General features: G+C 50.3%; 33 protein-coding genes across 41 annotated transcripts; 20 read left to right on the forward strand and 13 right to left on the reverse strand.

Annotated features, from left to right (window-relative positions):
- Window positions 1–306: 306 nt before the first annotated feature.
- AAFC00_005040 (uncharacterized protein) lies at window positions 307–2,080 on the reverse strand (the record flags this gene model as incomplete). Its single annotated transcript, XM_069344768.1, has 2 exons — window positions 307–1,881; window positions 1,952–2,080. The coding sequence occupies 2 exons, from the start codon at window positions 2,078–2,080 to the stop codon at window positions 307–309; spliced, it is 1,704 nt and encodes a 567-aa protein (XP_069202592.1).
- Window positions 2,081–3,419: 1,339 nt separating this feature from the next.
- On the reverse strand, window positions 3,420–4,074 carry AAFC00_005041 (uncharacterized protein; the record flags this gene model as incomplete). 2 transcript variants are annotated; one of them, XM_069348219.1, is made up of 2 exons in its annotated part: window positions 3,420–3,761; window positions 3,817–4,074. In XM_069348219.1, 2 exons carry the CDS (start codon window positions 4,072–4,074, stop codon window positions 3,420–3,422), a joined length of 600 nt encoding a protein of 199 aa, XP_069202593.1. The 2 variants fall into 2 exon arrangements, with proteins under 2 accessions (XP_069202593.1, XP_069202594.1); XM_069348220.1 differs by having other exon boundaries at window positions 3,817–3,915.
- A 622-nt stretch (window positions 4,075–4,696) lies between these two features.
- Window positions 4,697–5,278, reverse strand: AAFC00_005042 (uncharacterized protein; the record flags this gene model as incomplete). The annotated part of the gene is made up of 2 exons (XM_069344769.1): window positions 4,697–5,062; window positions 5,111–5,278. 2 exons carry the CDS (start codon window positions 5,276–5,278, stop codon window positions 4,697–4,699), a joined length of 534 nt encoding a protein of 177 aa, XP_069202595.1.
- Window positions 5,279–5,768: 490 nt separating this feature from the next.
- On the forward strand, window positions 5,769–6,659 carry AAFC00_005043 (uncharacterized protein; the record flags this gene model as incomplete). Its single annotated transcript, XM_069344770.1, has 1 exon — window positions 5,769–6,659. One exon carries the CDS (start codon window positions 5,769–5,771, stop codon window positions 6,657–6,659), a length of 891 nt encoding a protein of 296 aa, XP_069202596.1.
- A 13,520-nt stretch (window positions 6,660–20,179) lies between these two features.
- AAFC00_005044 (uncharacterized protein) lies at window positions 20,180–21,002 on the forward strand (the record flags this gene model as incomplete). 2 transcript variants are annotated; one of them, XM_069344772.1, is made up of 3 exons in its annotated part: window positions 20,180–20,423; window positions 20,487–20,775; window positions 20,831–21,002. In XM_069344772.1, 3 exons carry the CDS (start codon window positions 20,180–20,182, stop codon window positions 21,000–21,002), a joined length of 705 nt encoding a protein of 234 aa, XP_069202598.1. The 2 variants fall into 2 exon arrangements, with proteins under 2 accessions (XP_069202598.1, XP_069202597.1); XM_069344771.1 differs by having other exon boundaries at window positions 20,490–20,775.
- Window positions 21,003–26,201: 5,199 nt separating this feature from the next.
- Window positions 26,202–26,625, forward strand: AAFC00_005045 (uncharacterized protein; the record flags this gene model as incomplete). The annotated part of the gene is made up of 2 exons (XM_069348221.1): window positions 26,202–26,291; window positions 26,344–26,625. The coding sequence occupies 2 exons, from the start codon at window positions 26,202–26,204 to the stop codon at window positions 26,623–26,625; spliced, it is 372 nt and encodes a 123-aa protein (XP_069202599.1).
- A 363-nt stretch (window positions 26,626–26,988) lies between these two features.
- Window positions 26,989–27,320, forward strand: AAFC00_005046 (uncharacterized protein; the record flags this gene model as incomplete). The annotated part of the gene is made up of 2 exons (XM_069344774.1): window positions 26,989–27,118; window positions 27,190–27,320. The coding sequence occupies 2 exons, from the start codon at window positions 26,989–26,991 to the stop codon at window positions 27,318–27,320; spliced, it is 261 nt and encodes an 86-aa protein (XP_069202600.1).
- A 4,920-nt stretch (window positions 27,321–32,240) lies between these two features.
- Window positions 32,241–33,563, reverse strand: AAFC00_005047 (uncharacterized protein; the record flags this gene model as incomplete). The annotated part of the gene is made up of 1 exon (XM_069344775.1): window positions 32,241–33,563. The coding sequence occupies one exon, from the start codon at window positions 33,561–33,563 to the stop codon at window positions 32,241–32,243; it is 1,323 nt and encodes a 440-aa protein (XP_069202601.1).
- A 1,655-nt stretch (window positions 33,564–35,218) lies between these two features.
- On the forward strand, window positions 35,219–37,127 carry AAFC00_005048 (uncharacterized protein; the record flags this gene model as incomplete). Its single annotated transcript, XM_069344776.1, has 3 exons — window positions 35,219–35,297; window positions 35,369–36,787; window positions 36,841–37,127. 3 exons carry the CDS (start codon window positions 35,219–35,221, stop codon window positions 37,125–37,127), a joined length of 1,785 nt encoding a protein of 594 aa, XP_069202602.1.
- Window positions 37,128–37,845: 718 nt separating this feature from the next.
- On the reverse strand, window positions 37,846–51,904 carry AAFC00_005049 (uncharacterized protein; the record flags this gene model as incomplete). The annotated part of the gene is made up of 2 exons (XM_069344777.1): window positions 37,846–51,384; window positions 51,437–51,904. 2 exons carry the CDS (start codon window positions 51,902–51,904, stop codon window positions 37,846–37,848), a joined length of 14,007 nt encoding a protein of 4,668 aa, XP_069202603.1.
- Window positions 51,905–52,926: 1,022 nt separating this feature from the next.
- AAFC00_005050 (uncharacterized protein) lies at window positions 52,927–54,714 on the forward strand (the record flags this gene model as incomplete). 2 transcript variants are annotated; one of them, XM_069344778.1, is made up of 2 exons in its annotated part: window positions 52,927–53,983; window positions 54,044–54,714. In XM_069344778.1, the coding sequence occupies 2 exons, from the start codon at window positions 52,927–52,929 to the stop codon at window positions 54,712–54,714; spliced, it is 1,728 nt and encodes a 575-aa protein (XP_069202604.1). The 2 variants fall into 2 exon arrangements, with proteins under 2 accessions (XP_069202604.1, XP_069202605.1); XM_069344779.1 differs by having other exon boundaries at window positions 53,368–53,983.
- A 455-nt stretch (window positions 54,715–55,169) lies between these two features.
- On the reverse strand, window positions 55,170–56,724 carry AAFC00_005051 (uncharacterized protein; the record flags this gene model as incomplete). Of its 2 annotated transcripts, none has more annotated exons than XM_069344781.1 (3): window positions 55,170–55,295; window positions 55,360–55,849; window positions 55,904–56,724. In XM_069344781.1, 3 exons carry the CDS (start codon window positions 56,722–56,724, stop codon window positions 55,170–55,172), a joined length of 1,437 nt encoding a protein of 478 aa, XP_069202607.1. The 2 variants fall into 2 exon arrangements, with proteins under 2 accessions (XP_069202607.1, XP_069202606.1); XM_069344780.1 differs by having other exon boundaries at window positions 55,904–56,688.
- A 1,194-nt stretch (window positions 56,725–57,918) lies between these two features.
- Window positions 57,919–61,991, reverse strand: AAFC00_005052 (uncharacterized protein; the record flags this gene model as incomplete). The annotated part of the gene is made up of 2 exons (XM_069344782.1): window positions 57,919–60,968; window positions 61,022–61,991. 2 exons carry the CDS (start codon window positions 61,989–61,991, stop codon window positions 57,919–57,921), a joined length of 4,020 nt encoding a protein of 1,339 aa, XP_069202608.1.
- A 912-nt stretch (window positions 61,992–62,903) lies between these two features.
- On the forward strand, window positions 62,904–64,295 carry AAFC00_005053 (uncharacterized protein; the record flags this gene model as incomplete). Its single annotated transcript, XM_069344783.1, has 2 exons — window positions 62,904–63,863; window positions 63,924–64,295. 2 exons carry the CDS (start codon window positions 62,904–62,906, stop codon window positions 64,293–64,295), a joined length of 1,332 nt encoding a protein of 443 aa, XP_069202609.1.
- A 348-nt stretch (window positions 64,296–64,643) lies between these two features.
- AAFC00_005054 (uncharacterized protein) lies at window positions 64,644–65,831 on the forward strand (the record flags this gene model as incomplete). Of its 3 annotated transcripts, none has more annotated exons than XM_069348222.1 (4): window positions 64,644–64,757; window positions 64,832–65,237; window positions 65,299–65,407; window positions 65,474–65,831. In XM_069348222.1, the coding sequence occupies 4 exons, from the start codon at window positions 64,644–64,646 to the stop codon at window positions 65,829–65,831; spliced, it is 987 nt and encodes a 328-aa protein (XP_069202611.1). The 3 variants fall into 3 exon arrangements, with proteins under 3 accessions (XP_069202611.1, XP_069202610.1, XP_069202612.1); XM_069344784.1 differs by having other exon boundaries at window positions 64,841–65,237; XM_069344785.1 differs by lacking the exon at window positions 65,474–65,831 and having other exon boundaries at window positions 64,841–65,237; window positions 65,299–65,411.
- Window positions 65,832–68,095: 2,264 nt separating this feature from the next.
- AAFC00_005055 (uncharacterized protein) lies at window positions 68,096–69,030 on the reverse strand (the record flags this gene model as incomplete). The annotated part of the gene is made up of 2 exons (XM_069344787.1): window positions 68,096–68,866; window positions 68,923–69,030. The coding sequence occupies 2 exons, from the start codon at window positions 69,028–69,030 to the stop codon at window positions 68,096–68,098; spliced, it is 879 nt and encodes a 292-aa protein (XP_069202613.1).
- Window positions 69,031–74,912: 5,882 nt separating this feature from the next.
- On the forward strand, window positions 74,913–76,411 carry AAFC00_005056 (uncharacterized protein; the record flags this gene model as incomplete). The annotated part of the gene is made up of 4 exons (XM_069344788.1): window positions 74,913–74,966; window positions 75,025–75,488; window positions 75,545–75,647; window positions 75,704–76,411. The coding sequence occupies 4 exons, from the start codon at window positions 74,913–74,915 to the stop codon at window positions 76,409–76,411; spliced, it is 1,329 nt and encodes a 442-aa protein (XP_069202614.1).
- A 1,505-nt stretch (window positions 76,412–77,916) lies between these two features.
- Window positions 77,917–78,445, forward strand: AAFC00_005057 (uncharacterized protein; the record flags this gene model as incomplete). The annotated part of the gene is made up of 2 exons (XM_069344789.1): window positions 77,917–78,006; window positions 78,062–78,445. 2 exons carry the CDS (start codon window positions 77,917–77,919, stop codon window positions 78,443–78,445), a joined length of 474 nt encoding a protein of 157 aa, XP_069202615.1.
- A 1,055-nt stretch (window positions 78,446–79,500) lies between these two features.
- Window positions 79,501–81,237, forward strand: AAFC00_005058 (uncharacterized protein; the record flags this gene model as incomplete). The annotated part of the gene is made up of 1 exon (XM_069344790.1): window positions 79,501–81,237. The coding sequence occupies one exon, from the start codon at window positions 79,501–79,503 to the stop codon at window positions 81,235–81,237; it is 1,737 nt and encodes a 578-aa protein (XP_069202616.1).
- A 674-nt stretch (window positions 81,238–81,911) lies between these two features.
- Window positions 81,912–83,187, forward strand: AAFC00_005059 (uncharacterized protein; the record flags this gene model as incomplete). Its single annotated transcript, XM_069344791.1, has 4 exons — window positions 81,912–82,560; window positions 82,607–82,734; window positions 82,784–83,015; window positions 83,084–83,187. The coding sequence occupies 4 exons, from the start codon at window positions 81,912–81,914 to the stop codon at window positions 83,185–83,187; spliced, it is 1,113 nt and encodes a 370-aa protein (XP_069202617.1).
- Window positions 83,188–86,574: 3,387 nt separating this feature from the next.
- On the forward strand, window positions 86,575–87,959 carry AAFC00_005060 (uncharacterized protein; the record flags this gene model as incomplete). The annotated part of the gene is made up of 4 exons (XM_069344792.1): window positions 86,575–86,786; window positions 86,836–87,275; window positions 87,336–87,553; window positions 87,609–87,959. 4 exons carry the CDS (start codon window positions 86,575–86,577, stop codon window positions 87,957–87,959), a joined length of 1,221 nt encoding a protein of 406 aa, XP_069202618.1.
- A 1,387-nt stretch (window positions 87,960–89,346) lies between these two features.
- On the forward strand, window positions 89,347–90,483 carry AAFC00_005061 (uncharacterized protein; the record flags this gene model as incomplete). Its single annotated transcript, XM_069344793.1, has 1 exon — window positions 89,347–90,483. The coding sequence occupies one exon, from the start codon at window positions 89,347–89,349 to the stop codon at window positions 90,481–90,483; it is 1,137 nt and encodes a 378-aa protein (XP_069202619.1).
- A 565-nt stretch (window positions 90,484–91,048) lies between these two features.
- On the forward strand, window positions 91,049–92,835 carry AAFC00_005062 (uncharacterized protein; the record flags this gene model as incomplete). Its single annotated transcript, XM_069344794.1, has 2 exons — window positions 91,049–91,308; window positions 91,368–92,835. 2 exons carry the CDS (start codon window positions 91,049–91,051, stop codon window positions 92,833–92,835), a joined length of 1,728 nt encoding a protein of 575 aa, XP_069202620.1.
- A 434-nt stretch (window positions 92,836–93,269) lies between these two features.
- On the reverse strand, window positions 93,270–98,186 carry AAFC00_005063 (uncharacterized protein; the record flags this gene model as incomplete). Its single annotated transcript, XM_069344795.1, has 1 exon — window positions 93,270–98,186. The coding sequence occupies one exon, from the start codon at window positions 98,184–98,186 to the stop codon at window positions 93,270–93,272; it is 4,917 nt and encodes a 1,638-aa protein (XP_069202621.1).
- A 1,253-nt stretch (window positions 98,187–99,439) lies between these two features.
- Window positions 99,440–100,023, forward strand: AAFC00_005064 (uncharacterized protein; the record flags this gene model as incomplete). The annotated part of the gene is made up of 2 exons (XM_069348598.1): window positions 99,440–99,509; window positions 99,572–100,023. The coding sequence occupies 2 exons, from the start codon at window positions 99,440–99,442 to the stop codon at window positions 100,021–100,023; spliced, it is 522 nt and encodes a 173-aa protein (XP_069202622.1).
- Window positions 100,024–100,727: 704 nt separating this feature from the next.
- AAFC00_005065 (uncharacterized protein) lies at window positions 100,728–101,678 on the forward strand (the record flags this gene model as incomplete). The annotated part of the gene is made up of 1 exon (XM_069344796.1): window positions 100,728–101,678. One exon carries the CDS (start codon window positions 100,728–100,730, stop codon window positions 101,676–101,678), a length of 951 nt encoding a protein of 316 aa, XP_069202623.1.
- Window positions 101,679–101,787: 109 nt separating this feature from the next.
- AAFC00_005066 (uncharacterized protein) lies at window positions 101,788–103,095 on the reverse strand (the record flags this gene model as incomplete). The annotated part of the gene is made up of 1 exon (XM_069344797.1): window positions 101,788–103,095. One exon carries the CDS (start codon window positions 103,093–103,095, stop codon window positions 101,788–101,790), a length of 1,308 nt encoding a protein of 435 aa, XP_069202624.1.
- A 928-nt stretch (window positions 103,096–104,023) lies between these two features.
- AAFC00_005067 (uncharacterized protein) lies at window positions 104,024–107,905 on the reverse strand (the record flags this gene model as incomplete). 2 transcript variants are annotated; one of them, XM_069344799.1, is made up of 1 exon in its annotated part: window positions 104,024–107,905. In XM_069344799.1, one exon carries the CDS (start codon window positions 107,903–107,905, stop codon window positions 104,024–104,026), a length of 3,882 nt encoding a protein of 1,293 aa, XP_069202626.1. The 2 variants fall into 2 exon arrangements, with proteins under 2 accessions (XP_069202626.1, XP_069202625.1); XM_069344798.1 differs by having other exon boundaries at window positions 104,024–104,878.
- Window positions 107,906–110,407: 2,502 nt separating this feature from the next.
- Window positions 110,408–112,093, forward strand: AAFC00_005068 (actin; the record flags this gene model as incomplete). Its single annotated transcript, XM_069344800.1, has 6 exons — window positions 110,408–110,414; window positions 110,552–110,582; window positions 110,753–110,808; window positions 110,896–110,926; window positions 111,038–111,809; window positions 111,863–112,093. The coding sequence occupies 6 exons, from the start codon at window positions 110,408–110,410 to the stop codon at window positions 112,091–112,093; spliced, it is 1,128 nt and encodes a 375-aa protein (XP_069202627.1).
- Window positions 112,094–118,169: 6,076 nt separating this feature from the next.
- On the forward strand, window positions 118,170–120,679 carry AAFC00_005069 (uncharacterized protein; the record flags this gene model as incomplete). Its single annotated transcript, XM_069344801.1, has 2 exons — window positions 118,170–120,141; window positions 120,195–120,679. The coding sequence occupies 2 exons, from the start codon at window positions 118,170–118,172 to the stop codon at window positions 120,677–120,679; spliced, it is 2,457 nt and encodes an 818-aa protein (XP_069202628.1).
- A 1,254-nt stretch (window positions 120,680–121,933) lies between these two features.
- AAFC00_005070 (uncharacterized protein) lies at window positions 121,934–124,022 on the forward strand (the record flags this gene model as incomplete). Its single annotated transcript, XM_069344802.1, has 5 exons — window positions 121,934–122,056; window positions 122,108–122,330; window positions 122,380–122,743; window positions 122,803–123,055; window positions 123,111–124,022. 5 exons carry the CDS (start codon window positions 121,934–121,936, stop codon window positions 124,020–124,022), a joined length of 1,875 nt encoding a protein of 624 aa, XP_069202629.1.
- A 188-nt stretch (window positions 124,023–124,210) lies between these two features.
- Window positions 124,211–124,717, reverse strand: AAFC00_005071 (uncharacterized protein; the record flags this gene model as incomplete). Of its 2 annotated transcripts, none has more annotated exons than XM_069344803.1 (1): window positions 124,211–124,717. In XM_069344803.1, one exon carries the CDS (start codon window positions 124,715–124,717, stop codon window positions 124,211–124,213), a length of 507 nt encoding a protein of 168 aa, XP_069202630.1. The 2 variants fall into 2 exon arrangements, with proteins under 2 accessions (XP_069202630.1, XP_069202631.1); XM_069344804.1 differs by having other exon boundaries at window positions 124,211–124,705.
- A 2,032-nt stretch (window positions 124,718–126,749) lies between these two features.
- Window positions 126,750–128,108, reverse strand: AAFC00_005072 (uncharacterized protein; the record flags this gene model as incomplete). Its single annotated transcript, XM_069344805.1, has 3 exons — window positions 126,750–127,099; window positions 127,155–127,699; window positions 127,753–128,108. The coding sequence occupies 3 exons, from the start codon at window positions 128,106–128,108 to the stop codon at window positions 126,750–126,752; spliced, it is 1,251 nt and encodes a 416-aa protein (XP_069202632.1).
- Between the last annotated feature and the right edge of the window lie 10,001 nt (window positions 128,109–138,109).

Here is a 138,109-nt window from a genome sequence, read left to right on the forward strand (position 1 = left end):
ATAGGCAGCTATCCCTTTATAACAACAGGAGGGTAGCGATTAAGGAATAAGGGGCGTTAAGCATTATATTGTTCTTCTTTTATCATCCGTGAGGCTAAGCAACAGGCAAGAAAACAAGGGAATGACATTGGACAGCTCATACGGACGACAAGACCGTGAATAGCTTGATAGATCAATCAATCAATTAATCAATCAATACTGGGTAGGATTGATTCCACGCGCAGGAACAACACGACAGCGTTGTCTATAGACTAATTGGTGGTTGAGAGAGGTTTCTTTTCAGCGGTGCGTAATCCGTGTTTAACTTCAATAATAGCGTCCCTGCTGCAACCAATCACACCTCACATTGGCTGCAGGATCTGCTCCTAGATCAAAAGTCGTTCCATTCATTACCATCATCGTCGCATTATGTCCGTATCTAGGCAGATATGGCAGACTTTTGCTATTAGGATGTCCAGTCAACGCAAACTCGGTTATATAACCCTGCAAGACCAGCGCGGTTCGAGGATGAATGACACCACCAAAGGCGGAAGCTGCTGCACTCGGCTGCGGTTCTCCGTTGCCAGTGTAGAATGAATATGGTACATCTGCGGAGTGTATACCGGAAGATGTCGAGAAGAGATATGAATGTGCGCTCTTTGAAAATGCCTTGCTTGCGTAGTAGGCATTACAGGTGAACAGCAGCTCGCTGTTGAAAAGTGCAGCGCGGCCGACCTGACTAGTATAACTAGTCTTAGAGGAGTCGTTGAAGATGGGTGGATATAATGTCTCAGTGAGATAGCTCAAAATCTCCGGGAACGCGGTTACGTCAGGCAAACTTCGTTTGACCAGTGCTTCAAATTCAGAATTGTTCTGTTGAAATGGGGAGGTAAAAAGTATCCCTTCCTCAGAGTTATGAGCAGTCATGATGCGAAGATTATCATCGAAAAGCCCACGAGCAAGAAGGCGACCAGGAACATCGGGAATGAGATCACCATCAACACTCGGCCCAAAAATGAAACGACCATATTCGCTTGAGCCGAGTGACATGACATTAGCAGTGTAGAGATCCGAATAGGACAGCTGCCGTGCTTCGTCGATAGTGGAAACATTCAAATTGGAAAGGTAAGTCTTCGCGATCTGCTCTTGCTGCTGTGATGACACATATGGCTCAAAGGCTGGACTCTGAAGAAGCGCTTGAGCGAAAGGTGCTCGACCCTGCCGTCCGCCAAAAGCAGTGATTTGGGCCAAGATACTACCACCGCCAGCACTTTCGCCAAATACGGTGACTCGATTTGGGTCACCGCCAAAGAGATGTATATTGTCTTGAATCCATTTGAGCGCAAGGCGCTGATCGTACAATCCCGCGTTCGCGGTTCCATTACTCTGCACATCAAAGCCACCAAGGAAACCAAATGCGCCTAGACGGTAATTCAAGGAGACGAAGATGACCCCTTGACGACCCCCAGTGCGGCTACGAGCGAGCAAGCCCGAGGGACCCCCAGAGTCAGTCTTACTGCCGAGGGCGTAGCCTCCACCATGGATCCAGACAAGTACAGGTGCGCCATATCCATCGTCTCCAGTGTCCAGGATGTCTTTTGGTACGACAACGTCTAGAAAGAGACAATCTTCAGTCTCTCGAGGGTCTATCGAGGGCACTGAAGTGGATGAAATCGGGAACGAAGACGCATTGAAAATTGTCTGCCCAGCGAGATACTGCTGTACGAAGGGCCCTGAAACTTGGAGCCATGCAGCTGATGCCTGAGAGCAGATACGGCCTTGACTACCCGTTTCCACCACACTCCTATTGGATGCCGGAGGTTGAGGTAGTTGCCATCTCAGATTGCCTACTGGTGGTGCTCCGTACCTGATGTTGGAGAAATTGTAGAACTCGCCTGTAGACTGCAGTTCGCGTATGTAAGCCTTCAATATTCTGATCCGGGTCCAGCTGCAACTGAAGCTACGAACTTACGTTGTAGAACGCCGCTTGATGTCGAGCATAACCCAGATCTACGACTGGCAGAGTGTTGTTTGTGCTTTGTGCAGCGAAAGCCAAGCTGGGTACCAGAACAACGGCAACCAATGTCTTCGAGTAAATCATGGTAGTATCTTGGTTGGATGAATATCACTTTGACCCCTAGAGCGTGTGACTTTATACCTGCAGTCCAGACATGTAACCTCGGCGATCAGATAGTCACCCTGGGCCGAGCTAAGGCAGAGTACTCTTGCCGATCGGCAATGTTCTCATTGATCGGATGGTTCATACGCATCAAAGTCAAACTAAGCTGGGATGCACACGACCTTCACTAGTGCCGCCCGCTCAGACTTGAAAGAAGTGAAGCTTTATGAGGGGATGGAAATAGCTCAAAAGCAAGTGTGGCAGGAAATGAATATTGATATTGAGCCCTAAGGCACCAAACCTGTGAGTATCGGGTCGGCAAGTAAAAGAGGCTAGTGCGAAGGTGATGTGGTGCGGTCGACTCGGGAGCTCGGGTATCTCGGGAAATTCAGCGAGCCCTAGACACGGAAGGCACGTAAAACAAGCCCATGTCGAATAATCGTATGCGAAAGCTGGAGTTGGCACTAAAACGGAGGAAAATCTAGATCTTCTCGCCAACCCTAATGAGATCGACTAAAAACGCGAAGAAAATCCCTCTACATTGCAGAATAACAGATCTGAGCTCTGTTCTGTCACTGTCGCAGATCAGTTAGCACAACCTGATATAGGCTTTCCGTTAAAAAGATACAAGGAGGATTTGATGTGGGAATGGAGTGAAAACGGGCTGCTTAAGTGCTAATACGTAACTTCGGAATATCTGCTAGAGCTCGCTGAGCTTGTACGACTTTTGACGAGCATGGCATAGTCAGAAGGTATATGCTTCAGACTGTAGACCTTCTCAAGGTTTGCACATCCTCGTATATATGATAACAACAGCCTCTAAATAGCTTACAGGATCAGTCAACTAATCAGATCCAATTGCAGAGATCAGGTGACTCTAGCCATGAGTGACTTCAATTGAGATTAGACATACTCCATAGGCCAACACTGTCTACTGCTATGAATTTGAAAGCAACGTGAGTGAGTGCGTGAGTACTATCAGATCTCTGCCTGATCTTCAACTCAAAGGTCAGAAAACAGAAACACTGGGAGCATATGAAGTCGACTTTTGGTAAGTACGCTCTCATTTCAGGACCAAAGTCGGATTTCTAGCACATGACATGTTGGTCCATATGGGTCAGATCGTGGGTCAAATGAACCTACCATAGAGCATTATGATACATGGCCGCTCAATAGCTTTAATATCCGGATGAGACCACTAATCGTTATTGAAAATATTCCTGCCTTTTCATGGCGTAATCTAATATCACCAAATTACATATGGATCACGTTCCAATGCCAATACTGCCCCAGTACGCTGATATCATGGTACTTCCCCTTTTTACAGCTTGTTGAAAGCCCCAGATGCGAAAATGTCTCTTAGGGGGCTGTTTGGAAAATTCGTAAGACGATAGACGTCAATGAATATCACAGAGTCGGTCTGGCTGAGGCATCCCACAGCAGTTGCACTATTAAGATGGTTGTAAGGACTAGCACCAGGTGCCTCTATCGTGATGTTTGTGAACCATTCAATGTGGTCCTGCGTAATAGTCGTAGGCATATCGGTCGGGGGTGTCGACGAGGAAGATGGCGACGTTGGGAGGGCAAATGTCCCAGCTGAACGAATTGAAATGTAGTGATTGTCGTCTGTGCGAATGCTATAGCGAGCATCTAAGCGAGCAAACTACGACCTGTTAGTTATACACCCATGGAAGCTATAGCTGACCGGGTCAAGGTACATCAGATCCTGCGAGACTTGTAGCCCAATCAGCGCCCCCACTCGGCATGATATTCCCTCGGATATCTGGACCAGTGATTTTGCCTCCAATTATCGGCATGATGATTCGTGTGCTTGAACTACCCATAGGCCTGGGGATGACGATACGATCTGTAGGAGAACACATCTCAACCTCAAGTCTAAAGAGGTGGACAAGTGATGGGACTGTCATTGGCGCGGCTGAGGGCGAGTACCCATTTCCAGGCGATGGTAAGGCCATAACTCGAGCGCTGCAGGCAATAAAGCCAATCAATTAAAAATTGAGGACAGGGAGACCCGTTTATAGTACTGCGCTGCCTGCGCCTACATAGCGGAGACCGAGGTAATGCTGCGGTTAGCAGGCAATGACGTATCCGTGAAGCTCCCGACTACCTTATCCTAGAGCCAGTGAGAGTTGTTGTGGCTCGGCAATCATTTGGCGTTTATAAGCTTTTGCGCCCGAGTGCGAATCTGGGCTCATTAGTCTGACATATAATCTCATGTGAGAACAAAAGCGCGCATTGATCAAATTCTATATGGTACCAATGGTACCGTTTGGACGATCTTCCTAAGTTAGAGATTCTACGTGAATGCATATCCCTCAAGAAGCGGCTGAGCAGCAGGCTCGGCCCGGCAACCGTCCAGACAGGACCGTTTAGCTACTTATAGCATGCCATTCAAGCCTTACATGCGCGCTAGTGTTCATGCATCTAATTAGTGAGGGGCACTTTTAAGCATGTACAACATCATAGCGGCCCAGGACAATTTTCAATCAGCAAGTGAAGAAGATTATCTGCATAATGATATGATTCTTGTCCTATATAACACCCCTTAGATTATTGGAAAGTGTGCGATCAACGGGATCAGAATGTCACTGCATCTTCCTTGATCGGTATCAGGTCGCCCTTCCCCTTAAAGACTTCATTGATATCAGCCTGCTCTGACAACATAAAACGATCTGTCTGTGTTCCAAGTTCTGCCAGTTTTCTCCATCGCGCGAAGTCCTCAGGGTTGCGCTTGTCGCCGTGCGCTTGCTCAGGGTTCTCCCAGTGTCCTTTAGAGAATCCTAAGAGAGTCGAGATCTTCTTGTTCGGAATGTCATAAACTAGAGAGCAGATAGTCCCAGTTTCTTCTAGCCAGTTGCACTGCCATAGTTCATTGGGACGGATGCACTGGTAGGTGCATGTCTGGTAATTAATGCGCCCAGCCATGGGTCCTCCGTGGATTGCCTGCATGAGTTAGATCGTTGTTTTTAATAGAAAAGCGGTCCCACTTACATAAACTATGCGATTCTCTGAAATGAACCACATCTCATAACGCCACTTTTCGGGCGCACCAGTCTTGGGATTCGCAGCGTCGTAATCGTAGATAAGATGCGTATCGAGGATATCATCCTTGAAGGTAGGATGGAGACGAGTGTTGGTAAGAAAAGAAGGCAACTGCATGTTGATTGAGATCAATTGGATGGAATGAGGAGTTATTGGTCTGTTGGTTCTGAGATGCTGTGTCCCGCTGTGCTGAGCTGGACTATATATAACACCTAGCGCACGTTGCTGAGCACGTTACCTTTATCATGGCTGCAGGTCTCGAACCTTCCGGTCCGTGAAACCGATCGTACCATACCGTAGCTTCGGTAAGGCCGCGCCCTTCCGAGCAACAGACAGGCAGATGACGACACACAGCTATGATGCTGAGATACCGTAGCCTCGGTCACCAATTAGCGCTAACCTCGGTCATACATAACGGATCTCAATTCGGGAAGCCCGAGCTTGCTGGGTAACCAAACGACTCAGCGGCTTTCGCCAGCGGGCCGGTGCCAAGCAGGGCGTGAAATATAAGGATCACCATTGCTGTGTACAATACCCTCGCGAACAGACCTCTGCAGAATCTCTCTTTCTGATAGTTCCTGAGTGATCTTTGCCATTAATCAACAACATGAGTTTTATTACGCAGATTCGCAACAAGGTGCTTGTCACAGTGGTCCGGTGGGTTGCTGGCTCGAGCGTCGGCGCAAGCAACAACTCAACTCATCAGGACGAGACACGCTATGTCCAATCTCGAGAAACTGATCGGACCATCAAAGTCCATGTGTACAAACCGAGCGATGTTCTTGAGCCATCACCAGTGCTCATTAATTTTCACGGAAGCGGTTTTGTCATGTACATGCATGGCACTGATGATGAGTATGCTCTACGCGTAGCGAGAGATACGCATTGCACTGTTCTGGACGTACAATACCGTCTTGCCCCTGAGCATCCCTATCCGGCTGCTCTTCACGACGCGGAAGATGTCATCCGCTATGTACTCGCTAGACCACAGGAGTTCGACGCTGGTTCTATCGCCATCTCCGGGTTCAGCGCCGGTGGCAACTTCGCTCTAGGTCTCAGCGGTCATGTTTTCCCACAGAACACATTTCGACATGTTCTTGCTTTCTATCCACCTACTGACCTCGCTAAAGATCCTCGCACGAAGGTTGCGCCAGACACATCTGGAGAGCCTCTCGCTACATGGATGACTGACATCTTCAACGACTGTTACATTCCTGAAGGGACTGACAAGAAAGAGCCATTGATCTCTCCCTATTATATCGCTGGGGACAAATTTCCTGCGAGCATGTTCTTTATAACGTGCGCGCAAGACAACCTAGCACCCGAGACAGAGGAGCTCGTGGACAACATAAAGCGCTCTCCAGGAAAACATGTCGTTCATCGCCGAGTAGAATTATGTGGTCATGCTTGGGACAAGTCATACAAGCCTGGAACTCCTCAAGAGAAAGCTAAAGATGATGCATATACACTAGCTGTTGAATTTCTGAATAAGAAGTAGAACTCCCCAGGTTGATAGTGTAACTGGGCACCGGAAAACATCAGCACAATGGGGATTGACATCATCACTCTGGATTCAATGTTGAGCTAGGCGTCTGCGAGCTCCAATCCGAAGCTGATGGCTATGGATCTCGGTGGTGAATGTCCGTTGTAGGCGCAGGGGCGATGATGCAGGGCAAAAGCAGGAGATTGTAGTATGATGATGGATATCTCGGAATGATGGAGGAGTGGAGAAAAGCCCCACTATATAGATGCAGGACAGTGCCGGTGTTGTGCCGGTTGTTTCCCGCATCGAGGCAGGTGCTTTCCTGACACCGTGTCTGCCAACCTCAGACACGTATCGTACAGGATTTAAGACTTTAGTTACAACTATGAAAGGAGCCCACCACCCCTTCCCCATGTGCAACAGCGAATTAACAGCGAATTCTTTGACCTTTGGCGAAGTTCTTTTCTCTGAGTGAAGCTATACGTTGCCACACCCCATTCCACCGATGTCGAGAAATGGAACACTCCAGGAATTGCTTAGACACGCCTCAACTATTTGTCCTACCACCGGGACTTTCTATCAATGCTATCTGAACCCCAATTTATATGCCCACCACAAAACGGTCGTACACCTGAGAGTGTTTGACGTTGCGATGGGTCATGTGTCGTATGTCTTGTGATGTCTTGCTTGCGCATATTCTCCGCCTATAGTGTGCAAAGAGGTGTAGAGGGCCGTCACGTGTCTGCTACATCTGAGACAGGTCGCTTCAGGTACGATCTTAGGAACGTAACCTTTTCAGAATACGTTGATTTGCATTTGGTCTTCATGTCTGAACCTCTTCGACTAGTCAGTTGGAAGAATTGTGTGAATCACGCAGGAGATGGGGATATTTCTGCGAGAAAAATCATGTTCTAGAAATCAGTGCTACGTGTCGACGCTTTTATCGGAAGCGCACGCTTACTAATCGGGTCATCTGGGTAATACTTCCTCCAAATGCAGGCTAGCGTAGGAGCCCAATCAATAAATTGGGTCCTCCAGCGTGTAATTGCTAGCTTCAATCTAGCGATCAATCGAATCTGGAGTGCAGAACAGGCTTGTCCTCCCGACTCTGTACCTTGTCTATATTGCGTGTACTTGGACCAGTACTCTGATCCATCGTAGGATCTGCCTTTGTTGGAGTCGCTCTGTCGCACAATGGCTCTGCCACAATCATTACACTCACCATCACGCCATGGGTTGCTGGTATCGGCCTCTACGACACACCCGTCTCGGTAGCCTGCATCTCAGTGGCTATCTTGTTGACGACTGTGCCAATGACCATTTGAGGCAAAAATCTCAGACGGTGGACTGCCGCAAGATATAGCAAGATGGCGCTTCTCCAGCCCGAGTATAGGGGCGTTTGGTATTTCTATCGGTCCTTTGTGTGTCAAGTCTTGAGGACCCCTATGCACGCCTGAGTATCTTCTGTACCTTCTGAAGGCTCAAAGGTTCACTTGACAATACTGCTCTAGCTGCAAAGGTATTATATTCCACAACTGAACTATACTCACTCATATATGATATTACGCAACAGACAGGATCAAGACTCTGTCAGAAATGGAGAAGAATGTGGATCAAGACTACTTGTGCAATGTTTCAAGTTTGCCGCTGTCTTTAAATGGACCTCAAGATTTATAAAGACTAGTATGATGGCTGGTAGTGAAATTATCACTCGCCTGATAGACCAGCTACTATGGTTAAGCTCTTTTGAAACATGCTCAGATCAGCAAACAACCATAAATTCCAGACAAATCCAGCTTCGAGAACTGGACCAAGATTGACACCGAGGTAATTCAGGCCGATCTAAGACGAGGGAGCACTTCTTCCCCTCTACAACTACTATATCGGTAACACCTAGCTACTAATCTGTTTGCGATCGATATATGAGCGGATACTCACAACTAGCTCTTAAAACATCATCGACAGTCTCCACAACATGAAGACACTCTGCATCCTTCAAACAGCGAGTGATGAGCTGTATAGCGTAAGGTGCGTTGTGGTTAACCATGGGATCATCTGATTTGCTTGTCGATATCTTGTGGTTACCGAGGCGATCAAATGACTGATATCTACATTTTGGTCCTTTTGCTGGAGGAGATGGCGCAAAAGGTTTAGGATCGAGATCTTGAGACGACTTGGAAAAGGGTAGTACGATGGCCGGAAAGTAGTTGATGTCAGGTCTTCATTCTCTCGGTCAATGCTATCGCATCACCTACATCCAGTAGATTCCGGTTTGTCATGTAAGGTATGAAATTGTAAGTATCATGTTCGACGGCAGTGTTTTGAGACGGCGGTGTCAGAAGCACATCAAGAGCGTTATCGACAAAGATGTGTCGCCAGCCATCAATCTTCTCCTCACGCTGTCTATCCATGGCAGCGAGATCGTTCAAAGTAATTTCTGGCTGTGCGACCTCGCTACTAAGGGTGTTCATTTTCTTAAGGCAATTTATCATTGGCTCCTCACTTTCTTCGATAGCCTTGAGTGTCATTTTTGTTGGATCAGTGCGGTAATACTCGAATGTCAGGTCGTTTGCCGTTCGGATGCTGCTGTTTGAGCCATGAGGAACATTGGCAATGGTGTATCCGGCTTGTTTGAGCTTTGCAGCCGCTTCGGAAAGTGCACGCCGGACGGGAGCATGGAGAGGAACGTCGGATCTTCCGCTAAAAAACCAATTGTCAAAGTCCGGGATTGTGCATTAACGACCTCGAATCTCCAAGGCACAGCATCAGCAGTAGAGTCATGATTGCTAGGATTGGCTGCGAGTACACTCTCCATTAACTACTCCATGTCCTCGAGATTGTTGCTGAGAGGACCAGCACAGCCTCGAATCGGAGAATACCCTCCGAGGGCACTGACAGTTTGTCGTCCATATGGAATTCGAAATGAGTACTGACTCCAAGAGGTGAGCCACGGAAGGCCACAAGCGCTGCTTCGCCACCGCTAGACCCGCCGGTCGTGGAGCTAAGGTTGAGAGGATTGAGTGTGCGGCCAAACACGTTCTCACTGTCACGTATCTAATCTATCCGTCAACTTCGCTCGACTGGAAAACCTTGTCTGCCTTACTATGAGAGTCTGCAGTATGTTCGTTTCGACATACAAGACCGCTCCCTATTCCAAGAGGACATCCACTAAAGATGAACTGTAGATGGAAGTGACGTTTGAGGAATGACACAAATCCAATTGTGCTAGAAATACACTCTGTGTTGAAGCTGTCCTGCACCGAAGGTATGGTTAATGGATGTTGTCAACGTACGCACCTTAATGCTAGTGGGGAGTCCATGTAAAAACACGACGGGCTTGCGGCATACCATCTCCTGTGAAACCCATGATGCCAGACCAGATGCTTCTCGGTTCGGGCTTGGCAGACTCCCAGCCTTCGCGGAAAAGCCTAGGAAGTATTATGGCAATGTTGTTCTGTGCACATTCGGCAAACACACTGTCATCGCTTTCGAGCGTCTCATGAAGCTTCTGGACCTCGCCACCAACGTCAATGTCGTCGGTATCGGGGCTCTGCGTAATGTAGTAGAGCCCCGACGAGAACACGCCGGTCGTTGAATCGTAAGATCTCTTGTACCTGGCTGCCCACGATCTTTGCCTTTCCAGATTTGGGATCGTCCGACCAGGCTTCTGAGTCGACATCGTTCCGCGCAATGGAAAGAGCTTCGTTCGGAGGCTTGGAAGGAGATGGGAAGCAAAAGCGTTGGTGCAGTGTATTACTTGCTTGGCCTTGATGATGCTACGAGGAGTGATCAGTAGGTACGGGTAGTCATCGTCGCCCATCCGAGATGTAAAGTTGACTTCGGTGACAGGAGTGTTGGTCTTAATTAATTGAGAATCGTCCTGAGTGATCCTTAAGCAACTTTTCCAAAATGCCAGTCACAAGACGGTACGGCTAGAGAGCACCTGCCTCTCGGTTCTCCAGGGTGGCAGCTCCGTCGCATAAAGCATGAGCCTAAAAATCCAAGATCGTCAGCAAATTGTGTGGAAACCGTCGACGAGATATGTACTAACCTTGACTGCTTCGTTCCCTTCGATCAAGTGATAGTGCTTCTTCTACTCTGGCAGAGCCTCTTCGAACATAGCAATTGCTTCTTCGACATGTTTCAAAGTCGCCTCGTCTTTGATCAAGCCGATGCCCATGACATTTCGAAGCTGGCTGGTCTTGTTCATTCTCCACCCCGAGACTGGCGACGATCTCTCTCACTCGAGCTACACAATGTAGACTGAACCTCACAAGCTTTGTCGCCTCCGGTAGACCAAGGTTTGCAGCATAGCCAGGGTATTTATAAAGACCGTCGGAGACTAAGTGTCCGCCCTTGCGTCCCGTCGCACAGCTCGTGAGTGTACGTGCTTCGAGTACTACGATAGACTTGTTGACAATGGAAGCGTCTTCCAGAAGCGACTTGGCTATGCTGCAAGCTGTGATGCCAGATCCGATGAATGCAAAGTCACCTGTTTGCGGTAGTTGCGGACTTTGGACATGGGCCACAGTAGGATGAGCGGGCTCTTGCCAGAATGCAATGGTCGAGTTCGCACGTGGAAGCAGAGGGTCTGTTGACAGAGCCCCACGACTGTCAGGTCAAAGTCGGACATGTCAAATTGAGAGCTCGAGTTATCCTTGTCTCTAGGTGCAGCTTACGAGGCAGCAAGATACTCGTCCATCTCTGCCATCAATAGTAATAGCTTCGACGGGTAGGTGATGGCGTCAAGGACAACTCTAGGAGAACACTTCGCAGGAACAGAAGTGTTGATGTGAGAACTGGGAAGTGACACTCCGATATCAGCGTATGATTGGTAGATGATAGGCATGCGATTTTCAGTATCCAGGTCGAAACATGGCCTTGAGCCAGGCACCACCGAGCATAATATTGGGGAGAGACTGCTTTGCGCAACCCACTGTTTTTCCCCATACCTTCAGGCGATCATACGTCGGAGGAATGAGCCGGTTGGTATCTCCATACTGTACCGTGAGATTTCAGCATTCTTGGGAGGCAAACCATCCGGCGTGTCGACCTACGAGGTACTGACGAGGCAACGACACGGGCCTCCCGGCTGGCAATCTGTACGTCGAAGCGTTTCTTCGAGAGCGGAACCGGAGGATTTGACGCCCTGTGATTAGGCAGCGATAGCACAACAATGCCACACAGTGGAACATCCCAATCATGAGTCCCATTGTGGTAGGATCCTCACGACTTCCTCCTCAACTCTGTCCATATTCTTGATCTTGCTTACCTCAAGCTTGTCTACCTCCTCAAGTTTTCAGTATTTTCTAGCTCTAGTACATATTGGGTGACAATGTCTGGGTCGGCGACATTCACTGTCAGCGCAGTATTGCTAAGTAGTGGTGGAATCTAGTCCATTACCATTTGCTCCGAGCACCACAGGATAAGCGAGGTCACAGGGCCTTTTTCCCACGATCACTTTGTACGCATATCGTATGAATGCATATATAACTAAAATCTAGTTATAGCGTGCTGGAGATCCACAGAGTCAATATACTGTAGTGAAGAGACACGCCTTGCATGTAGCCCTGGATTGAGTAAAGTTATCTTGATCAATATTATGTTCCTATGTCCCTATATCTTTCTTACTCGTGTCCACTTTCTTGAATCCTAGTTATCGAATGGCCAGGCCATCTCCCAAGCAGAACGCTCCTGTGGATTGTTTGCAAATTGGTTCAAGAATCTGCGCCTTTACATGTCGAAGCTCACTCTTAGCCTCAATATATTGCTCGTGACGAACAATACCCCTCTCCGGGAAAAGGTCGCCCAGCGACTCTTTCACTTTGTTCATCAACTCTTGGCTTTTTATAGCCATTTGTAAGCTGTCTTCAATTTCTGCAACATCAGCGTCGGAAAATGTCAACGGGAACGGTGGGTGTCCTTGCTGTATTACAAGAGGTAGTTCATGCCACTTGTCGCGGAGGGCCAAGATTAAGGACATCTCATGAGCTTCACCAATCTCGAATAAACGACGCGCAAGGACTAGAATATCAGTAGCAGGTGATTCTTGGAAAGCGAGCGCCTGGAAGACAGGCTTGATATGGTTTTCTAAGAGAATCTTGAAAGCGTAGGCAAGTGAATCACTGTAAAACAGTTGCATCACTATTGATTGTTCATTTTCGCTCTTGTTGTCAGGTGTCGCAGGCATGCTTGGCTTCTTGAATGGGTGGAGATTTGAACCATCATAGTTAAGAAAAGCAGGCACAATGGTGTGGTCGAATAGAGGAGCAACAGAAACGGACTGCCAATCAATGATCGATAGTATCTGGCTCGGATCCTCTGGATCAACAAAAATGTTTTCGGCATGGAGATCATTATGCCATATATATGGTTCAGCAATTCTTTCCACTTCCGGCAGTATGTACGGCAAGATTTTCATGAATGAGTCCAGTGTCTTCAGCTTCTTTGTCACCGATGGTTGATAAAGACCAGGACCACAAAGCATCATTAATGTTTTAGGAAGCTGACGAGGTTCCCTGATTGCTGCAATTTCTTTGTGGGCCATGGCTTTTCGATAATCCAATGCAGACGTCCCTACATCCAATTAGTATCCTTAATATTGCTCGCCTTAAAAAGTTTTCCATCCACTTACAAGGTCCCCTGTCGCAATGCAACAGTCCACGACCATTATCAATCCATTCGCGAGCAGTAATAGGACCAATTGCAAAACGATCACTCTTGACTGCAGCTTCAGAGTCCCGGTCTACGTATAGTGGAGTCGTTCTGGCTATGTTTGGTATATCGTTGGTGTAGTAGAGGCTGCCAATTCTCGAGAACGACTTGTTAGAGCATATCTTTAGATATCTTGCAATTGCTCGAACAATCATTGCCCTTCTTCTGAAATCAAGTCCTGGCCAGACTTGTTCGAGAGGTACGCCCTTAGCCTTTTCCATAATGATATACACTGCCCCGATCGCATTGTTAAAATTCGAGCTCCACGTGATAACTCGAGGTACGGGTATTCCAAGATCGTTGCGTGCCTAATCAGTCAATCAGACATCCAATCGATTACCTAAGTAAGCTTGAATTGCTAATAGGTTAAGACCTACAAGATCCATTGTAGCGACTTCACTTGCTGTGGTGCAATGTGGCCTACCAGCATTTAGATTAGGCACCTTAGCTATGACTTGCTTGCCATCCTCCATTGTGAGAACGAAAGCTTTGTTGTACATGCCATCTGAACATTTCTCGATGTTACTGCAATACGAAGATCCTACAGCGACTGCAGCTGCGCTGCATAACTCATTCATGTCAGACTCGATATGTCTTTGCGACATCTCGTGCGTCTCATCGCAGACGAAGCGACCGCGCGAGAAACGGAAGAAGTCATCGGATCGATTTAAGGCAGCATTTGTATGGGTAGCACGCGTGAAAGAATTCTTGAAAGTCTGTCCACGCAACATGCCTTGAGATAATCTTGTGCGATGGATTAGGTATGAGCACGAAATAATTGAGCCGTTGTTGTTAATAATGATGCATCGTCGCAATTTGAAGTGCTTAAGGCCTAAAGATCAGCGGAACCTCGGCCAATATGATCTGCATACTGCAAACCTGGTAGTGATGAGACGCGCCTTGGCGCCAGTACTGTCACATTCGATCGAAGAAGTAAAGCAGCAACAGCAATTGATCAATCAAGACTCTACATCCCAGCGCCAGTTTTCACACCAGCGGACTAGTGTACCGACCGAATGAAGCTGCAAGCTGCAATGAATCTCTATCATATGTAGATCAACTTGCTCCGCAAACTTATCGCAGGTAAGCCCGAAATCTTACATCTTCTTTTTCAAGTCGTCGAAGACATTGTCCACCAAACGTTTCGCAGTTGCATCATCCGCATACGAGAGCGGCGAGTTCGAAGCACAGAAGGACGATTGATTGCCAGATGATGGAGATAATCGAGGACGAAAGCTATCATGAACTTGCCACGACCTGTGGTATGACCGGGCTCTATTATTACACCGATAAAAGTGAGTCATTGTCGGAATGCGTTCATCGAATCTGCCTCGTTTTATTGATCTACGAACTTGGCAGTCTCATCTGTAAAGTTGTGGAATTTCAATGCATCGACATACTAGATACCAGAATCTGGGCCATGTAGCACACGCGAAAGCAGTCTCAATTCATCTGACAGCGAGGAACGATGATTCCATTGACGTTGTCAAGTACAGTCTTGTTTTCCGAAAGAAATTTACTCACCACTTGTCTACAAGAACGGTCGATGATGCTAAGAGTTACTACATCGGGGAAAAACCAAATCCGGGACACGAAGATGTTGCCCTCACTCGTCAAATGTAGTAGACTCGAACGACAACAGCCGAGGTGGCCACTCTATTTCACTGTACCTATATGCTGCTAGTCTAAGCGCCAGAATACTCCCAAGCGGAACGGTATTGATCCCCATATATAGCATATAGTGACACGTTCTCTGTCAGTAATTACTCTATCACTTTTTAGACCCAGTGTACGTCAGCAAGTACTCTACATACCTGGGCCCTTGACCTGGCTGTGTCTCGAAGTCTTACGGGGACCTCCATCCATCGCATTCACAGGAGGGTCTCTTTCGCATGGAGTAGCTTTCCACGCTCAATCTTGGTTCATGTATATGTTGTGGGCATCTCAGGGGTGCCTGACCATGGCATTTGCGATCTGTAAGGAACATTACCAAGTACGTTGATACTAGTGTTAGCGATAAGAGAGGAGAAAACAAGACAGAAGACATGTTGATGCTCAACTCCCAACAGTTCTTCGTACCCAGTGGCCAATTTTTTCAACGATGCGTCAGCTTCTGGCGCTCTACCTGCCATGAATTCGCAGACATGCTGTTGTGCCTCATGTATATCTATCGTGATGTCCGCCCCAGCGTCTTTCGCCTTATTAGCCAGCCTCACCCCATCATCACATAATATATCGAAGCCGCCACATGATATCCATGTAGGCGGAATCTGGTCCAGATTTTCTGCGAACAAAGGCGAGACAAGAGATTCGATCTTGATGACTCCTGCCGTAAATTGGTTCGCAGCCATTTCTAGAATCGACTGCGTCTGGAGTGTGTCCTGATGAGATTTGCGAATGATGCTGGCGCTGGTATTAGTGAGGTCACACCATGGGGACAACGCTACAGCCGCTCCAGGAAGAGGCAGCCCTTCTTTCAATGCTGCGAGCGGAATGCTAGCAGAAAGCGCACCACCCAAAGAGTCTTCTGCGATGATAACATCTTCTGCTCTAGACCCATGGGACAGAAGCCATCAATACACTGCTAGATAGTCCTCCTCGGTGTCGAGATGTACTTGCTCGGGTGCAAGGCGGTAGTCGACTATTAATGCAAACATGTTGCATGCTTTTGCTAGATGAGCAGCAAGTTCGCGATGGCTATTCGTCAACCGGAGAGTGTAGCCGCCATCGTGACGGAAGAACATGACATGTTGCTTTGATGCGTTTCCGGTCGAGCCCATTTGCAAGGAACATTCTCGGGGACAGAATCCCTAAAAGAGACGCCGGGGCACTCCACAGCTGCCTGATGGACTCATATGCGGAGCAAGAAATGGAAAGATCATTACTTTCCACAAGTACAATACCCAGGATATCTTATTCTTTCGAAGAAGCCATGCCAGGGGGCTCAGTGTAAGTTGTTGCTTGACTGATTGTGAAGAGATGAACATCACCCTATGGAGGAGAGTATATATAGGACGAGTTGCTTTGTAAAGCATGTTTCGGCACTTTCATCTCGCGGCAGGGTCTTCAAAGTCGATTTCAGATTGAACAGACTATAGACATCCGATTGCAGTCTGCGTAGAACCGATTGTCAAGACAATGCGTGGTGACTTGTCGTTGTGGTGGAGGCATGTTCGCCGCCCCACGTACGGCCTGTTCCTCCCGCTGGCGGCCTCTTTACACCCCTCCTGAATGATTTCGGCCCATTAAATTCTCACCGCATCAAAAGCAGACCAAGCCTGCTCATAAGCATTCAGGATTATAGCAGTAGGATAGCGAAGCTCGGAAGCCAAGGGGGAGAGGCCCAACGGTCACACTGTTCTCTCGACTCCGCGATTGGCTTGTTCTGCTTCGCCATGTTTGTAAGCCTTCGCATTCAGCCTATACGTGGACACTTGCTATCTTGACTTGAATATGCACAGTCTAGCTGTAGTAGAATGGTATCTTGTAGAAAGCGTATGAAGTAATCGGATCGTGTGCCGGGCTTCTTGACATTTTCTTCTTTTGTCCGTTCGCACTAAACATGGAAAGTGCTTGTAACCTGCTGAAATTGCGAGGTATTCATTTCGTCTCTTATACAATACATTATGTAATTTGTCATGTATCGGTAAGTCGAAGCGTGAGCTACTTCGACGGATCTTCAGTTTTGTTCCAGGATGTATCGAGTCCGTTGTCTGAACAGTGACACGGATTTGAAGCTCAGATCCATCATACACTCCTGGACCGCAGTCTTCGAACACTCAGGGCTTTTCTCTCTGCATCAGTTCGACGGGCTGCGCTCGTGAAGGATCGAGTTCCACCAGAGCTGGAGCAGAGCTTAATTGATGCAGTTCCTGACTGTCGAGCTCGTACTGCTGATCGTTGTGCCCGTATTTGTGAGCTACATACTCATTACTGGTAGTAACATCTGTGTAGTGTTGATTGTGAACATCGGAATGCGAGTCCTCGACTTGTGTATGAACTGGAATGTGTCCCCGTCCTGCGCCTTTTCGCTTTCGCAGGAACAACAAAACGACGGCAAGGATGAGAGCAACGCCAACAACACTGCCTACTGTTGCACCAGCGATTACTCCAGCTCTGCTGCTCTTACTACTCGAGGTCGCCTTCCCTGTCAGGTTGGGTAGCGCAGCAATAGTACGGTTGCCCATCACAAGTGGCCCTCCACCCTCTTTGAGATAGCAGTTTTCGTATCCATCACCCATCGTATCATCGAATTCCACCCCCCAGCAAGGCTTTGTAGGATCCTGGTATGCGTCGCATGTATTAATACAATCATGCAAGTCATCAGCGTGGACCGATTCGATGGTGGTATTGACGATATTCATGTTGCAGTCGATCTTGAATGAGCTGGTACTGGAATTTGGTGCATAGTTCCCACCATCAACGCACGAAGTGTCATTTGATTTCTCGGGTAAAGATGCGATGGCGAAGTGTGACACATAATTCTTGGGGGTAAAGAATGTGGTCGAGTCGGTTGTGTTGTTGCTGCTTTTGGGATAGCAGTTGGGCCAGCCGTTTGTCATTCCTGGATTCCATGCTACAGCTGAACACAATGGATGAGTTTCGGCGCATGACTCCATACATTCGGACAGTGAGTTGGCATGGAAGGGATAGTTTGCGTTCAAGGCGCCGACATCTGATCCATACATGTCTTTGTTGCAGTAGACTTGGAATGTCAATCCTGAGTCTGTTTTCGCAAACGACTCGTCAGGGTGCCCACAAGCTGTGTCGATGTCGCTGAACTGCGAGGCGTACGCAATCGCACTATGCGTGACTTTCTCATAATTAGGCAGAATCTGGTCGTTGATAATGGTGACGTTCTTCAGAAAGCACTGGCCCAACTGGATGTTGAACGCCACGCCATAGCATGTACTATTGGTGGCCTGCCGATCGGAGCATGTATCCATACATTCAGCAAAGGAATTTACTGGTACATGGAAGAGATCGTTGTTGGGCATGTTCGCATTGCAGGTACGATCGAACACCAGACCATTTGGTGTAGTGTAGTTGCCCACTGCGCAGGAGGTATCGTACCTCTTGTCTAGTGCTGAGTTGAACATGATATCGGTAAGACTATGGTGTCGAATGCAGTCGCTTGACCATGCTACAAACAGATAACAAGAGATGGCGAGAAGAGAGGTCTGAAATCAATTTGGGAGGCCTCAAGTCGCTACATAAGATGTAGTTTGACAATGGATCAATCTTTGCTCGACTTCCATCCGCTTATCGTCAAAAAAGAAGTCCAAAGTACTTGCAGCTAAACTCAGACATACCAATCTGGAAGTGAACGACAGCCAATAGCCTGCATATTTGCAGAGTGCCGTGAGTGGCTGGCGACGGAATGTGTGATGCTATTGCATGGCGCGAGTGTAGCTCAGCCATCATCACTTTCTCTAGGAAATCAAGGATCCGCGAAGAATCCTTTTCCTTTTCTGTAAGAGGCAAGTATCCGCAGAGTGGATGATATAGAATTTATGGCAATATACTATTAATATATTGACATCGATCACGCACCCGTGCAACAATGTATGTTTATGCAGGGACATGGAGGCACTTCGGTAAATTGGGCTCTACTGGACTTGGAAGACAATTATACATCTGTATACTCATGACGCTCTTCAAAAATAGACATGTTGTACACAAATGGAGACAGATCAAAGCACGGTTGGTCGAGCGATGCTATTCGAGTGTGGACTTGTGATTTGTTTTGACAAGTCTCACGATTCCGAGAATATCACAAGGACACGACAAGACAAATTCGTTGACCCAATTTGTAGAGGGTGGGCAGGATACAAAGCAGAATAGATACACCGCCCTATTCTTTGAGATATTTTGGCCTCATCAATATTAGGGCCTTGGGAATGCGCCGATCCTACAAAATTCTCCGAATAGCGACTCAGCTTACAGAAACGCGAAGAGCGTCTCTAAACATGTCGATTCAAGTACTAAAAGATTTCACCCCACTGGTAAAAACAGCTAATTTGGTGTTCACCAATCCCAGTGACTTCTTGAGTCCTATAGTCACTTGTTGACAGAGGCTCACAGCTACAAATAAGTGGAGGCGCATCGGAGCAAAGTCTGATAATCCTTTTCGGCCGATCGATTTCAAGTTCCGAAACATGACTATATATATTACGACCCAGTCTCATTCCCCCTGGCGATACGTTGGGCAGAGGCGACTACTGTCCATGCCGACACGGCCATGTCCATTACTTTGACAAGTACGTCTGCAGCGCAATATTGCAGTATGTACTCCGTAGGTCCCTTGCACACGCGCGAAACGCAGCCATGCTCGTCGCTCGACTTCTTGCGTTCCCAGCTACAGCAGAGAACACGACCGGCGTGGGACGCCAGTGATACCGTTGCTGAGGTACTGAAAAAGCTGTGGATAGACTGCTAGTACTGTAGATGGTCTGAAGCTGTTGGACTCTTCACGGAGGATTGTGCTATTCCCATCTTTCCTGCACACAAAACACACTCGAACGTGTCGCCGCATAGTTATGACACTCTTGTTCTGACGCGATGCTTGCTGATAAAGTCCAACATCGACCAGCAAAACAGGATACACAGCTACATGATGCTGATTACAGGAAGATGACCAATCGAACCTGATTAGAAATGTAACTTGTGTACAGAGTACAAGAACCCTTCATTATTATCAATCACACAGGTGCGGGGCAACTGGCGCTGTGCGTTCTTACATATGTTACCCATCGTCCCTCTGCACAACAACACAAGTCCGCTTCCAAGTTGAGACTACTCTAGATCATAATAATCCCAAAATGTCGTCCAGTCTACCAGTGATGTTGATACTCGGCGCAGGAGCCAATATCGGTGCTAATGTTGCCCAAACCTTTGCAGCAAACGGCTACAAAGTCGTGCTGACGTCCCGGACCGCGGTCAAGGGAGACGACGATTCTGCTTACACACACATTCAAGGCGATCTGTCAAAGCCTGATACTGTTGCAGACATATTCGCCAGAGTCAGAACACTTGCTGGGGAGCCCAGTATGGTAGTGTATAATGGTCAGTTACTTGACCGACTGATAGTCCCCACTTTCGCATGACCAGCGTTCTGAATCAAATCAGCAGCGGCAGCGGCGATGACTACCAAAGAGGATCCGTTCGCGATAAGCCTGGAGACCTTCCAGCAGCACCTCGATATCAATACTACGAGTGTGTTCTCGGCTATCAAGGAGACATTGGTTTCCTTCGCCTCGCCGACTCTCCCAGCAACAGCTTCACGAACATTCATATATACTGGAAACGCACTGAATACAATACAGATGCCAGCATTGCTAACACTAGGCGTCGGTAAGAGTGCCTCGGCGCATCTCATCGCATGCGCAGCATCAGCTTATGGGCCCAAGGGTTACAAGTAAGTCGAGGTGGCCACGCCCCTGTACAGAATGGTACTGAATGGAAGACCTCAGATTTTATTACACAGATGAACGACGTCTGGATGGGTCTGTAGCCGGGCAAGGTATAAGCGGTGAGGCCCATGCCGAATTGTACGACACGCTTGCAAAGGCAAAGGCACAGGGTCCGTGGCTGCAGACTTTCGTCAAAGATCATGGTTATGTCGATTTTGCTTCCAAGCAGTAGTTTATCTTCATCCGAACTCAGAATCAAGCCTTGGCTCGCCGCAGTATGGAAAGACCACCAGTCATGATCTGCGGGTGTGCATCAGAGGGCCGGCGGATGTACCAGACTATCGGGTTGAGATGATGGAACACGATGAAGTGGCGAGCGCTGTGGAGATGAAGGAAGTGGTAGTGAGGCACAAGGATCGCGGTCCTCGGCAAGGCCTACGAGAGCCCGTTTTCCATCAGAGCCGAAGTTCGGAATCAGAAGGTGAGCTACATGCAGTTCATGGAGGATGCTCTAGGCACATCGGCCACTTTTGCTCGCAAGGGAAAGACGACTTATGAGGTCGAGGAGGGAGTATCATCTGGGGATTGGCGATGTAGCCGGAAGATCGTAAAGCGTAACCATCATTAGGGCTGAGAATCATTAATGCCACGGCAATTCTCCTTTTTGATTAACATTAGAGTGAGCGGCGTCTGGAGAGATCAGTTTTCCACCGTAGACCAGCGTTCCTCGCATCGTCAAGAACATTGATCACGTCCTCTTCCTGACGAGCCAGATCTTCGTGGCCTTGTTGAATGGCCGCCTCGATGTCCCGTATGGCCTCGTCTCGAGTCTGGTGCAACTGTGCAATGGCATCGTCGGTGTCTTCACGCAGTTCTACCTGAGCTTGGACATGACCGTCACTCACAGTGGACAGAAAGGTCTCCATATTTGCATTCAAGATGGTATCAGTGATGCTGGGTAATTTGACATCAACGAACGTTTCAAGTCGGCGGCCCAGCTTCTGGTCCAGCAGATGATCGAGTTCAGCACGTAAGAGAGGGTCAAGGCGAGTCGGCCTGACTGGCGATACTTGTTCTGGTCTCGTCGGAACCTTTTGCTGTTCTTGTGTCGCATGAATGGAAAGATCCAAGTCCAGACAGGGCGCTGGTTGTAGATGAGCAAAGGCCTGTTGGAATGCACTCTTGATGAGCTCCGGCGGCAATCGCTTGAACGTCTCGCTGAGCATGCGCACGACATCTGCGGAGGCAGCAATGTTCTTGTGGAAAGGCGTCGGCCGAATGTCTGATTTCCCATCTCTTGAGCAGGCTGAAGTGCCGGTGCCTTGGGTGCTGGGGGTGTTGACCTCCGTGGGAGAGCCTGGCGGAGGCGTGTTGAACAGCGCGCGCTTGAACAGAGGCCGATCGAAGGCTGCTGGACTTGTTGATTTATTCCGAGGCCGCTTCTTGACGGGCACAGAAGCACGCGACGGCGACAGCGACTGGCTGTAGCCTGGAGGACCGAGTAGAGAGGCGGGATGAATGTCGCTCCAGTCACACTCTTGCGCTCCACTGCCGCCGGCGAGTCTCCGCAGGTCGATTGCAGGCGAATGCAGCTTTTGGTCTGTCACACATTGTGCGAATTTCTCTAGGCGAAGCCATCGATCCTTCGAGAGCTGCTTCCTCCCGAGGTAGATGGTGAGGCGAGTCGCCTGGCAGATGCGAGAGAAGGCGATGAAGCTGTGCTCTTCGGGCTTCTGCGGGCGCATGGGCAGATTGGTCTGTGGACAGATGACGCGACCGGCAGCCCTGAGGGTCAGTGTCAGACTGAGCACGTCGGCGGCGCTCTTGATGGAATCATCCGGCATCGACGAGAGCAGACGCTGCGGCACAAGGTTCGACATCAAGTCACAGCGGATCATGTTTTCGGGGCGAATGAGGAGTGAAAGAGTACACGGCCTGTCCGATGCTTCCAATTCGAGGCTATGGCGCATGGTTATTGACGCTTCGGCAGTCGTTTCATCATGTTTGACATAGAGCTCAAACAAATGAGACGCATCGTCGTCGTCGTTGTCGTCGTCGTCGAAATCTGTCACGTGAGCAAGGGCAGGCTTCCTGCGAAGCAACCAGGCATCCGACGCTTTCATCACTTCAACAAATACTCACGACCCAGTATGAGACCAATTCATCAGTCTTGACAACGGCTCGTCACATGAGAGAAAGACAGACACTTGTGATTCTGTTTCGATATCTCTCGCCAGCGTAGGCGTGGGGCGAAAGAGAGGCGGTATAGAGCTATCGACCTGGACACCCGTCTTCATCAGAGACACATCAAGACCGTTTTTTGCGGACCACTCTCTCAATGCCGTGGCGGTTCTGCCACAAGTCACACCCTCCAGGCCTGCAAAGCAAGCACTGGAGATCGCTGAAGAATGGTGTGACCGGCGACAGATACGGCCAGGCAGAGAAGCGGATCGGCAGCGAACGGTCGTGATTGTCGCGGACTTGGAGGATGACAAACTCAAGAACAGATATACCGCCAACTATGAGATGAAGAGCGATGGCTCAAGTGCAGGAAGTGCAGTGGTTGATGAAGAGCTCAAAATAAGGTACTGTACCTTACAGTAGCTGAGAGGAATGTGACGGGCGTCGCTTCCGCATCAGGAGAGCATTCAAAGGGCAAGTGCCAAGTGCCAAGTGCCAAGACTGAAGCCTGGCTTACCTTAGTCACAATCTCTCAACCCTGCAACACCTCCATAATTACCTTGTAGTAGCCTAGCTACCTATCCTCAAACTACCTGTAGGTAACTCATGTCGCCAACAATCTCTGAATATCGTCTGTAACTCTCCTGTAGACTCTGACCACTGCGCGCGCGCGATGAATAACATGCCCGCCCTCGCTCGAACACCAGGTCATGACTCTCTCTGACGTCCTCGGCATGCACGCAGCAATAACCTCCATCATTGTCAACCGCCACACAGCTGTGCCATGGTGACTTCTGAAAACTCCCATCCTTGGCCGGTATCAACGCAATCGAAAGCTTGTTTGTGCCAGATGACGGGTGCATGGACAGTCGAACGTGATGAGGATTCAACGTCCGAATCGCAAGTGTAAATGCTTCCGATCGCTGCATCATCTTTCTCGCCGTCTTCTTGTAGAGCCTTGTCTTGGCCGAATTTGCTCGCCCTACGACGGCCGCGCTGCTTTCCATCTCTGACTGTAGAAATCTCACCATGCCGCAGTAGGTCAAGCTTGTGTCCTTGTCATTCTTAATCAACGTCGTCAGTGTCTCCTCCGCTAGAGCGAACCCTTCTTCGACTTCTGTACGACACTTTTCCACACTCCCGAGATAAGCTTCTTTGCTCATCTCACACACTCTCTCTTGTGACGTTCGGACTGATCTCACCGTTAAGTAACACACCATCCGATGCAATGTTGATTACGGCTCCTGGATCGTACACCCGTCGGATATCCTCGCCCATCGCGTGCAGACGACGCATGGCTAACTCTTCTCCCAAGTCCGGAAGATGACCGAGCACCTTGTTCCGACGGTCCAACTACACATCCCGCGATTAGTATCTTTAGTGTGTCGATCCTTACAACACAGGCACTTTTGCTATTTCCAAATATGAAGATGTTTCATGGGCAGTAGCTGAGACCAAAGTTCCAGCTATGGGCACCTCACAGCGGCGATGAAGATGTTGGTCCTGCAGGATCTCGGGGCTTTCGCTTCGACCATGCTCTCCTCACATAACAGACTTAGACCATTGTCCGTCTATTTTGGTCTGAAGAGTGAAGGAAGGATATGGTGTAGCCCTTGCGAAGCAACATGTTGTGCCCTCGGTAAACACTCAGACATAGCCTATTGATCGGACCCCACGAGTGATGGTATGAGTGCCCCTCGGTGGTGAGCGTCGAAATACGACATGGCGTAGACTTATCAACCGAATACCTCGGGAATGCTCCACCATACTGCCTTTGCAGATAGACGGGAGCCATAATACCGTACAAGCTATTGATCACGGCCTCCGAGTCGTTCCAGAAGTTGCAGTCCCAGACAAAGGAACTAAGATAATCTAAGGCTGTGTCTGCACACTTGACATTCTCGATGTGGCGCCCCAACTGTCGACCAGTCATGAGATTCATAGCACATCATGAATAATGTGACGAGTGGCGAAGTCAAGAACGGCTTGTTCGTCGGGCTGGGCCGGTGGGCCTTCGAACCATTGCGAAAATGTGAGTGGCACTAATGGACTGATCACAAACTCACGTTGCGACCAGACTCTGAGCGGTATATATATATGTGGTTATACATCTGGTTGTAATCACCAATAAGCTCATGTTCTTTTGACTTGCTCATATCTGTCTACATCATGAATCATTCTCTCCGTATCACAGTGCTTGCCCTAGCTTTCCGCCATTTCGCAGAAGCGGCACCAGCGCTGTGACCAAGACACTCATCTCCCAGCAACGTTGCCTACACAAACCCGGGAAGTGCAACTTATGACTACGTGATAGTCGGTGGAGGTACCGCTGGCTTGCTCATGGCTGCGAGGTTGTCTGAAGACCCATCGAATTCAGTAGCGGTGATCGAGGCTGGTGACTATCATGAGTCGTATGGAAATTCCAGTGATATACCCCTCTTCGATTCTTTGTGGACTGGGACAGACCCCAGCGACAGTGTCCCAGATATCGACTGGGGCTTTGTCACTACTCCTCAATTGGTGAGTCGTTGGGGCTTCATGGTTCGAGACTCGCGTGTCAACCTTTGGTGTCCTATGGAAGGACGCCTTCTTTTTCACGGTATTGCTGATGTTTTCCAAGGGGGCACTGAACGCATCAGTCCACTATGCTCGGGGCAAATGCCTTGGAGGTAGTAGTGCCTGCAACTACGTGGGTACCCCAAGAGGGACAAAAGACTCGTATGCGAAATGGGCCGATATGGTTGGCGACCAGAGCTACACATTCATAGGACTTCTGCCATACTTCGAGAAAAGTTTGAACTTCACACCTCCAGATATGGTCAATAGAGCTGCGAATACAACGCCTCAGTATGATCAAAGTAGTCTCGGGAGGGGAGGCGGTCCGCTTTCCATCACATTCCCCAATTACGCCATGGCGATGTCGTCTTACGTCCAGAAAGGTATGCAGGAGCTCAGCACCAGGGCGATCAATGGCTTGACCAGCGGCGCACTCGTTGGATCTTCCTATGTCATCGCAACACTCCAATCGCCATCACAAAGGCGCGAATCGTCCCAGACAGCATTTCTAACTCCGGCAGGAAACAGGTCTAATCTGAAGGTCTACCCATTGACCCTGGGTAAGAAGATTGTCTTCGACTCGGCGAAGCGTGCAACAGGCGTTGTTATTACCACTGGGACTAAATAGTACACTGTGTCAGCCAGGAGAGAAGTGATTATCTCTGTGGGAGTCTTCTAGTCTCCCCAATTATTGATGGTCTCGGGGATTGGTCCCGCTGTGGCTCTGGCGAAACACAACATTCCTATAGTCACGAACAGACCTGGTGTAGGCCAGAACATGCAGGTAAGATGGAATTTGAATGCGCCGATTCGAGGAAACACGCAATAATATACAGGATCATGTTCTCATGGGACCGAGTTACCGTGTGAACGCCATTACGGGCTTTTCGCTAGCAGATGCCCAATTTGCCATCCAAACTGCCGAGGAATTTGACACCCAACATGTTGGTTTTCTTACTAGCCCAGGAGGCGACTTCGGTGGGTGGGAGAAGCTACCCCAAGGCCTCCGCAGGACGCTTTCTGCAAATTCGCAGAAGACCCTCAAGGCTCTGCCAGCCGACTGGCCCGAGATAGGATTTCTCAGTATTGGTGGCTATCTCGGTTACCAGCAGGGCTGATGGGTGTGACTACACGACCATCGCAATGGCACTCCAAGCACCACAGTCACGCGGGACTGTTGACATCAGCAGTGGTGATATGTCTGACCCTCCACTCATCGATCCCCGTTGGCTCATGGACCCTATTGATCAAGAGGTGGCTGTTGCCGGATACAGGAGGGCTCGAGAGATCTCCAAAACTAATGCTATATCACCTGCTCTTATTGTAGATGAGGCGTTCCCTGGGAAGAATATATGTGCAGATTGTCTCCGAAGACGAGATGCGATATTAATGGAAAATTACAGGTCACGACTGATGCTGAAATCCTCCTCATGATTCAGCAGTCTGTCTCGACAGTGGTTCATGCGTCGGCAACCTGTGCAATGGGGAACCACAGCAATTCCAATGCTGTAGTGGACTCACGTGCAAAGGTCATCGGGGTGACAGGTCTCCGGGTCGTAGACGTGAGCGCGTTCCCGTTCCTACCTCCGGGGCACCCAACGGCGATAGTCTGTAAGTGCTTTGCTCGAGTCACGAATGTGCAACCATCATTCTTTTGTGAGGACAAGCTGACGATCTTGCAGATACTTTGGCAGAGAAGATTGCTTGTGATATATTGGGCGAGAATCGTGGAAACGGTCATTCCAAGAGACAAGCTTTGCGTAGCTTGATTGAGAACCTGCTCGCGATGCCTAAGAGCCTATATCGTTCATGAGGACTTGACTGTTACGCAACAGAGGAACCTGGAGGAGTTTTGTATAAGACACGCGAGACGAGTGCGTATCTTATCAATCAGATGCAAAGTACAAGGATACCAACGTGAGCAATGTGTAGCTTTTGCTAGAAGCGGCAAGAGTATCGCTTGTCGTACAGAGGGGCATTGTGAGCAGACCAGATGAATTAATTAAGCGACCCATACAAGAGACTGTCATCTCTTAACATGTCTGCTGTCTACATGGGCTGGATGACCTTCTCGGTGTTATGTGTACTGCCTACGAGTTGTTTGAACATTTTCAAAGCAGTCGCGCGTTATGTTACTGGCCGAGCCAAATCAAGAACTGTGGATGCTCTATCAGCTGTCCTCGGCAGACATGTTGATGGAGATGAGCGGTAAATTATGGCCGTCAGGTTGAGCCCAGGTAAGGTAGCAATCTGGACACCAATCTCATGGCACAGGGTAACCCACCACACTCGGAGTTGAGCCCACCAAGCGAGGATATAGTCAAACCCACCAAGCTAAAAGCTGAGCCCACCATACTTGGCGCCAAGACTTCGCTTGGCATGGTGGGAAAGGAATTGACATGTCTGCCTCATCTCGCCTCTAATCACTGGCTCAATTTATGTTCGGCTTGACAGACCTACTGGATGATCATCGTTCAGGTAGTGTCGCACAAGTATGACAAGGGAATAGCATTTAGTATGACAAACGTACCATGGTTGATACACTCTGACTACGTAGACTTGGAGAAGCCCTCCTCCCTCCCTATCTGTCCTCAGTTGACCAGAACATATCTGAAGCGTGCCAAGCCCTTGTCCATATCCTTTACCACCTCGTTGGCATCGGTCATGTTGCGTTCCTGAATATGAGGATGTATATCATGCTTGACGGCAAAATCAAGCATCTCGCGGATCTGATCAGGTGGCCCAATGAGTGAGCCGCTCAGGGTAAGCCTTTTGAGGATGATCGAGAACATGTTAATTGGAGGCAAAGCAGGCGCGCCGAGCTGGACGAAAGCACCATTGGTACGGAGAAGGCTCAAGAAACCGTCGAGTGGTACCTGCGGTGCGCTGACTGTGCAGATGATAATGTCGAGCGTACTGGCGTGCTTGGTCTCCCACTCGCTGTCCTCATCAGTCGATATGTAGTCTGTTGCACCTAGCTTGAGCATGTCGGCTGTCTTGGCCGTGCCACGCGACAGAGCATCGACTTTTTCGGCGTCGAGTGCTTTCGCAAGAGGATGCCAAAATGACCGAGGCCGCCGGCACCGACGATGCCGACGTTCTTGCCAGGCCCACAATTGAAGCGTTTCAAAAGGGCGTAGAGGGTCATGCCACCGCACAGCATGGGCGCAGCTTCAGCTGGCCACATACCCTGGGGGATCGCAAAGACCCAAGCCGATGGCCCGCGCCAGAAACTAGCAAAGCCTCCGTACGTCTTCTGGCCATCTGGGTAACGGCTTCCATATGTACCGATCAGCTTCGGGCAGAAGTTCTGTTTGCCTGAAGAACAGGCGTCACAGTCGGAGCACGCTTTCGAACTTGTCAACGATTTTCTAGAAGTGTTGATGAAATCGTGGCAGAGGAGTATACACTTACAGCCGATCTGAGAGCCAACGCCCCCGGTATCTCCGGTCTTGAAACCACCAACGGCTCTGCTGCCGACTTGAGTGACTTTGCAATGATTCTACCATACCTTGTTAGCCGATAGCCGCCAAGAGAAGATCGTGAAGGAGACGATACTCATGGCCAGGACAGCAAGAAAAGTCTGTAGGAAATAAGCCGCTTCTGAGCGAGTGGACGTCGGTGCCGCAAATTCTTGTCGTTGGCAACATTCAGCATGCTACTAAAGATAGATATCTACCATCAAATACTGTTGGAGAGACGTAACACAGTGCGTGATTTGTATGTCGATGTCAGTATCGTCGAACCTCTTCGGCTCGAACTGCTGCCATATCATCCCACCAACGCCAGTTTCTTTGTCGAATCCGAACCAGCCCTCGAACTTCGTGGTAGTCATGATTTCCTGGGAAGTTTTTGCAATTCTTGAGTTTTGTTAACCTCTGGCCTTAGGATGTCTGGTTTGCTGAGGAGCGAGCTGATACGATGACTGTACTTGACTACTCTTAAATAGTATACGTGTATCCTTCTCTCCTCTTTGATCGTGACAGAGATGACCAAACTGTGGGTGCTAGAGGCAAGAGGCACTGATGGATTTCTAAGCACAAATACGACGACGCAAACATGGCGTCAGTGATGCAGCCACAAAGGCAAGTGCCAGATCGTTGGCGCCTTGAACAGACGTAAATTGAGGAATGGGGATCAGGGCCCCACACTCGGTAAATTGGTTCGAACCACTTGATGATCGAATATCAAAGCTGATAGTCCTGGAACCCTTATTCTCCAGATGTTGTAGGCACTACTAGCTGAAATCCCTTGGTGAGGATCCGGAACTCGGCCAAGGGTGGAACACTGCTGCTGATTGAATTCCACTTCTGTGCATGTTCATGATCTGTTGGCACCAAGCACACAACGCATCCTTGGATCGCCCAGCTCCGTGTGACCTGTGTTCCGTGATAGTGGAAGGAATCCGTAGGATTGTGGACATGGAACAATAGCATGGCATGCACTGCAAACGCTTGCAGAATTCCTCGTGATCTGACTCAATCAGATCAGCCATATTATTCGCGCAGTCTTGCAGATATGAATCACATAACGACGCTTTGCCAGGCATCGAAAACCCCATGAGTAAGGCAAATGCGGTAGACTGCACTCAATTGTATGTCTTGCGCGACGGTGCGGCCCAGAAACCTCGACCCCGCATCTGTAAGGGTTTTTGTCTGCAGGCATGTGGCCTAAATGGTTTAATCGCTGGCCCTTTGCAGAACAAGCTTTCTGCACACACGGTGCAAAGACTGTCAGTTGGATCTATTTGCTGTAGCTCGCAGTCCAGATATCCAAGCAAGACTCTTTTGACCGCAATGTAAGGACTGTCCAGTATCAGACACACCTGACTGGTGATAGTGGGATGCCTTGCGATAATACTGCAGTAGGGTGTCGTGGCCCCCAATACTACGTTTGCGCCCAGCCGAAGCCACAAACAATTATCCTGCCAAATTACAGATGCCTCTCAGACTGGGAAGGTTCCACCGATCCACTGCCATTATCGCCATCTGGTAGGCGGCCAAACCTAAATGGCCCCTTCCAGGGCAGGTGGAGGTGATTGCATCATTGCAGAGAAAGTCTTTCTTTGTCTGACGCCTCCGAACACTCACAGTCGCGATCAAGTTTTCAGATTGATCCAGTTCATCCGTTCCGGGTCATAGCCACGCGTTAGCTCAATAGCACATGAGAAATTCCCTATTGACCACAAAGTGATCTACAGCAAGTCACGAACTGGATCACGATTCACAGTGGTCCCAGACAAGATGACCCGATGATCGCCAGATTACAGCAGGAGCGCCCCATCCAGAGCTCAGCTCTACGTATTAGGCTTCCACTTCTGGCCTATAACACAGCTAAGAGGCCATCTTCCTGCCCGCCTGAGACTTGTATGGTAGAGACCACCGACCTGTTCTAGGTTTCACTCGGGCACGGTCACGATAATCCGTTATGGATGCACTACACCGTTCGTTTGTCGATTTTATTTACATTGAATTCATGAGTCTTGCATGAATATTGGTCTACAAGGTCTTTTTCGAGAGTGATATATATTTCATAAATGCCGACTAGGCTTATGGGTAGTTCTAAACGAATCGGGGATGTCGCGCAGATTCGAGAGGAAAATTTGGCACACATTCAAGATGTCACACAGCGCAAGAAACTTCAGAATCGCATTGCTCAAAGGGCATATCGTGAGGTCAATGATGGTGCTAAAACGACAATACATCTCTGATCTGTTATAGGGAAACGATTAAAATCGTGTATGGAAGAACTCGAGAGTTTCAGGAAGATCACGACTGCAGCGCAGATATCTGAAAACGACCCTATCTCGCATGAGCAGGACATCACAATCGTCAACAAGCAGTAAGATCGATCTAATTCGGTTCAAACAGTTTCAACACCACTCACATCATCGCCACATGGTCTGCAAAGGCAATGCGCCTCTTTAGGCAGTTACCCCATCGATTCTTTCCCCGACACTAATACAGACACAACGGCTTCCCAACCCTGCTTTTCCGGGTACAGCACGGCGCCAGTGACACCACTGATAGACATACCTTACAGCGCACTCAATAGTCTCGAAATTCTCCTAAGTGACTACTCTCGTCCAGAGCTACAGGCCGCGTTGCTTGGACTGAGCGGGGACCTACTCTCAACATTGACGCCGATCGAACGTGTGAACGCTTTGGAGATAATAATGGGGGCGCTCCGGAACATGTGAGTTTGATTGAAGCCAGAAGATGTAGCATCCCGAAATGCTGAGAAGTGGCTACTCGTATCTATGGTTTTAGAATTGCTGACTTATCCTACCGTACAGTTTCATTCTGGTTCATGCAGCCGCCGCTCTTGGCGTTGTGGCTTCGCTGGGATTGAGGGTGAGTGGTTGTTGCGGAAGCAAGAGCTATTGGTTGATATGCTGACAAAGTATAGCGTGTCAAAATGGCGCTGGCCCCTCCAATGTGATCCGATGAGATGAGTGTTGCCACTCGCTAGCACTAATGCGAGGATACTCTATCTAATCAAAATCTAAGTCTTCGAGCCCGCGATAAAGTGGTCATTTTACAGTTAGGACACGGTAATGGCAGCCCTGTCCTACGAAGGACTTACGGTGAAAGCGAGATTACGATTTCACAGAGACAGTCTCTCGATCAAGGGAAAATACGTCTTCCTAATTTATGCATCTTGTTCTCTCCACAGTGTCCTTGTCTGTATATAATCGTTGATGTTGGCCCCGACGGGGACGGGACCGAGTACTCTAGGTAAAGTACCTCCATCCTATATCATCTTGTCCATTGACAGTAGCGCTCGTATCGACTGTTTCCGATCTCGTACTACGACCCTGAACTTTGTCTCGACGTTTGTTCTCCAACTTCATCCACATACCCAAGCATAGTGTTGCGATGATACAGGTCACGTTACAAGCACATGTAGTGATGAGGGTAGGTCTGTATGCCGGCGCATATTCTGTCCTGAACGTCGCTGTGCTCAAAATGCCCGCCAGATTTCCAAGTCCGACAAGAACACCAGTCGTGGCAGCTCTGGAGCTTTCGTTAACATTGTTATTGTTGTGCCAAGAATGGACTAGACACGAGGGGATATATGCTCCAGCACACATTAAGAAGCATGCAACATATGCAGCAGCTTTGTGCGTCAGGACATCTATTGTCGCCAACACTATCATGCCGGAGAGCGAGATGCATAGTGCTAGGACGATATGAAAAGTACGCTCTCGAAAGTAATCGGAAGATTTCGTGACGCACAGTAGAACAACAAATCCTACACTGTTAGGCGCGACGGTCCACAGATTGGTCTTCACAGCCGAAAAGCCCAGTCGAGCAACGATTTGAGGTAGAAACGTCGCGGTGGTTGTGAAGGCGACAGGATAAGTAAATGAGATGATACACCACAGTGCGAACTTCCAATCTCCCCAGTGTTGGAAACAGGCGCGGAAGCTGAACTTGGTTCCAACTTCCGAAGATCCATCTCGAAGCATGCGTGTTCTCGCGACCTGTCTTTCCGCATCCTTGAGGAACCATGCCGACTCTGGTGTAGCTGGCAGCCAAAAGTAGGCCACAACAGCGATAATGACTGTTAGGCCACCTTCGATGATGAACAGAAGTTGCCAGCCCTGGACATGTGGGTCGTGTGTCTGGAAGACGCCGTATGATATGAGACCCGAGAATGCGGACGCGAGCAATGCTGATCCGAAGTATATGGCAATGCGGAATCCAAGCTCTCCGCGGGTATAAAAGAGAGATAGATAGAAGATAGTGCCAGCAAAGAACCCTGCCTCGAACGCTCCAAGGATCAGTCTGACTGCGAGGAGGCCACCAAAACTCGTTGGCGCGCACTGAATTAGAGCCATAGACCCCCAACCAAGCATAAAGGTTGGTAGCATTACTCGTCCAGAGAAGCGCTTAGTGAGCATATTAAGAGGAAGATCTAGGAGTCCATTTGGTATGTAGAACAGCAGGAGCAGTAGCGAGTACTCGTTACCGACAAAATTTAGGTCTTTGTCTATGCCGTCTGTTTTCGCATTTCCAAGATTGCTTCGATCGATAGAATTGAAAAAGTACATGATGGAAAGAAAAGGTAACAAATAGAAGTCGACTTTTCGCACATATGCTCGGTCAACGGCGATGTGGAAATCTGCGACTTGAACAACACCTGTCTCGGTGTCGGCCTGCCATACGACGGCATCTTGTTTACTGGGTTTTTCACTCTCCATCTCTCAAGTGTATTGCAATATATCCTGCATAACATATGCAAGAGTGTGCCATGCTGTGTTAAATGATTTATATAGCCCGGATGCCTATCTCCACTCTTGCGACAAAGTCATACAGACTGATAGTGTCTTATCGTATATCTCCTGCAGGGTTGTCTCTTATCATTGGAGGATTCCAACGAGGGTCGTCCTTACACAAGCAGGGTACGGAGTAGATTAGGCACATCTCGGTAGAAGATGCCCCACCTGTACCAAGGTACTATGATATGGACGACGGCTGGCATACGCACAGCGTCTGTTCTCGGATTATCTTGGTCAGCACTATGCTGCGTGTAAGAAAGATATCATCTGGCTCAGGACTCCCAGCACGTTCCTTTACACTGAGATGAATAAATCAACGTAGCGTTGGAGGGGTCCTGTTACCATGCTCAACTGCTGTGGTGTTATCTGGCATGTATAAGCTACCCCACATAGGAGGTCCGAGGGGGCAAAAGTGGGGATATGCTGAGGACAAGTCCCAAAACATCTACCCATGCAACTGGTCGTACCTCACAAATACAATTGTCGCATGCTATGTTTTACACATGCTAATGGTCGGCAATATCGAAGCCAGCATGAATATGACTGAGAAGTGTCGGTCTCTCAATACTCAAGATCTGTTTACTGCCAGGAAAATTTCGCCAAGAGGTATTTCATGCTCGCTCTCGCGAGTGGCAAAAGCATCGAGTCGTCCAGGAGCGTGGTAATTGTTCTACTTCAGGCGACAGAGACTCACGATACAGCAGCCTGGACTCTGCTGGGCCCCATAGGCTGCAACTCTGTCACGGCGATGATGCTGGCGGTTGCGACAGTGAGCATCGTAAAGACAAAATTGCGGTGTTGCTGAGGGCAAGTCACGAAGTAAAGTGTCGAGCATCATTCCGCGGTTCCTAGAAAGACGAGCCAGGCTCGACTACAAGTATCACGTTGGCCTTGTTTGGAAACACGTGCATCGCTCAGAGAGACATGAGAGGTGCTCTGTCACTCATCCACAGTGTTGCTAAGAAGTCGACGGTTTTCTTGGAAGACTTGGAGAGGCGCTGTGGATCGTGTGTTGTGATTGGTCAGACCGAAGCCAAATCCGTCTTAGCCGCACACGTGGGGGTTCGAAGCTCTGTGACAGGGAGACTCGAGAGTTGCTTGGTAGATTCGCCAAGTGGTGCCGAGACCCTGTCCTTCCTCTCGAGACACCACTTCTCTTGCTTTCTCTTCCTTGGCGAAAATGTAAAGGCGATCAATGAGCAAAATCATAGGCATATCAGGCGTGTTCCAGTAGTTCTATGTGTAATACAGACGATTTGTATAGTCTTGGTATGCTCAGCCACTGAAAGGTTCTCGGAGCAGCAGAAGGATGTGAGATGGACCTTATAAGTGAGGAATAGTCCTCGAGAGAAATGGCTCTTCCAACATCGGCAAGATTGTGAAGGAACATCATCCCTGAACATCTTGTTGCTATTCGATCGTTCACAATGGCACTCGACCAGTACACCTACGTATTCGTTATCGGAACATTTTTTGCTCTGCTCGATGCTTTCAACAATGGCGCGAGTAAGTGCTGCAAGCCCGAGGTCATACCTACGGTGAATTATGGCGGATAACTGACATGTCAATTCTCGCAGACGATGTAGCCAACGCTTGGGCGACGAGTGTCTCGTCGAGATCGATATCATACCGACAAGCCATGATCTTTGGTACCATATTCGAAATGCTTGGAGCCATCACCGTTGGTGCCAGAACCGCTAGCACCATCAAGAATGGAATTATCCCCAACTCGGCTTTCCAAGACAATGCCGGAGTCCAGATGCTCGCATTCACATGCGCTCTAGCAGCTGCTTCTATATGGGTCATGTGGTGCACCAAGCACTCCGCTCACGTTTCATCGACCTACTCACTCATCTCAGCAGTAGCTGGTGTTGGTGTTGCGACAGTTGGAGCTTCCCAAGTCCAATGGGGATGGAATGGTGGCAAAGGCCTCGGTGCCATCTTTGCTGGTCTTGGTATGGCTCCTGCCATCTCCGCTGGGTTCGGAGCTACCATCTTCATGCTCATCAAACTTGTTGTACACGTGCGCAAGAACCCTGTCAAGTGGGCCGTGTACACTTCGCCCTTCTTCTTCCTTATAGCCGCTACCATCTGTACACTCTCGGTCGTCTACAAAGGCTCTCCTCGACTTGGATTGGGCCAGAAGCCGGCTTGGTATGTCGCATCTGTGACCATGGGAACAGGTGCAGGCGTCGCTGTTATGGCTGCCCTTTTCTTTGTTCCTTATGTACATGCGAAGGTCCTCAAGAAGGATTACACGGTCAAGTGGTGGATGTTCCTCCAAGGTCCCCTACTTTTCAGCCGTGTCCCTCCTGCCGATGCGGAGGTGGCCAAAGTACCTGATTATGCTGTTGTCCAGGATGATGAAAGTGAGCTTTCTTCGCCTCGGTCCAACAGCTCCGCCAGCATCGAGCGAGGCCCAGAGTACGAGAAAAACCCTGCGACTACCACTACCATAGCTCCACAGAAGACCTACAAAGAGATTATGGCCGAGGGCGAGGATAAGCTCCGCCGAAAGCTCTTGCAGAAGAGTGGCCCTCTCGGCTGGGCTATGCGCACACTGGAGAAGAACCAGCTCGGCGCCGGTCAAATATATGAGCTACACAACATCAAGATTATGGCCAAGCGTATTCCTGCGACCATTGTTTGCGGTGCTCTATATGGCCTTCACTATGACATTCATGCTGCCCAGAGCGGTATCGCTGGCACTCCCGAGGGAAAACGGATGCAGCGCGTCTACGCTCACGCTACAAAGTATCCCAACGAAGTCGAGCACACTTATTCGTTCGTTCAAGTCCTTACTGCCTGCACTGCGTCATTCGCGCACGGCGCCAACGATATTGGTAATTCTGTCGGTCCCTGGGCTGTGATCTACTCGGCTTGGTCCACTGGCAATGCTGCTGCGTCAAAAGCCCCGGTCCCTCTTTGGCAGATTGCTGTCCTCTCGGCAACTATCTCACTTGGACTCATCACATATGGCTACAACATCATGAAGGGTAAGTCAAGTCTCGATATATGCTTATGAAGCAACGCTGACTTTGCACAACAGTTATGGGTAATAAGATCACATACCACTCCCCGAGCAGAGGTTGCTCAATGGAAATGGGTGCCGCTATTACCGTCTTGGTCTTCTCTCAGTTCTCGCTCCCTGTCTCTACATCGATGTGTATTACCGGAGCTACTGTTGGAGTTGGCCTATGTAACGGAACCCTCAAGGCTGTGAACTTCCAGCGAGTTGGCCTCCTTCTTCTCGCCTGGATCGCTACGATTCCGATCGCCGGCACTCTTGCTGGCGTTCTCATGGGTCTCTTTCTTAATGCGCCCCACTTTCTCTAAGCTTGTGGTACACGCCGAAGTTTTATTAGCTTGAATAAGTCCTGTTTGATTGGAATTACATACACAGTCTCAAAAGTACATGATTTGGAACAATCTGGGAACATGTGGCTATGCACAAAATTGTTAATGATCCTGAATTTCAGAGTTCTTTTCCAAATCGTCCCTGCAGCACTCCTCTTTGCGTCCGACAATAGTGCCTTGTCTTCTATACTGTAAGTCAACAATCTGTGGGTTTCTAGTGGGCTTGGAGGTTCAATGCTCGATCCCATGAGTTGCCAGTCTCCGATAAGCGCACATTTGATAAGCCTAATTCATCTTCGCAGCCCATGCAAGATTGGTGGTTACCTTTCTTCCAGATGATTATAGACTGGGAGAACAAGATCATAAGATGATCCACACGCATCGCGTACATTACGGACAAGTCATCCGTCCCTCGGCAAGACTGAGATCTTCGCAGGACTACACACATTGAGTACGAAGCAAGTCGTCAGCCTGAACAGTGGACTAAGCAATTTCGTACCAGCGTATCATCAAGATCTTCACCACACTGGAGACATGAACTAAGATATAATCAGAGACATCACAAAAGTGGATGGAGTAAATACTAAAAAATGTGCAATTATAACTACCAGATTCTATCCTATTATGGTGACGATTTTTCCTTTCCTTTTTCTAGCATCGCATGTGAATATTTATACATGACAAGTCATGTCATTCTTCACAGTGCCATCAACTCGCGTATGCACGCCAAAGCCTGAACCTCTATCTGAAGCACGAACGACCTCATCTTCTCCTCAGACATGAGACCTGCATCGCATCTAGCACCAAACACGATTCCGTGTTCACCTGGACCGATATCAACAAACAAATTGTGATTAGGAAGGAAGCCTGTAGCCAGCTCGTCAACAGCAGTATTGCCGCTTATGACGCTCGTGGACGAAAAGTCTGTGGGGACGCCGATCGGAAGTGGTTGCAGCAAATCTTCACTGCTCTGATCGCCCAGAAGGGAAGACTTATGCCACAAAAGGTTGACATTGGCATTGAAAGGTACAGTCGTAGCTGACGGGTCACGTGCCACAACAGCGTCTTGGAGTCTGCTTTGTTCATACGGCACACGCTGGCCCAGGATCTGTTGAATTTCACGAGTTGCTTGCAATGCAGCCTTTTGAAGCACCTCTCGGAGTCCGAGAGGAAGCATGTTCACGCAAGGGCCAGAGACCTGATCAATGCGCTGGAAAGCTGCAGACCGTCCGAGCTGGAAAAAGCCGAAAAGTGGACTTTCAATATTGGTGTGAAGGGCGAGAGCGCGGGCAAAAGCCAGTAACAACAAGTGATGTGGCGAAATGCTCAGCTTGGAACATATGTCTTCAAGCTCTGCTATCACAACCCTGTCGCCATACACCATGCAAAAGTTTTGTCTCCGGTCATTCATATCCTCGGAGGTATTGTCGGACGGTATGGTAGTGTTCGAGCACCCTTCGAGACTTTCTTGCCAGAACTTGGTCTCTGAAGAGTCCTTCAAGGAGATGGTATCGTAGACAAGCTCAGAGAATTGCGGTACTGGATCTCTGAAGGAGACTCCTTCGTAGATAGAAGCCAATTCGGCAATGAGTCGCGGCATTGTCCATGCATCGTAAGCCGCATGGTGAACCAGAAGCATTATTGCATCATCATCCTGCGCCTGGATCAAACGCAATCTGAAAGGCAAAGAGTATAGATCAGATGGATGCGCAGCCTCGACGGAGGCTCTCGACTTCGCAGCATCGACTACGCACGAGTCAGCTTGAACAACTGCAAAACCATCGGTATCCCACGATCCTGATCGTAACACGACCTGGAGAGCTTGAGTCTCATTAAGTGCCACGAATGTGGTCCTCAAAATGTTGTGTCTCTCTCTCAAGATGTGCCAAGCTTCACGCAGACGCTCTTTATCAATTCTTTCCCGGGTTTTATAGGTCCATGCAGGCTCATACAACGTTCTTCCGCTCTTCAACCAGCTGATGAGGTGATACTCTTGTCCTGGAAGACATGGGAACACATCCTCCACCATCTCAGCTGGGAACTTGAGCTTGGTAATGGCACTCATGCGGTCATCTGGCGAGACCAGAGCGTTTCTCTCCTTCTCAACACCATTAGTCAAACCTTTTGTGGTCCTTTCTGCGGTAAGTTCACAGATCTTGCCCAAGCAGCCGCCTCGAAGTACATCTGCAACACTGAGACGCACGCCTGATTTCCTGCAGCGCGAGACGATCTGAATAGCCGCAATGGAGTCCACTCCAAATATGTAGATGCTGGAGTCGAGCTCGATACGATCTGCAGAGACTTGAACGACTTCTGCCATTGCGGTTCTGATAGTTTCGGCGAATTCAGCTACTGCCTCAGGATTAAAAGTCAGAGGAGCAGTTTTCTTTGCCTTCGTAGAGACTGGTAGAGATGATAATTGTTTTGGAAAGGCTGTTGAGAAGCGGCTTGGTTGATGGACGATGTCTCTGACTGCGTCTCGGAAATGATCCATGAAGGCCTCGAGTTTGTCGGGTTGAATAATCGACGACGCTCTCGCAACGATCTCCTTATCAGTGTGTTCCACCTCAAAGTTCATCAAATACTCCGATGACACAGGTGCTTTATCCGTACTAAGTGAGTTACCAAGCACATCCAGACTGAATGGACCTTCGGCGCCAATCTTCGAGTACACGAAAAGACTCTCAATCAGCGGTGCTGATGGGTCGCTCGTTGTTTTGCGCCACGCCTTCTGCACATCGGCGAGGGACGCATGTTGATGCTCGACTGACTTTGCATTCACATCATTGACCTTTCCAATCATGTCCTTATTGCTGATAAGATTATCGCCTAGAGTGACCCGGAGAGGGACGGTGTTGAACATGGGCCCAACAACGTCATGACCATCTCCCACTGAGTCGTGACGTGCGGCAACGACATGGCCGAAGACAACGTCTCTCCTCTCTTGGAGGCAAGCCAAAGCCTTGCCAAAAGCAAGGGCGCATACATCCTTGATATCGATGTCATGGAGTCTGCAAGTTTCGTTCATCAGATCAATCTCATCCGAGATCGTTCGAACGGCGAAGCGATGTCTCTCTGCTAGCGATGCTGGAGGGATTGGGCTTGCATCGTAACCAGACACCTGGGCGACCCAAAAATTTACAGCAGCTTCTGCGGTGCTAGTGATTCGTCTCGCTGCTTCATAAAATGGTGTGACAGGCGTAGGAGATGCGCTCACGTACCGCATCACAAGATGTTGAAACATTAGTCCTAGAGAGATTCCATCGTAAAGACTGTGGTGCATAGTCAGGACCATAGCGGTGCTTTCCGCCGACTTCAGTATCTGTATACGAGCCAGAGGCTTGTGAGTATGGATCCTTTCCTCAAAATCGTTTGAATTCGAGAGATGTAGCCAATGCTCGTAAGGGCTAGCAACCTCAAGTTCTTCCCAATCCGGACCTGCAGCGGGGTCGACGATAGCGATCCAAGGGGTAGATGCATCCCGGAGCCAATAGAATGTGGTTCGAAGTATGTCCAGATCGTCAACAAGACTATCCCAAGCCGACCTCAGACGTGACAGATCAACATTTTTGAGTAGTTCAAAAGCATGGTGATGCATGTACAATGCTCCTTCGGTAGCGAGTGACTGCGACAGCATACCAGCTTGTAATGGCGTGCACTCATAATATTGCAAGCCTGGTCTATTTAAGTCTGTGACACCCTTGGATTCGAGGAGCGAGCGAAGATTCTTCGCACTAGGTTGAACGTTGTTTGAGGACGGGTTGGACGAGAAAGCGAGTCGGGACTGGATGTTCAGGCAGAGAGATCCAACTCGATTGTGGCGGACGATTTCCGCAGAAGATACCTTCATGCCATTCTCTCGGAGATATTTCGCAAATCTAATGGCGACGATAGAGTCGATGCCAAGATGAATGAAGGAACTGTTCTTTTTGATGTCCTGGATCGGTATGGCGGTAAACGAAGACACTAAGCGGCGGACTTCTTGTTCGAGAGAGGACCAGTTGGCCTCATCGAAGGTCGGAGTCGTTAACTGGATACCTTTCTGGGATGACTCTGGTAGTCCGAGCAACTGGACGAGACTTGCGCCCCCAGTCAGAATCAATAAAGTCAGCATCTCGAGTTTTTCCAAAAGTATATCAGCAGTCTCTGTGCTACCGAAGCTTTCTGTAAAGCCTGCCCTTACTATGAGTTTATCCTCCGGCACATTGGCCTCAAATTCCACAGCCAACGGATAGTCGACAGCGATTGTGTTGCTGGCTTGCTTGAGCATAGGGACTGAGACTGCTTCTGGCTGGATCCTGGAATAAGAGAAGAGAGAATTATAAAGTGCTCTATCAGCTTTGGTCCATGCCTGGATGTCTCTTGGGGAGACATGCTGAAATTCCAGTGATACTGAGGAAGAGTTTTGAACAGCGGTCAGTAAGTCGTCGATTGTCGCCTGAGGATCTTGGATGCTGATACGTTGAGGTACAGTGCTGATGCATGGGGCGAGGATTGTATCCGCCCCCTCCACAGGTACCGTCCGACCAGATAAGACGGTGCCAAATATCACATCATTTGTGTCAATGGTCTTCGCCATGACAATACCAAATGCAGCCTGGAGTAACGTAGCGAATGTAAATTTGCGTGAGGCCACGTCAGAGTCTAGCTCGGAGAGAGGCGTCTCAAACATTCTCTCTCGTGTAGAAAGTGTGATGGTAGAGCTTTGTTCTAATGGCCAGAGTGAGGCATCTTGCCAATTGCTGAGTAGCGATGTCCAATGCTTTTTCGCACGTTTATGGTCTTGAGATGCGATGTGCTCAAGGAGGGGCACCATGCTCTGGTGCTTGTCAGGAATATTGCTTTCGTAAAATGATTGCACGTCCCGTAGCATCATGTCCATTGAGTTTCCATCGTAGAGTGCGTGATGGATTGAAAGAATGAGGCACTTCCCTGCCCCACTGTCACGATCGCACACATTCAGGCGAAGTGGTGGGATTTCTGCTATCTGCTCGATGATAGCTTTGCCACTGTTCGACTCGACAGAAGTAATGTCTGTGGTAGAAAGAGGCTTGTCGATGTATTTCCATATCGAAGGCATTGCTTCTGTGCTCAGAACAAGTTGCAGGAAGCTATCTTTATGCGACGCAAAGCACGTTCTCAAGATTTCGTTCTCCCGAATAACGGTTGACCAGGCCGCGTGAAGTCTGTCGATATCGATGTCCTCACCCAAGTCGAACCTGACATGGTTGATGTAGGCAACGTCCTCGGCTGTTGGGTCCTGATGCATTGATTGTCCGATAATAACATCCTGTAGTGGGAAGCAAGGTCTGACTGCTGTCACATGACCATTTGATGCATCGTTGCTTTGCAGGTAATCGTTCGCAAGGACATTCATCTGTTCCCGAACTTTATCTAAGGTTGCAGAGTCAGCAGAAGCACCTTTCCTTTGTAGTCCGGCAAGTGCTTCGAGAGTCGGGTTCTTCATCACCAGGGAGACACTACAATCGTAGCCAGCGGTGCGCAATCTCGAGAAGACGGTGATTGCAGATAAACTGTCGATACCTAGCTCGAACACAGTCGAAGATGGTGAGACTGATTTGGATCCATCCGGTATCACGCTACGAATTATCTGAAGCACGGCTTCCTCGCCTTCATTCAGTTCTTTGCGATTACTCTCGTTGTCCGGTTTGGCATTGGATCCTCCAGGCATAAGTTTAGCAATGGAGAATCCGGAAAAGATACTGGTCAGCAACTTGTTATCCGCTTTGCCCGATGTCGCAGCCAGAGGGATGTAGGATAGAGGTACGATAAGATCTGGGACCATGTAAACAGGCAATGACTTCTGACATTGACGGCGAAGTGTGTCGTTGACCTCAAGAATGGCCTCGTCGAGAATGACCGGGAGATCTCCGCCTCCTCTGCGCCTCGAAGACCCAGACTCGGCAATGAATGCCACCAGTTGAGTTCTTGAAAGTTCGGGGTGTTTCAAGATCAATGCCGTAGTGTCGATGGGTGAGGATGCAGCCATACGTAAGCCCTCAGAAACCTCCCCGAGCTCGACTCGCTGTCCCCTAATTTTGACCTGATCGTCTTTGCGCCCCAGAAATTGAATGTGATCATCCGGCATGAGCCGAACAATATCGCCAGTACGATACATCCTCTGGCCGTGGAAATCATCAACAAACCCTTTAGCATCAGGGCGATTGAGATAGCCGTTGGCAACAAAACTACCAGTGAAGCAGAGCTCACCGGACAACCCTCTCAAGACATAAGAATCCGTTCCGGGAGTAAGCACATGAGCTTGACAGTCGCCAAGGGGCTTTCCGATGTCCCTCATATCAGTGTCGGAGAAGACTCTTGCAGAATTACAGCCAACGGTTGCTTCAGTTGGACCGTACGCGTTGATGAGTGTAACGCGGTGATGAGATGCCCAAAGCTTCTTCGTCTTTGCTGACATTTTCTCACCTCCGACTGAAAGGTAGACGAGATCTGGTGTGTCATCAGGTTCTAGTCCGGTCTGATCGAGCAAAGAAGGCACAAAGCTGGCATGAGAGATGTGTAGAGATGAGAGCGCAAGCGGAAGGTCGTCTAACAACATGGATCGAGGTGCAGTAACAGCACTGAGCCCATGTCGCCAAGCTAAGAACATTTCTCCAATGTGAACATCGAATGCCCTGCTCGCCAGGCAAAGATATTTACCCTTGCCACCAAGTTCTACTGTAGCGGGGCAGGCGCCGCAGATGAACTCAGACTGACCTTCAACAAAAGAGCTGAGATTTCCCTGACTGACGAGAACACCTTTGGGCTTACCGGTGCTGCCCGATGTGTAGAGCAAGTAAGCGTTGTCGTCCGGCACGCCTTGTCGAGGAGGGTCTGTGGAAGGGAAACCCACGAGGGCCCTCTGGGTGATGTCATATTCAACGTCAATGGTTTCGCAACTCGCTGGAATATATGCCGGGTCGAAAAGGTCGGGATTTGTGAAGACTAAGGCAGCGTCACTATCCTCAAGCAAGAATCCTTTCCGCTCTATTGGAAGACTCTCCTCGATCGGCAGGTAAGTATTACCAGACTTGAAGATTCCGGCAACGACGGCGTAAGAGATCAAGGTACGGCCTAGACACATTCCAATCATACGATTTGAGACGCTCTTTGCTAATATCATGTTCGCCACGCGATTAGCCTCGTTGTTCAGCTGATGGAAGGTCCAAACATCAGTGCGAGTCTCTTCTAGCTCTATACTCGTTGCTATCTCGATGGCCTCCCACTCCGGATTGGTGTGGGCCCAATGTTCGATCCACGAGGTTGGGTGTGCCTCAATTGGACACTTTGTGTCATGGTTGATAGCAGACACAGACACAATGTCTGAGGGAAAGAACTCCGACAGCGACGATATCTTGCAGTGGGTTTGGTCGATCATGGCATTGATTATAGCATCTAGGCCGCGTAAAAGAATGTTCTGCTGTTCCTCGGTAACTAGCTGGTCGGCAATCGAAAGTTCAACCAGAGGGTGGGAGTCTGAGTCTTGCCAGATGTTACACGCAATCGGATGCTCGACTACGATATCGTGGGCATCACCTAGGCTCTGCCAAAGCTCTGAGGGGTCCTGCGGTGACGCATTCGTATTTGGATGGAAGGCGAACATCGCAGGATAAAGGTGCTTACTAGTGGGACGGTTGAGCACACCTTTGATGGTTGACGGTCGAATGTTGCGGTGCTGCCAGGCAGACTTCACAAACTGGTCTTGACGCACTATAGTCTCGAGCACAGTGGGCTCGCGACCGAACAGGATAGGGACGACGTTCAACATGGGCCCTACAATGTTCTCTAACTTATCGTCAACAATACGCAGCGACATGACTTCTGCATATAAAGCTTGAGCGGTTTCGAGAAGCTCAGTAAGAAGTAGACCCCAAGCAGTACGTAGGATAGTGACGAACGAGGAACAGCCCATTTCTTGCGCAGCTGCTCGCAATTTCGAAAGGGTTACTGTTAGTCTCAGTACAGTCGTCCGGTGTGTCAATTGCTGGTCGTCGTTGGCCATCTGCTCGAGCGAGGTTTCGTCGTCAAGATCTTCTAGTGACTTCTTCCAGAAGTTCACGGTCTCAGTCCTGTCAGCATCAAGAGTAGAGTCAACTGCCAGTGCGTCCCTCAACTGATGCCTCCTAGCAGAGCCAAGACCATTATACTCGGCCTTGACATCCGCTGCTATCATCTCGAGAGAAGGTCCATCGTAGATCGAGTGATGGATTGTCAACATCATCGTCCTCTCGCTATCTCTCCCAAAGATGTCAAGAGCCCAGAGGGGGTGCTTGAAAAGCGATTGATGATGTCTGGAAGCAATCTCCTTCATCCGAGCCCCCGTTACAAGTTTGACGTCAGAGTAGGCATCATGTTCCTTCCAATCCACGCTAGCTTTAGCATAAGCAATCTGAACCCAGGAAGAGCCACCGCTCGAGTCTGGACTTAAGAATGCCTTCGGCAGGAAGCCAACGCGCAAGGACTCGTTACGGACAGCTACACTCTTCCACGCAGCTCTGAGCTCATGCAGATCGACTTCTGCGCTTAATGCGAACAGATGAGTACTCCAGTACGCACATGGCTCTTTTAGAGTTTCACTCAGGAGACTCTCTTGCAGTATAGTCGTTGGCATGACGTTGAAGTTGATGTCTGAGACATGTTGCTTCACCTGGGCATGAAGACGCTTGTTGAAAGACTGCAGAGCATGTGTCGCATTCCGCGATGTGACAGTTTCGGCATTTGCAAGGCGGACAAGATCGGCAAGATTGCGGCACTTAAGTGCTTCTGCTATGGACAAAGAATAGCCAAGTGAGTTGATCTTCGGAACAAGGCGAATAGCCCTGATAGAGTCGATTCCGAGAGCTGGAAGACTGCTCGTGGGTTTGATGCTCCTGACCGGTATGCCAGAAACCTGGGATGCTACCTCTACTATGCCTTTGTTGTCAGTAAGCCATTGTAGGACCTCGCTGTCTTCGGCTCCACTATCTGAGCTGACGGTCTCCTCCCAGACCGCAACATCGACAGCGTGATATGCTCTTGTCAATGATGATCGATCGACTTTCGCGGAGGCTGTCTGTGGGATTTTAGGAACGACGACGAATAAGCTAGGGACCATGTAGCCTGGAAGAACGTTTCGCGCATGTTCTGCGACTGCTCGAGCAACTTCAGCAGCGGCGTCGGAGGTCACAGGTTCGTTGCTTCTCGTCGCATCCCCAAGTGACGGGCATGCAAGGAATGCCACTACTGAAGTTCCGCTCTCGTCTTGTCTCTTGCAGTTCAGTACTTCGACCCGTTCGACTGAGGGATGAGCATCGCGAAGGAAGAATGTGATCTCCCCTAATTCAACTCGGATGCCACCTAGCTTGACAAGATCATCGTTACGTCCGATAAAGTCCAAGGTACCATCAGACAATTGCCTTACAATGTCTCCTGTCAAGTATACACGTTCTTCAAGCTTTTGGTTCCATACGAACTTGTTTTTGGTAATTTCGGGGTTCTTCCAGTACCCAGGGCTGACCTGAATCCCGGACAATGCAAGCTCGCCAACGCCATTTTGTGGAACTAGATGTCCATCATCAAGGACGTAAGTACCTACCGATGGCAATGGTACACCGACGTTGGAGCTTGAATGATCACTGCCTCCGTCACCGAATTGTGTGAGCGTGGAAACAACGGTTACCTCTGCGGGTCCATAGGTATTGAATGCTCTTCGCCCCACGCCATAGTCATTGGCTACTGACTCGGTGAGTTTTTCGCCGATCATTGTCACTACCTCAAGCGTTTCAAGGTTGCTTGAGGGTACTGTGGCAGCGAACGCAGGAGTGAGATGCGCATGAGTAGCGTGAGTTGCGTTTGCAAGCTCTGCAAACGTTTGCAGCATTATCTCCCTTGTACTGGAGATAACAACTCCACCAAGAGTCCAAGTATAGAACAAGTCTTGCACGAATACATCGAACGTATACTGGGAGAACTGCATGCATCGGACCGTTCCACCGGTCACATCTGAGGGTATCACTGCAGCCAATGCTTTCATGGCTGTAGATGCTGAGCGATGCGTGATAGGGACACCCTTTGGCAGTCCCGTAGTTCCACTAGTGAAGATCAGATAAGCCAAGTCGTCAGGACCAGCTATGGATCGTACGATCGGTGGTGTCAAAGGCGTTTCTGCGCGAAGGGCAGATTGACACATGCTTATATCGAGCATCTTGATGCCGGATGGCAGCATGTCGCCATCAATTTTTACGGTCGATCCAGTTGTGATCAACAACTTGCTGCCTGTCTGCTTCATCACAGTTTGCTGTCTTGCAGGTGGTGCATATGGATCGATAGGGCACCATGCAGATCCAGCTTTGAGTATACCAAGTACGGCAATATACAACTCCGGACACTTCTCCATACAGAGAAGGATTGGCTCTCCTGGTGCAGGCCCAAAGGTTGCAAGCAAGTGCTCGGCCAGGCGATCAGCCAGAGTATTCAATTTGCCGTACGACCATTCAATGCTGGCTTCTTCGCCATCATCAAGCGACTGCTTGAATATTAGTGCAGTGTTATCAGGGCTCTGAATTGCAAAATTCTCAAAGGCCGAATGCAAGAGATCTTGTTGACGTGATAGGGTTATCGATGCATCCACGGGCGTCTGGGAAAGCAACTCGCTCCTCACTGCAAAGCGAGTCTCTGAATATGGTTCGTCCGGTCTATCGCAGATATAATTGATGTAATCATCAAGCTGACGAAGCATAGTTTCAGCAGCTCCACTATCCATGTGGGACTGCTTCCATGTTGCACGAAGTCGTAGAAATCCAGATTCGGTAGGCCAGACTTCTACCATGATAGCAAAGTCATTCTCCATTGAAGGATACTCAACGCGAGACCAGATCTGGTTTCTTTCTGCATTTTCATCGAATGACTGGAAAGCTAGGAGAGTGTCATACGGAAGTCGGCCGTCGATCGTGGTCAATCCCCCCAACGGGATCTGAAGATGAGGTAGCGCGTTCACATTGGCTGATGTCAATGCCGCGACAACCTCTCTGTTGGTAGCTCCACGCTTGTGATCCTCCGATAGTCTGACTGGTATAGTGACAAATGTAGGGGCCACACAGCTCGCAGTCGCTTGTACCAACCTATCTGATACAACACTGCCAAACGAAATATCGGAGGTAGGCCCTGTGTATGAAAGAAGCACGGTCGCCCACGAAGCTTGTAGGAGCGAGAGGGGCGAAGCTGTAATGGCCCTCGAAGCCGCCTGCAATTTCTGAAGCGTGATCTTGCCGACGAATTCAGTACAGCCCGCACGCCTTGCTGCTGTACCGACGCGAGTGGCTGTGAGAGTAGGGAATGGCGTCGGAGAGAAATCTGAAAACACATCGTTCCAATACTTTGCTGTGGTCTCTGTCGCGTATGCAAAGTGGCGTTGGACCGCGGTTCCAATATCAGTGCGCTGCGCATGTTCCCTTGAAAGAACACAGTCTGCCACGTCTTGCATGAGAAGCTCCAATGAACCACCATCGAAGATACCGTGAAACATGCTGAGTACGTAAGCGGTGCGGGTCGAAGAAGAGATGACAGACAGTGTCAATGGAGGTCGTTGAAGGGTGATCGAGGCTTCTGCATCGGCACAAGCCTGGCTCACAATTGTATCCCAGTCTCTGTCGTTGGCGTCCAGGTATTCCAGTATCTTCGACGAAGTCGCTTCGCTTGACCTCTTGATTACACATTGAGCAAAGGGAGAGATATGATCATCGATGGCCACAAAGGCAGTACGCAAGACCATGGGTCGGCTCAAGGTATCTTCCCAGGCCTGCAGAACAGCACTGGTATCCTGGCCAGTTCTTTGGTAGTAGACGGAGTGATTAATGTAGTGTTTGTTCTCTCCTGCAGCCAGACTTCTGTGGTAACTAGCTAACATACCGGACTGGGTGGCGGTTGTTGGTAGAACAACCTCGATATCCTCTATGCGTAGATCAAGCTGTTCGCTAACATACTTCGCATGTTTCTCACTGTAGACGGATAGAAGCTGCTGTACTTTGCTCTCATCAACATCACTATTGATGCTACTCATGCCGCATAGGTCGGCTAGGGACCGTGGCGTCCGGGATTTTAGGATGTGAGCGACTGTCAGGTCATGCACATCCTGATTTCGGAGCTCTTGCAGTAAGCGAACAGCCCGAAGACTGTCGAGTCCCATGGAGAAGAGATCGGTATCAGCTGTGACCGTCGTCACGTCCGTGTTGGCGACCTTGGCGATGCACTGCATGATCTTTTCGAGCATGCTACCAGGGACGACATCTGAGCCTTGGCTAGATGAAGTGACTTCATGCTTTCGCAGGCTGTGAGGTACTATTGTTGAAGTCCACTCTTCGTTGATGGTACGGTCCAATGCCTTCCTGTCGGTTTTGCCGGACCTGGATCGCGGCATCTCGCGGATTATATGATATCGTGACGGATGCATGTATTTTGGAAGAAGTCGATCTGCCGCGGCCTGACAATCTGCTATAAGCAATTCGGATTCCACCTCAATATTCAGCACTAAGCAGGCAATAACTTGTTCGCTGCCATGTCCTTGAGGGTTGTGCTGGTGGACCACAGCCACAACATCAGAGACACCTGAAACAGTGCTTAAGGCGCTCTCAATCTGACCTAACTCGACTCTTCTACCACTCAATTTGACCTGGTCAGTGTTCAGACGGCCTAAGAAATCAACGACAAGCGTTCCTGCCCTATCTCTGACGACTCTTGCCTTGTCACCAGTTCTGTACAGCCTGCCATACTGGGGACTGGTCACGAATGCAGCCGCCGTTTGATCAGGTCTGTTCACATAACCCATGCTGACTTGAGGTCCACCAATGGCCAATTCTCCTGCAAAGCCAATGGGCACCGGAGTTGGGATTTTATTCGCCGGATCGATGACAAGAATCGAAGCTGTCTCTAGGGGATATCCAATGATCGAACCCCTTTGATCCACGGAGAACTCTGGCACTAGTGTGCAGTTTATTGATGCCTCTGTAGGGCCATAAGCGTTGAGGAGGCTGCTAAGCTTATCAGGTCTAGAGGATGGGCTAGGTGGGCGGCTTCTTAGAGGCGAGTCCGATGCGAAGTTCTGGATCACTGTAGTATTGAGCTTCTCGCCCATGGTCCAAAGATTACGCAAAGTTGGAACTTTCTCCGGTCGTAAAGAAGTGGCCATGCTGGGCGTTGCCATCATAATCGTCGTAGATAGTTTAGTGACGATGAGCTCAGGGTCTGTGAGCAACAACTGCCGATGTGCTGAACAAAGGGTTCCGCCACAGGTCCACGTTACATATATCTCCATGATGGATGGATCGAAAGTAGGCGCTGCGAACTGGAACCATCTAAATCCCCTTTTGGACATAGCTAGACTGATGTATTTTGCATGTGATGCTATGGAGCAGGCTGCAGAGATGTGCGAGATCTGCACGCCTTTGGGTCTGCCAGTCGACCCACTTGTGTACATTACATATGCGAGGTCGGTCTCAGCGACCTTCGGAAGCTCGAAGGCAGGCGTGTTGGAGCTTAGATCGAAGGATTGGATGAATCTCGCGACATCAAAGGACGTAGGGAGTTCATCAAAGTCCGCATACCACGCATCCCATGGGTGAGCAAGCAGTTTGGGGCCATCAACAAGCACCAGTTGAGCACCAACTTCCTCTACGATTGTCTGAAGGTGATCAGAAGGGGCATCCACTGGTAATGGGCAGAACGCAAATCCAGCCTTCAGAGTGGCCAGCCACGAGACGTAAAATGCTGGAGACTGCGACATATACGCAGGAACAATGATCTGATCATTGTTATTTCGAAGAGTAACACACTCACGAAGTTGCAGTGCAAGCGCAGTAGTCAAATGGTCAAGTTCCGAGTACGTGTATGTTACATTGGATCCGATCGTTCCTGATTCCGCTGAGGACAAGAAATCCAGGGCAGGTCGATCTGGATACTGGCTGGCTGATCGCTGAAATCCAGCATGTAACAGCGCATTTTGTTCGGATGAATCTGCCAGATCTTGTGCGATCCTTGGTGGCCTGCTCAATGGAGGATGGTTCAAAACGGACAAATTGTCATTACTGAGCTCTCGCACATTTGCGCAAGCTCGGTTCGCCGTTTTCGAGATTTGGTATATCAATACATTGAACAAAACCTCCGCGGCTTCAGACTCCAGTAACCTCTGCTGGTATAGCAAGACCAACTTCAATTGCGTGGCATGGTATTGCACCGAAAATGGCTAAAGCTGGGTCAGCAAGGCCATTGCCGCGATGGATTTGACGATAACATACCGATTGAAGTAGCAGGGAAGTAGCAGAGGTGTCAAAGTTATCTGGATCAGCATGAAGTTCGATTCCAAAATCCGCGAGTTCCTGATCTATGCTTATCTCGCTGAGGTCGATGGTACACGGCAGCGATTCGCCACCAATCTGCGCAGCAGCCTGGCCCTCAGAAATAGCAGCTTGTATCTTGTACACCTTGTCGGTATGATGTGGGCCCAATCGCTGAGCGAACTGATAAGATACTTCGGATTCACTGGTCAGTGTGCCAATGAAGCGAGCGAAGCCCTGCAATACTCCATCTTTGCTTCTTGGATAACTCTCGTTAGTAGAAAACTGATACTCGAGTCTTTCGCGAGACACATCCCTAGCCTGGTCTGTTGAGCTGGTGGCGTCGAGGCTCGTGACTCTACATTCAGCACGAAGGGTATCTAAGTCAGGGAAGGCAGTACATGAAGAAAAGCCACTGAACGACGACATCTTGCGGACAGGCAACGGATGATCTCGACGTGACCTTTGTTCCTATCGTGGAGTTCAGTAGCAAGTATGCGAGTTGATGAAACTCGAAAATTGCTCCTATGTGGTCGTAAAGAATGATCATCTTGATAGTCAGACCATATGGTCAACCTACTGTTCTCTGTACCTAATTCCCGATGGCTTTCGCATCATTGCCGCTATCGGTGACAGTCACTTTGATCGTGGACCTTGCTAGTCAAATCTGTCGATCATCAGTCGACAGCGATGTATCCGCACTGGCCATTGCGTAGCATCGCGAGCGAGTACAACTGCCCACGGGCACACTTGCATCGAGTAAGGCAGCAAACGGTGCGTGATGAAGTTGCAGCTCCGATTGACGCCAAAGTTTTCCCCACTACGCGTGGGCTGAGAAAAAGTTATCAGATCCGTCGGTCTTGGTGCGCCACGTGGTGTGTGGCTTGCGCTAGTGATAATGCTACCGCTTGAGCCAACTTGTCGGCTTTGGCGGGAAGTTTACGACGCTCCCTCCACCCTTGATACCGAACAGGAGGAGGCTATTCATGTCGCATTATTAGTTGCACACTTGCGATACAACCTTGTCGGTAATGAGATCAGCTATAGCCAACGGGACATCGCGGTGCTTGTGATCTGACACTGCCGAGGCAAGGTGGGAAAAAAACATTCATGCGGCTATGAGCGGACTTACTACTTCCGACCACTTTGGATCGATGGTACGTTTTTTATCTGTTGATCTAAGCGATGCATCGACTCCGTTTGTGAACCTTGTAGCGCCTCGTATAGACCCTCACCATTCGGCAACTCTAGGGCGACGTTGAAGGATCTATAAACCACTATCCCTGGAGGGGCACCATGCACTCACTCGTTATCACACGGAACCGATTCCATGCTCACTCCGAACTCGGCATGGTCTGCTCTCTCATTGTCGATACTGTTTGACGTGATCTGCATTTTCTAAAGCAAGTGCCCAGTGACTCTACTCTACCTAGCCAACCACGTCTACAGCTATGGAGAGTATATGCCAATCGCAGGGCGAGAGTGTCTCGGAGGTGCAACTCTCATTGTTCCATGGCCCCTCCGACCCTCCATTGACGACTTTGACACTTGCGACTTTCTTGGATCTGCAATGCAAGTTCTATGGCGACAAGGAGTGTATGATCATACCCTGGACGGATACAAGATGGACCTATAATGACATACAGGGGCAGAGCTGTCTTCTGGCCCGCCACCTGTATTCTGCAGGTATCCGTCCAGGAGATCGCGCCGCGATATTGGCAGGAAACTGTGCCGAATATATGGCGGTATTCTTTGCCTGCATGCGCCTGGGAGCCGTCCTAGTAATTCTAAACAACACATACACTGCGGCGGAGGCTACATACGGCCTGCAGTACTCGGGATCAAAGATACTATTCGCAACTCCACAAATCGGCCGACTTGACAATAGCGAAATGCTCGAAGGGTTCAGCACGAACCACAAAGATCTGCCATCGCTCCAGCAGATCGTACTACTACGTGGAAGTCATGGTAACATGACCACATATGAGGAAGTAATCAGCACTGCCCAGCAGCTTTCTGCAAAGCCTGTCGAAGACATCCAGCGTGATCTCAATCCATATGACGTTTGCAATCTGCAGTTCACTAGTGGAAGCACTGGAAATCCAAAAGCAGCCATGCTCACACATCACGGTCTGCTTAACAACTCTCGCTTTATTGGCGACCGTATGGCATTGGGCCCCGAGGATGTCCTTTGTTGCCCTCCGCCTCTTTTCCACTGCTTTGGGCTGGTGCTAGGGTTCTTGGCAATTATGACACACGGCGGCAAGATTGTATATCCATCAGATATCTTTGATGCGTCTGCCGTGCTTCAAGCAATCTCGGACGAGAAGTGTACTGCGTTGCATGGTGTTCCTGCTATGTTTGACACAATCTTTAGCACGCCTCTCCCGGCGAATTTTGATTGCAGTAGACTGAGAACAGGTATCATTGCAGGAGCACCAGTGCCTCGCTATCTTATGGAGCTGTTGGTGAATGAGTTTGGCATGACCGAATTCACGAGTAGCTACGGTAGGTTACTCGTGTTCATGCATCGAGTGTCTGCGAATACTGATTTAATTGATAATACAGGTCTCACGGAAGCCTCGCCTACCTGCTTCAACGCGTTCACTTATGACACCATCGATCGAAGACTGACAACAGTCGGAACATTACTACCACACGCGCATGGAAAGATTGTTGACAGGAACGGACGTATCGTACCTGTAGGTACAAAGGGTGAACTCTGTATCGCTGGTTACCAGTTGCAAAAGGGATACTTCAAGAACCCGGAGAAGACCGCTGAGTGTATGATCCGGGACGACCAAGGCGTCTTGTGGCTGCACACAGGTGATGAGGCTGTCTTCGACGAGCAAGGCTACTGCAGCATCACTGGCCGTTTCAAGGACATCATCATCCGCGGCGGAGAGAACATATACCCTCTTGAGATCGAAGAGAGGCTGGTGAAACATGACTCAATCGAAAGGGCCGTTGTCGTTGGACTGTCACACTCGAAATACGGCGAAGTTGTGGCAGCATTCCTACAACGACCGTCAGATCGAGCTCGACCGAGTGATGACTCTGTGCGGGCATGGACCAGAGAAACACTCGGGAGACACAAAGCCCCTTCACATATCTTCTGGCTCGGGGAAGACGGCGTTCCTGAGGACATTCCCATCACAGGAAGTGGGAAGATCAAGAAGTTTGAGTTCAGAAAGCTTGGCGAGTCGCTCTTGCTCAGTAAGGCAAGAGCGAAGTTGTAGATACCTAATATATCCTACAGAAACTAGATCGACAATCTATAACGAGATGACCTTGACTTTCGATCACCTCTGACAAAGTCTTCTGTCTATACCAGATCGTGTGTCTTGATGCGTAGTCAGAAGTCACATACGAATAATCCCTCGGAAGGGCTTATCAGCGCTTATCGCCGAATTCCGTGCACCTTTGGTCCGCTGACTTACAAGTACATGTGGCTCACCATTGAGCATGGTCCGCACGTTTTCGAGGAATTCCGTTTGGACTAATAAATCACACGTGTAATCTGCATGTGCTGTAGAAATGAATAGTGATATATCACGTAAGACAATGTATATCAGGTAAGTGGACTGTATCTGTTCATCAAGAGTCTTCCATGTTCATTCTGCGCCGACTTTTGCTTCCAAGTCACAGTAGTTTTGATTACATGAAACCTAACAGACCCTCCAACAGGAGATATCTACAACATTGATTGATTGCTTACTTGCGATCCTTGCTGATTCTGCTCCTTGTTGAGAAGACGATCCGAGGATGCAATCACTCTATGTGCCTGTTCGGCTACATGCAAGAACTCCTCGTCACGAGACTGTGATTGAATGTCAGTTCGAGGTGCATCAAAATGAATTCTTCGTTTCGGGTAGTGAACGTACCATGTGATCCCCAAAGGAGATCAGGGACCAAATACCGCATCCGTTGTGCAAGACGCCCTTCTTGATATTGACTTGATAGTCACGATCCACACTGACGGCGCCTTGCTCCATCAAAGCAGAAAGGGAAGATAGCAAAGACTCGCCCTGCTTGCGGTAACCCGTAGCTACAACAACCTTGTCGAATGATCGCTCAGACTTCCTGACGGCGCCAGTCCGTGGAGATTTCAACAGCAAACGGACATGAGGTTGAGTAGAGCTTGGTAGTATCTCTGCGCCAATGACTTTTGCCAAGGGCTCGATACCAAATCTCCACTTACTGGGATCATTTTCACGGATCTTCTGAGCATAGTCCATGTCATATAGGCGCTCGAGAAGCTCAAGCGATACAGGACTGGCGTTATACCCCTCCTTCGCGAATATAATCTTCTTGCGAAGCTCAGGAGGGAAGAACGCAAAATCCGAGGGAGGAACATCAACCAACGTACGAGAGCTGGAACCATGTTAGTGACATATTCCAGGATCACTACCGTCGTTAATGACTTACAATGCTGTCTGGTCGACTGGTCGGAGTGAAGAATCTTCGATGAAGAAGGTTGATCGGTGGCCACCATAATGCAATTGCAACTCTTCAAAGATCTCGGCGCCCTCTTGAGAAGCTCCAACTACGGCTACGTCTGGTAGGCGGCCGTTATGTTGAGCAAAAAGCTCATTAGATGAGTCAGAGTGAACGACATATCTGGACAGCTCCGGAGTCGCGAGAGCTTTGGGGATATGAGGCGCTAGACCTGTTGCGACCACAAGTCTCTTGGAGTTCAGAGTGATCAAATCACCCCGCGCAGTATCTCTGTAGAGAACCGAGAAGCTTTCCACCTGCGAATCTGCCGACTTCCTGATGGGATCAATCCTCAGAACCTCGGCGCCATAGTTCACCCAGCCTAATCTCTCTATGTGTTCCGTTACCCATACCAGATAGTGACTCATGAGCAGCTTTGAGGGATGTAGACTGGACGCATTAGTGAAGGCCACAAGCTGGCCTGTCGTCTGCAAGTAGTTGACAAAGGTGAACTTTGATCGCGGGTTTTGTGTGGTGATCAGATCCCGAAGGAAAGGTGTCGCTACCTTGTTGTCTGGTAGAGACTTTGCCGGTGCCCATGTGAAGGCATCTTGACGCTCGAGAAACTTGACACTCCTCCCCGAATTGCGATCTGCCAGAGCTGCGGCTACCGCAAGAGAAGACAAACCAAAACCAACACCCAGAAGGTCTATAGATTGTTCGGGATCAGCAGATCTTCCTCTGGGCCTTGCAGCCTGTCGGCTCGATGTCTCCATACTGCGCCTTTCAGAAGTTGTCACTGTGGCTGCCATGATGACTATTCTGCAAGTATACTATTGATGCAGTATCCGAACAATCACCTTGTGGATTCCCTGAAAGAGTGAAAGAAAGGGTCCCTGCTAGCACTGAAGGTATATGACGAGCTTGGATCGCCCGTGTGCAAGATGGCAACCACGCGACAAACACATGATACGATAGTGTAGTGCTGCCAATGTACCCAGTCAGTGATCCAGCCTAGACCATCGGATCGCGGTCGGTCCCGTCATCGGCAAGCAATGCTTCATGGATGCAAGCACCGTTGGGTTGGGGAGACAAGGTTTTTTTCCCTCTTGCTACCACGACATCAGCCATGCATGTTTACGGTGAAGATCGTAGCTTTGTGTCTGCAGCACATACAGTAATAGGGCACATAGAGCAGCGGAGAGATCTCGGCTTCGAAAAGTTCTGTGCTCCTCCGCCGCATACAAGTAGACGCAAACCTTCGTAGCATGCAGCATCTTCCGGCAACACTTTCCATGTGTGGGGCCAAAACAACTAGTTCATGGCGCCGTCCATCAGACCGTCTTGAGATCAGCACGAGGAGACCTGCACAGGTCGAATTAGACTTATCAATCTGATAATTAGAATCAGCGGGTCATTTCTGCGAAGGTTCAGCTAGGCGAAACATGGTGGGGCTCGCGTTGGCTCTAGCGCGGCGCTTCGACGCGAGCTCTTCCATATTAGACGTTACATCCATGGTTCTGCCCACACACTTGACCCGTCAATGTGCAGGATGAAAAACTTATCAGTGGATCAGATAACTCATCTTCAATAGTCCCAGTGCTACGCGCACGTACTCTGGCTGCTTTGCTGCACGCCATCGAGCCTAAAGTGGGTATCGCCAAGGTCGCAACACCACGCCTACCGAGCTGCTGCTGTGGTGTCTCACGCTGCTAGTAGTATAGCTGGAAAATTCTTCCTCGGCGCCTTAATCTCCCACGTTACGCTAACACCATACTGTATGTGCCTGAAGAACACACTGAGGGTAGACCGAGGCGATGGATCAGGAAGGAGAGGGATTGTGCGCTACCGCACCAAGCCGCTGCCGGCAACGTCCGGGGTCCCCAGTCGTGAAACGATTTCTGGTAGCAGTTGAGAGAAGCGCTTCGACAGCTGGTAATGCTGCTCTGATTTAATATTATACCCAGGTAGCTATACGTTATGCTAATCATCTCATCTAATCTAATCTAATCTCCCAGCACTTGGTGCAATGCATTTGTGCGATAAGTCTCGCTCTTGGACAGCAACTCCTTGTGCGTGCCCCTTGCAGTGCAGTTGCCATCTTCAATCACGAAGATGCAATCTGCTTTCTCGATCGTGTGCAATCTGTGTGCAATTGCAATCACTGTGATTCCCTTCCTGACATTCTCGAGTGCATCTTGCACCATCTTCTCACTTTCCGAATCAAGGGCACTTGTACTCTCATCTAATAGTAGCAAGCGTGGCTTCCTGAGCAAGGCTCTGGCAATCGAAAGGCGTTGCTTCTGACCACCAGAGAATTGTGAACCATTAGGACCACATCGAGTGTCATAGCCATCTGGGAGTGCAGCAATAGTGTCATGTATGTTGGCCATACGACATGCGTTCTCGATTTCGGCATCAGTGACATCGTGGCCAGGGCGAGCGCCGAGAGACAGGTTGAAGCGAAGAGTTCCCTCGAACATCACACTCTCCTGGGGAACCAGGGAGATAGAGTCTCGGAAGCTCGAGTCGCAGAACTTGCCAACGTCTCGGTTGTCAAGCTCGACCCTGCCGGAAGTTGGTCGATAGAATCTTTCCAACAGGGCGATGATCGTCGATTTGCCTGCTCCACTAGGACCCACAAGAGCGCAGAATTGACCGGGCTTGATGTCCATCGTCAATCCCTTGAGAACTTGCATATTAGGCCGGGCTGGATATGAGAAGCGCACATCGCGGAAAGTGATCCTAGCACCTGTGTCAGGGGCAGCTTTGGCGATTGCCTTCTCGCCCATAGAAGACTCCAAGTCCTTCTCGTCGAAGCCTGAGCTCGACGAGCTGTCTAGACGCATGTCAGGGGGCATGTTAGACCGCTCCGTCTTGCCGATCGCTAGTAGATCCAGAATTCTAGCAGCAGAGACCCTAGACTTTGAGAAGTCCGGGGCCAAAGCAAAGAGCTGCCCGCAAGTTTGAGCGCTGAACAGCAGCGCGGGCAAAACGATGAAAAATTGAGTCTGACTGTATCTGCCTTCGATGATGTTCTGAGAACCCCACCAGTATGCGAGAGCATATACCAGGTTGCTAACACTGTAAGCAGAGGCGAGCCAGACGTTGCTCCATAGGATAGCCTTTCGCGTCTCGTCGTATGGCGGCTTGAGTTCGCGATGGTAAACCGCAACTGCCTCATTCTCCAGAGAGAAAATCGAGATAGTTCTGATAGAATTGACTGCTTCAACAGCTACCCCTGTAGCTTTTGCAAAGGCTTTCTGATGCTTCGCGTGGAATTTCGCAAACACCCGTAGACGCATCATACCGGCACCGATCAAAACGGGCAGTGTAGCAAGTAACACAACAGCTATCCTCCACGCGATGATGTGGGACAAAATGATACCAGCAATAGTGTTGACGATGATAGAGAACAAGGTCCCCAGAATTGTGCCGGTCAAACCAGCCAAGGCATTGGCATCACTTGTGATGAAAGATAGCAGCGTAGCAGGCGTTCTACCCTCGGATTCGTGCCATTGTAGGTCTTGACCAAGTAAAGTGCGAAGGGATTTGACACGGATCTTATACAGAGTGTTCTCCGATACAAGCCCGAAGAGGGATCCGCTGGACACGTTGGCGAAGAACTCGATAGCGGCTAGGATGAAGAACATCAAACCAAAGAATGCTCCGTCATGTCGAATAGATTCGGCGGTATTACAGGTCGAGAAGCTGCTGATAGTGTGACCGAAAATTACAGCCTCGCCAGAATACGAACCACCGACAATGGCGCTAGACGTGAGAGCAATGAGAAGATAGACAGCCTGTGATCTCGTCTGAGACACAATTCCTGTGATGGTTGACCACACGCCACGCTTTGAACCTGCTGATGAGTCTGCCGGTGCAGGAGCTGACAGGGCCTTTTCGTCCTTGTCATTGGGATCCATTTCCTGAGCAAGGCTTCGGGATTCAATCTTCTCGGAAGGCTGGTTAAATTCTTCCTCAACAACCGACATTGCTTCGTCGACTTGGGTGATTTCCGTGTCGCTGATGGACTCGCCAGATGCTGGATTACTAACGGTCTGAAGTCTAACCATACTCGCGTAGACACCGTCTTGAGCAGTCAATTCTTGGTGAGAGCCTTGTTCAATGATCTTGCCACTGCGCATGACGATGATGTTGTCGGCGTTCTTGATCGTAGATAAACGATGAACAATAGAAATAGTAGTGCGTCCAAGAGTCGCTCGCTCGAGTGCCCCTTGGATAAGACGTTCACTGCGAGAGTCAAGCGATGATGTTGCTTCGTCGAGGAGAAGAATTCTTGGTTCACGGACCATGGCACGTGCTAGAGCGATTCTTTGCTTTTGGCCACCACTGAGCTGACTTCCAGCAGCACCTACGGAGGTTGCTAGACCATGTTCCAGACGACTGATGAACTCAAGGGCGTCGGCAAGCCTAGCAGCTTCTTTGACTTGATCAACAAGGCTTTTGATCACATCATCAGCGGAATTGAGAGCGTCGTGAATGTTCTGACCATCCTGGACGTTCTTGACGAGTCGAGCGAGAGAACCATCCATGATCTTCAAGACCTCATCCTCTGAAGCCTTGCGAGAGTTAATCAGGCCGTGGGCAATGTTCTCGAGAATTGATCGATCCAGCAGCGAGGGGTCCTGCTGCACGGTGCCAATGCAACCTCTAAGCTGTCTGACATTGAGTTCGCGCACGTCAACTCCATCGAGTCGGATCTGTCCTTCTGCTGGGTCATACAATCTGCCAGTGAGAGCAGCAACTGTAGACTTGCCACTTCCAGATTGTCCGACAATGGCAGTATGTTTGTTTGCTGGTATGCTCAAGGAGATACCTTTGAGGACAGTGGTATCTGGACGGCCGGGGTAGGCGAATGAAACATTCTCGAAGTCGATTTGACCTCCAACAGACTCGATGGGCTTGCCCACTGTAGTGGAGGTACCATCAATCAACGAGTTGCGGTTGATAGCGCCATTCAATTTCTCGGCGGCAGACGCGGCAGAGCCGAAGATCTGCAAGAAGGGGGCTACTTGACTGAGAATAAAGGAAGCTTATCTTGTTGTCAGTATAGTTCCACAATGAAAAGAAACGGACGATACATACCATCGATAAGCAGGAAGATGACTGTGTAGACTGCACCGACCTTTGAAGCACCAGTGCCACTAGCCACACCAGCAGCAATGTCCCTACTGCCCTGCCAATATGCTAGGGCGTTGGTAGAATACGCAATGAAGTACAACAGACCGAGCTGAACCGCAGCGGTGATCGCCTTCTTGAAGGCTTCTTTCCTGGCAACGTCGAGATATTCGGCAAACTTGGCCTCTAGTCGGGCACCTGCGCCGAATGCTTGAACAAGTTGGATCTTCGAAAGACTCTCAGATGCAATGGACGTGGCAAGTGCAATGTTATCTGAAACGCGTCCACTGTACTTTTTGATGAAGTGAGAACCAATGAATGTCATGAGAAAGTACGCGGGAACCAGAGAAACAAGCATGCCGGCCAGCTTAGCATCCTTGATGAATGCCACCACGTAGGACGCGACGAAGTAAGACACACTTCCGATACAGATACCGACCTTCTCTGAGGTACCGGTCTGGATAGCCTCGAGATCCGTGGACAAGCGAGACGAGACATCGCCGGCTGGCAAAGTGTCGAAGAATGAGAGCTCCTGGCGTAAGAGACTTCGAAGGTATTTCTCACGAAGACGTCGGACAAGTCGCTCTCCAAGAAGACTCCAGCAACAACTGTGGATGTAGATGAAGCACCAATTGGCGATGGTGACATAGATGACTTGCAGAACTTTTGTCCGGACCTGGTGCTCTAATGTCGAGTGATCGGCTACAGTATCGTTGCAGCCGGTGCTGTTCAAGTTGTTGATAAGTTCACCAAAGAGGATACCGAGCAAAGGAAAGGGTATTCCGGTTGCAATGCCACCGATGACACCTCCACAGAGCAATATCACGTCGACGAAAGTGTATCCAGGACTCAACAGTAGCCGGAAATACGCAGTTGCCTTTCTCCAGGACTCGTGCAGTCTGCCCACCTTAGGGGCATCTTCTTGCTTCTCTGCCATGTTCAAGAAGTACGGTGAATCAAAGGCCGCAAACAGTGGCCTCAATCGCACTTCGTGGACTTGAGCAGATCAATCCTCCTCGACATACCGTTGTCTAAGAAGCAGAACCTGAAGTTCCAAGAAAAGGATAGCGGCATCGGAGCGAATTGCAAAATCGGCCCATTCTGTTATGACCATCATTCGCCCGCAGAGTTTGATGCCAGCCTGTACCCAATGATGGCCGATCTCTTCGCTAGACGTTGCATTGCAGCGGTGTTTGACGAGAAACACCTGCGGGTTCTAAACAATCCGCCGATGCGGTGTGGTGCTATACTTTAGCGTATTGCATCGGCCAAGACGGCAAACGCGATTATCAGTTCGTCTGATTATTTTTCATCAGTCAAAGCGCCAACACATTGCGCTAAGCGATGTCGTTATGTAATCCACGTGCCCCACTTAGGCAGAGCACAGTACAACGAAGATCTTCAACAATAAAGGCAGCAGCAATGTGCAGCTAATCGCAAAGACCACCGCGGTCCCTGTCGATACAGTATCTGCTATACCTATTAGGCAAAGTATTGTAGAGCGGAGATCCTCGATGGCATCATCGCAACAATACTCTTGCCGAGCTTACGTCAAGCAGTGAACCGACAAGCAACGTGATGTTCGGAACATTAGCGGTAGCAGACAGCTCTGACATTTGTGTGACTCGGTATTGCACATTGATAGTCCATCAAACATCGTATCGGTAACCGGGTGTATCATGCCGCATCATCATTGCACCGACTGGAGAGCGCTGCCGGTAGGAAGTATTGGGCTACGTCGATCAATCACATGAAATGAAAGGTAATTCATAGGTAAAGCTTTCAATCTTGTGATTCATTTTTATTCATTGTGATTTTGCTTTGGTCTTTCCTCCCATCACATTTCAAGATGTTCAGCCCGACGGTGCCATCGACGTTGTGCCTTCCGCATCCATATCTCACAAGTTATCGTGTCGAGCCGTCCACAAAAGCGAAAGCCACCGACCAATACTCGTGGCTGAGGATATCTCACTCTGCGGCAGACACGCCCTCGCAAGGGAGGCCGTTATCTGCACCCTTACATGGTGACATAGAGTTTACGCTTCCACAAGATCCAGAAGACAACGACAGCGCGCCACCACTGGCAAACAACACCTTTTGGGCGCGCATTCGAAGGAGTCCGGCAGCGGTCATCAGATGGGACAGGGAAAATGTGAATCTCGGCCATTTGTGGTTGCTTATATATGCCACTTTCACTCTGAGGCCAGATAATGAATATTATCGTCTTGTCATGCAGGATGCAAAGAGCGAGGATCTTGCAGAAGAATTAAAGACTGTAGGCCTCGCGATCCAGCATCCTGTGGCGGCAGACTCCTCAGATGAGGGGAGCAAAGAGCTAGTAGTCATACGTAGCACATTCTGGCAAGGAGCCGGGTCTCCGTTCGGCGCAAGGCCAGCGTGGGCACCAGATACAACAACTGTGAAGACCACGAAGAGACCGCTCGCCGCATATCCCGTGCTACCGACAGACTACACGTTGAGCACTAGATTTCCAAAGGCAAACATCCATGCCTTTCACCCTCGTAGACCCCAAAAGCCTACGCCTGGAGAAGTCATATACTCTAGATACATCCCGCACCTTGGCGAGAACTTCAACGTGATTGCGTTGGACTACCATAATCCGGAGCATCTCAATCTCTTCCACACGTGGCAGAACGATCCTCGTGTATCAGCAGGATGGAACGAGACAGGCACGCTGGAGGAACACAGACATTATCTTCGCACACTGCACGAAGACCCGCACACCTTGACAGTGCTCGCGAGATTCGACGACAACTTCTTTGCCTACTACGAGATCTATTGGGCCAAGGTTAGTGTTTTCCAGGAGACATTCAATACCGAAGTAATTTGCAGCTGATCAGAATCATAGGAGGATCATTTCGGAGTCTACTGCGACGCAGGCGACTTCGATCGCGGCCGCCACTGTCTAGTCGGAAACGACCGCTTCCGCGGCGCCCACAGAGTCAGTATCTGGTGGTCGAGTCTGATGCACTACATGTTCCTCGACGAGCCGCGGACCATGGCCGCGGTCGGCGAGCCCAAATTTACAAACACAACGGTCATCTCCTACGATCTCATGTGCGGCTTCGGCGTGCAGAAGTTCGTGGATCTGCCGCACAAGCGATCTGCGTTCGTCAGGTGCTCGCGTGAGCGATTCTTCCAGATCTGCCCGCTGCATTATAATGGGGATAGACGAGTCGGAGGAACTGGAATTGAGTTGTTCGCGAAGGCGAAACTATAGATGATTTTTCTTGTTGTGCGGTTCAATGAGCCTCTGTCGGTATATACTGAATCCTAAAAGTCGGTTGTGTCTGTATACCACCGAATCTCGGAAACGGCCCCATAACAAGTCAAATTTTGATGCCCTGCGATACGTGCATTTTTCAGCAGTGACAAAAAGATCACAATGAGCGGCTATCCGGGTACTCTCAACGACAGTGCAAGATATAAGTAGGCAGTCCACGTCCTCGAAGATCAGGTAAAACCCTCCAAGAACTTTTCTTCATCCATCTTCAACCTCTCCACAGCGGGCGACCACCAGCTTCGCTCAAGGCTTGGCGCAATCAAATAACAGCATCTCAAACACAACATGTCGAAGACAATCTACCAATACGAGCCCAAACCAGCAGCATGGCTAAAGCGAGACATTCTGTTATTCGCAAACAGCATAGGCTGCACAGCAGCCGAAATGCATTATCTCTACGTGCGTCAACTATCGAGTCCGACACAAGCCGGCATCCACGATTCGGTTCAATGGAGCATGCATGATTCTGACAGCCAAGGCAGGAACTGCATCCCGATTTCGCCGCATTTCCGGCCTATCCGTTGATGCTGACGTTCAAGCACGACTCGTCCGACGTTGTGGACTTTAAAGACCATTTCGGGCGGTTCCTGACGCCGCCGCCGGCGATCCCTGCGTTGCCTGATCTGCCTGCGCTAGATAGCGATAGAGTGGTTGATGGAGAGCGAGCGATTGAGATTATCAGACCCTTGCCGGTGTCTAGTCAGGGCCGGACGTTCGAGATCAGGAGCTCCGTTATTGGCGTTTGGGACAAGGCGATTAAAGCTACGGTGATTGAGACGGAGCATCTTATTGTGGAGACTGGGGTTGAGGATACGTTATTCACGAGGATGACCGAGATTGCGTTTTATATGGGGCAGGGAGGCTGGGGTGGACCGAATGGTAAGTCTTTGGTTTTTGGAGAAATGTGGGTATTGTTGTGCTATTTCTGACGTGTGCAAAGGTCCTTCAACGGCTATACCGAAGCCAGCGCCAGAGGAACGACCTTTCGCAACACTTACGCACGACATCGGCCCCACTGCGCATTTACTCTATCGCTTGAACGGCGACTTGTAAGCTCGCACTACTATAACTGTAAAGCCTTGATCTCGAGGATATGTACACTGACGACATGCAAGTAACCCACTACACGCGACAGAATGTCCGAACGCAATCGTTCAGCCGACACCGATCATGCACGGCCTGTATAGCTGGAACACAGTCTGTCACAGCATCCTCGAGAAGCTGTGCAAGAGTGATCCGCGGGCACTGAAGTCATTCCGAGCAAGGTTCACAAGTCCGGTCCGTCCTGGTGATACCCTGATCACGGACGTTTGGATCTGCGGCATGGTGGACGACGTGTCTGACAATACGCACGGAGACGGATGGAGAGAGGTGCGATTCACAACTAGGGTCAAAGGTGGCAAGGTCTGTTTGACGAATGGATCGGCCGTGGTGAGGCTGGCGGGTGGTACGAAGCCGACTAGTAAGCTATGAGACACACCGTGATATGTCACGCCGAAGAACAAGATCCTGAACGGATACAGCATTGTTGTCGGCGCGCTTCAAAGATTGAGTCACTCCCTCGGATCTACAGAAGAGGTACCGGAGGCTAGCAGGTGTAGATCGATCTCATGGACCGGTAAGACACTCCAACAAAGGTTGTGACTATCGGCGACATGATCGACGAGGACGGATCTCCAAGCGGGGCCCATATATCATTACCTAGAGTAGTGATAGACTTGATCTTACCGTGTGATCGTCTCATATGTACATGCAAGACAACACAATTGTAGCTGTGGACTGTGGCAGTGGGGTTGGTGTCAGATTATTTCTGGATGCAGGAAGAGGAGCAAGGTGAAACAACAACCCCCAGGTCTTCGCGACATCAATGCAAAGGATAGCACGCAGATCAAGCTGTATGGCCGAGGTCGCTTGCGGCCAAAGCTTGCGTTTATTTTTGGCTGACGTTGTGTAACCAGTAAGCATGAACGGATAAGACTGTGATTCGTCAGATAAGCTTCTAATATATCTCAGTGCAGCAATATTTGTATGCAAGAAGATCCGATGTGGTGTGTTGTTTCGTGTATCAATATAACGAGGCTGAGTTAGCTACGTGGGTCGATGTATATAATATCGTCTCGCGCCTCACCCCAGATGACTTGGATTTGTCCCGGATTCTTGATCTTCGAGACCCCGGAATATAAAGTCCTGCAAAATTCCAATATCTGGATAAATTGATCCCAGCTCGCAAGCACAGACAGATCATCATGGACAGAAAGCATGGAATCAACAAGGCTGACAGTGTTGCAAGCCGCCAGGCCGACAAAATAATCATCGTTGGAGCAGGTATATAGACACTCAGAACAAAGTGGAGACAGTCGTTGATCCTTCTTGCAGGTGCTACTGGTCTGGCTCTTGCTCAGGGTCTCAAAAAGGTACGGTGAATGCTTGTTCCCTGGGGTAAAGGCTAAAAATATGTCAGGTTGGGATCCCTTATATCGTGTACGAAGAATCCAGGATTGAACATCGAAAGAAATTGGAGTATGGGGGCTCATTGGGGCATTCCAGCCCTACAACAGCTGTTGGCCGAAGACGTTTTCGCCAGATTGGAAACTACGCAGGTGGATCCCAGATGGAGGGGGATGCAGTCGGATCGGCTTATCCTACGCAATGGTGCTACCGGGGATCTCCTCAAGGAAGTTGACTCATCTAAAATCTATCGAGTCCGGCGTGACAAGTTCCGCGCGTTGCTCGCTACCGATATCGACACTTCTTGGGGCAAAGAATTGGTGGACATCCGATACTCGCTGGATGGGGCTGAGGTCACTGCTTGTCTCGCGGATGGAGTCGAAGATACCGGGAATTTAGTGATTGGCACTGATGGCCCTCATTCGGTGGTTCGAAGCTCATTGGTTGGTGAGGAAGTTGCAAAGGTCGTCCCAATCGACTATGCTACAACAATGTGTTTCACCCGACACACTCGTGAACATGCACTTTTCCTCCGTGCTCCTCCGCATCATCCTCTCTACCAATCTGCGGCCCATCCCAATGGGACATTCAGTTGGATGAGTGTGCACGATGCAGAGGATCCAGACAGACCGGAGGATTGGACATTCTTCAACTATGTGTCGTGGAAGGAACCGAGGGACCACATCAACCACAGGACCAATGCTGAACACGTTGCGCATCAGAAATCGTTGGCGAAACACTTCGTCGACCCGTGGAAGAGTGTGTTCGAATGGTTGCCAGACGACCATCCGGTGAGGTACAGCAAGCTACGTCATTGGGATCCTCGTGGCCATCAGTGGGACAACAGAGATGGCCGCACAACAGTGGGTGGAGACGCGGCGCATCCAATGACGTTCCAGCGAGGTCAAGGCCTGAACCACGCACTGAGAGACGCCCTGGAGCTGTTCAAGGCCATCCAGAAATTTTGGACTGAGGATGAAGTGCTGTTGCAGGAGCGAAGCAAAGCCATCGCCGCTTATGAACGTGAGATGATAGAACGGGCTGGTAAGGAAGTGGAGTTGAGTGCATCGAACAGTGTTTCGATGCACAATTTCGGGATGGTGATGGAGAGTGTCATGGTCGAACACGGTATGAATCTGACGACCAAGGATGTGGCCAGGGTTTCCCGCCGTATGTAAGCCCACATTGGAGAATTGCAACGCTCACTTTCACCTACATCCCTGTACTCAATAACGACAACAAAAGGCCCCATTGCGAAACTTTGAACACATCTCTATCTGCTGCACAGACTACCTCGGTACTCCAAGCTGGCTTAGTGAATTTGTCAGTCCTAGTCGTACCCAATTTTGAACCTCATTGTCTGTGGCGACGGCGATCACTCCTAGCATGCCCAGTGCGTTGGCTCCGGCTTCCTTATTGATTGCGGCTTGTCGTCTCGATATCACAATCATCCATCGTTTGGAGAGAATCATGTTGTGCGGGCACGCAGCGGCCGGGCTTGTAATATCAGTATAGACACGGAAAGACTCGCTTGCTCGAGTGGCCTGCTCTACAAGATCGCTGTACACTGTTGATAAGTAGATTGAGGTGATCGGTGCAGAATCGAAGCGGTGATAGAACCATTGGAATGGCACATCAGGCTCCCTGGCGTTATCGGCATCGAGGAAAGCGGCAAATGACTTTGCAGGCTTTGGTATAAGCTGCATGTGCTTATGCAAACGACTGCATCCGCTGTCCTTGGCGCAATTGAAGAAGGCGAGATAGTCACGATCAAATGTGCTTAACAGGGTCCACATTGCTTCGAGGTCGTTGTTGTACAGAGGCTCGTACTGGCGTTTGTACGCGTCTGATGTCAGAAGCATAAGATGTGGTCGTGCATAGCAGAATTTGTTTACTGCTACGTAGTGGTCGCTACCAATATTGCCGACCTCGAAGCCTTCGGTGCTGATGTCGCTTCCGGGTCGCAACTTGGGTTTGACCATATTTTCATCACCCGCCTGGGAGCGTGGAGTTTTGATGGTTGTTTTGTTAGCAAGAGCGGAGGTCACGAGGAAGTGGAACTGGGAGCGTGAGTGGTGAGATCTGCACGATGTTCTATGACATGCCGTGTGCTGACCTCGAGGTCTCCATCAATGTAAGCGAAGTCTCTTTGCTGACGGTCGTACAGAACCTTGCCGGACTCGACAAGGTTGTCGAATCTGGACAGTATATCTTGCTCATCCATGACAGCCGAATGGGAGTGATGTATCAGAGCAGCTGTAAGATGATGATGACAGGAAGGAGCGGTCTATTTCCAAGGGCCATTGACAGAGGTGGCCAGATCTAATTAATGCACCTTCCGCATACAGAAGTCGGCCATTCTCGCACCGTGCCGTGAGTGCAGACTGCCTTGCATACAACCACGATGATTGAATTCCATTGCGACACTCGTCAAACCAAGTCAATCAACAAGGCAAGGTAGGCTTGACTCTGACAGACAATAATAGGTGACCAAATGGTAAGGTACCTTAAGGTGGTAATCAAAGGTAGCCTTGCAGTAGTTCGGGGTTAAGGCAGGGCAGCACCCCGCGCGGAACCCCTTGCGTTTGACTCATGGTTTGACTGTGTTTGCTTGTGTTTGAGTAATTTATTTATTGGATCATTATTCCAGGCAGCAGCAGCTCACCTTCTCTTCTCTTCCTTCTACTTCACAACCTAATCCACCCTCTTGTTACATCAATCGATTCTCTCCGGGTCGTCTAGGCCCGCGATACACTATACAGTCATGGCCGCAAGCGCTTGTTCATCCGCAGCAGCTGCAATCCAGACCCCAACCGCCTTCTTCCAGCCCCAGCAGCGCATCACCACACGCAAACCTCTATAGTCAAGACCCATTTCTTCCTTACTGCGACCCTGTCCTCTTCGAATCAGATGCTCAACACTCATACAACCCCCTGGACGCCTTTGATTGCAACCTTCAGAGCTACGTCGATGCCGCTCAGCCTCACCACTCGCTTCCCACCGCCAGCAGCGCCGACTCTTACAATCACAATCATCCCGCCCTGTCACCAGCTCTCAATGAACATAATCCCTGGGCTCCGGGCCCCTCCCAAGTCGTGGATTCCAACAGCGACGCCTTTGACGGATCCCTCACGGACCCCATCACTCCCGCTTCCACTCTGGCTCCCCTCGAGTCCGGCCTGAGCAGAAAGCCGCCGGCTACAAAGAGACCCGAGTCAAAAACATCCGAGTCCAAGTCTCGTGTGGAGAAACGCAAGGCGAATACCCTCGCCGCTCGTCGATACCGTCAGGCTCGGGTCGATAAGATGGCCGAGTTGGAGGCGGAATTCAAGGCGACGCGTGAGGAGAGAGACGCTCTAAGGATGCAAGTGGCGAGACTGCAAGGCGAGACGCAGATACTGAAGGACATGATACGCCGTCCTGCTGCACAATGAATTCGAGTTCCGTTAGCCCATATTCTGTAACATCCTCCATGCAACAAATGGTAATTCGAGACATGTCATGTGCGACAGGCGATGTCGGTCAGTGTGATCATTAGTATTAACATAATTCACTTCGGCAAAATAGTTCTCGTCACGGCAACATAGGTTTAGGCAGCGAGAGAAAGAGAGGCTCACACTCATTATTATCAATGTCACTCTTGTGCCATCGGCATTTTCTGCCACGAACCATCCCTCGACGGTAGACCATAACTGTTGTGCGAATGCTTTGAGTTCCATATACTACGTAGGCTGTCTTGCAACACTTCTTATATACGCCATCACCTTCCATCACCTCTGCTGCTATTCCTCCATTGGGATCGGTGTAGTATTGCTGTGCCCACCACCTCGGCGTCATACATGGTCGACTCTGAATCACCCACGATCAAGATGATTAGACCACGCTCAGAATGAGTCGAATGCGGGACCGGAGAGCACAAATCTGTTCGCTACATGTACGTAGATGATAATGACATTACTACTGCGGTAATGTGGTACTGAGACTCCGGCCTCACTGCCTTGTTTCCGACGCCAAGACCCTCTTGCTCAGAATGAGTCGGAAAGTCGAGATCTGATTGGCTAGGTAGTAGGTGAGCATCACCTCAACCTACCTTCTGCTGTCAAGGTACCTTACCTTGCGCATTACTGTGAAACGAGAGGAAGCGATATACTGCCTGGTCGTACGTAGTGAGGTGCTGATCTGGATCCGGTGATGCGGCGCCAAGAACTGATCGATCATCTTGGTACAAGTTTACAAGTGGTACAGCATCGGGATTTCTGCCAGAATTCTCCGAAGACTTCCTTCCTTCGTCACTGGACAGGGCAGGCAAACCGTCAGGGTGTGCACCAAGACAAGGCAGTCGTGCGCGTCTTCATATAATTCATCATTTCATCCTGACCGACCACACTGCAGTTGTGGTCAAATCAGTATCGTACAGTATTGTGACCACTGCTTCTATAGGGTGTGACAAGAAACATGATCCGATTAACTTTGTGTTGCACCCGGGCTCATGTTTGGGGATAATTTGACGCATCGACCTCGTCATATATGGGATCTGTGATCTTTCGTCCGACTGATTGAATTTTTCGGTCTTTTGCGAGGGAGAAAAGATTCAGCTCCTAGCTACTTTGCGTTCATCTATACAGTCAAGAGAACAGACAGAACCGTTATCGTCTCCGTCCGGACTATATTAATAAGATCCATATCTTCTACTCCTCCGTCAGACAATCGCTTGTCTGATCCTTCCCCTCGCATCAACAACAAAAGGTATCTCAAATAATAAAAAGATAAAACTTTTCTAGTACAGCTAGCTAGCTAGCGAGCGGTTTCTATCCTGCCCCGGCGACAGAATCATGATCCTAAACAAACAACGACCACGACAACCAAGAAACAAATCTACTCGACCGACTCGGTTTGGCGTTTCTTGATGCCGAACATCTGCAGCGTCTCCTGCCAGAAGCCAACATCATTGACGTCGAGAGTCGCCTCATGGGCATCGACGAGCGGACGCTCCCACACCAAATCCGCCTCGTGCGGCTTGACGACCGGCGAGCGCTTGATGAGTTTCCATCCGATGTACAGCACAGGGCTGACGAAGCACATGGTGTAGTAGGAAAGGAAAGTACCGACGTCCCACCAACCCGGCAGGAAAGTCGAGTAGCCGTACATGCAGACGGTGAAGATCATGGCACAGAGCGCGAAGATGGCGCACCACGGCTGCCACCAGCCCTTGTAGGGCAGGTCGTCCCGGGACATGCCCTGGACTTTGAGAGCGCGGTAGAAGAATAGGTACACGACGCACATGCCGATGTAATCGATGAGCTGCGCGGCTTCGGTCAAGTTGGCTAGCCAGGTGATGACTTGGGCGCTGCCGCTGCCGATGGCCAGGAATGAGAGGAAAGGGAAGATCATGGTGATGCAAAAGCAGTAGATCGGCACACCCTTCTTTGTGCACTTGCGCAGGAACTTGGGCGCGTGGCCGTCTAGAGACAGAGAGTACAGAGTACGCGATGCGCAGTACACATACGAGTTACCAGCGGAGAAAATAGACGTGACGAGGAGGGCATTGGTGATGTGAGGGAGGACGCCGATGCCGAGGTTCTGCATGGCGATAACGAAAGGAGAAGCAGCACCAGTTCCGGAGCCGGTCGAGTCGCCGTTGAGGACGGCATTCAGCTTGGGATCATTGTAAGGGATCACGATACCGCAGCAGAGAGCACCGCCGATGAAGAAGATCCCGAAGCGCCAGTAAGTCGTCTTGAAGGCGCTCTTGAGCGTCTTGCGGGGGTTGATGGCTTCTCCCGCCATCATCGAGATGTACTCGGGTCCGACAATGGTGAAAGCAGCTTGCCAGAGTGCAGCAAGGAGTCCTTCGAATCTGCCCAAAGATCCGGTTGTCACGTATTCGGCGAATGCACCGGGCTTGTTCCAATACCTAAACCCATACGCGTCGTGTTTCGGATTGCCACCGACCACTGGAAGGCCGATATCAGCACACAGTGTCCTGGTGTGGCTACCTTGTAGCCATTTCTGGCTTAAGGGCACGATTTGCTTGAAGGCAAGACTTACTGGTAATGAAGGTGAAGCAAAACACAATGCCAATAAGGATGACTTTTCCGGTCGAAAGCCAAAACTCACTCTCACCGTAGTACTTGACAGCGAAGAGATTGATCAGTCGAATTCAGTATCAGTACCTTGAATCTTACATATAGCACATGATCCAAGGCTCACCCGTAGAGGACAATGCACCCGGCACAAACAGCTGCGATCGGAATGTCGTCTCTCCAGAACGTAAGGACTAGATTCAGCGCTGAGATCTCCCAAGGGATGAGTACAGCCTCGTAGAGGAAGAAATTCCAGCCAAGCATGAAACCAAACGACTCGTCGACCCATTTTGAACCCATACGGATCCATCCACCACTCACGGGCATGAACACGGCCATCTCGGCCATGCAATTATTGACACAGCCGAGGAAGATGCTGTACATTGTGAAGGCGATGAGCAAGCTCGCCGGCCCACCCTCAATGAGACCGTACCCGATACTGACGAACAGCGCGGTGCCGATCGAGCCACCGATGGCTATCATCTGCATCTGGCGGGAGCTCAAGTGACGCTTCAGGTCGCTGGTGACTCCGACATCGTGGTCGCCGCTCGGAGAGTCGTTGACCTCGTATTGCTCCTTGTCGATGCCGGTCTGGCCGAAGACAGCCTCGTGCTTCGGATCGGCCATGTTTGGCTGATGGGTTAGTCTCCGATTGATTCAGACGACGAGCATCAGATGTAGCAAGAATGACGACGCTTAGGCGTGCAAAACTGATTGGCTCTTGCTGCAGATAGAAACGCTTCGGATATATTAGAGCAATCACGAAACAGAGGATAACACGCCGTGTTTTTCGACTCAAGGCAACTCAAACCGGTAAACACTCAGAATGGAGGCGTGACATCACGCACGGCTTCCCATGAATACATATACTGAGTGATAAACATGGGTAAAACAGGCAAATCCATATTGGTTGTTCTAGACCCAGACCCAAGCGAACGATAATCGACTTCTTGCCCTATCAGCGACAAGCAGTATGTCGCAGCTTTGCACACGATAGACATGCGTCCGGATAAGCCTTAATCAGCCTTTTGCCGCCTCGGTGTTGATCCCGTCACATGGTCTCACGACAGACTTGAACCTACTTGTCTGTTACACCTGTGCTGTCGTGTGTTCATCTGGCTGAGATGTCGAGGTTTTAAATATCCATTCCCGCAACTCCTCAATTTGGTGTATACCTGCTCGACTCTCCATTTCTTCCAAGACCTCACGCAAGTCTTGCCCTGTTTCTTCGTATTGCTTGTTCGTCTCAGCGAAAAGCTTGTCGGCTTCCAGAACAATTCATCCAGTCAGTGAAAAGTCAAAGTGGAAAGCTTACCAGCCGTCTCTTGGCTCGACATCGCTACTGATCATAGAACGAGGTACGGTCCTGTAGATGGTTCTTCTATGGGAGATTCAGAAGTCGAGAATACGTTATCTTGATGCAAAGATAGTGTATCAAGCTAATGCTATACATGGGACCCACCACGTCACCCACGTATCTGGAGAAGATAAGCTGGGGAAAAGTGAAGTCATTGGCATAACCCGTCGGAGTAGCCGCTGTCGACGGAGGCCTTCGACGATAAGATTTTGTGTGTCGGTCTCCCCATGAATATACTGCACTGTAGCTTGGCGACTTTAGCCCCACATATCTCCTTTTTAGGCCTCTGCAGCCCATAGCTATCATTGGTGGATTGCCTCTTGCAGTGAAAACCCACACTCGACATGTAATATACAGTAACCTTGGCCCTTATCATGGACGAGTCCGAGTTAGGGTGTCTTTTCCTTCTGGTCATGGTTTGGCGCAACACAGTGCTACCGCCTGTTACACTCTGCCAGCGTGACGGGTGTGCTCCACGACAGCACGTCGGGGATTCCGCGTAGTTATCAGAGGAACCCTAGGAACCATGTCGCCCATTTATGGTCTATACAGACACTGTCGCAGCAAACAGAAAAAAGTTCTGATAATCAATTGCACAAGTTGACGATTGCACAGCCAATTTCACTTATGATTCTGTAGATAAGTTATTTTATCACATCTCCCATAATGCCTCACTCTGTTCAGGATCAGCTGCTGGAAGAGGATGTCTTCGATCCCAAAGTAAGTCTACCGAGTATCAATTGCCATCACCATTGCACTGGTTCTAACAACAAGGTAGATCCACCTGAGTTACAAAGAACCCGATAAGAGTTTCACACTTGCAGACCTAGGCTTGGTTCAGCATGAAGACAGCACACCGACGGCAGGAACGCTGCCGTTTCCCCTGCTTTCTCGACAGGGTGTTATTGCGTACCGCCGTTCCACCATGAGTCCAGAAGTCATCAAGAAATGTGCAAGACTTGTTGGCGAAGGAACTTTGGTCATGCGCAATGTTTCCAAATGCTCTAGATTTGTAGCTGATTTCTGGTCTCATCCCGAGACCACCAGAATTGTATCCAGTGCTCTTCGTGTTCCTTTGGACGTGATAATGCCTATGGAAATGGGACACACTAACATCCAAGTGACTGGACAAACCGACTTGCTGGAGCAATTGAGAGTCGAGCCTTCCGTAGAAGCGACGCCCTTGACGGAAGAGGAGAAGAACTATGACCCATTGGGTAGCAACTCAGTCATCCCGTGGCAGTAAATAGCAGTTGCCCTGATCTGAACATGATCTTTGCTGATTTTGTATCAACCAGCTACGACTCCTACCCGTACGTATGCATTATCATGTTGAGTGATACTACTCACATGCACGGAGGATACACTTACATCAAGACCGGCGATGGATCTACACAAAAAGCAAGTCTTCGAGCTGAGCACCAGTCTTCGAATAGCCTTTGCTAATGTTTCGAAAGATTGAGGGACCAAGTCTGGGAACGGCCGTAGTACTACAAGGCGGACAGGTGGAGCATCTTGCAGCTCGAGCCTTTGGAACTGCTGAGCGGATAACTACCATCTCATCGTACAGAGTCAAAGCCATCGGTGCTTGGGACAACAGCTTCATCAGCAATGTCCGCCCGTATGATTCTCTCCCCGAGCTCTACAATGATTGGTCGCTGTATCGCTTGAAGAAGATGCGCGAGGAGATCGAGGCCATGGAGGCCAAGATTGTGGATGCGCAAAAGCTCGAGCAGAAGTTCCCTCACAGTGAAGTTGAGGCTCTCTGTGAAAGACTCACAGACTACTCAGCAAGAACGGCCAGACAAATGATTCATCCTCAGATTCGCGACAACATGGTGTCAAAGTTCTCACAAGCTGGAGTCGGCAAGGCCCCGAAGTTGTGGGCGAAAGTCAAGGCTTTGCCAGATAGCGCGGACCACATAGCCAATGCGATGGAGAAGACGGAAGCAGAGATGCCTGAGTTGACCAAGTATATCCTAGACTGGTGCGAGACCAAGGCGAAGATTGAGAGGAACATCCCAGAGACCAGCCAACATGGCCCATTCGCATGGCCCACTGGAGAGGTCTACTATTTCCCGGATGAGTTGGTCCGACAGGGTCTGAAGGAGGTATTGCTCGACTGGATGGACAGAACTGGCATTCTTGCACTGGTCCAGGAGTAGGCGTATATCTTCATCCAGTTGAACATATATTGAGTCTAGTAGCTCTCGAAATTGATAAGTTGTTGGTCTGCTGATTGGGTTGATCAAGGTCGTTAGTCATAGGAGTGAGCCTTGACGAATATGCATTGGCGATATCAGTCTATTGAAGTAAATGGCATCCCCGGCCTGGGGGCATATAAAGAAGTGGGAGCGCGCAGTAAGCACTAGCACGGAGTAGGCAGGCGCGGATGCTTGAGTTGGCGACATCCATACGCACGGACGTAAGTGGAACCTTGATCTGAGTCTCGACCAGCTTACCTTACTTCTGACACTTGATCCGCAGGTTTCGTGTTCACAGTGTGAGCCGCATAGCATTCCCTTTGCAATTAGCATATATGTGCAGGCAAGGCACTATCTATACGAGTCTAGTGGGATAGGCGTCTTTGCTCGTGCTCAAGAGAGCTCTCGACAATAGCAACACTAGCTACGAGTCCTCGAAGCACAGCAAGGACCTCGTGCATCAGTATATTCATTGGCATTCGTTGGCAACCAAGGGCCTTTCCGTACAACCAGATCCATTTCGATCTCATCCTAATACTGCCGCATTTATGAAACCCAGCGGAGCTATCAGACTGCCGCGATCGTAGAACATCACTCACGTTTCTGTAATACAGCTGCATGCGTTATCACCTGTATCCTGTGGGGCCAGCCAAAACGGCTTTTCATCTTGCGTTACTCCTCATTCATGCTCTTCCAGAATACAGTCATCTTTGATTCTCTGTCATATCACTGGGCGATGCTGTACTGCATAGGTGTCTCATTTCAGCAGTACCACGACACTTCTTAGCACGACGATGCCCTCGCGATCCTATTCACAAGCATACTCGCATCTTGGAGGCTGTAAGGCGGTCCTCGACCGTCGTCGGCGTGTCTGGCCGCATCTATACATGCTAGAGACTGCTGTATGCTCACCCGAACGATCCAGAGCACGAGATCTTCATAGCATCGTAAGCTGTTGGTTCTGTTATATTGCGAGTAGGTCGCTGAGAGATCTTGAAACAATTCAGTTCTGGGCAAGATCTATATGTCTTAAAGCCTGTGTCTCCGTCGATTTTCGACCTCTTGCAAACAATTAAGGAGTCATTTGGTGACAACCTCCGGCTTCGACTACATGTGGATCACGATAAAGAGCAACAGACTCTCATCTACGGATACTATACCACCAATCTACTAGGATCAGTAAATAATTACGCTTCTTTATCTATTACAGCAAGAAAGAAAATCCTTTACGAAGTCGGCCGAGCACTAGCTGACATGCATGCGAAGAATTGGATACACTTAGGTACAAAGTTGCTACTTTTCTGTAGATGAAAAGTCATCCGCTAACTGTCCGTGAAGATGTAAAACCGGATAATGTTATGTTAGATTGTTTTATCGATGACAAAGACATCTTCCGGCTTTAGAAAGTAGCATTAAGCGATATAGATTGTGCGCTGCAGCTAATAGAAGGCAGACCCCTCAACGCTATGATGGGGAACGTTATGTGGCGTAGTCCTGAAGGACAGCTAGGAAGAGGTATCGACAAGTCCTCTGAAGTGTTCTCATTTGGGCTCCTCGTAAGTAATAATTGTCTACTTGTTGTTACGCGAAATTAGCTAATCATGCTTTTAGTGTTTTTTTGTAATCACCGGCGTAGAATGGCTCCATCCTGATGTTGATAATCTAGAGGTCGAACCTGAGCCGGTAATATTATTCAAACTACTCACAGCTTTCGGACCCGTACCAGATGCGCTTATCAGACGAGTGAATGACGAACGCGGCAGTGCACTCTTGAAGGGATTATGGCAATCAATCGAAGAGGAAAAGCTATATGATCCTTTTAAGCGTTGGGAAGAACAGACCTTTCCCAATCTTGATCATGAGGCTAAGAGAGTGATCTCAAGTATGACAAATCTTGACCCTGAGCGAAGGTTGACAATGGCAGAAGTCATGGAAGACCCATACTGGAGCGACGCCGACGATTACCATGTCGAAGATGTGGAGGAGAGCACATGATATCCCCGGGAATCATAGCCAGATTCGAACTAGACATGTCGATTCTGGAACATCATTCACAGTTCCAAACCCTTCTTCACCCGATGGATGAAGTTTCGACAACACAAACGTAAGCCCAAAGACAGGCAACGTGGAAGAAAGCTTCGATCATGACTCGGTGTGGTCTACCTTTGAGATCATGAAACATTTGTCCGGAGTCATGATATATAGTCGTGATACTTTTGCCCAGAATAATTATTTTTGACAGGAATGGGATGGACGATAGTGCACGAATGATGCTCTTTCGGTTCCTGAGATCTGTGATGGCATCTTCTTGTATGTCAATCACGCAATCGCGGGCGAATCCTTTCAATATCTGAATTCATCCGCAACAACTGCAACTCAGCACGACTTTGATCGAAATAACACACATGAGATATTCCAGCCATTGTATTGCTCCAGAAGATCATAATACATTAACGAGCCGCGGTACAGGTAGGTTCATTGGCCATCGTTGTATTAATGATGTCTCGTTGTCACGTCATTCGACGCTGTTATGGTGCTCTACACGCTCTACTAACATAGATTGCAATCCGCATAAAGTCCAAACACAACATCCACTTCTGGCAGTCGACAAACCATGGACATCAGCGGATCAATAACAATTATGCCTAAACAATTCCCAACGACCTAGAAGTGGGCTTTTGATAACAAGATCCAACATTACCTGACTTCTCACTGGTGGGTTAATTATGCTCGTCGAGGCCTCGAGCCATGCTGAATACGCAGCCCCACGGATTCACATAAGCTTGACCCTACTGGCACGATGCCGCTTGTGACAGGATTCATACTGTGTCGCGTATCTTGACATTGAGCTTGTCTGTGTCTACCCTCCGAACGCGAGGAGCGGATGTCGCGCTCAGTCAGTAGACGCAATAAGACGCCAGCAGTGAGGCACATGGCGAACGATCAGTGTGTGGCAAGCACAGCGAGCAGTATAGGTATGATAAAAACTTACTAGATATGTATTCGAGGATGGCCATAACGATCTCGCCTCTAGGTATTGTCATTTAAGCATGTCGGGCTCGCCAATCGAGGTCAATGCGGCCAAGAAGCACGTCGTTGATCAGAAACAGATTCCGATCAGCAGTGTCGACGACGTTAGCAAGGACTCACACAGTGGCCTTGGACTCGAGCTGGTCGATGAACCGGAGGTTACTGAATCTCACACTCTTTGGCCATGGTCCAGATCAGCAAACCCTCATTATGATCCAGATGAGATTGCGACGAAGCGGAGTGTCTTTGATGATCCAGAGTTGGCAAAGTACTACATGCCTCGAGCTGACCACGAGAACATCCATCGATTTGATATCAATGAACGATGGACATTCCGCGAAGAGCGTCAAGTTCGTCGAAAGGTCGACTTCAAGATCTTCCTATGGATCCTCGTCATGTTCTTTGGACTGAACCTTGATCGAGGCAATCTTGGCAATGCCACGGCAGACAACCTTCTGGACGACTTGAACATCAGTACCAACGATTACAACAACGCACAGAATATGTATCGCATCGGGTTCTTGATCTCTGAGATCCCATCGCAGATGATTGGCAAGAAGCTCGGTCCCGATCGATGGATCCCAGTACAGATCATCTGCTGGAGCCTTGCATCTGGTGGACAGTTCTTCATTCACAACCGCGCTGGCTTCTTTGCTTGTCGATTCATGCTTGGCCTGTTCATGGGAGGCTTCATTCCCGATACTGTGCTGTATCTCTCGTACTTTTACACCAAGAACGAAATGGGCATCCGACTGGCATTCTTCTGGTTTGTGGACTCGATATCGGGTGTCATTGCTTCATTCATAGCTTACGGCGTTCTTCACATGCGTGGTGTTACAGGACGAGCAGGATGGCAGTGGATGTTCTTAGTCGAAGCTCTTATCACGTTTGTGATCGGATGCCTGAGCTTTCTCTTTCTCGTTCCTGGTCCGACTCAAACCAAGACATTTCTCGCCAAGAACGGCTACTTCACAGAGAGAGAAGAAAAGATTCTGGTCAATAGAGTCCTCCGCGATGACCCATCTAAGGGTGATATGCACAATCGACAAGCGATCTCCCTCAAGATGCTATGGGAGAGTCTCAAGGACTATGATCTCTGGCCCGTCTATGCCATTGGCCTACTATTCGAGATTCCCGCGGCTCCACCCAAAGGGTACCTTTCGCTCACTCTCAAGGCTCTAGGCTTCAGCACCTTCGAAACGACGCTTCTCGGAATTCCCATCACCGTGTTCGCAGCAGTGAACATGCTATGGATAACCTATCTCACGGACAAATTCCGACAAATTTCCATCATTGGCTTCTTCGTGCAGCTCTGGGTCCTGCCTCTGCTTATCGTCGAATACACTTCCGCCGGCTCGATTTCACATTGGGCTCAATACGCAGTGCTCTTCTTCTTACTCGGACAGCCCCTGATGCAGGCCGCTCATGTGGGCTGGTGCTCCCGGCTTAGCAACTCCATCCGCACGAGAGCGGTAGGCGCGGCGCTCTACAATATCACCATTCAGCTGTCCGGTATTGCGTCGTCGAATATCTATCGATCAGATGATAAGCCACTCTATCACAGGGGCAACAGACAACTTATTGGGGTGAATGTCGCTTGTATGGTAGCATATTTTCTAGCAAAATTGTACTACGTGTGGAGGAACAAGCAGAAACGGACCAAGTGGAACGAGATGAGCAAGAGCGAGCAAGCAAACTACCTAGAGGAGACTACTGATCAAGGAAACAAGAGACTGGATTTCTTGTTCGCAAGCTAAATTGCGGTGTTGTGGGCTATGAGATATTGTATGGAAGTGAACTGGCAGAGCATGGATATTATACGGGCAGTGATTGGTAGATAGGTCTAGACGGGCCGTAGAGATGCAGACGAGTTCCATGAACGAGTAGAGTATAAAGTAGCAAATCTCGCGGCGCATATTTTACCTTCTTGATGAGAAACTTCGCCAATGTCACACCACCAAGATTTTTGCTACATATGGAACAAGCGGCTATGTGACTTGCTCACTTTTTATCCTCCTGTCAGAGAAGTGGATCCATCGCTACATAGCATCGGCTATGGACACAGATCCACTTATCTGCCCACAGATGCCTGCCCCAGGTGGGGTCGGACAGGTGTGGACAGGCTGCAAATCGATTTCCCAACCCTTTGGGAGACTATTTGCAATTATCCCACCAGTCATATCTTCGGGCTCAGATTAATGGATGTACTGACACCATTCTGTCCCACTATTGCGTTTCGACACGAGGGATTGTGCGCTGATCTGTTCGTTGCATCTCATTTATGGGAAAGCGTGCTACTGCTGAATGTTGTGTCATCTGATAAGTTATATTAGCGCTTCTTGCGATTAGACTAGCTAGCGTTATATAATACGTGAGTATCGTCTTTGTTACCTGCGTTCATAAGGGAAAGGCTTGTTTACCTATCAATACGATGGCCATACTTGCTTCGTCACCTGTAGCGCTACCCGAGAAGCCCAAGGGCCTTCCTCATCCCGAGTACGAGACTCCTCGGGGAGTGTCGCCTCTCGAAAGTGTGCCAAAGGCTGGACTGCAGTACCCAAATTATACACCTTTCAAGCTTCCGAACCTGGTCGAGCAACCCTTTACAGATCGTGCGGCAGCTTCTGATCCTGCAAAATCGGCGTTGCTGAATGCAGCGAGTAAGGTGATTCACTTGACGCCAGACATTGGGACGGAGCTAGTCGGCCTCCAGATCAAAGATCTCACGGATACGCAGAAGAATGAGTTGGGGCGATTAGTGGCTGAGAGAGGCGTTGTCTTCCTGCGTGACCAGGACCTCGACGTCCACGAGCAGATTGAGTTCGGTGCTTATTATGGGCCGCTGCACATTCATCAGATGGCGGGTATCATACCAGATCTACCATGGGTGCATCCGATCCACAAGGACGAGACGGCAGTCAATGGCAGGTCACATCAGATTTGGCATTCGGATGTGAGCTATGAGATCCAGCCGCCTGGACTCACGATGCTTCGTATGGATACCTTGCCAAATGCCGGACCTGATGGGTCGGAGGTTGGAGGTGATACTATCTGGGCGAGCGGATATGCAGTGTACGAATGTGCGTTTGGTTCGGCTAAATTGTGTTACTTTCATGTGCTGACTAGACGAAGCACTTTCCCCAAAACTTCGCGAAATCCTTGAGACGCTCGAGGCCAAGCATAGCGGTCTTGCGCAAGCTGAGAAAGCACTCAGGACAAACGGCTGCTTGAGGCGTGACCCCATCGAGACCATTGTGAGTACAAGCAATTACAAAGGTCTACATGGTAGCTGATGATCTCTAGCATCCAGTTGTCAGAACCCATCCAGTGACTGGTTGGAAGACACTTTACGTGAATCAGAACTTCACCAAGGAGCTGGTCGGTCTAGAAAAACGACTCGGAGACGCGATCCTGGACGACTTGTACAGAACGATTGCCGAGTCATACGAGTATCAAGTGCGCTGGAAGTGGTCGAAGAATGCGGTTGCCATCTGGGATAACCGCACGACCTTTCACACTGGTATCTTCGATTACTGTGAGTTCTTTGCGTGTGCCATTATCGATCGTGCGATAGATCCGATTGCTGATGTGAATCCTTCACAGTTCCCCATCTTCGACATGGACTCCGTGTGGCGCCTCAAGCTGAGAAGCCTTACTTTGATCCAGCGTCGAAAACAAGAGCAGAAGCTCTGAATGACAAGGCGTAGCGGCTTGTTGGCAGCAAGGGAGACCCATGGTTAGGAATATTTAAATTCTGCCAGACTGGTTGGGAGACCGTCAAAATAGTAGTTTCTTATTAGTAGGATTTCTGTCCTTGTGAACAGTCTTGCAATATGAGGCACGACAGAGCATCTTTGTCGTGTTCTCCAAGTTTAAGAATCCTACGAACACGGAACAGTAATTTTCAGAGTGCTTTGATTACCAATTGCTGGCTGAGTGCCGATCTTTCAATCCATCTGCAGGAATGACACATGCACCAACTATTCACAAGATCTCGAGGAGACATCTCGCTTCTAGAGCAGGTCGTCGAAGTATCCTTTGAGCAATAGAGCTCAGCACGAGTCTACGACGGGCAAGGCTGTCGTTGGTGATTTTTTGCACTAACCCCTCGGTTGTCGTTGTGCGGGTCTCGATATATCATGCTTTTGTCCAATCTACCCGCGTCGTCGTATATTCTTGATTAGGCTACGCCTTGGATCATTTTGTGCCTCCAATATATGGTGACGTGCTATTGCGAATGCTCCTTCAAATATAAAGATCAACAGAACATTGAGGGGTGCTCAACCACTTGCTTGCCGAAGGTACGCATATAAGAAGAGATGCATTCGCCGATACATGACGGTCCCCCCAGGCTCAAGAGGTACCGTGCTAGATCAATATGTTGCGAACTTCGATCGTTGGAGTCATCCTGTCGGTTCTAGGCCTCTACCAGACCGAAGCACAGCTTGTTGGACCTGTTGGACCCACAACTCCTTTGTCAAGCAAAAGTCATCTGTGTAACATCGTCGACTATGGCGCGGTAGCGGACAACTCGACGGATATCTCCGCAGCGCTACATGCGGCATTTGAAATTTGTGTTTTGAAGAATAATGGATCTCGACTCTTGGTGCCGGAAGGAAACTTCTTACTCAACCAAAGCGTGGTACTCAGCAATGCCACTACATGGGCTTTCCAGCTCGATGGCTTGATCACCGCAGCTTATGGCGGGAACTGGACGGTCGAACGTGAGCTTATCCTCCAAGGTTATGCAGGCGTTGATATTCTCAACGACACCATCAATGGTGAAGGTGACAAGAAATTTCTTCTAGATATACTGGTTATTGTCAACGGTAAGTACACTTCTTCTCCATCGTAATTGGCCATGCCCGACTAATAGCAAGACTCTAGCTGTCGACTTCGAGTTCTTCTCAAGCAACGGACTTGGTGCTATCCAGGGCCAGGGGTATCTATACCGCAATGCAAACAAGTGAGTCGAGCAACGACGCGATGGATATCTCAATTGACGTTTGGGTAGCACCGATCGTCCACGAACCTTGAGACTGGTCTCTCCGATCAACGTCGCCGTCCACGATCTTATCCTCGTGGATAGTCCGAAATTTCATTTCGTGCTTGATTTTGGCATTAATGCCGAAGTCTACCACTTAACCATTCGTGGAGCAAACCTAGGCAGTTACGATGGTATCGATGCAATTGGTACCAATTATTGGATTCATGACAATGAGGTGCGGTAGCCTTCGACGAATCCGTGTGCATGGCGTATTGTGACTTACTCACACTTTCGATAGGTCACCAATCGCGACGAATGTGTCTCGGTGAAAAGCCCATCAAACCATGCATTGGTGGAAAACTTGGTTTGCAACCAGGCCGGCTCTGGAATATCCATAGGAAGTCTGAACGTCTCCGCCGAGATCTCTAACATTGTAAGTCATGCTCCGTGAATCATGAGAGAGCCCGCTGACGCTGAAATCAACTTCGCAGCACGCAAGAAACATAAGTATCGTCGGCGGCAACAACGTGGCGTTCATCAAGACGTACCCAGGCGGCTCGGGGTACGTGACCAACATCACCTGGGAGAATTTCCGTTCGAAGAACAGCTTGTATGGTCTTGACATCAACCAGTATTGGCAGAATACGTTCGTGCCAGACACCGGCGCAGTAGCGCTGAGTAACTTGTTTTTCAAGAACTTCTCTGGTTGGCATTTCAGCCATACGTGATTGAGTCAATCACGCTGACAGATCCATAGGTTCCGTTGCCGATGGTGTGAGGAGGCCTCCTCTATATTTCCAAGCGAATGATCTGACATTCGCCCGAAACGTCACTGTCGAAGATTTTACGTTATGGACCGAGAACGGAACCAAGATAGTGAACCTGATCATCAACACCTTTGGGGAAGGCGACGATAGTTATGGTAAAGGTGACGGGATCAAGGGGCTCGCAGAGGGCGCAACTCCGACAGCATACACGAGTAAATACACAATCACGACCGCACCAACCAATTGGGTCGTGCCGACTTACCCAGCCTGGGCTGTACCGACAACTGGTTATGGCAGTGAGTTGCATTTACCAGCATTCGAGTTATTGTGATTGACTTTAATAGCCGACAAACCCATTCCAGTATACACACCTGCACCACTGTGGAAGCCGACAGGGGATTATGATAAGCACTACTGGGGCTCGTTCTAGGACTCGAGGACGTTCCGAGATGTGGTGACCAAGTCTGGTCTGGAAGTGGAAGGATTGGTCCTTGAGCCGAGGCGCGTGGAGTGGGTGGAAGTGGACTGGGTTTCAATGTGGGGACACTGGAGATGTACCACATCCAACGTACCAGCATAGAGTCTTTCCAATGTTGAGGACACAGGATATAGTTGGTCTTACGTGAGATTGCCTTGCTCTGTGTCCACTCAAGTAGCCTATATGACAGATCGTGCAGCTCAGCACATGCGCTCACCTTGTGACATGACAGGAATAATCGTCCTCTACAGGCTCGATAAATGGTGATTGTCAATGGTCGCACAACGGATGTACCTGAATATCTTGGAGTTTGACCCTTTTGGTCGTACGACATTCATCCAATTGGTGGAGAAGTCATACAATGTTCACGCCTCTTCATAGCATTCGTGAGTGCAACCGCTGCATTCGCGCGCAAGAACGCTCATTCATCATTCGTATGTGTCGGTGACTTCTAACTCGGACTTCAAAGCACACCTCCGCACACAACGCCAATCATGAGGTCATGTTTCGCTGCACGGTCAAAGACTAAGGTATCTTACCTTATGCAACCATGCCGCAAATGCAAAGGAAGTATGTTCCGAGGCCGAGAGAGCGGAACATACACAGAGGCAACTTCGTCTATATAATTCGATGCAATGCATGAGTATACTCGCCGTACAATTATTGTTCACGAGTCGGGGCGGGGCAAGTGGGGGTGGGACAGAAAAAAAGTCCCACTCACAAACACTGGCAAACAGCAAAATCATTATTATGTTTAGAGGATGACAGAAACTTTATTATAAGGTATTCCCCACTGCCCAGTATCTCTTGCGTAACTATACTCGCTCCTTAGACGTGACTACCGAAAGTACAGCAAAGAACAATGGCTGCCGGGAAGAGAAGTCCACCTTTCAGAGCGGAGCATGTCGGCTCTCTGCTTCGTCCGCAAAGTCTGGTGGAGAAGCGCTACGAGGTGGCCGCAGGCAAGGCCTCTCAGGCTGATCTTGAGCCGCTCGAGGACAAAGCCATCGCAGATGTAGTCAAGTTGCAGAAGGACTGCGGCTTCGCTGCTGTGAGCAGTGGTGAATACGCCAGGTAGGATTAGTCCCGTCGTCTTGTAAACGAAGATATCTAACAAGCGAAGACACATGTTCTGGGGTACCTTCTTCGAGGAACTCAATGGCATGAAGGAGCTCCAATTGGGTGTGCTCAAGGGCTATGACGCATCCATGTTCCGTGACTACGCTCCTGATGTCAAAAGCTTCATGGAGGCCAAGGAGGTGCCCAACGCGGTCACCGTGTGTGTCGGCAAGATCAGCCATCCTGGACACAGCAGTTACCAACGTGAAGTCGGAGTCATGAAGAAGGTTGTCCCTGAGAGCGAATGGAAGAACATCAAGATCACAATGATCTCGCCTAGCTGGTACCACTTCAGATACCGTGCCGGCCGTGCTTACCCAAGTGATGTTTACAAGAACGACGAGGAGTACTTTGCAGATGTGGCAAAGGCTTACCAGGCGGAGTTGAAGCTGCTGCACGCCGCTGGCATCAGGAACATCCAGGTCGACGATCCTAATCTTGCTTGTGAGTTTCCATTCCGAAGAACAGGCATATCCGGCAATCGCCTAACTAGATTCGTTCCAGACTTCTGCTCAGAGGCCATGCTCGAGGGCTGGGCTGCGGACAAGGGCAACACCAAGACCGCGGACGAGATGTTTGACAGTTATGTCAAGTTCTACAACGCCTGCTTCGAGCGTCCTGACGATATGCATCTCGGCATCCATCTTTGCCGTGGCAACTACATTGGTAGCCGTCACTTCTCTGAAGGTGCTTATGACAACATCGCCAAAAAGCTCTTCCAGGTATGTTTCGTTTCTCAAGATATGTTGGATTTATGTGCTGATAGATGTGATGTAGGATCTCAATGTCGACACTTACTATTTGGAGTACGACACTCCGCGTGCAGGTGGATTCGAGCCGTTGACCTACCTTCCCAAAAACAAGACTGTTGTATTGGGTGTCGTTACGTCGAAGTTCCCCGAATTGGAGAAGCAACAGGATCTTGTAGATCGAATCGGCCAAGCGGCAGACTTCATCGCCAAGGGAAGCGGTCAAAGCCGCGAGGAGGCTCTTGATCAAATCTGCATCTCGCCGCAGTGCGGCTTCGCCAGTCATGCCGAGGGCAATGCTGTTACCCATGAGGATATGCGTAAGAAACTCGAGCTGGTCAGAGCGACAGCGAACCAGATCTGGCCCGGTCAAGCATAGGTTTATGTTGGTTGGTGTGAGAGATTTCGCCCATGAGGGTTTGAATTTGTCCGCATCAAGAAAATCGGAAAATGGGAAAAGAGAGATATTCGGTAATGGTTTGACGAGTGTTGGGATTCTCTTGTACGTAGATAACGCCTTAGGAACTAAAATAGAAAAGTAAGGGAGGAAATATATATTGCAAGTCGTGAAGGTTTTGTTATGTGTTACAAAGAAAAATATGAGGTAAGATGAAACTTGGACATGAGAAACTCGCAAAAGTGCATAACTATTCCAAGACAAAGCGACGTAAACTACAGAATCGGACACTCAGACAGTATCTTTCACGGAAAATAAATTGCTTTTCCTAAAGATAAGAGCGAATAGGAGTATTTGCCGATGAGAAGGGAAAAGTTCAACATGGAGCAACCTGGTCAGAAGGACAGGGTCCCCCTCGAATTCCAGGGCTGAATGCGACACTCGAAAGAACGGACCCCTCGCCTCGAGAGGCGGATATCGTGACCATTGGATGCTCTCCTAGAGACAGACGAAACGTAAAGTCGGCCTGCCCTCGGACTTGTGGGAGGGAGGAGACAATCTCAAGACGACAGCGCACACATAACATACGAAAGCAGACAATTGTGCTGCGTCTTTTGTCGCGTGAAGCACAAATGTACAGCCAAAACCAGCTATCAAACGCACGACTGGTACCCCGCTGACCCATGCCAAAAAATGGAAGGTAGATACAAGTACAGTTGGTACTCCGTAGACAGCATCTGCCCCACATGAGAAGAGCCCCGAACGGCGTCAACAAGGCGAAACTACCGAAGGTTCGCAGAGCCGCCAGGTGTATCTACCCTAGATGCCTTAATCGACCCTGATGCCTCGGCAGGCGGCCAAAACTCGACTCCGGCGCTATTCCGCTTCGACCCTGAAAAAACAGCTTGAGACGAAACCGTATACTGATGACGGCATTTACCAAAAACAAATAGATATTGTAGGTGATGCACAGAAATCCAAAACACTTGCCCAGATGAACAGTTGATCGAATCGGTCCTATAAGAGAAGGAAAAAAGGACATAGAGAAAGGCAACGAACAAGCAATAATACCCAAGTCTTTGCAGTCCTCCACATGATACCTCTTGTTCCTCACTCTCGTTGTATCAACAAGACTACTGCCGCTACAGCTAGTCCTATGATCAAGTCGTACCGACTGTTTTCGCCTTCTTCTTTTTCTTCGTCGTTTCCGCCATGGAATTGTAGACGGCTCTCGACTCTGACGGGGAGCAGTAGACTTGAAGGGGTCATCGTCGCTTCCTTCGCTTCTGTAGGAGGAAGGCGAACATTTACTGTTCACCACTCCCTGAGACGACAAGAGCGGACGCTACAAGATGCGAGCCGTGATGCTATGAACGGCGATGGCGTAAAACCTATTTTCGCAAAGCCAGCTGCAGAGCCACCAACGACACAAGCACAATCATCACAATCTCAAAATCAACAACAGCGCAAGGGGTCGAATCTCACGAGGATTGCCTTGCCCATCTTACTCTTGGGTGGCGCTGCGTACGCATACACAGCATACTTCGACTCTACTGGCGCTTCCTCGAGGTCGACCTCACTGAACAATTCGACATTCACGCCATTTCGCCTGGTACAGAAAGAAAAGGTCTCGTCGACATGTTCCACTTTCACTCTGGAGCAGCAGTCGGCGACGACAGATGCCATCAACGACATGTGGAACTCAAGTAAAGTAGGAGTCTGGAGTATCGACATCAAACAACCGCAATTGCAAATTGCCAGGTCTTACACGCCGCTACCGCCTGTCGTTGAGGCTCCGTTGCAAAATAATAAACTACGTCTTCTCGTTCGGAAAGAGCACAAGGGAGAAATGTCCAACTATATCCACAACACGCCTGACCAAGGCACTCTCGAACTGAGAGGTCCCGCTGTCGAGTTTGAGTTGCCGCCAAACGTTGAGCGAGTTGTCTTTCTTGCTGGCGGCACGGGAATCGCTCCTGCCTTGCAGATTGCGCATGCCCTGCAGCACTCTCAGACACCCGCACACGTGACCGTCTTGTGGGCAAATCGGAAGAGAGAGGATTGCACAGGAGGAAAGAGCGACACGAACAACACATCCAGCAATATGTTTACTGCATGGTTTCGGAAAAATGATGATGCTTCTTCTGCAGCCTCATCTAATGCCGTGGTTCGACAACTCGACTCGCTAAAACTTGCAAGTCTCGACAATCTCACAGTACATTATTTCGTTGACGAGGAAGGAACATTTGTCAAACCGAAAGACGTTGCGTCAAAGTTGCAGCTGCAGCGGCAGTCTCGGCAGGAACAGGATCATTCACCCCATCCGTCTACAACTCCTTCGCAAGGTCAGAACATCATATTTGTTTCCGGGCCTGAAGGATTTCTCAACTACTGGGCTGGACCCAAACAGTGGAAGGATGGACGCGAAATCCAGGGTCCCCTCGCTGGTGTCTTGTCACAATTCCCACAAATACGCTCCGACGCTTGGAAAGTCGTCAAGTTATAGATCTAGCAGTACTCACATAAATACCTCTCACTTTGTTATCTATATCTTGATGGAGATCCCGCGAACGCACTCAGCCTCAATGACTCGGTCCTTGTCAATGCATCAGATCCTGTGGGGTCTCATCTGTTTCACTCCACATCTTCTTATCTCCAATTTCATTAATTAAGCGCCCCACTCCAACAAACTTCTCGCTTTACCCTCTGAGGTATGGTTGGTCACGTCCACTAACCAATTTGGTGGCATCTTGTCTGTTTTTCCGCCTATCCAAGCCTCCGACCCCCTTCGTCTTGAATCCTTCCTCTGAATTCCTTCCACAACCAAACACAATCCCCATCGCATCCGGCCGACTCTTTTCCCAATAGCGGGAGAAAAATGGCCTCACCGCAGCCACCCCTGCTGCCAGAGCGGTCGCTTCGATGTTTTATCGTTCGCGCCCCTTCGCGCACAGAAGTCCTTTCTGTTGATCCACGGACGCATCATCATAATCATCAGCATCGGCATTAGGAATCATCGATTTGTTAGACCATCTTCGATCGTCCTGTGGCTTGTACATATATACTTTGCTATGGAGTCGACCACCAACCATCTCAATGAAAAGGGTGTCTCCCTCACTGTCACACAATCCGCGCCCTCACTGCCCGACCCCGAGGCTCGCCCAGCATGTTTCACGTCCACTGTGCAGGAGGCACTTTTTGTGCTGGTTGTGACCATGTCCATAGCCATGGCGTCTTTCCTGGCCGGCACTGTCACTGTGATATCGACCTTTGTAGGCAAGGGACTCGGCATGACCACCGCTGAAATTGTCTGGATGAGTTCGGCCGCGTCGTATGTTTATGTTCTTGCTCCTTCTTTCTCGTAGAGAAACAACCTGATTGGAATTCAAGTCTCGCGGGCGGTGCCTTTCTCCTATTTTTCGGAAAACTCGCCGATGTGTGCGGTCGTAAACTCCTGCTTCTCGTCTCTCTGTTCTGCTTCTCCTCATTCGCACTCGGCTCCGCTGCGACAAAGACTGCCATCACTCTCGATGTGCTCAATGGTTTCATGGGCCTCGCCACAGCTTGCACCGTGCCTGCGGCTTTGGGCACATTAGGCGCTATATACGAGAAGCCCAGCAAGAGAAAGAATTATGCCTTTGCATGCTTGAGTGCTGGAAATCCAATCGGGTTTGTGTTTGGCACCATCTTCAGCGGTGTCGCCGCCAACATCGGTGGTCCTCGAGCCAGTCTGACCGTGCTGTCCATAATCTATTTTGCCGTCACCTTGACCGCATTCTTCATTGTCCCAAATGACTCGGCTGTCAAGCAGAAATTGACCTGGGAAACTCTTAAACAATTCGATCCTGTCGGCGTCCTGCTGACAATATTTGGCATCGGCATGTTCTGCGTCGCTCTGTCGTCTACTGACAATGCTCCTCAGGGATGGAGAACTCCGTATATCCTAGTGTTGCTGATCCTCGGTCTGGTAACCATCATCGCGTTTGTCGTCTGGGAGACATACACCACCTATCCCTTGATCCCCATGTCTATCCTCAGAGACCGAAACCTATCTCTTATCTTGGGAACCATCGTCCTCGGCTCCATGTCCTTTCCGGTCACCACCATCTTCCTAGCTATGTTCTTCCAGTCTGTCTGGGGAATGTCAACGCTCTCGACCGCAGTTCACTTGTTGCCCATGGCGATCACTAGCATCATCGTCAACGGGTTCGCAGCCATGATGCTGCACCGCGTCAGCAACCGCCTTCTAATGATGTGCGGAGTCTGTGCCTACGCCCTGTCCCTCGTGCTCTTCGCCCTGAATCGCCAAACAGACACATACTGGTCCTTCTGCTTCGTCGGGCTCGTCGTCGCCATCATCGGCACAGATCTGCAATTCAACGTCGCGAACATGTACGTCATGTCCTCGATGCCGCGCGCGCAACAGTCTGTCGCTGGGTCGATATTACAGACGGTCGGCAAATTGAGCCAGAGTGTGGGCTACGGCATTGGCACGGCGGTGTTCAACGCCGTGCTCGCGAACCCGTCCCTGGGGTCATATTATGCGAAGGATAAGGTCACTCAGCCGTATGCGGCTGTGTTTTGGTTCGCGGCCGCGTGTGCGGGCGTGTCGCTTGTTTTGGTTTGGTTTTTGACCATTGGCACTCAGGGGAATCATGAGAAGACTGAGGATGAGCATCGTGATGGGGATGTCACGGTGGTTCACGATGTTGACAGCGAGGAGAAGGTGAATGGAATGGGTGAAGAGACATTGACGAAAAAGGGGTTTGAGGTCGATGTGCAAGAGGAGAGCGCGGTGAAGAAAGACGGATCTGAGAAGGGCAAGGTTCAGGACCCGATATGGATCGGAGAGGACTGAACCATCTTCTTATTCTCCTTATTCGGCGTCTTTCCTTCATGGAGCTTGTGCTTTCTCTGCGCCTAATCGCTTTTCGTTTTGGCGCAGATGATACGTTGTGACTCTCAGCATACAACCTTTCTCGTTCGCTCTGCATCTGGAGGACTATACGTTTATTGATGCTTTCAGATAGATATATGCTTACATAGATGATCAAATTGAAGTATTTACATGGCAAGACCGAGTTGAAATCTAGAATTGCCTCGACCAATAATCGCTAATATATACATGAATATGCGCAATATCCTATAGAGGCCGGTCAGAATAAATGAAAAAAGACTCTGGATGTCTTTGTCACGGGTTCGTTATCTTTGGTCTCTTCGTCTTGCGCTCGCCGTTAGATCCGAGAACATCGCCCGAGATTCGTAGATCAGAAGATGATGCAGATGAGACGATCAAGCGTCGTGCCACGCCTTCCTGAAACCCCTCTTGAACTTGGTCCACCCTTTCGCGCCGCCATGCTTCTCCTCCCTTTCCTGACTTTCCTCCTCTTGGACATTATGCTTAGAGACAATGCTCAGAAAGACTTGGTCGAGAGTCGCTTGACTGACGGCGTAGAACTCCATTCCTAGCTTTGTCTTTGCTTGTTCGAGGGATTGGAAGAGAGTGCTGATTGTTGGGTTACTGTTGTTGGTCCTGTTTTGTCTCTTGTCTGTGCTTGCGGTGTCGTTCGTTGGGGTCGGAATAAGTGTCGTTCTCGTCATGGCTTCTTTCTTGGTCATATCCTCGTCTCTTATCGTGTCGTTGTCGTTGAGGGAAGACACCGATCTTATGTCGACGATGCCTGCCTCGTTACTGTTCTTTACACCGGGCCGGCGAGCGTGGTGATGGTTGGGGACGCTGAACCTTACCTGACCATGGAAGGATCGATTTTCGAGCTCCGCTGTAGGAAAAGTGTCTCTGACCCATCCCTTGATAGCGCCAATGTCCTCGTCGCACGTCAGAGGTGCATCCTTGTGGACCAGATGGACATAGTACGCGTCTCCGTGTTTGCTTCTCAGCGAATCTGCGGTTCCCAGGGCAAGCATTCTGCGAGCCATGATGCCCACTCTATCGGCCAAAGCATCAGCTTCTTCCATTGAGTGGGTGGTTAGAACAAGACTACGACCTGCAGATACTGCGTTAAGTGTTCTCCACATGATTCGTTTCGCCGCAGCATCCATACCCGAACTGCCTTCGTCAACAAGTAAGACGGTGGGGTTTCCAATCAGCGCAATACCCAGACTCAGTTTCCGCTTGTTGCCACCAGACAGCTTAGACGCCATGCGACCTCGAAATGGTGTGAGACCAACGGCCTGCATGACGCGCTGTACGTTAAACTTCACGTCGGAAACACCGCGTGCCCGAGCATAAAAGTACAAGTGCTCTTCTGCAGTCATGGAGTCCATGGCATCAAATTGTGGACAGACGCCCTCGTGGACACGAGCTGCGGCACGATGTTTGACAATGGAAACATCCTCAATGAAGATGTCACCCTCTGATCCTGTGGGATGCGTGTCGCCCCTGACGAGACCAATAGTGGTAGATTTGCCTGCACCGTTTGGTCCCAGTAGAGCAAAGATTTGTCCTCGCGGTACTCCAAAGGAGATGTCATCCACGGCCAGGTTTTCTCCATAGACTTTGCTGACATGGGAAACACGTAACTCGTCATTGCACGAGTCGACGCGCACAGCTTCATCATGCACTTCGGAGTCGACCGACTCGCTTTCTTCAGCATCTTTCGTTTTGTTGACTTTTCTATTCAAGAATCCAGGTCTCCAGCCGCTGTCATAAGCCACCAAGAACAAAAGCAGAAGAAGGCTCTGCACGATGAGGTAAAGAATCGGCCCACCATAGACTTTGATATCACCAGGATAGGAGGCGATATGCCGACCTCTGCAGAGAAGCGAGAACTCGTTGAAGGTGAGCAATAGCGAGCGCAATAGATTTCCGGACGGGGTGACGATGGAAACTGTGAAGTGCGCGATTGTAACCCAGGAGTCGATGCTGGCAGTCGGTGCGTATGTGATGATACACATATAAGCCACGAAATATATCAAAAACATCGAGCATTGCATACCGGCTGCGAAAGCGAAGGCTGCAAGCTGACTTGTGACAAACAATGAGATGACATAGCTGCACAGGAGTGCTGCCAGCCCGTAAAGGAAGAAGACGACGAAGAGGTATCCGGGATTGTACAGCGCGCTGGACACCGAAGAAAACATGATGATGGTGACGACACTGACAATCAGGACAAAAACGAAGTCATACACTGTGTATGCAAGCCAGAGAGGAAGAGCTCGAACACCGTTCGACCAATGCAAAGCTCTGATCTTGCCGATGCGCTCGCTTGTGGGATACAAAGCAAAAAAGCCAGGATAGGCACACATGGCCAGGCCAAAGTATAGAATGAACTGAAGAGTGTCACCAGCTCCGGGAGCCCAAGGAACATCAAAGGTTTGGTACGCCGTGACGATGGGCAAATTACCGATGATACTGTTGTCCAGCAGATTTTGTGTAAAGATCGCATAAGTTATGGCATAATTGCCACGCCATGCAAATGTGGAGGTTCCGGCACTATCAACGAAGAATCCTCCTGGAAAGACAGAGCTGTAGTTCGTCCTGACATAAGCCTCAAGTCCAGCTAGAGAATCTACAGGTCGCAATGAATTGGCCAGCATGGGATATAAACGACTAATCAAGTCAACAGGTACTTGAGAACTGGACCCATATGGTATGTTTGCAGGTGTAGTCGTAGTCTCGAATGATTCAATGTCAGAGGTCGAGACTTGAGCATCCGGTGAGCACGACAACGCTCTGAAACCTTGCAGGAAAAGCGTGACGAGTCCACCAGTAATAATGGGTATGAGAACAGCGGCGGCGTATGGCAACCAATTACGACGAAGAATGGTCAACCGTTTGCGGAAGAGAACCCAGGCTTGAGCCAGGGCTGAGAGTCGTTTTCCCTTTGCGAGCTCTATACCCTTCTCGCCGGATTGAACAGAGGCGAAAGATGTCAACGGATCTGAATCGTCTGACAAAGTCTTGTCATCTTGCACCTCCGGTGCCAGCTTGAGGAAGACATCCTCAATAGTAGGGCCGCTCACACGATAATCTTGGGTGCCTAGATCTTCAAGACGTGCAACGAATGCAGCAGCAGCACTAGAATCAGGCAGATTAAAGACAACGTGATCCGAGTGCACACGCTTTGGCATGTCGGCCCATCCTTTTGGTTCCTTGAAGTCGGCTCCAGCTGTGTATATCTTGCATCTATAGCCGCCACCAAGTTCGTGTTTCAAAGCAACAGCGGAACCACCTGCGACCTTGCGACCCTTGCTCAGGATAGTGATGTGGTCAGACAAGAGGTCGGCCTCGTCGAGGAAGTGAGTTGTGAATAGCATGGACCTTCTGCCACGCTCAGCAAGAAGGATGTCCCAGATCTTTCTCCGAGACAGGGGGTCGAGGCCGGAACTGACTTCGTCAAGTAGACACACGCCAGAGTCACCGGTGAGCATCATGGCGAGTTGAAGCTTTCTCTTTTGTCCTCCCGATAGCGTCTCAGAGCGAGCATTGATCTTGTGCGGCAGATCGCAAGACATCAGTAAAGTCTTGTGCTTCTCTGGCGTATCCCTTTCCTTGTGGTCCAGAGTCTTTAATTGGTTGAATATTTGCACATGCTCTTCACACGTAAGAACGTCCCAGAGCACGTTCTTCTGAGGACAGAGACCAACACCTTTGGCGTTGATGTCGATGGACCCTGTTGTTGGAGTCTGAAGACCAGCAAGCATATCCATTGTAGTCGACTTTCCGGAACCATTGGCACCCAAGAGGACATGTATCTCGCCATGTCTGATGTCGAGGTCAAGGTCATCAACAGCCACGACTGTTTCCTTGTTGGACTTCCGAAGCCGAGACCAGACTTTGCGATGCCACCATCCTGGAGGATACTGTTTGCCCAAAGACCTTATGGTGACAGTGGTGTCGGTATCAGCAGCTGAGTATGACATGTTTCTCGCCTTTGAGGCGGTTCCATATAATGCGCGCTCGATGAAGGCTCCTATTAATGGATAGGCGAATATCTGTATGATGCAAAAGATGAAGAATACGTATCCGGGTAAGCTCCAGGGTGCTCCAGGTGGGCCTTGGCTTAGCTTAGCTGGCAGACTGCGTTTCTGCCAGTAGGCCATGTATATGATGAAAAGCACGAAATTCATCGGAGGGAAGATCAAGCTTAGAATTGCTATTCCACCTGTGCCTTCGGGAGTCTGTACTTGTACGATGATGGCCAACACTATGGATACAATCGTGACAGTAATTCCAGAGAGTTGGGCCTTCCTGAAAAGACTCGCAAATGCGATTGACCAGCTGGACAATGCCAATCCAGAGACGATGAAGTAGCCAACCATGATTCCCGTATTTGAGAAGGTGTAGTTGAGCTTTGCGTCAATTACAGCCATTAAGACCCAACTTGGTGCGTACAGTATGTCGAAAGCAAGATGCATCGATAGGATACGCGCTGCTTGCGGTTGCCACCTTGCTGGATTCGGCATCATAGACTCAATCAGAGACGACATGCCTATCTCTCTCTCGATGGCCATCTGACCGGTCAATTGGTAACAAATACCGACGATTCCGATAAAGTAGGCAACACCAAGGATCGAGATGAGCGTTCCCATGTATAGTCTTGTCACTTGTCGATCGCGTTCTGCGGCTGTTTGACTGGTGAAAGGGTATTGGTTGGGTAGTGGCAGAGTAGCGCCATTGGTCGATGCGATTGCTGCGTCCACGGCATGCTGCAGCGGGAGAGCATATATCTCAGCATCATTGGTCCCACTGTTGACATAGATCTTCGAACCAAGAGATCCATCCGCCCTGAGCGTGTAATTCCAAACATTGCCTCCTTGGGTAGGGGAAGAGTGGAAGTTGACTGCCGCGAAGCACGGGGAGACACCTCGTACAGAACTCTCGCAGATGTCAAGTAAGGCGACATCATCACTGACAGTCACTGGAGTTTTACCTCGAGCCTGGACAGTGGACGACAAAGTGGCAATAACATCCCCAATGTCACCTGAAGAAAAGCCATTGTTGATAAACACTACTGTATCCCGTCCACCAGTCGAGGCCGCCAGTGCATCTGCGAAAGTTCTGAGTAGAGCAGGCGATCCTACACCGAAATCCGATGGGGGCACGAAGAAGTTCTTAGCATAAGAGATGAAGAACATGAAGATGATCGGTGCAAGAAATGCTCGGACCGTCGTTGAGAACCAGTGACGGCCCAGAACTATGAGGAGGTTCTTCTTCGTAAGAGTCCATGTTTGCTGTAGGAGAGCCATGTGGACAGGGGCGAAGACAGAAATTATTGAGGTAACGATATCAAAAGTGCCACATTTGCGTGGATGCGGTGCAAGATCTAGTTGTATGGAACAATCATATTCCGACACTCATACATGAAACATTGATAAAGACAGTATAAACAAAGTGTGGTATCCAGAAGAAGGCAGTGAGATTCTTGATTTCAAGACGGAGGTCGTACATACCAGGATACAGGATGTGAAGCTACCAAGGGAGACATAACGTACACTTTGTCTTGGACAAGAGACCAAGCCTCTTGAGGAGGCGAAAGTAAAGGTGTTGACGACACCTGCCGAAAGTGGCGTAGTTTGAACACGGTTTAGCCTTTCTTCGCCATATTACAGCCAATCAAAGACGATGTTGAACGATTTACCTAATGTCAAAGCAGACCTCCGTCCACCAATTTCTTTTCGCTGTTAAAACAAACGCTTACGTGAACAACATGTTGGCGGAAAGTGAATTTTGATTCGTGTCCTCGCCTGTTCGAGAACATCTGTTTCATAACACATACAGTACTTGGACGGTCGGTGATGTCGTAGGATGCAATATTGCCAAGGCGACAAGCGGGTTAGGAGGACTTGGAGACTGCTTGGCCCGGCTCGGGTACAGAGGCATGCATTGTGGTTTACACTCCGAGTGCATCGAGGAATCCAAATCAAAATGTGTTTTATGAGCCTGACTATAAACATTGTTTCGTGTCGCCACGAGTCTTCGAGAATTATTCGCCACAGACAAAATGATGTACCATCACAAGTATGGCTGTGCTCGAGTAATGGTATACAAGTAATGGTATATATGTGGCGATGAAGACTCGGTCGTGACTTGACCCGGGTTATATAACCGGTTCGCGACGGTATTCTTGCGGTCTATACGACGATTTGACTTGTGGGCTCTTACGTTGGCATGTTCAGTCATTGGCAGGAAGGGTTTATAGCAAAGTATTTTATCTAGCAGGACCACCAACTACTCTCACCCAGTGCACCTGCCTTTCCCGCTGGCATCAACAATGTAGGTCATCCTCATGCGGCGGGGGCCTTGTCAACCTGTGACTCCGGTATAATAAATGATAGTCCTGGTTTGGAACAACCCGAGATCTTGTTTGAGACTACCTTGTCACTATCCTACTCCCGACCATTCACCCAGATCCTATTTCACGTGTGAGACGGACATTGCAGTTTCCATACAGCCTATTCTATTCCAAGATATCCACGAGCAGCTGTTCGCAGAGTATACTATGACCCACTCCACCCATGCATCTCATCACGCCCCACTCGGCATAGAAGAGCTCTGGAACCTCACAGCCGGTGAGAGCTCTCTGACGATACTAGCAAAGAACAAGCACTCTGACCGAGTGTTTCTCGCCCAGCGAACCTGTTAGTTCTCCACGACCACTCGTCCCTCTTCACCAGCACGGACGATCCCGCGAGTTCACCACCTCAACAACCGTGGATGCGCATGGCCATGATCAAAAACCCCTCAGCAGCAAATGGCTACCAAGCAATCCTGGTCGAACGCGGCCGCCTCGTCTGCGAAACAGGGATATGCAGCACGCCCTACGAGGCAGCGATAGCCATGCTCGATCACACGTCTGTCGAAGTCGGGCAGGCGTTGATGCACTCGCGCGCGGGACTGAGGGAGGGCAGACCGCAGCATGAGACTGTGCTGAGGCTTCGGCGGGAGCCGAGTCGTGATGGTGCTATGACTGTTGATTCGGTCTGCACTGCATCGACCGTTGAGGTCAGACATAAGCCTTTTGGTCAGTCAAGGGGTTGTTTCTTGGTCGGGGAAGAGAGTGATGGTTATTCTATCAGAGGTTGACTGCGATGTTCGCCGAGCAGGGAAAGCAGATGTTAAGATGCAACGATTAGTGAATCAAGCAACCATTGGTTTCATTCAAGCATTACGAGGGACATGCTCCGCATCAGAGACATGTTCTACTGATCAGCACTGTTTTATATTCATGTTCCAAGTATGCGAGAAGAGCACTACCCCAGAAGTGGGGATACTCGTTGGACTCGAACTCGGAGATAACGGACATGCCTAAGACCTTCGGCTTCGGGCTTGTCGGAGGAAAAGCGACAGTAGAACAAAGTACGTGATTTGATCCGCATGACGTCGGATGCCGGATATACTGGACTGAACAAGAACAAATGAGTGGTTTCGCGATTAATGATTTATCATAGAAGTATACAAACGCCGGTTCAGTTTCCTTTTTTGCCCTTTGAGAAAGAACTACATAGACGTTTTTGTGTGTATAGAGCAGAATAAGAATGTCGGCGCTCAGGATAGCGAGTAGACGCGCAGCAGTGACGACGACGACGACGATAAGGCAACGGCAACCCTTTGGATCAACAGCATCACAAGGAGCAGCAGCAGCAGCGACAGGACTACTACCAGCACAACAAAGGCACTCCTCATCGACGCGAACAGCCCTCAAAATCCCCTCTCAAGCAGCCCCAAAACCTCGACCCCCATTCGAGATAACCCCCCACTGCCCCTCCCCAACATGCTCCTGCACATCCATGCCACCCGATCTAGAAATCGACCACAAAACGCCCCTGAACGGATCCATGGCGCCCTACACAGAGCAAGTCCTGATCAGCACTGGCAAGCCGGACTGGAAATCACGGATAGAAGACGAAGACGACGCGCATCTGTTGCAAGGCCTCAAGAAGTTGTTGGGCAGGGGTGGCAGATTCGCGGATCCGTTCAGTAATGTGCTGTTGACGAATTCGTCGTTTGAAGCGACGCCTTCATCGGCTTCTTCTGTAGTGGGGCAGAGCGGTGATAGTGATGCAGCGCAGACAGGCAGCGCATACGTCCTGCCCTCATTCACGTACATCCCATCCATCAGCACCACAGACGCGAGTCTCGAAACCCTGATAAAAGGCTTCGTGCTCCCCTCTTCTCTGCCCTCGCACCACCCCCTGCTCAACACCGCCTCTCCGACAAAACCCGAGGACCTCCCGGTCCGCCAGCCAGCGCTGCAATCTGCGTTCCCGTCCGCGCGCCCAGTGTCGGAGCTGCTAGTGCTCATCTGCGGACACGGAGGGCGAGACTCGCGATGTGGGATCCTGGGTCCGTTGCTAGTGCGTGAATTCGAGCAGAAATTGTCCGAGGCGGGGGTCTCGGTGTTGAAATCTGCGCCGTCTCTTTCTGCCTCTCCACATCCACCAGCAGCTGCTGCAGCTGCGGGAAAGACAGGGGATAGGAAACTAGAGGCGCGAGTCGGCACGATCAGCCATATCGGTGGACATAAATTCGCGGGAAACATCATCGTTTACATCCCGCCTTCGTTTTCGCAGTCGGGGTCGGCATCAAACCATGCACTAGCAGGTAAAGGCATCTGGTACGGACGAGTGGAACCGCGGCACGTAGAGGGCATCGTCAAGGAGACCATTCTGGGCGGGAAAGTGGTGGGGGATTTGTTCAGAGGTGGGGTTGGCAGAGGAGGAGAGGTTTTGAGGATTTGAAGAGGTCATGTCATGTCATATCTTAGTCTGGCATACCAAGTCTCGCTTGTGCATAAAACGTAACGAAAAAGAGAGCGTAGTGTAGAAGAGAAAGAAGAGGGCGCAACATCTACAAGACCAATCTGGGATCCAGCCCCTGAATCTTCGCACTCGTAGCCCTGCCGTCAAACACAAACTCGCTGATCAACTTGCCTGTGCCGGGTCCGTTCTGGATACCCCAGCAAGTGTGACCGGCAGCCATCAACAGGCCCTTGACGCCAGTCTCGCCGATCAGAGGCCCACCGCTTCCGGAAGCGCTGACGTTGGGCAAGTAACAAGCCTGGCGGGCGGTGACCTCTCCGTCTCGTAGTTCGTCCGAGATGCTGCCTACTTGGTCGACAATCTCCTGACAGCGCACCTCGTCCACTTCGACCAGGTCCGAGTATTGCGGCAGGGGGACTTCTCGGTCGCCTTCACCGCAGGCGTAGACTTCATTCTTAGGCCGCGCGTAGATCTCGGGAGAGACTATTGAGCCTGTCGAGGAGCGGCCCTTCTTAGCTGCCTGTGGCGGCTCGAGACCGAAGCCTGCTGGAAGCTTGATCTGAGTGAACAGAGCGTAGGCGCTGACTTCTCGCGAAGGACGGATGGTCACACTGTGGGCTCGCAGAGCGCTGATTGGTGCATCGGGATACACGGAGCGAGTCCACGGTCCCGCACTGATGATGATGTCTGTGGCCGGCAGCTGGACTTTCTCTCCGCTGTTCCTGTCGTGATAGGTGATGCCTGTGACGGACTTGCCATCGTCGGAATACTGAATGTCCTTGACGGCTGCTCCGACGCGCATGTCAGCTCCCTTGGCCGCTGCCAGCTCTGCCATGGCTGTAGTGAAGTGATAAGGATGAACTTGGGCAGTCGTGCTCGGATCGCCCATCTCGTCGTACACGCGCAGGCAATCCGCATCCACCCAGTCGAGATCCGAGGGCACTCCAGCCGCGCGCAGCTCGCCCAGCGCCCTTGCGTCTCGCTTCTCCAGACTCACGCGGCGCTTCTTTGCCGTCTCGTTGTCTCCGTCCATCTCTCCAGTCTTGTTCGCCACCGTGTCTGTGTCCTTTTCTGACTGCAGGTGTCGGCCCTTGCAGTCGACCTGTCCGCAATGGACTGCGCGGTATCCCCATCTCTCGACGCCGTCGTGCTCGTCGGCGAGTTGCTTGTGCAGCCGGTAGCTCAGAGGCACGATGCTCGACGGGTATGCCCAGAGAGCCAGCAGACCTCCAGCTTTGCCACTGGCGCCACCGGCGATCTTGGTGGCTTCGAGCAGGGTGATGCGGTGCTTGGAGGCGTCGTAGGACGGGTGGTGCGTGAGGAAGTAGGCGCTCGTGCAGCCGACGATGCCGCCGCCGATGATGATAATGTCTTTCTTTTCGTCCGAGGGAGCCATCGTGACTGCGGTCCACGACTTCAAGCAACGGGTGTGATGAGAGGAAAAGGAAGGGAGATTGGAGTGGCGGAGCCAGCGGCCAGGAGGAGGAGGAGGAGGAGGAGGAGGAGGAGGAGGAGGAGGTGGTGGAAATTGACGAATTAGGGAAGCCACGATGACTTATTCTTTATGCACGAGACTCACACGACCAACACTTCGACTTACAGCAAGAAGACCTTGTCTTTCTACTTAGTAATACCCACAATACAATCCACTTGTTTTTCTTTTCTTCGCGTTCACGTTGAGTCCCATCCTTGAGTTTCGCCTCCGTCTGCTGATATCTTCTCGCACAGTGACGTCACAGCACATGACACTGCATCCCCCTCGGGAAACACTTGCGCCGAGTCATACAACATAAGGTACCTCACCTTGCCTTCACGTGCTTCAATATAATAAACCCTCCGTCCTATGAGCAGTAAACAATCCTGCGCCTCGTCCCACCCCTTACGCAGCAGCCGAGTGGGCACACCTCACTCTGGCTACCTACACTACCCTGCGCCCAGCCTTCCCTTCGTTGCAAAGATGCCATTACAGTGAAACACCCTGCCTCGGCAACCGTACCTTACTATACTCATCAATCACTGTTCGCGTAGGACTATCTGCTGGCCATACACTTATGACTTGAATGTCAATTGATGGAGAGCCGCAGGTAGTTATGGTACAGTGTGACACTCGATAAGCCTATTTCAGCCGATGGAGTCGGAGGGACCAAGGGAAGGCTCCACGCAGTGGCGCCGTCCGCGTAGGACAATCTACCGTCGACTGGGGTCGAGTATAGACTCACAGAAGGGGGCGGAAAGCTCCACGCAGTGGCGCCGTCCGCGCAGGACTGTTTACTGCTGATGGGATCAAGTGCTCGTATATATCTTTACATATGTACACGTGGATATCACGCAGCGACAATGCTCTCGTTCTCCCACACGCCGCCTACTCTCTTCTGGATGACTTTGCGTGCGCCCACGGGCCACGGCGACATGCCCTCTCCGCCCTTCAGCGATAATCCCACCCAGCACTGTCTCCTCTCTCTGCCGTCGGGACCTCGCGGCATGGTCTCGATCTTGCCGATGGGTTTGCCGACTTCGAGCAGCGGCGTGCCGTCGGCGAGGTTGGCGAGTTGCTTGGCCGTGGCGTTTGTTAGGGGGTGCATTCTCGTGCGCGGCTGCTTGGAGCCCTCGATTGTCGAGGGTGTGGAGCGCGAGAGGTGCGAGTAGATGATGTAGTCTGGCAGCTCCTTGACGGAGAGATGGGCGAGGACGGATGACGGATGCACGTAGACTAGCTTTTGCAGTTCGCGGTCTTCGGGTGTTAGGTTTCTGTTGCTGAACTCGACTTCGTGGGATGCGAAAAGAGTCCGGTAGGCGACTTCGATGGCGCGGCGTGGCTTGCGGCCGTAGACGTTGGCGTCGTCCTTGAGCAGGTCCGAGCGGATGGCGACTTGGTCTATGAAGCCGGCGGCGACGAGCTGTTTGAGGATGCTGCGCTGCTTCTCGTCTGGCGGGGAGAGCTTGGCCAAAGCCGCATCGTTTGCCGTTCGCGACTGAGATCGCACGATGGCTGCGAGCTGCACGCGTAGCTGCGCGGCTTCCTTCATCGCTTTCTCGCGCACAAAGTAGTCTTGGCAGAACTGTGCGGGAGACTTGGACATGGAGTAGACGGCAATGGTGGTGAGCAGCTTCATCGCATCCGACTTGTCGTCCCAGCGAGAAAGCACGGCTTGTGCCTTTCCGTAGGCTTTGCGCTTCATCTCTGCTGCAGACGCCGCCAGATTGTCTGCCTCTGTCCTGATGGGTCTTTCGACGTCGCTGTCAGAATCTTCGTCGGATGAGTCGGCCTTGTTGGCGTCGGTGTTGTACTGGTTCTGTGGGATGAAAAGCTCGGGAACAGCGAGTGCGGCCACAAGGGCGGTAGCGTGAGCAGCGAGGTTGTACCGCTGACCGAGCAGAAGCATACGCGCGAAACGAGGACTGAGAGGATAAGCAGCAAGCTCTTTGCCTGCATCTGTGATCTTGCCTCTCGAGTCGATGGCTCCCATATAAGTCAGAAGCTTCTCGGCCTTTGCGAGCGCTTGTCGATCAGGTGGGGTGGGGAAAGGGAAGTTGACCACGGTCTGGATGTCCATGTTCTTCAGTGACAATACAACACCTTCTATAGGAGAGCGCAGGATCTCCGGTATGGCGTACTCTTCAAAGTCACGTTCGTAGACAGCCGAAGAGTAGAGTCTGTAGCAGTGACCGGGTCCTGTACGACCGGCACGTCCGGATCTCTGCGAAGCACTTGCTTTGCTGATCCAGCCAACCTCGAAGGTCTGCACGCCTGTCGAAGCCTCGTATTTTTTCTCTTTTGATCTACCGCAATCAAAGACGTAGCGAACACCAGGGATGGTCAAGGATGTTTCCGCCACGTTGGTTGCTAGCACAATCAGACGAGAGCCTTCAGGAGGCTCCTCGAACACGCGTAGCTGCTCCTTGGTCGGCAATTGGGAATATAGAGGAAGAACGTGCACTTTAAGAGAAGTGGCGGATTCTTCGCCCTCAATGTCGAATTCGTCCTCGTCTTCATCGTCGTCCAGACCTGTGATTTCATCGTCGGAGCCATCGTCGTCGAGACCGCTGGCGGGTAGCGAAGGGTTTGAGGCGTCCATGTCCTCGACCTCGAGTGGTACATCTTGCGCCGAGACACGCATACCCGGTGGCTTGGTCTGGGTACCAGTATCAGAAGGGAAAGCATTCCGCAGCCGCTTGGCCAGAGCGACGATCTCGTTTTGGCCAGTGAGGAAAATGAGCATCCCACCGGACGGCAGCTTCTTGTGACCTCTGGAGACCTTGTTGAACATTTCGTCCAGGTAATCGCGGTTCGTGCGTCGTGAAAAGTGGACAGTGACAGGGAATTGTCGACCTTCGGCCTTGACAATCGGAGGCGGTCCCTGCCTGAAGAGTCTCTCGTTCTTGGTAAAGTCCTCGATGCGCAAAGTGGCACTCATGATGACGAGCTTGAGCGGGTAGTATCTGTCGGGATCCTCTCGGGCCATCTGGGCTCTGAGATGGACAATACGACTCATCATACCAATAAGAATGTCGGTGTTGACGGATCGCTCGTGCGCCTCGTCAATGACAATGGCGGAGTAGCGAGACAAGATGAAGTCGTTGGCAATCTCACGCAGCAGGATACCGTCAGTCATGAACTTGATGGCGGTGTTCTTGGAGACGGAGGTGTCGAAGCGGATCTGGTAACCGACTCTGTTCTTCATGTCACAGAGTTCGGTGGCGACTCGCTCGGCGACACTCACTGCGGCGACTCTTCGTGGTTGCGTGACACCAATCATGCCTCTCGTCCTATCGGCTTTGCTTGCGTCCTGGGCAGTGGTCGGCGTGCCGATGCTGCTTCCGTAGCCGCTCTCGAACATCATCTGAGGGACTTGGGTCGTTTTACCGGAACCAGTGGCACCCCAGACAACGATGACGTTGTTGTGGTGAATGGCCTCGATGATCTTCTGTTCTTCTTGCACCACAGGCAGGTTCAGACGGGCTTTCTGGATCTCGGGGGTTCGGGGCACGACGACGCTGACGGCTGGACGATTGTCGTGTGTAGAGGCAGTGGTCGGCACAGTCAGCTCAGGAGGGAGATTCTCCGGAGACGGCGCCCGAGGCACAAAGTTGGTGGGTTTCTGAGGATGAGCGAGGTGAGAATCGATTGCATTCGAGGGGACGAAGCCGACGGCTTGGTTGCGCTGCTGCGTCGCCCACGCCTTGAAAGCGCTGGAACGGGGCTTCGATACAGGCGAATCGCCATCAGACTCGGATGACTCTGACTCGAAATCTGAATCTTCGCTGTCTTCGTCGTTGGAGTATTGCTCGACGTCTGTGTCTTGGTCGTCGTCGGCCTTTTGCTCGTAGTAGATTTCATCGTCGAAGTTGTCGTTTTCGCTGTCGTCCTCGTCGCCGTTCTCGTCGTCGTGGTGTATCCTGTCATCGTCGTCGTCGTCGTCGTCGTCATCGTTGTCTCCCTCTTCATCGTCATCATCCTCGTTGGAGGTGAAGCCTTCCCATTCCGGCTCTTGTATCACCGCTTTCTTTGCCGTCTTTCTTCTCTTTCGCTTCTGGATGATTGGCTTCCCCGACTCGTCAACGTCGAGGGGACGCTTGAGGCCGCTGCCGAAGAGACCCCCGCTGTTGCCGAAGAGTCCGCCTGAGCCAGCCGCTGTAGCTGAAGTTGAGGCAGGTGCAGGACACGTCTGTACCTGCATCTCCCCATCATCGCTGTTGTCATCGTCGTCGTCGCCGTCGTCGGCTTCTTCTTCCATCAACTGCTGCAGCTCCTCCTCTCTCGGCGTCGGTCTCTGTTCGAAAAGCACAGCGTCATTGGCCTCGACATTGATTCCTGCCTCTTTTTCTCTCAGTGCCCTCTCGAGCCTCTCCCTCGCACTCTCTCCACCTCTGCCCAGCTTCTTCGAACTGGCGAACAGCGAAGTGTCGACCTTGTGGGCGGCGAGCTTCTTGATCAACTCGAGGTTCTCTTCCTTTTTCAATTTGTTGTCGATGTACTTGTCCAGTCTCTTTCTCTTCTTGGACGATATCGTGGGCTGGGCCTGCTGAGCGCGCAACTCATCGCGGAGTCTGCTCCTCTTCTCTTCTCTGGCGCTCTGGGTCTGCGGCAGGATCTCGACCTCGTTGGCCTCTGGCGGTGCTTCTGTCATCTGAGCATGTTTGTTCTTCGCAGCGGCTTCGCGCGCCTTGACTTTGTGTTTGCGCTGCCGCGGCACGAATTTGGGCATTTTGTGGATGTAGATGGATGAAGGGATGAACAAGAGAAAAAGAAGATTTGTTCTACAAGTTTTGTCTCTCCTTCCTCTTCTGTTCCCCTGCTTTGCCGTGCCTTCCTCACGCTTACGCCAGACATTTTTTGGGAAAGAAAGAACCATCGGACCCTGCGGCGAATCTCCCGCCGCTAGGCGCTTGTGAAACGCGGGGTCTAGCGTGAATCTATCCTTCCTCTCCTTCGTCCTACTCCTCTCCTATCGCTGTGCTGTAGACCTGGCAGCAAATGAGAAACCATGTCGAGTCGCGTGATATCCTCATCAAATGTCCCGAAATGTACGCTCGCGCGCACGCTGTGATCAAAAGTCCTAGCTGATACACGTGTTCACCGTTGAATGACTTCTGCAGTCAGTAGGAACAGTGTCCAAGAGGGACGGGCACTGAGACCATACATGTTCTCTGTTCTCTGTTCTGTTTGTTCACAATTCTGCTCGAAAGCCCCCTACAGCAAGGAGAAGAAGCACAGGAAGTAAGTAAGGTAGGTATCAAGAACAAATTTGGGTCGAGTCATGCGCACGACTGCTAAGTCGCCGCTGCGTCGCGGCTCACATCCGAGCTCTCCGGAGAGTGCTCAAAGTACTCCCTGAGGTCTGAGGAGTCACGTTAGGCATCCATATAAATTCACGTCAGATTCTCTTCTTCTTTTCTCTTCTTCTCCCCATATCTTCTGCATGTTGGTAAGGAACGTAGCTGCATCCTGAGGACTGCATCGCTTGTGGTCGAAAGATATACGACCCATCATGATGGCGGTCCTTCCTCGTCAACCCTTCTTGGTATGCCTGAGGCAACAAACACAAGCCCCAGCAATCTCGCTCTAGCTACCTAGTACAATACCTTGCCCTTGTCCTTCGAGATGGCGGGGTTTCCTTCGCGAAGTTTCGTCTTCGTCTAGACGTTCAACCTGCTCCATCCACTTGGCCCCAGGGGCGACTTATTGGTGCTGCATACAGTAGCTGCATCTCCGTACACTCTACTGCAGAAATGCACCAGACAGGTAAATGTGGTTCATCCACCGTGCAATAGTAGTCCAATCAAAAGTCAGGCTTACTCCTGAATTAAAAATAACATCACACCTGCTGCGCATGCTTCCATGTGCAATTTACCCCACGCTTCTGTGCTTCTACGCACTCAACGACCCCTCCAAGAGGTCAAAGCACGTGATGTGACTCGAGCACGAAGTAGCTCTACCGCAAAGTGAGTCGTTCAGGAAAGACAATGTAATTAAGCAGATGCCTCGACTGTTCATTTACGAATATGTCATAGCAGTACAAAGATCCAGTGTTGAGCCCCCGACTCAACCATCACGGTTCACGTCTGCCCACGTCCAGGACGTTTTGCACAGTTGCGTGTTTTGGAGCAATGACGACAGTGTGGTTGGCGTGACTTGAACCTTGGGACTCAGGTTGGCTCAGGTCCTCATCACACAAGCACAGGGACGGTGTAAACGCGCTACAGCAAGTACAGCATGATGATGGAACTCTACAGCATCTGGCCTCACCCATCTTACACGATCGTGATCCTCATCTCGTTGGAAATGATCTTGTTCCAAGTGAGACCTTGGTTTTAGACGTAGGATTCTAGCCGGACACGCCGCTTACATGGCGGCGAGATGGGGCAGAAACAAAGTCTGGCAAACAAGCGACCACTCGACCCCTCTTCTTCGCTCTCTTCTCCCTAAGGCATTTACAAGAGATTGAACCATGTCTGGTCTGGTCGCGTTGTTGCGCCACCGAGCGGCTTGCCAATGTGGTCTTGGCGTCGTGTCTGTGGCCACCCCATCATTAGGTTATCACGCTCGTTTATATAGAGGATTCGAGAGAGGACATGGGAATGCCGCGCGTTCGGTGGTGCGCGAGCACTGCAAGGCTACAGTATTCCTCGATGGAAGTACGGTATATATAGATGCATACGTGATATGATACGGGAAGAAAATGTTCATGTTGTTCAAAGACCACAACTGCAATATTACATGACTTCGGAAAAAGCAAATCAAGTCTTGCTGTGGAAAGTACTGTACAATAGCGGTGCAAGCGGCTCGGGCCAACAGGATACAGCATCGATCAATCCCATCAATCAAAACAAGAAGCACAGAGGACGCAACATCGCTGCCACTGTCATCCATCAGGTCGTGTCGTCAATCGGTCGGTCGCGTTGATTGCAGTACAACTGGGGGCTGGGTGGCCGTTTCCTAAACAAGTCTAGTGAGTTTGTCGTTGGTCGGCTCTTTCCCTTTGGTGAGGTGGGCTGTGCGTCGCCTTCCCTCTCAATCCCTCACCGCACGACGACAGCTGTTCCTCCTTCCTGTTCCTGTTCCTCGTTCTTGACCTCTTCCCATCGACAACTCCACCTCGACATCTCCATTTGCCTTGCAGCTCTAATTCCTTGCTGCTTCCATTAGACCTCGTCTTCTTCTTCACATTTTAATTTCACGAATCTAACGCATCACAACTCCAGTCACAATGGAAGGTTAGTCTCCCAAACACAACGACGCCGCCGCCCCCGCCCGCTTCGAGGAAACACGTCTCGATTTCGAGCATCGGAGCCTCCATCGCCACCCAAAATTGCACCCGAGGAATTTGCTGACTTTTGTCGCGTGTCTACAGAGGAAGTCGCAGCTCTCGTTATTGACAATGGGTAAGAAAACGGCCGTCTCCGCTCGTCCCGGAGAGGTGTAGAAGGGGGAGGGGTGTCGTGCCGCGGAGCTTGAATTGGGCCGCCACCCACCACCCAGCAAAGCTACAACTCGCCGGACGAAGCGCCAAACAAGCAGCAAAGAGCTCCAGACTGACATGATATCTCTGTAGTTCGGGTATGTGCAAGGCCGGTTTCGCCGGTGACGATGCGCCCCGAGCTGTTTTCCGTAAGTCAACAACACCCCTCACTTCGAGCTCGTCCTATGACGACGATATTCGAAAAATATCAAGTGGATTTTGCTGATGCATCGCAGCTTCTATTGTCGGTCGTCCTCGCCATCATGGGTACGCCTTTCTCTCTTCTTTTCTCCTTTTCTCCTTTCTCCTCCTGTAGCTCTCAGAGTGGCGCAGTGAGGCTTCACCATCCAACTTTTACTCACAATGCTTTTCCTGCAGTATCATGATCGGTATGGGCCAGAAGGATTCATATGTCGGTGATGAGGCACAGTCCAAGCGTGGTATCCTCACTCTCAGATACCCCATCGAGCACGGTGTTGTCACCAACTGGGACGACATGGAGAAGATTTGGCACCACACCTTCTACAACGAGCTCCGTGTTGCACCCGAGGAGCACCCCGTCCTCCTGACTGAGGCTCCCATCAACCCCAAGTCCAACCGTGAGAAGATGACCCAGATTGTCTTCGAGACCTTCAACGCACCTGCATTCTACGTCTCCATCCAGGCCGTTCTTTCTCTCTACGCCTCCGGTCGTACCACCGGTATCGTGCTCGACTCCGGTGACGGTGTCACTCACGTCGTCCCCATCTACGAGGGTTTCGCCCTCCCCCACGCCATCTCGCGTGTTGATATGGCTGGTCGTGACTTGACCGACTACCTGATGAAGATCCTCGCCGAGCGTGGTTACACCTTCTCCACCACCGCCGAGCGCGAAATCGTCCGTGACATTAAGGAGAAGCTCTGCTACGTCGCTCTCGACTTTGAGCAAGAGATCCAGACCGCCAGCCAGAGCTCTTCCCTCGAGAAGTCCTACGAGCTTCCCGACGGTCAGGTCATCACCATTGGCAACGAGCGTTTCCGTGCCCCCGAGGCTCTCTTCCAGCCTTCCGTGCTCGGTCTCGAGTCTGGCGGTATCCACGTCACTACCTTCAACTCCATTATGAAGTGCGATGTCGACGTCAGAAAGGATCTGTACGGCAACATTGTCATGGTATGTGTTTTTTCTTTCTTTCTTATACTACCGAAGACTGACAGTCAAACTAGTCTGGTGGTACCACCATGTACCCTGGCATCTCCGACCGTATGCAAAAGGAGATCACCGCTCTTGCTCCTTCCTCCATGAAGGTCAAGATCATCGCTCCCCCCGAGCGCAAGTACTCGGTCTGGATCGGTGGTTCCATTCTCGCATCCCTCTCCACCTTCCAGCAAATGTGGATCTCAAAGCAAGAGTACGACGAGAGCGGTCCTTCCATCGTTCACCGCAAGTGCTTCTAAGCGTAGTCGTCGCTTTCTTCGACTTGTTGGGCACATTTGTGCCGTTGTGTGTTTAAAGCGTTGGAGCAAAGACAACCGCTGGCTCCGGCGTGAGCAAAGGGCGGGGAAAAGGGAAAGTGCAAGTGGCAACAACAGCAACAGCAACAGGCAAAGCAAAGGTATTGGGCACAGAGACGATGCCGATGGTCATTTTGTGTCGTCGGAATTGGGGACAGGCTGGGGGGCATTTCCGAACAAAAAATGCGAAACAAATTGTAGTCTAGAAATATCTTGTTTATGCCCTTTGTCCTTTTCCCTCTTGTTTTTCCTATGCTGATGCCTATGGTTTACTTGTCTTTTGTGAGACAATCTGACTGTTGCTGCTTTTGCGCTTTTTTCCTCTTCTTTCTTTACCGCGTTCAGATCTCTATAACCCTTTTTTTCTCTCTATCCCTCTCTCTCTTCCTCTCTCGCCCTTGTCTACCTGTCTACCTCTATGTTTCTACAGTAAATCCAGAAATGTCTACACTTAGTATTATTCCGACCAAACAAAATGTTTCTTTTTGTGATTCTCTCTACCTGGGCCAGTACAGCTCCACATCCAAAGGGCTGATAAGGCAACCTAAGGCAATGTAAGCTGAAGTAGTGATACGTGATGTATGCTACGTGGTGTGGTGTACAATACGGCACGCCAGATAGGTTTTCATTAAGATAATATTGTATGTACAAGTAACAACTTCGGAAGAAGACTTCTTGCAATGGATAGTTACGGTGTACGAATGAGGGGTTGTTGCATGTGGTATGTATGTAGAGCCGAAACATACGCTTCTGATGTCAGATGCTTCTCATCGTGGTGCATTCACCTCATGTCGTTACCTATGAAGCGTTTATAGAGTTGTAGCTATGTGTGTACTTGTACTTGCACAGGGTGAGATGGCAGCAGTTGAAGCAAAGGTGAGTAAGGTATCTGAACGATGGACCCCGGCCCTTTAAGCTCGCAGAGCACAAGACATGGAAGAGAAGTGAATAAATAATGGCAACAAGGAGCATAAGAGAGCATGTACAGCTATGATACGATCGGTAGTAGCTAAGTAATTAAGAAAAGGGTATACGCTAGCCAGCCCAGGCGAGAATTGTAACGCATCATTACGATCCTAGGGGGAGACAGAGCCTCCGCCGCGGTTCTTCTTCCCTCTCCTTCCTCCTGCTTCTCCAACCACATGCGCGTCGTTCAGAAGAAAGACGAAACACAACAAATCGTTCAAGTCATCAAATCATATCACATGGCGAAATAACAAGGATAAAGCTCAATCTCGACGGGCTTGGGACTCATGGGCTCGACTTTGTCGACCTTGACCTTCAGCAGACCCTGCGCCAGCCGTGCGCGCAGAGAGTCATGGTCCACATCTTCGGAGAAGGTGAAGATGCGCTTGACGTGGCCGATGCGACGCTCGTGAGAGAGAGTTCTGTAAGGTGGTCTTTCGCCGGCCGGTGCGGCTGCTGTGGAGGCGCTGGTGGTGTGTTTGAGGGACGGGGCTGCTGTTGTCGAGGAGCGGGGAGAGAGCGTGGGTCGTTTCGTGGATGCGGTGCCGAAGGAGAGACGTTTCTTGAGAGACGCGGTTATGCTTGACCGTCTTGGTCCCGAGGCGACCGCGGCTGCTGCTGCTTTGCTGTGAGATTCTGAGCGAGAGGACTGAGAGCTCCTCGAGGAGCGGCGCGAGGTCGAGTGTTCTCCTGCTTCTTCTACTTCTTCCTTTGGGGCAGGAGGATCTTGCGATGTGAGGCATCGGTGTAGCGTCAGGTCGTCTTCGTCGGCCTCGCCTTCTGCTTTTTCCTCTTCGATGACGGAGTCGTCCATGTGTGCGCCTATATCTGCTGCTGCTACCACTGCTGCCATGGCGTGTTGTTTCTCTTGTTCTTCTTTCGAGGGCTCAGTCTTGACTTCTTTCTTCTCGGCTTCGACTGTGGGCTTCTCCGTCGGTTCTCTTGGTATGATGTCCCATTCTTTGACAATGTCGACGGCATTCAAGTTCGCTTCCACGAGGAGTGTACGTTTGCCTGTCCATTGCATCTTGATGTCATCCTTGCTGTCTACACCGGGGAAATCTCCATCGAGATAATAGGCATCGTCGGTCTCTCGAACGTCGAACGTGGCGTTGATCGGGTGTGGTGTTGTAGAGCTGATCCCTGGCTTCAGTGCAGAGATGCTGTGGAAGGGTGCTTTCATCTGCGACATGAACTGTGGAGTGTGCCAGTGCCAGTCCGGAAAGTTCACATGGCTCATGTTCATGGGTTGGTAGAAAGCCATTTGGTAGTCGCCTTTCTGGACTGATGTTGGTGGTTCGTGCCAGAATGCGTTAAGAGGGTCTGATGTCATTTGATATTTTGTGTGGGGGACGTGGATACACAAGTAGGATATGTATCTCACTATTGATATGTGTCTTGGTCTCTCTTACTTTGTGAAGAGTATGTATGAAATGGAATGAATTGGTAGAGAAAATCCTCTCGTCTTTACTTCCTGGGAATATATACACTGTTCAAACCTACATTTGGAATCTACCTTTGTTTTTGCATGTGACGACAACAATCAATCAACGAAACATCACCCTGTTTTGATTATGCGAGCCTATAGAGCTGTGTATTCTCTGACAGGGGGAAGGTCACATTGTCACAGACAGCTGATCCAGTCGAGAGACGGCGAGATGCAAAAGTGGTGATTTGGCGAGATGTGGAGTGACAAAAGTCACCTTACCGCTGCTCAGCCCGGCGCATTATCACCTGTCCGCGGGGTGAGCTTTGCGTCAGTCGGATGCCGCTGAACCACGAACCCCCTCGGAGTGAATCGCGATTCAATTTTTTCTTCTCCGCTCGTGTCTTTTTTCCCATGGGGTTCGTCCGTTGGCTGGCCATTGAGACGTGGAGGTTAGCTCCGATTTCTGCCGTCTGTTGATTTCGACTAGCGTTGCGATGCTTGGTTTCGTCGACATAGGGTGTCCTTGATCTGTCGCGTGTCAACCGCAAAACAGCGACAAGACATCTCTCAGCGAGTAATGCTATCTTGAAATCTTGACATCTCGCGCTCTTGCATGTCATGTGCTGTGGCGGCAGCAAGAAACCAAGATTCTGCAAATGTACTCCGGTGCCCGAATAGCTCTTGTCCTCTCTTGAAGAGAAGAGAGGGAAAATCAGGTCGCGTTTGCGTCGGCTCAGAGCACAACACCGAGTTTTCATCGCCTAACAGACAAGGGAAGTTCATATAGAAGTGCCGCTCTTCAATACCAATCTCGCGCTCATTTGCCCTCTGGGTCACGACATGCGTTCTATAATTCCGTCTAGCGCATCGATGGCGTCCACTAACTTGCCTAACCCTGTGGCTGTCTGGATGAGGTAGGGCTCGCAAGCGTACCTGGCCAGAGACCGCGATCCACTTCTTCATCGACCCCGAACTTTTCGTCTTACTTGAGGGGTGTTCCTGTAGTTCAATCGCTTTCTCCTACACAGCTAATATGATAGAGTCTCTCTCTCTCTTCATCTCCGAGCTTATCATGTACTTCCGTCTATTGGTCGCATTGTCGCAGCGCTTTCCACAGTGACAATGATCTTCTAAGCAGCAGGTTTGGTCTTACTATTTGCATCTGCACGGCGGTCGGTGGTCACGTTATAACGCACGTAAGACGGCGGTCGACGCACATCATGGCCTGCACAGGCTGATCCAAGGGCCACAGCAACTTGACCTCAAGAGGTCGGTATCAAGGCAAGCTGAGACAGGCGCATCGTATGATCGCGCGGGCATCGATGGTGATTTTTGGCTAAATACGACTTTTGACACCATGGGCCTCATGTGGAACTCCGCATGCCGCTTCGGGCTGGGGAGGAGGGACAAAGGCTCGGCCGCGCCAGACTAACGAAGAACAGTTCCGAGAGCCCGTGTTCTTCGTAGGCCGTCTCTACGAACGCCTTCGGAAAGACCACTGCGTGAAGGTGTGAAACATGACCGGCTCGTGCTAAACAAAGCGGGACTGTGTCTGTCCACGTCTGTCCACATAGAACAACCCGGGTTAAGCAGACTCGCAAGCGCTGCTCCTGCTCGGATAGCCCTTACCCTGAATGACAGTGCTGATGCGAAAAGAATGCAGAATCCGCCAACCATGGTCGTCTCCTCGCTAGCAGCACGTGGTCTATTGATCCTACATTTTGCGCTGCCATGACTCGATCGTGCGCCCAATTATTGCGAGACGTTGCTGCGAGACGTTGCTGAAGAAGGCTTTTGCCAAACGTGGCAGCACCGGGAGGACCGCCCCGCTATAGTAGTTCGCAATGCTTACCGTAAGAGCTCAGGGTTCCTTCGAGGCCACGCCGAAATTCCATGCGCACCAATTTGACATATGAGATGTAACTCCATGAGCATGCGATGTGGCAGCATGCGATGTGGCTCGACCAACTATAGCGTTGGACCATGAAGACTACAACACACGTCTGAAGCTAGTAGAAATGATGATGATCGCCTTGAGGTTCATCTCGGCGGCGACTCGACGTTTATGCTACGTTGGATGTTGTACAAAACGATAAGGTAAGATATCTACTATCGTCATCGCGCCTCCGACTCACGTTGAGGCCATTGCCAGATCAGTACGTCTAGCAAAGCTTTTACGGAAGCGTGAAGCTTTTGACCACCGTCTCCCCAAAAAATACCCGATCTCGTTGGCGAAACAAGGACGTCCATGCGCCCCACAAGGTTCTCCAGATCCACTCTGCGTCCCATGCGGAGTAATATCTGGAGAAACCACTAAAAGTAAAATCTTACCTTGACACACGGCCCGCCATTTCTCGTACTTGTATACATCCTCTCATAAACCTTCGTGCGAGAACCCCACTCTGGCCTGGGCAACAAAGTCCGCTTTCGAGAATGCAGCATTGGATAGCGCTCAATTTTTTTCGGTGTGGTTCCTCGGGATTCTGCCCACCAGGTTCGAGCCGGACAGCCTACGTGGTCCCGATGGATCGAAAGCCAGGCCCACATTGTCAGCCTGGCCTACAGGCATCGTCAGCATCGTTTTCATCGTCACCTTGTACTTTTGCAGGTACTTCCGACAAGCACAGGCAGATCCCATTGACGAAGTGATACCTAGAAGTCTTGAACAGACTATGGTATTATCCTCCTCGAACCGAGCAGCCGAATGCCTTGTGTACAGCGTTTGGCCGAATCACTGCTCTCTTCCGATGGACTATGCACTCGGTTTCTTTCCCGTAGCTAAGAGATCCTTACGATCCCCTCGGAAAGTTGTCCGTTGCCATATCCTCAAGCAAAGTCCGGGCGGTGGTGATCATTCCAGCCATACCAAGAGCAATTGGTGGTAGGAACCCCAAGCAAATACCTGCTCTGAATATACCCACAGCCGATGTCCGCATCCGAGATCCACAACAAACTATCACATGACGAGACTTCACCCATCAATTTGGCATACGACCCATGCCGTCCTGATCGCCAGGATCTGTCTGGGGCCCCGTCCGGAGATACCAGTCCACATGGCACTACCCCGCCTGTTGAGCCCTAACGCCCTCTGCCCACTAGTTCGGGTTCGAGTATCAAAGGACTATTCATCAGTCCGGGCCATGTTAGAGCCAAACGCCGACGCGCAAAAACGGTACACCTTAACCCTCGTCGGACCTGTTCAGGCTGCGGGATATGCGTCATTTGCTCTTTTGTCATTTCGAATCCTATACTCACTCCTTGGCGAGTGACTACTCCACTCCTTGGAATGTGTGAACAGGGTCCGTGCTATGCTCTAGCCAGAGGCAAAAACCGTGTTGCCCAGTTAAGCGAGACCCATGTCGCTCGATCTCACTTGACCGTCACGAGCAGTATGGCCCGATCTTTGGCTTCATCAATTTGCTTTGGTGGGCAACCCCGCTCGCGGTACGTGTGGTGGCGCTATTGCTAGTGGTCCGCATGTTTTCATTGGCGGCATGTTCCAGGAAATTGCTCGAGTGAGTGAAATACTGGATATTCACTGAGGTTGATCATGATATAAAGGATCAGGTCCGGCCAGTCAGTCGAACCGGATCATCACTCGCCGCTCCATTCGACTTCCTCATCATGCGCGCTACACCTCAATTATTAGCAGTGGCGCTTGCGCTTGCGAGCTTGAGCACTGCTCAGAACTCTTCCAGCTTTGGAAACTCCACTTCATCGGGTAATCTCACTGCAGCTGAGTTTGCCAATCTTGATCTCTTCTGGAGTTATGGACGTTCAGAACCTGTCTACCCTACACCTCAGAGCATCGGCAGAGGCGAATGGGCTCAGGCCTACAGCCGTGCCAAGGCACTGGTGGCCCAAATGACCAACGATGAGAAGAACAACATCACGTATGGTCACACCTCTACCACCGTAGGATGCTCAGGCGTCAGTGGATCCGTTCCTCGTGTAGGATTCCCTGGCATCTGTCTCCAGGATGCCGGCAACGGTGTGCGAGCAACCGACATGGTCAATGGCTACGCATCCGGTGTCCACGTCGGCGCGGCGTGGAACAAGAACCTTGCATACAACAGAGCACAGCACATGGGTGGCGAATTCAAGGCCAAGGGTGTCAGTGTTGCCCTCGGTCCTGTTGCTGGTCCTCTTGGCAAGGTTGCTGAAGGTGGTCGCAACTGGGAGGGCTTCTCTAATGACCCTTACCTCAGCGGTCTTCTTACCTACGAAACTGTCCGTGGTCTGCAGGAGAGCGTTGTCTCCTGTGTCAAGCATTTCGTTGGCAATGAACAGGAACAGAACCGCAACCCTCAAATTCTGAACCCTTATGCATACAATCAGTCTCTGTCCGCAAACATTGACGACACGACCCTGCACGAGCTTTATGTCTGGCCATTCGCCGAGGCTATTCGCGCTGGTGCCGGTGCAGCTATGTGCTCTTACAACCGCTTCAACAACAGTTACGGCTGCCAGAACAGTCATTCGCAAAATGGAATCCTCAAGGGTGAGCTCGGCTTTGAGGGCTTCATCGTGTCAGATTGGTATGCTCAGCACAGTGGTATCGCTTCCGCCGATGCTGGTATGGACTTGGCCATGCCTGACAGTGCTTTCTGGGAAAACGGCAACCTCACTCTCGCTGTGAACAACGGATCTCTTGCTCAGACCAGATTGGACGATATGGCTACCCGTATCATTACCGCCTGGTACAAGCTCGATGAGCTAAACAACCCTGGCTTTGAGACACCCGGAATTGGCATGCCTATCGACCTGACTGCTCCCCATGTTCCCGTCAATGCACGTGATCCCACCTCAAAGCCTACACTCTACCAGGGCGCTGTAGAGGGTCACGTTCTCGTCAAGAACACTGGTGTACTGCCTTTGAACAAGCCGAAGTTCTTGTCTCTCTTCGGATACGATGCTGTTGCTCCTACGATCAACACTCAGCACATCCCTGGTTTCGGCAAGTGGCAATTCGGCCTGGAGGGTACACAAATCTATGAGAACGGTACCGTCTTCACTGACCTGGAAATGGAATCCATTTTCCTCTCAAGTGAGCCTTCCAACCAACGCGGACCCGGTGTCGCGCTCAACGGCACTATGATCAGCGGTGCTGGCTCTGGTGCAACCACGCCAGCCTACATTGATGCTCCCGTCGATGCTTTCCAGAGACAGGCATACGAGGACGATACCTTCCTGGCCTGGGACTTTTTCAATGGTGAACCTATTGTAAATGAAGGCAGCGAGCACTGCTTTGTGTTCATCAATGCACAGTCTTCCGAAGGTTGGGATAGACCTCACCTTCACGACTCGTACTCTGATAACCTTGTCTTGAACGTGTCCTCGCAATGCAACTCGACAATTGTCGTTATCCACAACGCTGGTGTCAGACTTGTTGACCAGTGGATCGAGAACCCCAACATCACCGCCGTCATCTTCGCCCATCTCCCCGGTCAAGACTCTGGCCGTGCCCTTGTTGATCTCGTGTACGGAAAGCAGTCGTTCTCCGGCAGAATGCCTTACACTGTCGCCAAGAACGAGTCTGACTATGGTCATCTCCTTCACCCCGTCATCCCCGCAGGCGATGACTACTTCACTCAAGGTAAGCGTATACAGCTATTTATTGTCCTGACACGTAAGCTAATGAAATCCCAGACAACTACACCGAAGGCGTATACATTGACTACAAGCACTTCATTGCACAAAACATCACACCTCGATACGAGTTCGGCTACGGTCTCACTTACACCACCTTTGATTACTCTGATCTCACGACATCGCTCACGAACGCCAGCCGCTCTTACACCGCACCTGATGGAGTCATCGTGCAAGGTGGCCTCACGACACTGTGGGACATCCTCGCCACCGTCGAGGTGACCGTGACCAACAGCGGCAACTTCACCGCAGCCGAGGTCGCGCAGCTGTACATCGGCATCCCCGGCGGCCCGGCCAAGGTCCTCCGTGGCTTCGAGAAGCAGGCAATCGAGCCTGGTCGAAGCCAGAAGTTCACCTTTGAGCTCACCCGCAAGGATCTGAGCAGCCGCACCGGCGGGCAATGGGTCCTGCAGTCCGGCTCTTACCCCATCTATGTCGGCAAGAGTGTCTTGGACATTCAGCTGACCGGTTCCTTGACTATCTAAGGTCAAGGCGGGAGGTGCTTTTTTCCGAAGAAAAAGGGAAAAATGCAGTTTCGTTCTCCCTCACGACTTACGCATCGTGGTGGTGGTAATTTATAGATCTAATGATAGCTGTTCGCGATAGTACCACGTAAGGACGGGGAAAAAATGAATGACTTAATGCTACACTACTACTACAATCCATCTCAGAACCTCATCTTTCTCATTATAAAAATCAGCCTTGACTACTAATCTTGCAACGAAAGCCTGCCTTGCCTCACTATCCGCCCAGCCTTAGAGCCAGTACGCAACAGTACAACCAGTAGCCAAAAACAAGGCGACGGCGACCCTGTTGCGGGATCACTCATGATAGCCCAAAGCAATATAAAAATATAGATTACAACACGAAGGCGACACAAGATAAACATGCAGATAAGGCATTTATCAACGCATCCCCCACGTCAAGATGCATACGCAACGTACGTAGAAACAGTCCAATCACAGAAAGTCCCGAACACTAAAGTCGTGAGAAGGAGCATTTAATCATGTTGCCTTCCCCGCTTCCTTTTCGGCGGCTACAGTAGCCACCTTGGCTAAGCTAAGGTAGCTAAAGCAAGTAGTAAGTATTTCTCGGCTAAAAAGGGATATGAATACCCATCATACAGCACATAAACATAACCGCCATCACCGCGAGCTTACATAGAGTGCTATCTGCGCAGGAAGGGAAGGCTATCTAAGTGTATAAAGTATGGAATCTCGCCCTTTCGTCATTGCGCAGATCCATATTCGTCGGTAAAAAAAAGCTCGATAAAAACCAGACCATAATATGGAAAAAAATCGCGAATCCGTTCTTGCGTACAATGTATAAATTTATGGGTCTACCTCTTCGTTGTCGCAGATCCACATTCAATTTGTCTCAGATCCACTATAGTGGATCTTTTGCTGACTTCTAGTCTCTGCTTTTCTGCGTATTTAGAAAGGTCGCATGAGGGATGGAAATGGCTATCGCGGTTGAAAAGGATGGACAGAGGGTTATCTCTTGGGTGGAGCATAACAGGCTGATAATGTTGCAGGAAATAGTGGTGGTATGGCGTCGTGTAGGAGAGAGAGTGAGGTCATTTCGTGCGCTGTTGTTCTGTGGTGGAGACCATGGTGGATTACGTTCTTTAGTTGAGCCGAGGTCGATGGTGCGCTCTATGGGCCTATATAAAGAGACAACGGAGGTGGAAGAGCAGGTGGGATACAGACGTCGTAGCAGAGCCATAGAACATCGAGGAAATGTCCATTCATAAAGCAGCATTACTGGCTGTGGCCTGTGGCGTCGCCTCGGCCATCGAACTGACGGTTTCGTCCTCGGGCGGAAATGCTTCGAGTCCTCTTCTGTATGGCTTCATATTCGAGGTTCGTGTGAAGTCGAAAAAGAGAAAAGAATGACAGCTGATGCGGTTCAAGGATATCAATCACTCGGGTGACGGTGTGCTGCACGGCAACCTCCTGCAGAATAATGGCTTCCAGGGTAACAGTCCTAACTTGACGGCCTGGAGTGCTGTGGGAGGAGCAGAGATTGCCCAAGACTCTTCGAATCCTCTGACGGATGCTATCACTTCGACGTTGTCCATCACGGGTACTTCGGGTACGATAGGAGCGTCTAATGCTGGTTATGTCAGCATCCGTGGTTAGTGTCGCCGGTTGCCACAGTCATGCTTGTTCGTTGATCTTTTCAGTCACGCCCAACGAGTACGCGAATTACTTCTGGGTCAAAGGCACCTATGAAGGCAACATTACAGTCAGCCTGGTAGACTCCGACGATACAGTCTTGGGCTCGACTGGAGTTCCCGTCAGCAGCAATTCTTCTGCGTTCAGCTATTACGAGACCTCTTTCTCCGCTGTGGAGTCGACCACAGGCAATAGCAGCTGGCACTTTACTTTTGATGCGGCGACTGCCACCGATGGTGGGCTCAACCTTGGTCTGCCGCAGCTGTTCCCGCCGACATTCCACAACAGGAAGAACGGTCTCAATGCAGAAGTCGCAGAAGTCTTAGACAGCGCCAAGGGATCGTTCCTGCGGTTTCCTGGTGGCAACAACTTGTGAGTGACTGAACAGCAATTCAGAATGGTGCGTCGAGTTCGTATCTGATACGAATTAGGGAAGGAACCTCGGTAGAGAACCGATGGACCTGGAACAATACCATCGGTCCGGTCGAGGATCGTCCTGGTCGCCAAGGAAATTGGGGTTACCCAACTACTGATGCCATCGGCCTGGTCGAATTTCTTTTGTGGTGTCAGGACATGGGCTTAACACCGCTCCTTGCCGTCTGGGACGGCCTTACTGTTGGTGGTGGTACAACAACAGACGATGCTCTGCAGCCCTTTGTGAATGATGCGCTGAATGAACTCGAGGTAAGTTACATCAGGGCCTCTGCCAGTCTGAGGATGATGTCTAACAAAGATGTAGTACCTGATGGGCGATACAAGCACCACCTGGGGTGCCTTGAGAGCATCTCATGGGTATCCGGATCCTTTTGACATCCCTTATGTGGAGATTGGCAACGAAGATTTCTTGAATAACGGCCTTGAAACATATCAGGATAGATTCAATCTGTTCTACGATGCATTTCACCAAGCCTATCCGAACATCACAATCGTTGCTTCCACTTCGGGTCTTGCAGAGACTGGCTGCTCAGGTACTGAGTGCGGTATCGACATTTCAACTGGCGTTCTTCAAGATGTTCATCAATATTTGCCTCCGAAGGACTTGATTGCAAAATTCAACTTCTTTGACAACGTAGATCGCAACGCTCCAATACTGGTCGGAGAATACGCCAGTACCACTTTTGACAATGGGTCTACCACGTATTTCCCGACCATGGCTGGATCCACAGCAGAAGCGGTATACATGATCGGTATGGAGCGCAATAGCGATGTCGTCAAGATGTCGTGCTTCGCACCGATCCTGGAGCACTTCGACATGGCCCAATGGAGCCCCGACGCCGTCGGTTATGATGCGGCTAATGGCGTTACCAGATCCACAAGTTGGTTCGTTCAGCAGCTGTTCTCGGCCAACCGTGGCGATACTATATTGCCTGTCGAGTCCGACTCTGGGTTTGGCCCTGCCTACTGGGTGGCAAGCAGCGCAGGTAATACAAATTTCGTGAAGCTGGCCAACTACGGAGATGCTTCTCAGACCATCTCGATCAACATTGACGGCAAGACTACAGCGACGCTCACACAGCTGAGTGGAGGCCAGGAAGATAGTAATACTCCTGGTGAAGAGAATGTGCAGCCTGTCGTGACGGCGATCGATGGCAATGGCACTTTCAGCTTCTCGTTGCCAGCGTGGAGCGTTTCCGTTCTCGTCGCCCAGTAGGGTGTAGTGAGTTGATGTCACAGCTGGGGAAACATTTTCTTCGTCTCAGACTGTCAGCTGGCAGGATGAAGTGGCTAACAACAGCAGTGGACCAGTGTAGCCACATCGTCCACGGTGATCAAGTCACGTGAGTTCAATTAATAGAACCCATCGCCATCAGATGAGAGAAAATATCAAAACTTAGAGCTTCACGTCGTAGCACTTTTGCGCCGAGTCCTCTCCTCTCTCTTGGCCTCTTTCTTCATTCTCCATCGCTTCAAGAGTGAAGACTTTTGCGATTGCCCTGCGGTTGGAGAGTGTTCTTCCAATGTCCTCGTTCCGAACCATCCAATCAGCGTCTGTGAGGTGTTGTCAGGCTGAACGTATTTCTTCTCTTCAGCCCAGGCGCGAAGAGCATCCAGATAAGCAGCTTCGCTTGGGAACCCCTTGTAAGAGCGCGTCTCAGCCGTTCCACTGTCTATCGATGCACGACGACCGAGTAGTGTGGTCGATGTCAATTGGGAGCTGATTGAGGACGACGAAGACCTTCCGTAATTATGCATCAAATCTTCTTCGCTCACTAGTAGAGTGTGCTCGGAAGAAGTATCGCCCCTGATGGTGTTGCTGGATATTGAACCCTCTCGCTCTCGCTCTGCAATAGGCGAATTGTATTGGCCTTCATTTGGCTGCGCGCGATTGTCCATTGTCTCGCGCATCGGTGGATCTTGTTCAATAGAGGTGCTGGGTATATCTTACCGACCTACAAATAGATGACTGATATATGAAAAGGAAAGAGAAGAAGAAAGGCCTACTTATGATGATGATGATTGTACTACGTTTCAACCCCAGAAAGTCTAATGAATCACAAAATGTTACAGAACTACAAGAAAATCTCAGAATCGATATTATCGCTGCGGTGTACAAAGTTCCTCCCTCACGTCCACAGACGACCAATAAGCATAATGTTTGACAACATGTGGTTGGCTGAAGAAGGTATGGATCGACATCGTGCTTCGTCCTGAAAGGTTCAGTGGAAGATGCTATGGCTTGGCGGTGGCGCATTCCAGAACTATGGCTGATCGCACAGCGATACAGTAAATATTCGTTTTTTATCGACGGAGGCCTTACATGCAAATGGGTTTCGTGAGATGGACCGCCCACTGCTGTACGAAGGGGGCGAGTCAGATCCTCACATATCTGAGGCTCGAATTCTACGAGATCGCCTTATCATGCTGTGCGGTCTCACAACCATGGACGTAACGTAGAGCGGACTGGTTCGATTCTGACATGGCATACTGGCATCCGCAATGACCACTTACGGGCCGATCTTGAACCTCTATAGGCCTCGACTTTACCTGACAATTCTATGAAACTCAGATAGCTACGGATATGTGTACTCAAAACACGAATGGTCAAGTCCTGCATGTGCGGAGAAAGCTCCATAGGGACAGGGTCGCCCTCGGGATCTTGCTCTCCGAAGTATACATATTCTCGCTTACAGTGCGGGTGACCTACTGTAGCAATAGTTATAGTTCCAAGATAAGGAAGTGACCACTATAGGACAAAACCTCCTACGGTTCTCATCAATCAAGAGAGCTCAAGCTTTAGCTCGAGCTTGTACCGAAACATAGGCAAGCACCACTCACACGAGGCCCCACGCACACTTGATGCAGGTGAAGCAGCACAACACACACAAAAGCGAGATCTAAATCCTCGAAATGCAAGGCTTCCGTCAGAACTTCCGAATGCTATAATCTAAGTGATACAGGACCGCCTCCAAACAACGCATGCCTTAGTAGGCTGGAGTCATTGCCCCACATCTTCTCCCCTCCTTACTGCTAAAGCCTGTACTACAGTACATCTAATTAAAGTATGCATGAAGGCCAGAAGAGAAAGACAGAGGACGACACAAATAAGAAACCAAATGCGCGAGACACGCCCGACAATTCCCCAACCAAACACCTTAAGCACTTGTCCCCCACAAAGGCAAGACTCTAGAGCCAAAGACCACGAGGAGAGAACCACATGTACTTTCTACCTCACCCACCTACTTCTCCCACCATCTACCGTGCTGTGCCGTGCATGTGCACCTATTTTACGCGCGCGCAAGAGAGCGTGTGTGTATGCCTTTTCCGTGCTGTGGTCGAATCAAGCCTCTCCAGACGCACGAGAGCAAGGAAACAGAGTTTAGGAGAAACGGTAAAGGACGAAAGTCAATCCCGCTCCGCGCGGACTTTAATGCAAGGTGGGGTGGGGTTAGAACGGGAGGGGAAAGGGAGTTGGGGTAAATCCGTGGAAACAAAATGCAGGGAGGGGAAGAGTCAGCTGGGAATTTCATTGGCTTGCTTTGCGCAATGATTGTCGTCGCGTCTTCGAAGCTGTTTCTTGTGTATTCTTCGCTGCAGCTAGGTGCGTGTAGCTGCAGGTGGTCTCTCTGGACCATTATACTGTTTCGGGTTGCATGTGTCTGCGATCCTGTGTCGAACGAGTCATTGAAATAGCTCCCCCCTGTACTCGGCTTGTGCGGGGCAAACAGACGCTGGCCGATCTACTATGTGTCTGTTGTGGACAGAACAAGGCAATCACTACACGAAAATAAGGAAACAAAACAAGTTGCGGAAAAATATATTTGGATTCGTGTACTATTTACAACCCTGTGCGAATCCCTGTCTTTGCAAAAAGTGCATCAGGTGTTATGTTTCTCATTAAACAAGCGATGCGCACTCCGTCCAGCGTATCTGCACATGCTTATTTCTTCTCGCGCTGACCGTAAGCCTTGGTGGCGTAGTCACCCTTGTAGACGATCAAGTCCTGAGGGTTGTAGTCCTCGCGGCCAGAGAAGTAAGAGTCGAGAATGGCCTTGGTGCCGGCGGCGTATCTGGCCTGGGCATCGAGGGAGGTACCGGACATGTGAGGAACGGTAGCGTTACCGCCACCCCAGGTGGTGTAGGATGCGTAACGCAGAGGGTGGTCCTTGGGAGCGGGCTGGACGTCCCAGACGTCACCACCGTATCCACGGAGCTGGCCAGACTTGAGAGCCTCGGCGACATCCTCCTTGACGACGATGGCGCCACGGGCGGTGTTGATGAGCCATGAACCTGTTTGATGCGATTAGTTTGTTTGCAGAGAATAAAACGAACGAAAGAAACCCACCCTTCTTCATCTTGGAGATGAGCTCCTTGTTGAAAAGTCCCTTGGTGGACTCGTGGAGAGGACAGTTGATGGTGACAACGTCGCACTGGGCGAGCATGTCCTCGAGCTTCTCAACACGGCGGCAGCCAATCTCCTGCTCCTTCTCGGGAGAAAGGGGCTGGTAGTCGTAGTAGAGGAGCTCCTTGCAGTCGAACGCCTTGAGTCTGCGGAGGACACGCTCACCGATACGGCCGACAGCGACGGTACCGACGACCTTGTTCTCGAGGTCGTACTCGTTCTTGGCGACAGCGGCGACGTTCCAGTCACCGCGGGCAATCATTTCGTGAGAAGGAACGAAGTTACGGACGAGGGTAAGGATGGTCATGATGACGTGCTCAGCGACGGAGACGACGTTGGAGCCAGTGACCTCGGCGACGGTGATACCGCCGTTGGTCTTGTTGGCAGCGTTGAGGTCGACGTGGTCGGAACCGATACCAGCAGTGACGGCAAGCTTGAGGTTCTTGGCCTTAGCAAGACGCTCAGCGGTGAGGTAACCGGGGTGGAAACTTGAATTGAGATTAGTTTTAGATTTTGTTCTAGATGTACATCAAAAACTTACGGAGTGGTGATGATGACCTCGGCGTCAACAAGGTGCTTGTCCATGGTGGAGTCAGGTCTGTCCTTGTCCGAGGTGGTGACAAGTTCGTGTCCCTGAGACTCAATCCACTGCCTCAGACCGAGCTCGTTCTCGGTGGTTCCGAGAAGCTTGGGCTCCTGGAGAGCGTGCTCACCACCATCGTAGAGAACGAGAAGAACCTTGCCCTGTTGCGAGGAGGTCGCGGTCAGTGTTCTGATAGCACCGGTTTGACGAATGGCATTGAAGGGAGAAGAGGCAAGGCGAGGAGCCACAGGGCTCGCACGCAATGAAGCCGCGGCAGGGCGAATGAAACGAGATGCAGAGCGAGTAAATACCATTTTGGAAAAATAGAGAAAGAGTTGATGGGATAGAGAGAAAAGTGAGGACGGAGGCGGATGTTATATGCGAGAGCTGGAAGCTGTTGAAACGTCACCAGGAGTTAGCCATTCTGGGGTAACGGAAGTAATGTGAGATAAAGTTGGTAAATTGCACGCCAGCACTTAGCCGAGACAGCTCCAGAACTATCCCAAAAGGCAATGTCGCGGATCGATGACAGTTTTTGGAACAGGGGGGTTTGCTGCGGCTGGTGCTGTCGCTGGTGCTGCATGGAAGGCTCGGTAGAGTTGGGTGATTGGGTACGTGGTATGTTTTGACTTACTGTGGCGTGAGTTACAACCGTAATATAATCCGGCACGTTTCGGCTGGATTGATATGATGTTATGTAGGAGGGTCTGAAACGAATATCTTCTTGAAGAATGAAAAAGGACGACTAGGAGGGGCAGAGCTGCCATTCTTATACCGCAACAGGATATCCATGTTTGCCATCGCTCGCCTTTTCCTCGTCTTACCTGTCTCTCCGCTTTGTGATCTACCACAGTGTACAGAGATACCCAAATCCACATGAATGTGAGCTGGTGCTTCCGCGATGTTACGGTAAAGCTATGTGGTGCGGCACCGCCCTTGTCGCTAGGGAGCCCTTAGTGATGGCGTGTAGTCTCACGCACTGACGTCAAAACCCCACTTCCCACTTCCGTCAATCATTGCACTTGACTCTGCCAGATCGAGAATCTTCGCGATTCATTTACCCAATTTGCATTCACGCGAATTCGATGATTAGCTAATTCCATTCTTCGAATCTGTTCTCGTGTGTCAAGCAAGAGTACCATCTTCCAACGGGATCCGTCCAAGTCGCAAGACGAAAGAGGGGTGGGCGTTGACCGTCGTACCCAAAATCCGGCCATAACTCCATGGGCCTTAGCTCCTCAAGCTTTCCCCACATCCGGCCGCGTAGTCCCGAGAAGCATCGCGAGATGACCGAGAGAAAGGCGAAACCCTAACCTGCAAGTGATTTCAAACACTGCAGAGGCGTCTGATAACTCGCGCACTTTCGGGCGATGTTCGGTGAATGCCATCTATCATCGACAGGCACCGGCGGCCGAGTATCGCTCGCAGACGTGCAGCGAGAACACGTATTATTGTCTCAATCGTTCTACAGAGAGGGGGCGAAAGTGCGAGGCTGTGTAGTGTACGGTCGCAACTCGGGACCGAGGTGTTTTGCTTAATTTCCATACCTTGGCCTACTGGACGACATGTCCTTCCCGCGCTTCGAGCCTCGATTAGGTCACCGAGTGCGGCGGACACATGTTCTTCAGCTGAACCAGTGCTTTCCCCCTTCCAGCAAAGTGGAGTCGTGTTTCTGGAACTCTCTCATCGCCTGTGTGCCTGCAAGGTACAGTAATCGCCTTGTATAGTATCGTACCACATTGCTGCGCGTGTATTCCGCCCTCCCATGAGTTGGCAAAACGTACAATGCCGGGCGGCATGCTACGGAGCACCGTTTGGTTAATCATTGGTCATACTGCTTGTGCATGATTCAGAAGACGATTCGTCCTCGTTATTGACCTGCACGTCCTTTCCACCGGTATCCGAACTTTGCAAAAGAAGAATGCTATACTTTACAGTAATGTCCTCATGACTTTAAGTCCAAGTCCTCCCCGATTCACTTTCCCTTAACTTCCTCCTTCTGCTTCTTATTGAGTTCTACCTTGATGGTCCGCAGCCCTGTCGTTCTCCTGTTCACAAAAGAAGAGCCCTCGACCTCAACATCGGTGCCTGCTCTTCTCAATCCAGCATATCCACGAGCGACAGCGGGACTGCAGTAATTACGTGAAGTGCAGATTGGCATCAGCACGCCATCGCCTCGGGATCTAGACTCTCGGAGCGCATCTTACTTCCATCTCGCAAAAAAAAAGGCAATAAACAGCAATGAAAGACTCGGCCAACCACGGATCGAGCCGCATTCCGCAGGGACCCACGAGGCGGATCCACGGGGTGTATGCACTGTTCGCCTCTGAAGCGGCAGCTGTAGCAGTAGTACAGTAGCAGCAGTAGGTCTAGTCGATCCACAAGTCTAAAGTAGACGTCCCTTCTTTCGTGAAGACACAGTACTACCGTCGTAGTAGACTAGCATCGAAGAAGACCAGTGGAAAAGACCTAAACAGTAGTAAGTGATCATGGAATCGCTTCTCAAATCAAACGCAGATCAATCCAGAATTTAAGCCTGTCCATTCATGATCAACGATGCTACTGCTTTCGTCCTTCTTACTGTCACGTCAAATTCCTAAATCGGGAGAGAAGCTCACATTGACCGCCTCTTGTTCGGAACGACGTTGCATTCAAAGTTACGAAGACGACACTCACCCAACCCGACCTTGAGTGAGCGTCCCCACATGGCTTGTACTGTACGGAGTATTGTATTGTTGTCTCCACAGATGCGTTGCTTAGTACAAAGTACAGTACGTTTTCTTCCTAAATAGTGGAACGGACTTGACTTTTACTGGACTTGTGCTAGTCAGCTGGCTGCAGAAGCTATACTGCTGATATCAGAGAAGGTATTCTCGTACATCATGTTGTTACTAATCACTACCTTAGCCTTACCTTGCTGTCCTCCGTCTAATCATGGAATCCCGTTCGGCGTGGGAGAATGCGCCGTTTCCATCGTGCTCCCACACTGCCGATATATCTCATCAGTGTGTGTTACAGAAACTTTCCCCACGCTCTCAGGACGGTCCACCTCACCGCTTATAACTTTCGAGAGGACGGTCAAGAGGAGTCGCTTCCGTCTCCATTAAAGTAGTCGTAATCATAAGTATCCAGCTATATGTATGTCAAAGTAAGAAGCGCCAGCAGCCAGTCCGACCCATCCCAGCCCAAGTTCAGTCAGTCGTTGCATCGAAGGCATAAACAATACTCTACTACGGACTCAACTGCCAACACCACCTCCTCGCTCTTTAACAGTCGTCTTGTCCAGCTTCTCCACCTTGCGACTGAGTAGTTGTCTCAATTCAGGAGTGATGACTTTCTCTTTTTCTGTTTGCGTGGTGGGTGCAGTAGGTGTATTGTTAGCCGCATTGCCCGATGAAGAGGCAGACGATGATGATGCCGTCGGAGGGGTAGGGAGTTGATGCGGCTTCCTTTGTCGGACATTACTTGGCGTGGGGAAATTGTGTTTCCGATCTATTGCTTCGACAGTGCGCTGGAATCTGCGGAACAGAGCTTCGGCGCGGACGAGAGTGGACTGCAGATCAATCGTGCCGGATAGCTCGTTGACTATGGCATTGGTCAGTATTGAGTGTGATTCGAGAAAAGAGTGGAGCTGCAATCGTACCATATTTCAGAACCTCGTCAAAGCCCTTCAAGTGCTCCATGATGACATTCCTATGCTTTTCCAGTATGGCGACAGCAATAAACAGATGGAAGTTGCTGCTGAGGTAATCCGTCCACAGACCTTCCCATAGGCGGAGCACATCCGGCCACTCAAACTCACGCTTGTACCAAACGAGCAACATGCGGAAGAAAAAGAAAAAGTTTGTGCTGTCGACTTTTTGCAGATGTAGGTACAGCTTAGGGTCGAGCAGCTGAACGAGCTGGTCTAGCGTGGTGAGCTGTAGACGCATGCCAGACTGATCGCGAAGGAAGTTACGCTCCATGCGCTCCATGAAGCCAACAAATCCCCAAAAGGCGACAGCGTCGTCCTGTGTGACGGCATAAATGGGAGCGAGAAGATCACTCATGCCTTGAACATAGCCAAGATCGCGGTTGTATTCGTTGTAAGTCAACAACATGTCCTTCATCTGCTCAAGATGGACATTCGTGCCTATCTCGGCGAAAGGAGACGTGGGATCGGGATGTGGAATGTCCTCGCCCGCGAAGAGAGGGATATTCCGATCGGTTCGGTGTACGTCTTTTTCTATAGCAGACACCCCAAGGAATGGGTAAAAGTCAGATCATGGCCTCACGATGAGTCAAGGATGTTTTTTGCAAGAGGGGCTTACCTATTCGCATGCGCTGCTCCTTCCACCACTCTCTTTCTTCCAGCGTGCCCTGTTCGTCCATCAATCTCTCCCACCAAGCTCCCTTGAGCCGGATGTACTCGTCTTGTAAGCTGTTCATCTTGGCCTTGCGTTCGTCCTTTGTGCTGTCCCAGGCGTAGACCTCGAGCAAGAACAACCAAGCTTCCTTCCGGACGCCGTCTTGGGCATCGAGACCACCATGGAAAATACGCTCTTTTGCTTCATCGGGCGTGACTGTCAGACGGCCGAACTGGGAGTCGAACCATCCGTCCCATTCCTTTTTCGTCACTGGCTTCCTCTTCTCGGCAAATGAGAGATCGTTGGTCATGTCCAGAATCTCGAATTCGCCGAGCTCGCTCTCCTCAGACTCGAGCATGTCTTTGGCGGTCCAGATGCGCTGGTTGCGATCACGCTCGCTCTGCTCTGCAATTCCCATGGCCCATCTCGCCAGATAGATCCTCGCGCTGTCGAATTCTTCTTGCACCGTCTGGACATCGGGGTTCTGTAGCAGGCGTCTAAGCTGCGGAGGAAGGTTCTTGTGTTCTGCGGCAGCCTGGGCGGTTCTTCTGGTAAAGGTGGTGACTTGACTGAGCTTCTCGAGGAAGTTCCATCTGGCCTCCTTGAGTGCTTTGGTCAAGGGATCCATGCCGCCGTCTCGTTTCTGTTGGTTGTCACCCTCTACAGCACCGCTCTTGCCCTCCAATGCTCTTGCAACCTTTTCAGGAGTGGGTTTGCCTCCAAAGCTCTTCTTGTCGTCGGGTGTAGGGTCGACGAGGTAGATGTTGGGTTCGGCCGAGTTCTCGATTTTGACGTAGCGTTTGAGCCATCTCAGAACTTCGTCGCCGCCCCAGAACATGCTTCCCTTGGCGTCGAAGGGATCGAAGCTCTCTCTTGCCAGGCGTTTGCGTTGTAGGATGGTAGATTGACACTCGGTGTCGTGGAAGAAGAGGGCGGGGAAGCTGTCTCCGGCGCGGGTGTTTATGACAAGACTACCGAACCACCATCCAATGCTGGGCGGTCGGACGAGCAGTGAATAGACCTCGCTGATCGGTACAGCAAAGGCGTAGGAACCGGCCGAGCTGCCGTTGGTGGCGATTGGCGGCGGCTGGACGAGGAAGGATTGTTTGGGAGGCGAGTCACCGTCGGAGAGATCGACTTTGACATAGGTATCGTACTCATCTTTGCCCAACGATGTCTCTGGTAGCCAGGCTAGTAGCAACGACGACGATTGTGCATGGGGGTCCTTGGAGGAAGAGGCGGTTCCGGCGGATGCTGCTGCTGGTGCTGCTGGTGCGGAAGAGGAAGCCGTGGGTGGATGAGAAGGAGACGCCGACTTTTGCTGGATGAGAGCAATGAAGCCCGGGATATTGTCCTTTGCGGACGGCGTAGGATGTACATATACCTGCCTTCGATCAGCTCTGTTCTTGCTACAAGTGGTAGCTTCATCCAGGACTGAAGCTTAGCTACCACACATGACGATGCAACCAACCTTGCTCTTAGTATACAGTAATTTGACGCCCTTGCCGCTCTTGGAGTGACGGATGGTATTGTACTCGCCCTCCTCGTCGTCACTCATATCGTAGAATGAGGCCGTCGGGGATGGAGGGGAGGCTTGCTGAGTGGCGGTTTTGTCGCCAGACATGGTCATAATCACATGCAAGAGTGAGATGGTCGTGGACTGTGGGCGATTGTCTGCGACTGGGTGGGATGTAATTTGATGAAAAGTTATTCAATGTCTGTAGTATGATATCGACCAGCAGTAGATGGACTGAAGAGTGTCGAAGATGATGTGTTACAAAATGTGGAAGGTACGAGCATTAAGCAGGTGGTCATCTGCACTTAACAGGAAGGCGCCGCAGCAGCGGGGGAATGTGCCTGCCTTGGACTGGTCCGTGCACATAGTGTTACTGCCCTCTCTGAGCCTCAAAGAGATGGAGAGGTCTGAGCTTTATCTGTGCATCCGGTGACGTCTGCGGGGTAAACTCCGACATTTATTGATTTGTTTTCCTACGCCCAATCACTCTTGATCATGTCTGCAATCTTCTCTGCAGCAGCATAGAGGACACTGGTAGGATGTCCGTTGACTTCACCAGGCAAGATACTGGCATCGACAATCCTGAGCCCCTTGACTCCGTACACTCTCGCTCTGCAATCGACCACGCCACCTAATTCTCTAGCCAGCATTGGTGCGGTGCCGCAGCCATGATAAACCAAGCTCCCTGCCAAAGCCAGATAAGCACGCCATGCCTCAGCCGATGCATCAACAGGCAGAGCAGCGATGCCAGGCACAAGTTCCTCGATGATTGTTGACGAGATGGGAGGTGCTGTGGTGTATAGATTTCGAGCAAACTTGCCCACGGCAATGGTTAAATCCAGATCGAAATCTAAGGCGTAAAAGTTCGGATCTATTAATGGCTTTGATGAGTCCGCCGGATTCGCCTAGATGACAAGAACAGTCAGTCCGTTATTGGGTGCTGATGACACATATAATTTCGAACGTCGAGGTGAAAGAAGCAACAAGACCTTGAAACTCACGTGTACAGAACCCTTGGACAAAGGTATAGTCGGCCAATAACCGATGAATCCAGGCGCAAAGAGCAGTTCTGCGATTGGCACATTCTTGTCAAATATCAGGTCAAGCCGCACTCTGAGCAATTTCTCTTCTCCCGCTACGCTCAATGCTCCGCCACTCGCATCGGCAATCTTCTGTGCATATGCTGGTATCTTGGCGCGAACACTTGCAGCAACAGCTGTGAGGTTGGACCCAAAGACATCGGACGCCGTGACAAAACCATAGGTTGGTGCATCTGTCAAGGCTTCGCTGATGTTCGCCGGGGTCGTTGTGTTGTAGATCAAGGTGCCAAGGTATTGATCTTGCATGTGGGAGCCGACTCCAGGAAGAGACACCTTGACCGGCACATCCAGACCTGACAGCACACTACAGATTCATGATCAGTTTGAAGATTCAAACCCGCGACTCGCATGGCATCCTCACCTTGGGTTTCCGATACCCGACATTTCAAGAAGCGCCGGCGTCCTATATGTGCCAGTCGAAAGAATGATTTCGCGACGGGCGTAGATTGTCTTGTTCTCACCGCTTGCAGTGACGACTTCAACTCCTTTTGCAACGACTCCATGCTTGGAGTACGTCGTGTTGCCCGTTAAGTCGATCTTGCGAGCAGTAGTATAGGTGAAAACATGCAGGTTGGATCGATTCGTCACAGGCTCCAAATAAGCCCTGTTAGCGTCCTCCCTGACACCTCCTAGTGCCAGGTTGAACTCCGAAGGATGCAGAAAGATGCCCTGCGGATATCCAGAATTGGGGTCTGCATTCCAGTGTAAACCTTTTTCTTGGATAGTCGCTTTGAGAGTGTTGGCCCAACCGTCTGCGTCGAGGTTCGGAGAGAAGCCCACATCTACAGGACCCTTGAAGCCATGGACATCTGGTATGTATGTTGCCCCTTGTACTTCTTGAGATGCGGGAGGTATCTGGAAATGTTCACTTTTTCGAAAATAAGGAAGCAGCGAGTCCCATGTCCAACCCTCGTTTCCTAGGGTAGCCCAAGCATCAATTTCTGCGGCCGAGGGACGAAGATACACCATGCCTAGTGCTCTTTGTCAGAGTGCGGTTCTGCACAAGCACATACTGGCGACACATACCGTTAATGGCGCTCGTTCCCCCAAGACATCTTCCCGAGTGATACAGCTTAGTCTGATTGTTCATATACACCTGCGCAACAGTCGTATAGTTCCAATCCACAGGCGAAGCGCAAGCCAGACAGTCTCCATAGATTGCTTCAACAGCAGGATTATCGAGTTGGGAGCCCCCAGCCTCTATGAGCGCGACAGAAAAATGTGCATCTTCGGATAACCTGCGCGCGAGCACAGTACCGGATGTTCCTCCACCGACGATTACGTAGTCGTAAGACGAGGAAGTGCTCTTCGATGATGATGAAGCACCTGCTGCACCGACGATCGTAGCGATCAAAAGAGAGCAGATGACTGCGCGCGCAAACAATACCCCAAACATTTTGTTCTGCTCGTCAAGTCTTTGTCTTCAGCAAGAGGAGAGAGAAAAGAGGGAAGAGAAAGGACGTCTGAAGATCTAAAACACCGATAGATTGACCTCCCCTCGGCATGCAAACAAAAAGAGCTATATATCAGTATATTTTTCCCGTGCAGGTAGCATGTTCCGCATTAGCGTGGGCATCATATGTAGCGTAACGTACCTTAGCGAGCAGTGTCCCCAGATCTGTACCTGTAGACCATGCTGTACATCTCAGGCGTTCCATGCTGGTACCATAGAAGGATTCGCGAAAGCAGATAATCCGAGCCAACAGCGCCCGACGGTGCAGTATAACAGCAAGCTAAACACCATTTCCAGCAAACATCTTCGCTGTGCGTAAATATATAGTCCCTCGTGTCATCATTGCACAAGGCAAAAGAAAAACCTCTTGTACCCGGCCATTGTCCACAAAAAGGACAAGCATGATGTTGCTTATAATACCCCTAAATCACGGAACGCAAAGGTGAGCAACGAAGAAGGATTATCGAAGCGATAGATCCCCACCCCTGTAAATCCCCACTTGGGCCTTGACTCTCTTCCTGCCTCGATATGCACGCATGCAGGCAGGGTATCTACTGTAACCTCGCTTGCGAAAGTCTCACGTACCTAGGGCTGACTAGCTGGCGGGAAAAATGAGAAGATTGTACTACCTACCTTCTGTATGCACCTCACCTCCTCACTATGTGTATGTATGCATAAACAAACACGCTGACGACGAGGCGAGGCGAGGGGAAATACAATGCAAGGGGCACGCACATAGGCATACATACATATAGCTTATGCATGCATGTCGGTTAGCGAGTAAGCGAGCGAGCGAGCCAGCCAGGCAGGCAGGCAGGCAGGCAGACCAGTATGTACAGTAAGTAGGCAGCAAGCGGAAGTCAAGGAGTGCCAGAGGACAAGACGGGCACAGGACCATCAATTGTTTTTCTTTTCCTTGACGTTCAGCTCTGGCTACTTGGCTTCTTACCTTAGCTAGCTCTTGACTACCTTGGTAAAAACATGGACGGAAAGGCATACCCCGGCACGAATGGGGTGATTATCGCCTATATCAAACCAACCTAGTCGACGGCCCCAGTCGCTGACATCTAGTCAATACAGTATCCCAGCAGAGGCAGAAAAGATACAGAAAGGCAGGAAATAAAGTCGAGCAGGGTGCTTCGCGAAGTACTGTAGGACAGAGGCTGGCTGAGGATCACCGTGACCGCAGTAGTCCATTGTTCTACGTTACTGAGGCACGGTACTCGTACAGTACAGTAGATATGCATGCCAGATTCATGATTAAGCGAAAGAGATTCGAGCGCGTTATACCATCACTTGCGTGTGAATAGCGGACAGCAAGGAGATTGGGAACGTGGGATATGAGATGCGAAGAGCATGGATGGTCATGCTGCCTACCTTGCCTGTTGAAGAAGCAAAGCGGCATACAGTAGTCAAATCAGTGAAATGGCAAAGGTGGAACTGGCCAGGGTCAAGGCTATACTGCTGATATACATCCCTCTGGCATCTAAGCGAGTTGAGCCTGCGAGGAGTGCTCGCTGGTTATCCTGTTTTTTTTTGTACGCATACCTTGCATATACTGTATAATGCACTAACAATCCAAGACATCAACCACGAGACTCGCTCATAACAGCCTCGCGACTTATCCTCCGCTTTGGGAACGAAATCCAGAATCAACCGAGAACATACGTCACAGTATAACAAACCTGATCATCACACATGACTGCTCCTCCTCAAGGCTGCTTTACAGTAAAGTAGTATCTCGACAAAGTCCGCACAGCGCCTCAGATGACGCTTTCTCGAGCAAACGCCATCGCACCTATCAGACTCAGAAGCCAGAACCGGAAAAGCAAGAGACCCAAACACGACAAACGCAAGAGATTTGACCTCGACACAAGCAGCAGCAGCAGCAGCGTATAAG

The sequence above is a fragment of the Neodothiora populina genome (genome assembly GCF_041146345.1).
Source record: "Neodothiora populina strain CPC 39397 chromosome Unknown canker_contig_5, whole genome shotgun sequence".
NCBI classification, from domain to species: domain Eukaryota; kingdom Fungi; phylum Ascomycota; class Dothideomycetes; order Dothideales; family Dothioraceae; genus Neodothiora; species Neodothiora populina.